This window comes from Aythya marila (genome assembly GCF_965140915.1).
Source record: "Aythya marila genome assembly, chromosome: 3".
Classification (NCBI taxonomy): Eukaryota; Metazoa; Chordata; class Aves; order Anseriformes; family Anatidae; genus Aythya; species Aythya marila.
In genome coordinates this window covers 79,306,944-79,451,122 of record NC_139044.1, presented here as the reverse complement: position 1 = coordinate 79,451,122, position 144,179 = coordinate 79,306,944, and the positions used below count along the sequence as shown (strand labels likewise).

The 144,179-nt window shown below is 42.0% G+C and overlaps 3 protein-coding genes across 18 annotated transcripts in view; 1 reads left to right on the top strand and 2 right to left on the bottom strand.

Annotated features, from left to right (window-relative positions):
• ECHDC1 (ethylmalonyl-CoA decarboxylase 1) overlaps nucleotides 1–39,964 on the top strand; it is a 41,599-nt gene extending 1,635 nt beyond the window's left edge. For 2 of the 3 annotated variants that reach the window (XM_082756826.1, XM_082756827.1), the window contains exons 2-6: nucleotides 4,427–4,648; nucleotides 10,753–10,895; nucleotides 14,466–14,518; nucleotides 16,471–16,551; nucleotides 34,854–39,964. In XM_082756826.1, the coding sequence (XP_082612952.1) occupies nucleotides 4,429–4,648; nucleotides 10,753–10,895; nucleotides 14,466–14,518; nucleotides 16,471–16,551; nucleotides 34,854–35,259 (903 nt within the window). In that variant the 5' untranslated portion in view covers nucleotides 4,427–4,428 and the 3' untranslated portion in view covers nucleotides 35,260–39,964. Of the gene's footprint in view, nucleotides 1–4,426; nucleotides 4,649–10,752; nucleotides 10,896–14,465; nucleotides 14,519–16,470; nucleotides 16,552–34,853 lie in introns of those variants that run through there. The other variant, XM_082756828.1, reaches the window with a different exon arrangement.
• Nucleotides 39,965–40,103: 139 nt separating this feature from the next.
• Nucleotides 40,104–50,237, bottom strand: RNF146 (ring finger protein 146). 12 transcript variants are annotated; one of them, XM_082756815.1, is made up of 6 exons: nucleotides 50,141–50,237; nucleotides 48,525–49,719; nucleotides 47,887–48,103; nucleotides 46,108–46,223; nucleotides 45,432–45,588; nucleotides 40,104–41,870 (listed from the first exon to the last, which is right to left on the bottom strand). In XM_082756815.1, the coding sequence occupies exon 6, from the start codon at nucleotides 41,867–41,869 to the stop codon at nucleotides 40,811–40,813; it is 1,059 nt and encodes a 352-aa protein (XP_082612941.1). In that variant the 5' UTR covers nucleotide 41,870; nucleotides 45,432–45,588; nucleotides 46,108–46,223; nucleotides 47,887–48,103; nucleotides 48,525–49,719; nucleotides 50,141–50,237; the 3' UTR covers nucleotides 40,104–40,810. The 12 variants fall into 12 exon arrangements, with proteins under 12 accessions (XP_082612941.1, XP_082612940.1, XP_082612946.1 ...); XM_082756814.1 differs by lacking the exon at nucleotides 50,141–50,237 and having other exon boundaries at nucleotides 40,104–41,644; nucleotides 41,732–41,870; nucleotides 48,525–50,114; XM_082756820.1 differs by lacking the exon at nucleotides 48,525–49,719 and having other exon boundaries at nucleotides 50,141–50,214.
• Nucleotides 50,238–75,864: 25,627 nt separating this feature from the next.
• RSPO3 (R-spondin 3) lies at nucleotides 75,865–138,070 on the bottom strand. Of its 3 annotated transcripts, none has more exons than XM_082755493.1 (5): nucleotides 137,437–138,069; nucleotides 102,813–103,004; nucleotides 100,595–100,741; nucleotides 98,058–98,255; nucleotides 75,865–76,924 (listed from the first exon to the last, which is right to left on the bottom strand). In XM_082755493.1, exons 1-5 carry the CDS (start codon nucleotides 137,531–137,533, stop codon nucleotides 76,731–76,733), a joined length of 828 nt encoding a protein of 275 aa, XP_082611619.1. In that variant the 5' UTR covers nucleotides 137,534–138,069; the 3' UTR covers nucleotides 75,865–76,730. The 3 variants fall into 3 exon arrangements, with proteins under 3 accessions (XP_082611619.1, XP_082611620.1, XP_082611621.1); XM_082755494.1 differs by lacking the exon at nucleotides 137,437–138,069 and adding an exon at nucleotides 120,505–120,558; XM_082755495.1 differs by lacking the exon at nucleotides 98,058–98,255 and having other exon boundaries at nucleotides 137,437–138,070.
• Nucleotides 138,071–144,179: the final 6,109 nt, after the last annotated feature.

The window sequence follows — 144,179 nt, the reverse complement described above, 5'->3', positions numbered from 1 at the left end:
TCGGCTGGTAGTTGTTGGAATGGGAAGAACCTGCCAGGTAAGGTGTTTAAGTTTGCCTGGCCATGCATCACTGAAGGAAACAGGACTGATGCATGAAGCAGATGAGATAGGAGATGGAGGGCTCTGTAACCTTCAGGTGAGGGGTGCTGACAAGCAGCTGGCATCAGCGGCCTGCTCAGCCAGTGCTCGGGTGATACCTCCTGCCTTCACCTTTCTTGTGTTGGAATCCAGGGTCTGGGGACTCCTCTTCACTATGAGGCCCATGCCCTTGTTTTGGTTTCTCATCCAGGCTGGCCCTCTTTGCAGTTTCTGAATTCCATCCCCACCTCCAACACCAGAATTTCTTTTTTTTCTTTTCCTCCAACACTCACCAGCCTGCTGTCCCAGGTTTCAGTCAGCTGGTGTTAACGATTATCACTCACTTTCAACCTACCTATTTTGTACAGATGGACTATTTTCATGCTTTGGTTGTGTTTCCCCTTTGCTCTGCTCTTTTGTCTGCTTTCATGCAGACATTGAGGCAGTTGTGCTGGTCCTCAGCGTTGGCTCACCACTTGCCTTCCATTTGGTAGTCAGTCACCCTCACAGAGGGAACCCAGTGCAGCACCCATCAGTCACCCTCACTGTTCCCTAGCACAGATAGATGCCTTTGACAGTGACTGGTAACACACACGCATGGTTAAGCTGTGAATCATCTCACGATCATCATCAGTATACATTTTTCTATCCCTTTCTCCACACCCTGCCTTCACACTTCTGTGCTTGTCACTGAAATTACAGCTGCTGGAGGTCAGTGTCAGGTCAAGTTCCCCAGTGTTTCTTGACCTGTCAGCTGCCTTTAACACATTTGGCAGTATCTTATATTTTTCTTTCTAATTGTTCTTTTATTATGCAATTTGAATATTTTCTTCTCCCTGATATTTTTTAAGGACTTTATAATTTGTCCTTTTTTTTTTTTTTTTTTTTTTTTTTCCTGCTGCACTTTATCTCAGGATACCTTTATCCAAAACCAGAAACTCAGCTGATGTCTCTTTGCAGGTGATGCACAGGTCTATGTCTTCACTTCACACCTGTCACTTCCTGACCCAAAAGAAAGAGCATCCTTATTTCTCTGATATATCACGGCCAGTCATTGTAAGCTGCTTGGTGATAGCATGTCCCTGCATCCTTTCTCCCCCTTTTCTTCTTCCCTGATTTGTGTCAGTAATTCAGACACTATCTTGGAGTTGGAGTTTTCCCTGCTTGCGTATTTTAACTTGTAGATTATTTCTGTGTAGCTGCTCTGTAGCGTAGCTTTTCTTGTTTGAGCATGCAGCTCAAATGTCTGCCTGAGTTCCCAGAATCCAGTTCTCTGGTTTATCTTAGTTTTGACCATCCGGGAGGTTGCTGTGTGTATCCTTTAACCATTGCTCTGGCCAGTCATCTTTATGCTCTCTGGCAATTGCAGCTGGCAATACTGACTAAGGTTGCTGTTTTATACAGTGTGTTTTAAAAGAAAAATTAGGGTTGCAATAGAACAGTGGTTTTTGGCAAGGACAGGTATGCTTGGTTGAAAGTTGGGGCGTATTGTTTTCCCAAGGAATCTGTCTACTAGAGATGGAATATCAATGCTGATATTTTCTCTATTTTATTTTATATTATTTTGAGAACAGAATTCTAACTAGGCAGTTACCAAAAGTGTTCAGAAGGCCTCTGATATATATGCATACACAGAAAATGTATAACTGTCTACATTTACATGTGTATATATGGCACCTTCACATTATGTATCATTCCTTTGATACTGAGCTGTTGACTTCCAACATGTGTCCATGTTAACCCATAATCTTCTAGCCCATGTGAAAGTGTATTAAAAAAAAATCAATTGAGTACCATATGGGATTGAAACTGTTGCTTTATATAAGAGGTACAAAACTTGGGTACTGATGTAACTAAAGATTGGATATCACGAGCTGTACATTCCACATACTATTTGCTTATCTGTTCCTTGCTACCAGCAATACATTAGCAGTTTTCAAAATTCAAAAGATGCAAATTGTCCATATTGTTCATTATTCCTATACTGTCGGAAATCTGGTCATTATAAAAGCTATGCATAAATTCTGTGCGCTACTGATGTTAATGGGTATAGCATGTCAGACTAAGATTTCATTTTAATGTATCTAAATAGACAATTATTTTATGTTAAGCTGAAAATTTTAGTACAATATCTCTTGGCTTGTCCTACAACATTGTGCTGGTTACAGCAACAGCTATCTCTTGCATTCCTTTCACTTGCAGTACAAAAACTCAGTCTCAGTCATGCTGTGGGTTGCTCCATACTTACTGAAATTTTGAGTGTTGTTTGTCAGAGATCAGCAAAAATTCCTTTAGTCTGAGAGCAGTGAAGCTTAAACCTCATGCTTTTCCTCAGTGGTTAGCTTTTTCTAACTGAGCTGTTAAAAATAATCCTGTATTTATTAAAAAAGTAGTGGGTACTGACCGGCACTGTAAGAGATGGATTTTAAAAAGTAATTCAATGATAATACCTTGCATGAGTCATTAATCATGAGTCACGATCAGCAGGCAATGATGTCCAATTTGTTTTCTAATCCAGCACTTGCTGATGCTCTTTATTGCCATAGTGATAATATTAAAGAGCTGTTAATGCATATAACCACACAGTTAAAGATGACAGACTCTTTTTTTGGTGGAATGAAATTTCCATATCTTAAAGCTGTTTTGCTCTATACATTTTTTGACAAGTAAAATCTAGGTAGTATAAAAATGATCAAACAGATATAATTTGGCAAGGGGTTAGGTTAAGAACAGACTTTTTTTTTTTTTTTTCTTTTCTATCAAGCCAATCATTGTGGTTTCCTAGAGAATTAAGTCTCATCTTTCTTCTTATGAGGATTGGAGAGGCTTTGTATTCATTAAAAATTGGAAACTAATTGCTCTGTGTTGAATCAGGCATAGTGCAAGCTGCATTTTGCAGCAAGAGCCTGCACCTATCCATGCTTTTAGCGTTCGTTCTCTCCTGGCCAAAAATTAGTAGCTGGGTGGGAGATTTTATTGCATGAATGTATGTTGGGGAATAAAGATTTAGAGCAACAGCTTGCTTTCAGTGCTTTGTGCGGATTGCCATAAGTCAAAGTTGAGTGAATTAAATAAATTTGTTACTTTATTCCCTTATGCTCTTTTATTTATTTATTTAGTGTTCTGGCACCTTGCTGTACTAGATGACATGAGAAAATGGAAGACGTTTTCTCTTCTGAGAGCCTGAATATCAGAAAAAGAATTTGGCTAAGAAATTGCCTTTGGATATATGTTTCCACTATTTAAAAAAAAATAAATTAAAAGCAATTTTAAAAGCTTTGAAGGATGATAGCTGAGATGTTGCAGATATTTGAATGTTCATAGATACAGAGCAGTAGGTTGATGTTAAATATGAGCTAATTGATTTTGTTTTCAATCAGATTTTAACTTTATTAAATTTTAATTAAAAAAGATAAATAATAATATTTTTAATGACTTCCTTGTTATGTCCTGGTGCACGTGGTTACTTTGTAGAGTGGAAATAGTGGAGGAATGAGCCGTGGGTATTCTGGTACACAGAAGTAGACTACCAATATTATGTAGCTGTGTAGAAAGCAAGGGCAATACTCCATTTATAATACTGCTCTACACTTTTCCTCCTTTGGGATACTGCATAGGTTCTGGTGCCCTGTGTCTGAGTGAGGTCAATTCCAAGAGATACTGGAATGACTGAGAAAACATACGGTGGCTTCTAGGGGCTAGGCAATCTAACCAGTTTTAAGATGGGATGTAATAAATAGGTTAATGGAATTAGATGATAGGGAATTGACCTGAAGGTGGGAAAGATCTTTGGTTCCTAATTTTTTTAGTTCTTCAGTACTTCTCCCAGGAACATATTATTGTAATAGTTGCTTACAGAAAAACAGGAAGTCCTCTTCCTGAAAGCTAGAGGTTTCAGTAGGATTTCTTCTCCAACACAGATGCGGGGTTTTTGTGCATGTTTTGTTTGTTTGTTTTGGAGGGGAAGAGGGTTGGAAGATTAGTACAGAATACGTTGGTCTAATGGAATATGCAAGTATTTTACTGCATTTCTTGAGCCTCTTCTGTGTTCTGTACCCAAATAGTTTGGGGTAATTTTTACAAGAAAAGGTTTTAAAAGATGGTAATTTCTGTCTTAACTGCTAAAATCACTGCATAAAACTCAAGCTGTTAACTTTGTGGGAGTAGTTTCGAACTAAGATTTTTGTGAATACAGTCTGTAATGAGCAAATTTTTGTAGACTTCTGTGATGCCATCCTCTTCATATTAGTTTCTGCTGTCCTGCTTCTCTTTCTTTCAGAAAGAAAACTGAGCTGGATCAGCTGGATCTCAAAGCAAAAATTTCCTTTTTTTTTTTTTTTTTTTCCAGAAATGGCAGTTTCTCTATGCAAAAAAATATTTCAGACTGCAAAGAAGAGGATAATACAGCAGAGAAGGGTATCACTGTATAATGTTGCGCATGGCTATGAGGAAGAATTGATAAAGAAGAAACTTCAGCAGTTTGCTGGTGGATCCATCAACCTTTCCAAAGAAGATAATGGCATTGGAATACTTACCGTGAACAACCCGCAGCTAATGAATGCCTTCACAGGTATTAATTAGTTAACAGAAATGAGAATCTGGTTTTTGTGTTTGTTTTTGATCCCCCCCACCCCCCTTCAGTTAGTTCTTCTATGGTTTTGCATAAACAAAGTGAAAAGCTGTGCCTTACCATTCCTTAACTAAAAGAAATATTGGATTTTTAACCAGAGGTGTGGTAAAATTCCCTCTTCTTCATGGTACTTTTGCTCTAAACATCGTAGATGCAAGAAGTTCCTAATGACATAAAGAATGTCTTGCAGAACGTACCTCTCCTCTTTTTTTTTTTTTTTTTTTTTTTTTTTTTTCTCTCCAGTGAGGACCATTCTGCTGCTGTGCTTTTTCTTATTTCTTCTTTTGTTTTGTCTCTACTGCTCTGGAACTATGTGGTATTTTTATGGGGATGGGAAAATACGATCTTTGTTTTGTAGATGGTGTAGAAAGGGCCAGTTTATTATGTTGTTCTTTACCTCAAATCTTCCCTCTAACTTAAGCTTCTGCAATTTGGTATTTTCTAGTTTCCCAGACTGACTTCCATTTCTTCTTCACTTGTCTTGTACCTTAAATACTGATGTTTGTGAAAGGCCTGATGAGTTGGGTATTCTTAGGTGTTGCAGATGAGGAATCTTCTTAAGTATTGTCCAGTGTAAAAGCGTATAGTTATCAAAACCAAGTGCTATATTTTACTAGTCTTGAACAATGAGAAGCTTTTGATCTCCAAGATATGTATATTTGCTCTCTCTCTTTAACTGTCTAGCAATATTCCAACTTATTCAATTCTTTTCAGACATAAGTGGCACACGTTCAGGGTCTACATGTGCCTGAACTTGAGCTGTTTGCAAGCCTGTAAGAATGCCTTTATCTCTTAATATTCTGAAATGGATGCATTTGTCATCTTGTTGATTTCTTTTTTGCTGTTCTCTTTTCCTGCCCAGTTCTCACTGTTCCTTTGCTGTCAGCAAATAAGTTTGCAACACACTAGCAAAGCATAGAGCTGTTTACATGGAGAATGTCCACAAATGATTGTTAGCTGAAAGGAAGAAAACCTAACAGAATAACAGAATTTGTGGTAATTCACCCAGATGTCTCTGCAGTTGCTCTTTTGTTTCTTCTTAAAAGCTCATGTGTAAAATCATTGCTTAACATGAGAAGTTTAGTTAAAAGACATTAGCATGGAGATTGTCTTTCTGAATACTTCCCTGTCAGCATACATGTTATTATACAATCATAATTACACTACTGTTTGCTCTTTTTCTACAGGTTGTTTTTTTTTTTTTTTTTTTTTTTTTTTTTTTTTTTTGACTTAAAATAGAGCTGTGCAAACTACAGTTTATGGGCTGGGTGTTCATAGCTTTTTTGTTGTTTTGTTTGGAAGAATCATGAGAAGTGAGCAATAAAAGAGGAAGGACAGATAAAGCCCAGCCTGCTATGGGGATCAGATGTAATGGAAGTCAAGTTGCTGAAACCAAACCTAGAGCAGAGCAGGCCGAGGGGAGGCCTCATGGCGCACGAGGGGAGCGGAGGGGCAGGCGCCGAGCTCTGCTCTCTGGGGACAGTGACTGGACCTGAGGGAACGGCATGGAGCTGAGACAGGGGAGGGTCAGGCTGGGGGTTAGGGATAGGTTCTGCACCCAGAGGGTGGTCAGGCACTGGGACAGGCTCCCCAGGGCAGTGGTCACGGCCTCAGGCGTGCTGGAGTTCAAGCAACGTTTGGACAATGCTTCCAGACACATGGTCTGATTTTTGGGTGGTCCTGTGTGGAGCCAGGAGTTGGACGCAGTGATCCTTGTGGGTCCCTTCCAACTCAGGATATTCTGTGATTTTATGATTCTAAACTTTGAACTTACAACCGTGTTCCATGTTTTCTGGGTGCTTGAAGGGAGGGTCTCAGAACTGATTTCCAGAAGTGCTGAGCAGTCACAACTGCTGTTTAGGCCACTGTTAGCTGTGCTTTGACTATACTGAGTGCTGTACAACGCTATTGTGCTGAAATCATATCAGACCTCTCAAATTGGACACTCAAAATTAGCAGGTATTTTCTCTCTGGCTTAGTTGGTGGTCTGTAATGTTATAAGACTGCTGTGAAAATAAATTATTAGTGAATGTGAATGACTTCAGTGTTCTAGTAGCAAACAGAAGCTACAAAAAACTAAGAGGAAATTAATAGTTGTGTCTCTGTTGCAGACCCTGATTAGCATACAGCAAATGATCCATGGGACCAGACAGTTCTGTTTTATAGGAGTGTGTAGAGCCCTCTAGAGAGCAGTACCCCATTTCGCTAGGTAATAGCCACAGAAATTTGCTCTGGAAAATCTTACAGTGGCAGTTTAGGAGATAACTGCTTTTTTTCACTGTGCACCTCTGCTACAGATTTTTTTGTTGTTGCAGCAAGGAGAGTAGAAGCAGAGTCATGTTGGCTCCTTGGCCAAAACAAGTGATGGTATGGTACGTTAATTTACAATGCTCTTCACTTCAGTTTAACATCATTGTCTGTAATCCATAGGTGCTGAGGAACTAGCAAGCACTTGATCTTTTTCCATTTGCTGTGTATTGAGTAATACCCTTCAGGGGAAGTGTGGAAAGGAATAGGATGTACAGCCCTTAAATTGCTCCAGCAAGACCTGGTTAACTTCATTTGCCAGAGCCTGTGAAATACCCTACCTCAAAGAAATTCTGTTAATGTTGTGTCTCAGAGCTTCTCAAGAGTGGCAGATATGAATTTATATGTACATATACGCTTCCTTTAGAAAGCTGCAAAACATCATTAAACTGCTCAGAGAAATTCCATTTGCCAGGCATTTACTTTGCACAGCAGCTTTTTATCTCAGAGGAATTATGTTTGTTCAAAGCTTGAGCAACTCATGGAACTGAAAGCAGAACAAAATTGTTGGCAAATTGCTAATGGGCAATGTGGAAGTTGTTATGCCTTTTTTCTCTTCTTAATTGGAATCTGATAGCCACCTGTTTGAAATGGTCTCTTTGGAAACAAATGCTAATAATGTCAGTTTAAGCCTGGTGGAACCAATTTCAGCAACCCAACCTCTTGCTGAACTAAAGCTGAACTTTATTTAAAAGAGAAGGAGGCCAGCCTGCAAGAACTAGAAGGTAATGACGATAAACTTATTTTCTAGAATTATAATATAGAATCTAGAATAATTTCTTGTTATTTCTAAATAAAAAGCTATTTATTCTTAGTTAACAATTAATATACAAACAGATGAAATATTGCAAGTACCTTCAGTGCTGTGAGGAGCATGAACTTACTGGTATCGTATGTTGAAGGACCAAGACTGGCAGAACGAGGATTTGCTTTACTGTTGTGTCCTCATCATTGTATCAGACATCCTATGATGTGTCTGTTGGTGAAATAATAATTCAGTGTTGTCAGTGTACATGGTAATGGAGGGAATCCTCTGCCAGGGAGAGGGGGCAGGTGCTCACCTCTTTCTCTTGTTCCACCCGCTGTTGCATGCGGCTGGCTCATACAGTCCCTTTTTATAAGCTCAGTTTTTTGGTTACCTAGATTTTTGGTTCATAATACTCTCTGGAAAGACTCTTCACTACCTCACTGCTTTCATTATTAAAAGCACCACAAACAGTGGTTGTGCTATGTCTTGGCTCTGGCAAAACTTTGATGCCAGTCCAAATACCTTTCATGTAAGAAACTTGAGAAATACACAAAAAGCAAAATGTGTGGTGTTGAAGCACACCTATTTAAAGAACTGTTTGCAGGAAAGACATTGAATATGCTGTCAGGCTGGGAAAGCATTTCAAGTGAAGATCCGTGGAAGCCTCTGCTAGCCTAGTTCTGCTCAGTATTTTCATTCTTATCTTGGGTGATGAATAGAAAGTGAACTGCTGAAATTATCAGATGACCCAGGATTGGAAGAACTTGCAAGAAGGTTATTTGGAGCAGGGGAGTGGAATTCAAAGTGAAGTTGCTTAAGTGCTACAAAGAGCTCAAGATCAAAAAGGTGAAATTCAGTGAAAACAGATGTAATCTGCAACACACAAATAGCCTGAGCAAATTATAAAAGCAAATGGAAAGGAACTGGTAAAAGTGCAGTTCTGGTATATAGTATGCCATTAAAAAAAATAAAAATCGTTCTGGTATATAATATTTAATGTGCACTTCTTGCTTTCCTCAGGAGCATGGTCTTAGCTATTTCAGTGGCTGAGACCAAACCAAGCTGGAGGTCCTTTATAAAGCATTTGTTCTTGGCCTGGTGCTGGGATGCATACTTCATAAGGAACTGCAAGGAAAACAAGTAGGAAGAAAAAAATCTCAGGATGTTAGGATGGCTGCTAACAGGCAGTTTTAGGCCAGGAAATGTTCACTGTACATTCAGTGAAATGTGTGTAGGGTCAAAAAAATAAGAGACTTGGAAAAAAATGAAAGATTCCTTGAGATATTAATCTAAAGGTCATTTACATCTGAAGAAGGTAGGTCTGTCCATGTACATCCTCATCTAAGGAGGGTAGAGCTTAAAGCATCATCATCCTGTAGTTATGCTGCATTTTAAAATTACTTTGTATAAATATTTTTCTCTTAAGAACATATGAGAGTCCTTCAGAGGGGAAGAGCTTTAAGTTAATGTGGGTATGCTCAGTTGGTGTGGACAAGGAGTAATGGCTTCAAACTAAAGGAGGGTGGATTTAGATGAAATTTAAGGAAGAAATTCTTCACTCAGAGGGTGGTGAGGCACTGGCATAGGTTGCCCAGAGAAGTTTCAAGAAGTGTTTTGACAAGCTCTCAGATACATGGTCTGATTTTTATACATATATATATAGATAGATATATAAATTTTTTTTTGGGTGGCCCTCTGGGGACCCAGGAGTTGGATTAGATGATCCTTGTGAGTCTCTTCCAATTTGGATATTCTATAATGTGAAGTAGATTGAAAACAGAGATCTGTAAATGGATGAGAAAATGTTTCTTGCTAAGGAGTAAATACTTTTGGATGTCAGATGTTAATTCACACCTCAGTGTTATGCAATAAAAGATGAAAAGAATCACGGGCATGGGCTGTTGCAGTAATTGTTCTAATTCCATATATAGTTGATGAAGAAAGGTAGGTGTTGTCAGAGGTCTCTGGAAGTAAAGCCTGCCAATGCGAGTTCAGGCAGTTGCTTTGGGCAGTACGTAAAACGAGTTTTCACTGAACAAACTAGATTCTACTCTCAGCAACTCATGACGAAATGTCTGAAGTGTCCAAGCCTCTCAATTCCACATTTTAAATGTGAGCTCTACATAGCTGTCTCACAGCACTGATAATTTTCTTCCCTTCATCCTTTTTTCCAGTTTCTTTAGAGCAGAAATAAAATAACCCAAAAAAGTCTGTTGTGTAACACCAGGGATTAGCACAGTTATAACCGTCTGTAGTATGAGAAAGCTCTTAAGTGAACATGTGAGAATATTTGAAGTAAAAAGACGGTACTATTTAATCCATACATTTGAAGCCTAGGACGTACTTTGTAAAGACAGCTTTTCTAGACAGTTACCAGGGAGGGAATAGAAGATGTTTCAGAGAAATTTCCTTTTTTATTGTTCTTTTAAAAAAGTTATTTTACTTCAATTTTTAAATCTATTTCTAGATTTCTAGACTAGATGTCCAGTCTAAATCTGGACGCTTCTAAATGCCATTGGCCTTCAACACTGTTTGCTCTGCAGCCTTTTCTTTTTTTTTTTTTTTTTTTTTTTAATATATTTACATTTGAATATGCAGAGTGAAATGTCAGTGACATGAAAAGATGGACATGATGGACATGACTAGATGGACTGATTTGGATAGACACAAGAAGTTAATGTGTCCTGAATTTATGCAATTATAAACAAGAATAAATCAGGTAGAATTTATGCTTATGCCACTTGAATTTTTTGTTTTGTTTTGGTGAGTGTAATGCAAGTTGCAGAATACTCATCAGAATTTCAGTAAGTACATTTTTGGATTAAAAACATGTCAGTGCTGGGCAGGGATTTAAGGTGATTCTTTCCCTTGTGTTTTTAAGCCTATCACATCTTAATGATAACTTGATTTTGGTAGTGAAGAATGTAGTGTAAAACATGCTGCTTATAGTCATTTTGTTCTAAGCGTTGCTTCTCGTTTCTCGTAACAGGCACTATGATGCTAGAGCTCCAGGAGAAGGTAGCTGAACTGGAAAACTGGAAGGATGGCAAAGGCCTTATCATCTGTGGTGCAGGAAATACTTTTTGTTCAGGATCTGATTTGAATACTGTCAAAGCAATACCCAACAGCCAGGCAAGTAGTGATACAAAGTTTTGGGAGAAAAATGAGCTTTTTGATATTCAGAGATCCCTATCAGACAGAGGTGTTTCACTGTGTTTATGCTGCAATTTTACATGCAAAGCACATGGTTTAAAAAATGCTGGCAACCACTTTAAGCCATGGCTTAAGTGTCACTGTAATTGATTCGTAACTCTGAATTCCTACATGACTTATTCTTTTTAGCCTTTTCTTTTAAAAATCTCATTTTGGTTTCTCAGAACAGTATATGGTGCATTTACACATAAAATAACCCATGCTTCAGTAGTTTGACCTTTAAAAGCAAAGACAAGTAATCACTTCTTATATATTCTCAAGTCAAAAACAAACTTAAGCAGCGTGGCTGCTATTACAAGGAGGTTTCAATTTTGTCAACACTGTGTCTGGACCTGAATAAAATGGAAGAACAAATGTAACTCTTGTCCAGTTGAGCTTTGGCAATGATCTCTTAGTCCAGTTAGAGTAGTCATCTGTAATTTGGGGGTTGAAGAGCTTTTAGTAATGACAGAAATCACTTCTATTTTATTCAACCAATTGGCTGGATGGATGTGGTATTTGTCATAATCTGCAATATGGTCTGCCTTTCCATCTGGTGCAGGAAAGGCAAAATAATGGCCAAGAACATTGAAGGATTTTTGTGCCTTTGAGTGGCTTCTCCTCTTCTTCCTCCTTCTCCTCTTCCTCTCATGTTCAGCTATTCCTAACCCTGAAACGAACCCAGATACCCTGCCTGTTCTTTGTTGGTGAGCACTAATGTTAGGATGACCAAATCACGGCAGGCAAATTAATAGTGGTATTGTTAAAGAAAAATGTTTTCTTTCTGCCCTTGTAAACCTGGTTCCCAAGAACAATATCCTCATTCTGGAGTGAAACTTGAAAAGCTGGCTATCTGAAAAGCAGAAGAGGTTCTTGAAAGAACAGCTAAGAAGAAGGAGGCATGAAGGAGGTTTTCACTTTCTTTGTTCTCTGTCTAGAAGCCTTACAACAGAGGTTCCTAACCAGTAAGCAGCAGAGGACTTCTGAGCAGATGGAAATGATTTGTGAAGATGGACTAAATCCTGGCCTGCCTCAGAAACAGTGTGACCAGCAGGGCTAGGGAAGTGGTTGTCCCCTTGGCACTGATAAGACCACACCTCAAATGCTGAGTTCAGTTTTGAGCCCCTCAGTACAGGAGGATATTGAGTTGCTTGAGTGTGCTCAGAGAAGAGCAACAAAGCTGGTGAAGGGACTAGAAAACAAGACCTGCAAGGAATGGCTGAGGGAATTGCAGTTGTTTGGTGTGGAGAAGAGAAAGCTTGAGGGAAACCTCATCTCTTTCTAGAGCTACCTGAAAGAAGGTTGCATTGAGGGTGGTGTTTGTCTCTTTTCTCAGGTGACAAGTGATAGGACAAGAGGAAAAGGTCTCAAGTTGCACCAGGGGAGGTTTAGGTTGGACATTAGGAAGAATTCCTTGATAGACAGGTTGATTAGGTGTTGGAATGGGTTGCCCAGGGGAGCGATAGAGTTCCCAGTCCCTGGAGGTATTTAAGAGACGAGTGGACATGGAACCAAGGGACATGGTTTAGTGATGGGACTCAGTAGGTCTGGGTGATGGTTGAACTTGGTGATCTTGAAGGTCTTTTCAAACCTAGATGATTCTGTGATTCTATTTTTCTATGACTGTAAGTTCTTGCAGCAAAAAGAACCAGGGGTACAGTTTCCTTTTCTACTTTATGAAAGTGACTTTCTTTTTCCTTGTATCTCCCAGCTGCACCCCAAGCTATTAATCCTTTTTTTTTTTTTTTTTGTCTTTGCATGTAGTGCATACAATATTTTACCTGCCTTTCTTCTAACTAGTTTTCTTCTGACTCTGAGGACCATATTAGAGCTGAAAATGTGATTATTCCACTAGACTCCAGTGAACATCTCTCTTATTCAGATAAAAAATACTCTGACTAGTAGCCTTATTTTTCTTATCAGGAAGACTTGAAGGGTATGTTGTCCAGGACTTAAGTAACTCCATCTCTTTTGCTTTACACCTTTTTTATAAGCTCCCTTTAAGTACTGAAAAGCTGCAATAAGGTCACACCAGAGCCTTCTCTGTATGCTGAACAGCCCCAGCTCTCTCAGCCTTTCTTCGTAGGAGAGGTGCTCCAGCACCCTGATCATCTCTGTAGCCCTCTGAACCCATTCTGACAGATCAACATCCTTCTTGTGCTGGGGGACCCAGACCTACACTCCAAGAACGGCCTCACAAGGGCAGAGCAGAGAGGGATAATTGCCTCCCTCAGCCTGCTGGCTGCTCCTCATGCTGCTGTCATGGCATCTTCTGTCTGCCAGAAATCTGTCCCTGAATACCATAATTCTGGTTGGCTATGGGCAGAGTAGGTCTTGGGAGTACATGAATAAATTAACAATAAATTGGCCGAAATTGTCCTATTCCTGTTGCAAGCCCCTATTCCAAGAGGTACTGAAGATTTACTGCGTCTTTTCTTTCCCAGAGGTATGAGTCAGAAACTTTTAATTAAGGCAGATTCTTTAACATGAAAGCCCCTGTAAAACTGTTCATTAGAAATCAGTAAACACTGATACAGATATGTTGTTGTTTCTTTTTCTTCCTGCCATTTTTTGGAAGACAAGATGGAATTGTTACCTACTTTATTATTTTCACTATACCCAAGCATTATTTTTCTTAATTTGGATTAAATGTCACATGTGCAGTTCATTTAACATACATATACAGCCATGGTCATATTGTATCATTTGGCTTAGTCATGTGTGTGTGTTCCTGGTCAACACTAGACGCCTGGAGAAGAACGTAAGAACAGGGAAGGCAGAGAGAGAATGATTTTAATTCAGTATATTTTCTTAGTCTCCAGCAATTTATGGTGTGAAGGTGTTACCTTGTACTTAGTAACCTTTTGCAGATTTTTCTGTTGTGAGATTTTGTAGTTGTTCTTGAATTCATGTAGTCCTTTAAAGGTTGCAGTAATCTGCTGCAAAGTGTTCTGTTGTGTATGTTGTAGGAAGAGATATTTGTTCTGAACCTGGCAGCAGTTGATTTTATTTAAAGCCTTTGTTCTTGTACTGGAAGAGAAGGGAACAATTATTCCCTAGTCACTACTGTTTGCAAGCTGATGTTACTTCTTTCCTCCTTTTTGTTTTACAATCTTTTTTCCTGAAATGCTTTTAATTCAAATGATTAAAATAAAAAGCTGGTAAATTTTCACTTCTGTAAAGTTGTGTGGATTTAGAACAGTATGGAGTTCGCAGCCATCCATGGTCCTATACAAATGTTTAAAGCTCATCTTTACGGGTGTTTATCTGGGAGGAATGAGAACAGGAGATTCAGAGGAAAGGATGTAAAATTTCACATCACAGCAAGTTGGTATTGAAATTATTTTTATAGTGGTTTAATTATAACTGCAATTTTAATAAATGATTGAGGGTGTTTGTTGTTTTTTTTAACTCAATCTACACTAGGTTTTCTCTTTGGGCTTAGTGGGGTTGGACTGGATTATGGACAAGATTAACCAATTAACATTTTTGAATTTTCATTCTTTATAGGATGGGATGAATATGTGCATGTTTATGCAAAACACCTTAACCAGACTTATGAGGTAATATATTTTCTTTACCTTTCTTTATGAAGTAATTATAATGATTGAAATATGTTTTGGCTAACTCTTTAATCAGATGTTTTAAATATTAAATTTTGAATCCCAGACCTTGTATTTGCATATGTTAATTATGTAAGTATTTGTGGATTTTAATTTAGGCCTTGACATTTTGCAACTATTATTAGACTTTCCAGAGATTGGAACAGAAGAATACCTATAGGTTTCTATGTGGAGAGATGAGAGATAACTATAGTTAAGGAAGCATAGGCCTTTAATGTTTCTGAAGCTGACTTCTGTAACTCAGTAGAAATTGCTTGCTCTTAACAAACAAGCAGGGCCAGCTTATGCAGCCCACACAGGTAACATTTATTTAATATATTTATTTAATCTTCCCACTTCATAAGAGGAATGTATTCAGTTCTACCATCTGGTACTCCTGATTTCTTTTTCCTTTCTTTTAGATTCAGCTTCCTTTAAGAAATCACATTTCTATTACACGCATGTATGGTAGGTTCCATTTTTTGACTGCTCAGGGCTTTGTTAAGATAAATATTTTGTGTTTTCAAATAGTATATATGATAAAATGTTATGAGCTAACAGTATTCTGCAAAACTGCCCAGGAAATTGGAGACTTATTCTTAGTAGTACTGTATTGGAAGGAATCCTCAGGATCTGAATTAGAATCCATTTGTATAATTTGGCCTTGGTATAATCAAAAGTGATGTGGCAAAACAAAGAGGAAGAAGATGTATGAAGATTAAAATCTCACCTCAGGTATCTTGACTTAAAGTATATTGCACTGTATTGCGGCTGTGGTTCAGGTGGAGCACTAAATCGCTCTTTGGCAAGATCTATCTTAGTTGGATCCATCTCCCTCAGAGGGAGCTGAGGCAAACTGTGATCATGAAGGAGGTGCCTCAAACAGATGAGATGAGTGTGGATGTAGGGTGCTCGAACCCATATATTCTGGGTTCCCACAAACCGTAGGAATAATGAGGTTACCTTTTTCCACGGGTTCCCTTGTGCAAATTATTGTGTTAAGTGTGCTGCAGCTGGCAAGTGGACTTGGGCCATAAGAAATTTTTGGCATTTCTCTTAAAGTAGAAGTAAAACCAAATACCAGATTGTGATTGGGAGGCTGACTTCTGAATGTGGTTTTAACCCTGCTTAATGAATTAAATGCCTCTTTGTAGTAAAAGATGTATCAGGTCTGGGACTGACCAGTTATCTTCCTTTCTTAGGGTACTTGTCTTATCTTAAGTCAGTCACTGTTTATTAATATTGATTTCACAATGACAGTAGGAAAAGAGTTTCTCCCCACATACTCTTCCTTCCTTCTGTCCTTTGAATTACCTTGAACGTGATTGAATACAGCACCATCATAGCTAACAGATTGTTGCTATCCTCAAAGGACAGTTTTGTCCTCCGAAAAAAAGTTTTATTGATGTTTGAGATGATAGCACTGCTGTTTGAAGAAGTTTGCTGAAGTTGTCATGCTGAATCTCATTGTTTCTCAACAACCGAGCTGTGCAGTTCTTGGGGTCCCTTGCTACTGCTCTCTGTCCTGGCTTAGTGTAGAGTCTTGTGTCACTGTCCTGTCATTCCTTCTTGCAGAAAGCCTTCTCAGGTATAATTGTAGTATGTATTTTTTAATTTTTTTTTCATAATATTGTACATGATCTGCTTTACTGTGATTCCATTAGATATTTCTGTCTTGCTGTTGCATCATGGTTCCCATATTAATTATGAAAGAATGGATTTAGTTTAAGTGGAGTTGGTATTGTGCTGCTAACCTGCAAAGATGTTATCGAAAAAATTCAATAGATTTGAATTCAAAGAACGAATGAGTTAGAGCAGAATGTTCTTCTGAGCTTTTACTGTAAAGATAGTTTGCCTTTGATTGTTTCTCAGAATAAAAGAATGAATTTTGCTTGCAAAATTCTCTTGCGTAGATTGCCATTGATCAGTGTTGCACTAATCCAAGGAAAAGCTATTGGAGGAGGAGCCGAGCTTACCACAGCATGTGATTTCAGGTAAGATTAACAATTTCAATAGCCACTGTTGCATCAGTGATTTAATGACTACGTATGAAAAGTAGGAAGCTTTAGGTACCACTTCAACTTGGAGTCCCATCACAGAATCATAGAATCATTCAGATTAGAAAAGACCTCTAATATCACGTAGTTTAACCTTAAACCAAGCACTATTAAGACCAACATTAAACGATGTCACTAAGCACTACATCTAAATGTTTTTTGAAGGCCTCCAGGGATGGTGTCTCAACTACTTCTCTGGGCAACCTCTTACCAATACTTCACAACTATTTCAGAGAGAAATTTTCCCTAATATCCAACCTAAACCTCCCCTGGTGCAACTTCAGGCCATTTCTTCTTGTCTTACCACTTGTTGCTTGGGAGAAGATACCAACACCCACCCTGCTATAGCCTCCTTTAAGGTAATTGTACAGTTTTATAAGGTTTCCCCTGAGCCTCCTTTTCTCTAGGCTAAACAACCCTAGCTCCTTCCAGCGCTCTTCATAAGACTTGTTCTTTAGACCTTTCACCAGCTTCGTTGCCTTTGGAATTGGGCCTTGGTCAGCAGACTTCTGGAAACTCCAAATTTTTTTCCTGGTATAGTACAAATGAAAGATTACTTACTGCTGAGTTACACAGTTCAAAAAACTGTGTAAAACAAGAACAGTGATGAACTTTAGCAACTGTCTGTCACAGACAAAGTGGTTCCAAGATCTTGTACCTAAGTGAGAGGCAGGAAGACTGCATAATTATATATCTCCTTATGTCTCTTTTTGTTGCAGCAGTTGTGAGTAAAAATAAATAAAACTGTCCATTTATCTTGTATTTAGTGTTGTGGATTTACTATTTGCAACATAATTGTTGTACAGTTTTTGAAACAGGTTTGAGATGCAGAGGAAAGCAAATGAGGTTCAGTTCGTGTTTTTTCCACACAGGTGCAGGCATTTGCCAGCATGAAACAACTAGCAAAAATAGAGGGCTTTAATTAAAGAGGCTGAATGCAGAACAGGAACTGGAAGAAACTAACATAATAAAATGTCACTTTATTTAAACAGTTGCTAATGTGCAGACAGACAGCCTACAGATGTAGCAGGATAAGCACTGCACACAGCCTCTCTGAAAATTAGGAACTTTCAGTGAAGTTTTTATTGAAGAGAAGGAAATGTGCTCTTTAAGAGGGCCTTAGTGCCTGAAATGACAAAGAAATTGGCCAAAACAAGCTGAAAGTACTTACATGCAAAAGTAAATTAGAATATTAAAGCTGTTCTAGGTATCAAAACCAGGCTTTGCAAAGAGGAGATGGCATCCATGTTGTTTGAGCCTCTCAGAAGCAGTGAGTGGCTTTGAAACTTTTGCTTTGAAACTACATTCACCTGGATCTTTCTTCATATCTACACAGCTTTTAGTGTAGGTACAAAGATGCATTAAGCTCTGACTATGGCCTCTGAGTAATGCTGTACTATAAATACCTGGTAAGAAGTGCCATGTTTGATAGCTGTACAGTTGACCAGACAGTTTTATCTGGGAGACCTAGTAGATCTTACTGAATCTGTGAGTCCACTGACAGAAAGTGGATCCTGTTATCCCTAAGGAGGAGTTTAAGGCATGTGAGCATAATGAGATGGAAATCTTTTGCCTTTCTAAAACATATACTTTCTACTCTTACTCCAGCTATGTTGTTTGACATACTGTATAATTATAATCATTGTCAAGTAGCTCTTATTTGCATGAAGTGAGCAGCTGCAATTCCTCTGATGTGCTGCCATAATTTTCGCAATAACTACAGCTGTTGATCCGTCTTCCACTGCTTTCTAACACACCCATCCAGTGCAACTAAATAATAGCAATTCAGAAGAAGCAAATGGGACATAATTAATAACAGAGACAAGATAGAGAAACATTCTCTGTGTTGTTGTTATTGCTCTTGAATTTGAGGCTTTTAATACTGGGCAACAAAATCGTAGTTCTCTGAGGACTGTGAGCAGATAGTTGTGGAACAGAAATATTGTCCTGAATCACTAGATACCAAAAGAAGAACCTGAGAACAGAGATCAGAGAGGTTTGTTTTCTTTCTTTATGTTGAACAAACCGCTGTTCTCTCTCTCTTTTTTTTTTTTTTTTTTTTTTTTAATGAGAGTGAGTGAGTTATAGCTGCTTTTGATTTAATTTTTCAAATCCAATTCTATTTTTCTCAGTTATCATGTTAAACTAATAAAGGTCTTGGTCCTGGCCTGAAAAACTTTCTTATTTTCATCTCTACCTTAGTACTGCATTAACTATACTGATGCTGTTGAAGTGATTCACTTGAACTAAAATGGCTTATGTACCTTCTCAGAAATGCACTCTGGCAGCATGATGCACATCTATACTGGAGTAGAGGTGTGGACAAATTCAATTTTAAAACATCTGATGTGGTTTAATATGTTACTGATATAGTACACTGTTCTTCCAGTGGCAGTTGTTGTGGTTAATTGTCTCTTACTCTGTTTTCAGCCAGCTCATGTAAAATTAGGTTAGGGAGGTCTTGCATGAGCTTTGGCACATTTATTGCTGACATAAGGGCAGTGATGAAAAGCAGAAGCATTTTAAGTCAGTCCACTTCAGTTTGGAAGAGGATGTCTTCCCAAGGCATCATCTTCAATCTTATCTTACTTTATGGACTGTTGCAGAACATCTCTCCGTAAGAAGGAAGGTCCTTATAAGATTGTAAACAAATGATTAAAAAAAATTATAATTATCCAGACAAATGCAAGGTAATTAAAATCCTTTCAGACTTTTTTCTGATATGAAAGTTGGGAAGATAAGGCTTCTGACACTGTAATTATTTATCTCAATTATATCTGTAAATCTGAGTAAAATAAAACTGTGTGTATGAAACTTGTTTTGGCAGCAAGGCTTTGTGGTAGTTTCAAGAAATCTAGACTGCTTTCAATGTGCCACTACTGTGTATTTTCTGAGTCTGCGAAGATGGCTGTGGGATTCTGCTGCCAATGTCAGTGTACGTTGCAGTCTGCATGACACTGCAGCCATTTTAGTGGAGTGCACAAATGACTGTGTATTGGGTTCATGTGTCAAGGTTTTGTTAGCGGGGGGCTGCAAGGGTGGCCTCTGTGAGAAGAATCCAGAAGCTGTCCCATGTTAGATAAGGGCTAGTTTCAGCTGGCTCCAAAGGGATCTGCTGCTGGCCAGAGCCAAGCCAGTGGCTAACATTGGTTGGACCTCTGTGAAAGCAGATTTAAGAAAGGGAAACACCTGCTGCACAACAGCAGCTGGAAGAGAGGAGTGAGAACCAGCCATGCAGACCCCAAGTTGAGTGCAGCAGGAGGGCAGGAGGTGCTCCAGCCAGGCAGCAGCAGCTCCCCTGCGGCCGGTGGAGAGGCCCCTGGTGGAGCAGGCTGTCCCCCTGCAGCCCATGGGTCCCACATGGAGCAGATCTCCACGCTGCAGCCCCCCCATGGGTGGAGGAGCCCCCAGTGGAGCAGGTGGATGTGGTCTGGAGGAGGCTGTGGCCCATGGAGAGCCCCTGCAGGAGCAGGCCCCAGGCTGGAGCTGCAGCCCGTGGAGAGGAGCCCACGCAGGAGCAGGGGTCTGGGGGGAGCTGCCACCCGTGGGGGACCCGTGCTGGAGCAGTTTGCTCCAGCAGAGAGTGACTGTGAAGGACTGGAAGAGACAAAGCATTGGGGACTGACTGCAGCCCCTACTCCCTTCTTCCCTTTTGCTGGTTGGGAAGAGGAGGTAGAAAAGGGCTGATGATTTGGGGGGGGGGGAGAGAAGGAAGGCTTTCAACTGATTCAGTGATGCAATTTTACAAAGAAGTGAAATGAAATACCCATTCTGAGTTCTCTGTGTACAGAAACCTGAAGTATATCCTGTATGCACAACACATGAATTTAAGGAGAGCTGAGTTTACAGGGTTGGCTAAGGAATTTGGACAAGAATTATAGTGGTTTGCTGGGCAATGAAGTAAAAATTAGATATGGGGCAGAAAGGGATAGATAAGGGATCTGTCTGTGCAATTAGCTGAACACAATGATCTCTGAGCACATTAGCATCAGTGGGCTACCAGCCAATAGCCGGAACAACTGGCTTTGAATTCTGAACAGGCTTGTCTTCTGTTTCACATTGATGCCTCTGAGAAATCTCACTGGGTAATCTGTAGGTCATTTAGACACTTCAACAGCTTTGAAAATCTGGCCCTATCTCACTTGATAAATTAACTTCATTGTACCTGGTGCTTTTGAAAAATATAGTCTCTTCCCCCCGCACCCCCCTTCTTATTCTCTAATGCTACTGCAGTCAAAATAGTCAATTGTGAATCCAATTTAAAAGATGGTGTCTCCAGGCAAAGGGCAAGAATACCAAGATAGAAAGCTATACACTGCTCATAATATTGACTTCAAAATGGGCTCATCAGTAGAAGCAGACGTATTATTTTATTTTTTAGAGAATAAATCAATCAACTATAATTTCTTCAGGTGGTACTGATGTTGCATAGTTAAATTACAAAGGGCCAATTTCATTACTCTTGTTGTTTGTGCCGAGTAATATCTTAACTTGTAAAAAGCACCATTGACTTAAAGAAGCATTTGCGTTCTGAGCAGTCTTCTGCTCTGTCTCGAATGGCAGAATGAAGTTTTTAACAGGGGAGGCAGCTTGTCCTAGTAGTACTGCATTGATATCAAGTTGGCCCTGCTGTATGTGAGTTGAACGTTTTCTGCATTTTTGTGAAACATGTAGGCGTGCTTCTTATTATTTTAAGGTGATGATGTGTTCCATCAAAGAGATGCTTCTGCTGTTTGTGTTTGTGATGACTTGTTTATATACTTTACAAGCACGCACTTAGTGTATTAAATGTAACTTGGACAAAATGACAGGAGCAGAAGAAAGTACAACTGCTACATAGATGTAGGCCCACTATGACTGACTTCTCGCTTGTAGACAGTCAACAGTCATCCTTTTATTAGGCTACAGTTCATTTGTTGCTCCTTTAAAAAAAAAAAGGCTTTAGAAATGTTAATATTCTACAGTAAGCTTTTCCAAGAATTGGTTTCAGAATGTCAGAGCACAACACGCTTGCTTCTTTGTAAATATTTCGCTGTATGCAAGAATTTCAGCTTTCATTTTTATCAGAAGGAGCCTTTAGGTATACAGGAGGTTGCCATTTGAAAAAAAAGAGGACCTCAGCACATAGTAGCTCTTTTCTTTGTGCAGAGCATGATATGAATGTTACCGGATGGAATTCACATATCCACGAGTTCTTGCAAAGTTCGGGCCAACAAAGCACTTTCCATCAGAAGTGACTCCGTAATGTCGCTGCACATTGTTGGGAACAGAATCGGTAGCTATGTCTAAGAATGGTTTCTGGCAACTTCAGGTGCTTGCTGTATGCCACAAATCACTCGTTTAACTCTATTAACTTCCCCTCTCATATATGAGAGGGGGACATATATGTGTGTGTATCTATGCATAAAACCTCCTTGAAATCAGTTGGTAATTTTAGAATTTCATTGCAATCATGTATCACTTCTCATTTTAGATCCCTGGGAGCTTTGTTACTACAATTTTCTGACGAATTTTCAGAGAGATGCATTATGGTTTTAAAAGTTTCACGTCGCCTGCCTCTAAGGAGGCTGTGTGACCTGGCACACTTGATGTCTGGTTAAGCAATCACAGCACTGCTAGAAATGGACTTGAGAACCTATATTTTTGGAATTATGTTTGTGGACTAGTATTGCTTTTTCTTTATTACCAGTTTTTATTGGCTTTTGAAATTCATGTGTTCACAGTCTTCCACACAAAGGGTTTTTTTTGCATACAGTCCACAGTTCAGATTTACTACTGTTTGGTATTACTGGAAATGTAAATAACAGCAACAAAACATGATTTTGAGTTGAAGTTTTTCTTTTTGAGGTTGTTTTTGTTGTTGTTATTTTAGGTAGGGATTTACTTCATCCCTTTTTTTTTTTTTCCCATTGGGAAAACAAATCATCTTATTGTGGAAGACTGAGTGTTTTGTCATCAGCATGTATCTACCTTTTTGACTACTACTACCATGCAACCTTATGTCCTTTCTGTTGAATAACCCTGTATGCAGCCGATTCTCTGCTGTGCAGTAATAATAGAGATAGCCCAGATAATGGAAAATCTAGATAAGACAGATTTTAGGGAATGCAGAGCTGGATCCGTGCTGACTCCTGCTGAGACACCAGGCTGTCGTTCCACTGTAGGGAAGCATTCGAGGTTCTCGGAGAATTAGTTTAGGAAGAGTAGGCATGCATGGAAATCAGCCGTTATGATTGCATCTGTGAAGTGACTCAGCCCCAGTTTAGATAAAGTGCCTCCAGGTATTTGGGTTTGACACTCCATTGCTGATCTTCACTACAAAATATATATATCAGATAGCTCCACAAGTTGATTAAGTCTTTCTCAGACTTTACATTAAAGTCTGCTGATTCTGAGGTGGGGTTATACTGAGCTGTGATTTCATGGGGAGGGCAAACTGGCTGAACAGCTCACCTTGATGTTGGAAGAGGATGTTGCTGCTGCCATTCCTAACTCACTACTTACTGGTTTGCAAAGCACCAGTGAAAATGCCGGTATGAGTCAATTATCAAACCTAAAAGCAACAGAAAGGCTGGACGTTTTTTGTTCCTCTAGTGAGTTAAGGTGATTTTTAGCAGGCTAGTAATGGCTAGAACCAACATATAGCAGGAATTCAGTGTCTGGGAGAGGATAACGAAGAACAGGAGGAGATGGGAATACAATCTTCTAGTAAGTAGTTAGTAAAAAAAAATGAGTTGCTACTGTTGTAACTCAGCAGTCACAGTAAAAATAAATACAATTGTAAGTTCTTACATCAAATAAATTCCTATTTTACTTAAACTGTTGTATGTTTAAGAACTTCTGGTGTATCCATGGTCTGTTACTAGGTGTTATCCCCCAGTTCTCTTTTTATATATTGATGCATTCGTAAACAAAAAGCAAATATGTGGACTGAGGGAAAAACAGTAATTTCAGTTAGTATGAATTTATCTGTGTTAGAGAGAGAGAAAAGTCAGAAATGAAAGGATACCAGGGGAAATTATACTTCTGGTGCCAAGAGAAATGGTCACACGCTTAAGCGTGTTTGTGCAGGTTTTCCAACAGCTTGCTGAAAATGTGCCTGTGCCTTGTCTGGCTAGTCTTGAACGTATCACCAGGTAGTGAGCTGAAACTGTCTGTAGTTACCCATCAATATAGATAATGAAAAATTAAAAAGGTGAAGAAACGAGTTACTGTTTGTAATGTAGAATTTTAACGTTAAATTCTCCATCTCAGTTAAGCCTTTTTTGAGATATGCCATTGTGATACCACTCCCCCACTCCAAATAAATAAATAAATAAATAAATAAATAAATAAAGAGAGAGATGAGTTCTGAAATCATATAATCATATCCGGAAAACTCGAAACAGCCACTGCGATCATTTTAAAAAGGAAAAAAAAAATGGCATGGGTTCATTAACCTGGTATCCCGCTAAAATGGCAATGTCATAATTTCACCACCAGTGATTTCAAATGATCTTTCTGCTGTAGTCAGAAATCATTGTGTAGGATGTGCAAATTCAGCATCAGTAACACTGCACACAGAGATGGTTGAGTTTCAGTGTGTGTCTTGTTACCCTAGTTCTCGCAAAGGTTTGTTAGTGTGATGCTATGATATTTTTTAAATCCTTTCATGCCGTGGGTTGCAGAAATGTGATATCTCAAACACATCATGGAGTAATAGAGCAGGTTGGATCTTGCAACTCTTAGGGTTGATGTTAAGAAATGTTGTTACTTTCCAATCAGCTGAGATCAGTGGAGCAAAGTGATCTCTGCCTATTTGACATTTCAGATACCAATCTCTGAGCCATGTTTTTGGGAAAACTCCCCCTCCCTTTTCTGTGTCAGCAGTGGAGACAAGCAAAGAATATGACTGAAATGTTCTTGCTTTAAGAGGCTCTTGAATTGGGTCCAGGAGAATTTTGCTCTGCTTTCTGTGGTCTTGATAAACATATATGACAGAAATAAAGATTCGGGAAACAGGTTATTAACACAGGTATATATGCTGCAAGAACAGAATGTTACACACGAATGGTCATTTTTCATTGAAAAATCTGGAAAATATCACCATTTCTAATGGAAATTTTTGCTCAAGTCCAAAAGGCATATGTGTTGAAAACGTTTATTTGAACGAAATCCAAATGGCACCAGTTCCTTTTTGGGAAGGGAAGACTCATGTAACATTTTAGATTTTCAGCATGAGTAATTTTTGTGTGAGCCTTATTTTGGCTTTCGCTTGCTTGTGTGTTTAGACTTCAGCGGCTTGTAAAGCGTAGCCAAAACCTGCTTCGTGGGTAAGACCAAAGTGCTCTGTCAGGCTGGAAGCTGCTCTGACAATAATTGTGTGGTAGCAGAGGTTGCGGTGTGTCTGTGATTGGGGCCACTGGCACCTGGGGAACAGAAATAAAGTCATAGCTGGGAACTGGAGGTGTTAGCGAGAAGGGCATCGGGACTTGGCAAGGAAGGAAAAATGCAGTGGGCCTCCACAGGTTCCTGCACTACAGCTGCAGGGAGGGAAGCAGACCAGGCACCATGGAGCACCAGGGCCAGTTAGGCCAAATCATTTTCCTCCCTGTCATTTTTATTTATTTATTTTTATATGAAAAAACAAACAAACAAAAAGGATCATCTTACTTCCCTTAAGAGTGCTTGTGGAGTTCTAATCAGTCTTTTTTTGGGCACCTATTTCATGCCCCATGATCTGTCATCTAATACAATTTTTCATTCTTGCTACAGAAAAAAAAAAATCTTGCTATAATTTCCAGTATTCAGCTTCATTTATCCCTTTAAGAAGAAATGTAACTTTTTATAGCACACTTTTCTCTTTCTCTTTTCTGTGACGCTGCAGGCAAGGAAGTGTCAGCCTGAAATAAAGAATTTGATTTAAAAAAACCCTAATCCAGAACTGCTGGGCCTTCATCCTTAGCTGACTTTTGGGAGATCCTGGTATAGAAAGAGATTAGAAGAGCCAGCAGTACTATGCAGCCAGTGTTATTATGAGCATCATCACCTCAGGAGGCTTTCAGGGGCCATTCCTACCTTTTCTTGGTGGAGGCTGTCCTGTACCTCTTGTGAGTTATTAGCAAAAACTTCTTTCCCCCTGTGTATTTTTTTTTCTTCTTTTTCTTTCCATAACAGGCTTTCTGGCCCTATTTTAGCAGTTCTCCTCTGATTAGGGAGATGCTTGAGAAATAAACCTTCTTTAGTGCTCTGGTCATTCATATGTTCTGGACCACTTTTAGTCTGGTTCTTGCCAGGTCACGCAGTGTGTTCTGCTGCTTAAATGCACACGTTTTTGCTGCTGATAGAGCAGTTTCATACTTTTTCTGAGTGCAGGCATTGCTACTGAGGAGATGCTGGTTTTTCAGATTTCTGTAATCTGCTTGTTAGAATTTAAATCCTGTTATCCAGTGGATCTTTTTCTAGTAACAATATTATTTTGTGCTTCTTCCCTGGAGTGGCTTCATTTGAAATTGGAAATCCTGCAGTCTCTTTGAGTTGACCCTGTGCCTTCTGGGAGCTCACCTTCCTTTAAATGCCTCAAAGTTTGGGCAGTAGAGAGACTAAATGCATGCTAAAATGGATTATCTTTGCTTCAGTGTCTCTGTATTCCATCTCTGCCTGAGTTTTTTGTTACCTCCAACTCTTCTTTCATTACTATGCTTCACCTTTCTTTGATCCACGACCCCACTTTTCAGGATTTTAGCATCTACCAAATGTTTTGTGCATTTAAATGAAAACATGACTCTGTTGTTCTTTTTTTTTTCCAGATTTTATTTGACTCTGGGTTGATGTTAGAAGGCATGATAGAGTCACGGTTATAAATGGTTATTTTAAGGTTTCCCCTCAAATGTGCATCCCATTGTTTAGGTCCATCTGCTCCCCTCTGGGAAGTAGACTTGGATTTCCCAGCCAACCCAGAACAATGTTAGCTCTTCCTCCAGAAAACGCATCTGTCATTAGGAGGCTCTTTCTCAGACCAGATTTTGACCCTAATTCTTAGGGTTCCAGATTTTCCAGGGAAATCTGACTGGGGGGCAGCAACAAAAGGTAAAGGCAATAGATGCTGGGGAGAAGTGAGATATTTTCTCCTAGGCTACTTTAAGTAAACCCTGGGGGAGGGGGTGGTGGTGTAATGAATGCACTGAGAGTGTTACAAAATAATTCGGTAACTATAAATAAAATCCCATATAATCTGCAACGCGGTTTGAAGAGAGCTGAGAAAAGTGAGCTCTTGTGTTGGTGAGATTTCATAAGCTGGCATTGAGCCTACTCCTTTGACACTGAGTTTTAGGAGGTGCCTGGAACACTCTGTACTTGGGAGGCTAGGTGGGAACTTTTAAATTTTGGTTCTTGGATATCATTTTAATTTATTTAAATCTCAAGTAGAGAGGGTAAGTCGGTTGTGTTTTGTTTGATTTTTTTTTAAATCACTGAAAGGATTCGATGGGTTCACTTTCTAAAGGGCTTATTAAAATAGTGGCTGGACCTACTTCTTTCCATTGAAATCTTGTAATAAAGAGTACAGATTAAAGCTGATAAATAGGAGAGAGGATTAATGTGCACAGTCTTCTCTTACCCTAGTAAAATTTGGGATTGCAGAGCAGCTTTGTGCAATTGTATCTAAGCTATGTACAAGGGGCATAGTTTCGCCAAACTCTCTTAAACCATTTTCTCTTTATTTTTATGTTCTGTAGTGGTTACTGTTTAGGTATCTGTCAAGTGGATATTCATGACTGAAGGATTTTCAGAAAGAGTGAAGATTTGTCAGTTTGTTTTTATGATGTCAATCTGCATGGACTATCATGGACAATTCCTTCGTTTTGTTGGTTTTATAGTATTTTCACTTTGGGAGTCTCACTTCACGTTGCCACAGCTCTGAAGCAGCAATTGCTGTTATGCCTCATTGCCTTAATCTTCCTCTGTGCTGGTCAGAAACACGACGCTCCTCTCCATGACAGAAAGTGTGGGAGAGGAGCAGAGGAAATTATAACTAACTCAGGATGAACCCACTTGTTAGTATTTTCATAGAATTATGGTGGTTTTTTTTTGTTTTGTTTTGTTTTTTTTTTTTGTTTTTTTTTTTGTTTTTTTTTTTTTTTGTGATAGAAGATGTAGTAAAATAGCTGAATTTCAGAAAAATCTTCAGCTGATCTATCTAGATAATCACTTTACAGAGTGCCTGGGTAGTTATTTGATGGTATAGTGATAAAAGAGACACTGCATAGGCAGAGATGGATTAATTAGTCCCAGCTCGCTTTTTGGAGTAGACTGTCCTATTCTTGAGGGTCTAATTCTAACAGCATCTGTCACAAAAACTGAAGTAAGGACAAGAATCCGCTCATCAGCGGCTTTGCTGACTACCTAAATTATTTTAGTGTAGTACTGCATATTTCTTCCACAGAATGTTCTCCATGCAGTACCTTGCTGCTTCAAAATGCCTTTTTGATTGAAAAAATGACTGGTTAATTCATTTGTTGTCTTAAGGTGACTTTCTGCAATAACCATGGAAGAGGCTAAAACTATAAATATATATGTATATATACACACACATATATATATTTTTATTATTATTAAAAATAAAACGCCATACACTCTGCAGTTAAATACTGATGAAAATATCCCTAGCCTTTCTGATGAGACTTACAACCCTAAGAATATTTTGAGAGCCTAAATATTTATACAAGACAAGTTGTCACTTACAGAGCACACTGTTGTAATACAATTAAGTGTCAATATTTAGGTTTCCAGGTTAGGTCTCCATTGGTGTGATCCAGTTAAATTTAGACAGTGCTCTCATTTCAGGCTTTCCATGGCTTTGTGAAGATGTCAAGGCAGTGGTTCACATTCAGGGCTTGTTTTCAGGGCTATGTTCAGCAATTGCTTTTGCTGTTACAAGATGCTGGAGAAGCTACAGATGAGTTTTACGGCAAATGACCACAGAGCACATAAAAGTCCTCGAGAATTTGAACTATTTTAGCACTAAGAAAGCCGTGCAGTTTCTTACATGCATAGACACCTGTATGTGCGTGGTGGGGAGGGCAGGGTTCAGATGCATCAAATGGGAAGGCACATGGTATCCAGTGCATCTTCATGACTTTAAGATTTGCAATGCAGATGTTGGAGGAGGACTGAGTGCTCGATATATGTTAAGACTTGCAGGGCTGTCTCCCATGCCAAAGAAGAAGGGGAGAATGCATTACAGGAGCAACTCAGGGTAGGGTACAGTGACGGCAGTGCTTGGTGCACTGGGACTTGGTTTTTGGGGCAGGGCAGGTGTTCCCAGTGTGTGCTGCAAGCACTGATCATAGATTTGTGTGCTCCTTTTGTAGCCATGGGAAGAGCTTCATCCTGCTGTTGGCTGAAGGCCCTTTTACACACTTGCAGCTCCTCAGGCACAGATCAACCTCGGTTTTCATGTGCCATTACGGATGGCATGGAAGATCCCAGCTGCTCGGGTCCTATAGCTTGTCCTTAGCTCTAGAGACCTATGGCAGTGCTTCTGCCTCCCATGAAAGACACGTGGTGGCTTCTTTCTTTCTTTTAAGGAAATGCTCTTGCATCCTGCCGCCCACTTTCACCTCATCTGAACAGTTAATGTTCTTCATTTGTTCACTTTAAAGCTATTTTCTTTGCAAAGCCAGAGATGTAGTATGCTGCCTAGAAGATATTATTTTATTTATGTGGTGTGCTGGACCGAGCTGAAATAAAGGGCTTCTGTTCACAAATCAGGGCTTTTGTTGTGCAGATAAAGGAACTGGTAGTTTATTTCTTACTCTGATGCTATAAATTCAACAGACACAAATCTCTTTTGCTTTGTTTTCGCTTATGGTTACGAATAACACCTTAGCTGAGTAAAACCACCCTGTCTATTGCTTGTGTTCAGCAGCACTTTGAGTAGCACTCTTTTTTAATTAATTAATTTTTTTTTTTTTTTGTGGTGGGTTTTGCATGCATCAGCAAGTGGAGAGGGAAAGTTGGATTATGGATATTACTTGTGTAACTCTGCCTGTTGCCTGAGTCACCAGTCACTTGCTGCAAGGACCCACCACCAGTATGGGGATCTCCTGTGCCACTTGAGGTGACGAAGAAGCATTAGGAAGGTAGAGTGAGAGGATGGGTGCAACGTGCAGATGAAGCGGTGGGGCAGGGATTGTATTTTGAGTGTTGAGAAGCTGCAGTAGGACAGGGAAGAAGTAGACAATAGACACGGGATTTCTTAATGTGGATTTGAGACCTGCTGCAATTGCTGGTTGTCCTGGTAGTTTCCAAGCACAGTTGGAAAATCCTAAACTAGTTACATGCGACCTTTTGTCACTTGCAAGCAAGGTCATCAAAGTTTCATGCCCACCTGGCAAAATGACTTCCATTTGCGTGATTAACACCAGCCACAGGTAATGTAAGGTATGACCTCTAACAAAGTCTGTAACTTCCACTCTCCAGCAGTGCTTATTTTAAAAAGCTGTTTTAGCCACCTGTCAGCATGGCACGGCTGTTGCTTAATTTAACAAGAGTTAATTAAGCTGATGGCATATTGATGAGTATATTAGGAAAATGTAGACATTGGAAAAGTTTGTGACTGAATTGTACATCAACTTGGTTCTTCTGTTGTTTGCTGGTTAAAAGAAATGTGTGGCCCTTGATTACCTTCTTTCTGTTACCATTTTCTTGGTAATTTTATTCTTTCTTTAATATCTCTCTTTTGCTATGCTAAAAGTACATGCGTGTGTGGTTTGGATGGTTGGTTGAAAGCCTTAGATATCAATATTATATTCTGCTGGTCTCACTGAGTGATTGACAGTCAGCCAAAATACATGTGTGGCTGTCCATGACTGCTGCTTTTTGTGTGTCTGGGTGTCTAGCATCTACCTTTTGCAAAAATGTCCAATTGTATTTGAATGCCTAATTCTATTATATGCTGTTATATTGTATATTTCTCTTTCTGTACAGTGTGCTAAATGTATGGATGCCTTTTAATTGCATCCTAAGGACTTTGACGCTGCTTTTTTTGTGTGTGTGTTGGTTATAGATTTACCAAATTTTATAGAGTTACTACATAAAGTTGCCAAAATGTATAGAGGAAGGTGGTAGATTTAATTAAAGAACTTACATGACCCAAAGGCATATGCTTTGCCCATTGCTTGTGTTGGCTGTTGGTTCGAGAGCAAGCAGTGGGAGGCTGCAGGAGGCCAACGTATCTGTGAGAGAGATGAAAGTCATCTCCTGCAGCTCTGGCTGCCTGCTCCAGAATAACCATAGCTGAGAACCAGGTGCTGCAGCACTATGTGATACTGGCTGCATCCCTCTGTGATGTGTCCGTGTCATGCCAGATCACAGAAGAAGACTGGAGGTAAGGAGCTGTGTCCTTACGTGACTCTGGGAGCCAAACAGGGATGGGAATGAAATCCAGGTTGTTGACAACACATCTAATATTGTAGGCATCCTTCTTTGCATCGTGGCTTTTAGAAGCATAGTGGTAAGAGCTTTTAAAAGGCATAAAATAGAAGATGGCATTTGTCATTAGTGCCCTTGCCTTGTCAGAATTTAATTCAGACCCAAGAAGTCTAGGAAACGAGGAAGCAAGGGCCAGCACAGACCTTAATATCATCTTTGTTCTGCCCAAGGGACTGATTATACCTGTTGGAACAGGTCAGTAACACGAGCGCTATAAAAAGCAGATTCAAAAAACTGAGAAAGTACACTTTCGTTTGCATTATCTTTTCAGCCTTCATTGTGTGTGCCCTGGCTTCAAGTAGCTGGAAGGTACTTTAGCACAGGAAAGCACTGCCACTTGCTCACAAGGAGTGCTGCCTTTGAGGGAGCTGGCAGGCCCCTTTAAATATGGGGTTTGTTAGGTTGTGCTGTTAATGGCAAGCGAGGTGTTTTTTCAGATGCATTGTCAGGGAGGTGATGTGACAGTCAGCAGTTCGTGGGCGCAAGGAAATGTCAGAGCGAAGGAATCCTCCATCAAAGGTGAAGGGTTTGTAACATTTACTGAATCTGAGAACATTTTAAAATATACAGCAGGAACATTTGCTGTAGTTCTTGTTTGCTTCAGATGACTAACCCAAAATTGGATGCTTCCCATGGTAGCTGTGCTTTCTTCCTAGGGGTGCTGCAGTGTTTGTAACATGGAATTATAACGTTCTCGCAGAAGGCTTCTGCTGCACTTCGGTGCTTATGTTACCTTAAGCTTTCTTCTCCATTTTAAGACGTGAGGATTTCACTGCCCTTCACATTTCTGAAGGCTGTTTCTCTGCTTGTAAGGTCTTCAGTTACACTGTGTGTGAATTAGGTTTGATAAACATTTCTTTCAGCAGTGTCATGCAACAGATTTTTGTGTTTTGTTTTTTTTTCTTAGTCCAGGGAGGGCGTGTGTCCAGGAGCCCTGTGATACGACCTTCCCCCGGGTTATAGGAGACCCAGATTTTAATTCTCTTGACCTGGAAGACAAGTACAGGCACACTGCGTCAAATCAGAGCCTCGTTTTGTATTCATCTACTCTCCTGTCTCAGACAAGGCCAGTACTAGATGAATAACCTACGAGCAGCTCGAGAATAGAATGGTGCTTCTGTCTTTTCAGCTTTATAATTTCTACATCTCTGTACTTAGCAGTGTTTGATGTACTTTTCTTACATAAATTTATCTAATAGTAGATCAGATTCATCATGTCTCAGAAGATAGACTCAGCCCCTTTCACAGAATAAAAAAGGGGAAATATTTATGCAGGGCTGCAGCTGGTGATGTCCTGAGGCTGGTCCCAGGCGAGCTGAGCAGCAGCATTTAAGGCCTCCTGGAATGAGCTCAAGTCTCCTTTGCTTCCCTGGGCATAGGGACTGCAAGGGGGCCACGTAACTGATGGAGAGCGTGATGGGTGGTTTCTGTAGGGAGTGGAATAACTAAGGAGAGGATTTGTAGCTGAAAAGCCAGAAAAAAACACAGATATATTTCTGGAGTTTGAAGACAGCCAGGGACTACCTTAGCATCTTCTACTGACCGCCACTTATTCTCTGAGGAGCTTGTTGAAAGGTGCATTTTAGGGAGAGGGGAATTCCCATGAGATCCTGGAAGCTGCAGCCTGACAAGGCTCTCTGTGGATTTCGCTGTCAACCATTTGTTTTCCTTTCTGCATCTTTGGTTCCATTTTCGCTGAAGTGATGCCTGAGCAGGGTCACATATCATTTTCTATACAGAAAATTATTTTAGCCTTTTTCTTGTTGGTACTGAGGGATTGGTTGTTTTTGTAATGTAAAATTTGACTTCACATGTGCACTTCCAACTACGTTGAGAGAGCTTCCCAGATGAATCCATGCATTTTCCACTGAAAAGGTTGTCTGTAAGGCCCGAACACAAGTGCCTGGGACAATCTGGGAAATCAATTTGTTGTATTCAACAAATACAACACTGTCTTACTGATCTATTGCGGCTGTGTTACGAGACTGCCTACAGATTGTCTAGCATCACGTGACTAGATGCATATGACCACTCTTTTTTTAATGCTTTAAGTTGCTCAGCACAGCTAGAATTAAATCCTAAATAATATTTTCATTCCTGTTTTCCCAGTGGGACATTGGGTGTCAGCAAAAGTAAGCTGAGCCCATAAAGGAATTTTGGAATACTTGCCAAACCTTCCTTTTGAAGAGAAGGGACCTGAACTCCCTGGCATTTGCTGCATTTGGGAAGCACTTGGCTCATGTTAGCTAAAAACCTTTCCTCCCCTGCAATGCTCTGTTCTCTTCCTTTTGTCACATTACCTTCCTCCGCTATCTCTACAAAATGGCTTTCATGCAATCTGGCGTGTCAGCTGTTGCCTTTGTGCATTGTGTTGGGACTGGGATAAAGTGTAAGCTCTTCAGCCCTGGCGCTTTATATTACATCATGAATGCTGATAATGCTCTGGTTAAGAAAAAAAAAAAAACACCTTACAATTAACAATAACTGAGCAGATTGGGGAACTGTGAGCTCCCGGTAGTAGTTGCATTTTTAAAGGTTTTCTTTTTCTTCCCTTTTTAAAGCTGCTCACCTTGGTATTTTTATTACGGAAAACTGTGTTGTTAGGAAACAGACTTGAGTGTGTATCTCAGTATTACACGATCTATCTTCAGAAAGCCAATTAGTGCTTGGGTGGAAGCTAATCTACTTCACAAGTGTAATTTCCATCCCTTGTCTTGGAGGCGGCAGCGGCTAACCACGCCACGGAACATCTTGAGAAAGAGCAAGTACTGGTCTGCTTCTATGCATCTGCTCTGTGTGTTTCTATTTTGAGAGGCTTTTTCCACTAACCTAATGTGCCAGTGTGAACACTGAGGAGAGAGTACAGCCCGCTGCAGCAGAGCAGAGCTCCTCCAGGGAGACAGCTTAATCAACCCTAAGGTGAGGTCTTCAACAGGGGAGGTGACAGACTGCAGAAATGAAGCAAAGATGTGAAATCTTTGAAAACAGGAAAGCGGCTGTCTTCTGGAGAGGAGCAATTGTGTTACACAGTGTAAGGCATAGATAGAAAGCAATTCTGTTACATGCTGGGAGCCATAAATAGAAGATCCATCCTGACATCCCATACTGTAGTGAGTAGTTAGAAAATCAAGCTCAGGCAGACCCTCTACAATAGAGCAACAGCAACAACAAAACTATAATCAAACACAACAGTGCTGACAGAACTCCCCTAGTGCATATCAGTACTAAGATGAGCATGATGCATCCCCTCAAGAAATGAGCTTTGTGCTCAGAGTTTAGCCAAAACTGTTGCTTTAGGCATGAATTAGAGGGACTGTGCTAGTACTGTAAGTGTAATGCACTCTCTCATCTCTGCAATTCTGCTTTCAAACACTTTTTCGAACAGACTACGGGGATTGGTGTGGGCACTAAGCACCTTTACTTGTGGCAGTCTACAGGTCTCATTTTGAGAAGGGCCAAGAGCTGCAGCTGAAGTCACTGGGTGATATAAAAATTAAGGTATTACAGCTCTGGCTCTAATTATCATGCTGCCAGGTTGCATTTAAAGGTTGGACGTGGCACTTAGGGGCATGGTTCAGTGGGTGATGGTGGTGGTAGGGGGATGGTTGGACCAGATGATCTTGGAGGTCTTTTCCAACCCTAATGATTCTGTGATTATCCTTTGGAAGCAGCGGGGAGGAGGAAATGGAGAAGTGAACGCCGGAGAGCTGAAAGCTAAAGTCAGTGCAGAGACTGACCTCTGAATGTGTTTGTTTTTCCATTGACAGGTTGATGACGCCTGGCAGCGAAATTCGATTCGTCCATAAGCACATGGGGCTGGTTCCTGGCTGGGGAGGAGGCGCCAGGCTGGTGCGCATCGTCGGCAGCGGGGCTGCCCTCCGGCTGCTGAGCGGGGCCCTCAAGGTGGACCCCGAAAGAGCGCTGCACCTTGGGCTTTCGGAGGAGACCTTGCTGTCCCCGGAGGAAAGCGGATCCCTAGAAGAAGCTCGAGCCTGGCTGAGTCAGTACACGGAGGGTCCAGCTAGTGTGATTCGGGCTGCGAAACAGGTGGTCACAGCAGGAAGAGAGCTACCTCTGGAAGATGCCTTAAGGACAGAGAAGGACATTTTTGGAACTGTCTGGGGTGGGCCTGCCAATTTGCAGGCGCTGGTTAGAAGGCCAAAACACAAATGATGGGCAATGCGCAAGGAATGTTCTTGATATTTTGCAAAGCTTTCACTGAAACTGGTGTTAAAACTGAATCATTTAATGCCAGTTTAAATGAACAAGTTCTTAACATTCCTGTCATTTGTGTCTGGCAGACATATTTGGTGTGCAACCGCAGAGGAATTGCCAGAAAATTTACTGTTCTAATCACCCACTGAATGGAGATTAGTGAAATTAGTATGTAAAGGTAAATACCGTGCTGAGAGTAGAACTATAATTCTTTTGGAATGAGGTTGAAGATTATTTTCTTTGGAGTTACTTTTGTTTTTCTAACTGGTATGGAAATGAGAGATGAGAGTTTTATTTATTTACAGAGCAGGTGCACCTAAAGCTGGAAAACCTGAGTGCCCCAACATGTTGCCAGTGTCTTAAAGCAACTTTGAAGGGATGGTAACTACTGAGATGATATTTTTTTCTTTTTTCATCTTCAGTCAGTTCTGGGTATAATTGCTAAGAAAGTGATATGTCTTTTTTAATGGCAATTGTTTTATAGAAGCAGCTCTAGTTCATTGAAGAGCTTGTAGCCCTTGTTCACTGACATGGATCCAAATCTTTAAGTGCATTTAGGTGTCTACTGACTGCTTTGGGAACAGCGATCTTACATACGCATCTGCACATTCCCACAGCCTGGATCTGATACGGAGCACGTGCAAAGCTGCTGACCTGATTATTCACTTAAAATCTAGTTGAAATCTTAGAAAGCCATGATGCGTAATGCTCCCAGATGGTATTTTGTTGACTGGATGGTCTCAGTACTTCAGTGTTCTGGAAGGATTTTTCTTCCGTTTAAAGTACTTTTACTCACAGGGCATATTTGGGCTGTGAAAGACCAGACAACTTGGAACTCAATATCCATGCCAGTGACTGTGTGAATAACCAGATAACTCAGTGGGGAGAGTTTTTGCTTTAGAAATTAGAAACTGAGACTGAGTCCCTGCTTTGGGAGATGATTCTTGGTTTAAAATTAAATATCTTTGGTAGCAAAAATGTACAGACATATACATGACTGAGAGTTTCCTGTATTGTTGATTAGAAGGAACTTGTCTCTAAGTTAAGCAGGGTCGATACCTGAACCTGGGACCCATGTCCCCCCCGCAAGGGAGCATGTTAAGGAGGAAACTCTGGGATGTTTTGCATTGATGTGCATTCTTGCTGTGACCAGGCATAACTAACAGGTATGTGGTACAAGCTCCCTTAGGAAAATGAGGTGATTCCTTGCAGGGAAATCCATGTTACGGTATCTACAGTGTGGCAGAATTACTGAGTTTGAGACAGTGAGGATCTTGGGGCAGATTAATGATGGGAATTAGGTTTGGATTGCCTGCTAAGATTCTAAAGCTTTTGAGCATATGCTATGCTCCGCTGGGTATTTTACTATATGGCTTTAGCAGTGGGGAGCATGTATAGCCTGAAGCAATGCTGAAGGAAGGGATGTGTTCTGAGCTGGCTCCTCAAAAAAGATAAGCAACTTATCCTGTCCTGTTGATCCTTCCTTTCTGCCATTGCACCTGAAACTGTTGAAAGATTTCAAACCTTTCTTCCCCAACGATAACATTCAATGTTTACTTCCAAGTTAGATAGGAATGGGAACAGGGGAGAGGGTAGTGGTCTGTTTCGTGCTCCACCCTTCTTTTTTATCTAACAGCTCACTGTTAGTCCAGTGCTGCTGGATTCTCTCCTGGATTTCAAACCCATGACTTAGGAGGTAAGGTTGTTTTAATATAGTAAGGCAAAACTTAACTATTTAGTAATGAAGCTGATGTGCTTTTCATGAAGCTCATCAGGATTCCTGAGGGATTCCAGACTGCCAACATCACTGAACTTTCAGAGCGTGTTTTACTCCATGCTCACCCAATTCCTGTTCAACTTTTTGAAGCAATAGCACATCATTTTGTTATTAGTCAAAAAAAAAAAAAAGTACTTTCAATGGCAGATAGATAGTTAGGTCTTTAATAGCAACAAGAATAAATTTGCCATTACTAACATTGTGATTGTTTTTTAAAATGGTGTGAATATTACTTAGAACCTGAACAAGACCCTTGAATATTTTTATTTTTTGGGTGTCAGGCTATAAGGTCCAATAGCATATTCTGTGAACTGCGTGATATAAATTTGAAAGGGAGGAAACTGTAGCAGAAAAGCAGCCTGTTTTACTTGCGCATTTTGAACTAGACATATGCTGACAGTAAGCGTAACTTAGTATGTGTATCTACTGGGGACCTTTTTCCAGTTCAATCTGTAGGCAATGAGTTTACTTCTCATTTCAGCAAGTGCATTTCTCCAGCTATCCTCTCTGATTTGTATCAAAGCCAGTGTTTGCTTTTAATAACAGCACAAATAATTAACTGGTGCTAGAAATGGCTAAGACGCTTTCAGAAAAGGTTACAGAAACTCATTTTGTCCTCTGATCTGTTGGAATCACAAACATACCAAATGCTGCTATAGGAGATTCTCAAGGTAATTATAGGTGTTTGTTTTGATCAAGGATTTTTGTGCTCAGCCTAATACTGTATTCTATTATTATTTTTTTTCTGTCTTAAAAGCAAGTGTAGCCCTTGTTATGAAAACCAGTCTAACTAAATTACCATGAGTGGTATTACAAGGGCTCCAGAGATAAAATGGAGTCCCATTTTAGCAATTGCAAACCTAACTGCCCAGTTTCATACATCACTGTATTATCATCTTACAGTGACAAATACCTGTAACCAGTGGCTAATAGGCATTTAGGCATTTATTTTATATATATATACACATATATATATTACAATTTATTAAATACTACAAGCTTCACTCTTTTGTTCCCCTTAAGAAATGACCTAAAACCAAACAAGCGCTAAATGCACAGAATGAATTAGAAATCCATGTTCAAAATTGATCCTCCCAGCCTCCTAATTAAATGGAGCGCTAGCTTTTCTATTTCCTAGGGGCTAGTTTGCCAGCTCCCTCCTCAGCAAACGAGGTTTCACATTACGTTGTGAAACGCCTGTCTTGTTCCTTGCCTCTGTGTATTGGGACACCCCGAGTACTTAATGGGGGTGTGGATTGTGAGCTAAGCGTTCAATCGCATGATACGGTCACGCTGGGGATCACTTTTAGCAATACTGATACTTTCCTGTATTTTTGCCGCAGGAATATACTTACCAAATGGGCAACCGAGGTGTTCTTCCTGAATGCGTGGTTTGCTGGGTGTTTTTTACTGTGCTGGAGGAGTTCTGTATCTGTAGCTATCTGTTCTGGAACTGAAGAGATGCAGTACAGATTTTATAGTATTTTAATATCCTCTTTCCTCTCCACTCTGCGTTTCTATAGTTATTTTCTACAAGTTGAAAGATTGTGTAATGCATAGAGTTACAGAAAAAGGTATAATGCAGTGTGGCTGTAGCTTGGCTAAAATAGAGAACAAATATCCTACTGATGGTAATGATTTAAATGTGAGACGGGAATTACTGGTTACTGTGTCTTCCTAGCTTGATCTGGGGTGTGTATTTGCCACTCTGATGATTAGCTGTTAAGCACTTACCAGCCTTACTTTAACTAATTTCAGTAATTCACAGCTGCGGTCAGCCAGCAGGAGCCAAAGGCAGCATCATGGGTGTTCAGAGGTTTGCCTCTACTTTGGTCAAGAACCCCCATGGATAACCACTAATAAAATTCACTGTATGTTATTTGTGCTGGAAGTCCTCAAATTGAGCATATATAGCAAGTCTTGTATTTTGCATCTTGCTGTAACAGTGCATAACCTCGTGTTAAGTGAAATGCACGCGGTTATCAGAAGCATTCTTACTCTGTGTTTTTACAGCACAGTTAGATTTTGATTAGAGCCATTGCATGCTAACTAGAAAGAAAAAAGGCAGGTGACAACTAACAAATGGAAGAAAAGACAATCTAAGTTCTTTCCTTCCAATCACAGTACTGGCTCATTTCCTTTTGGAACTATTAAGTGGTAAGAAAGTAATGCTCCTTATTCCATCTAAGCCTCCTGTGTCAATTCCTTTGTTCCCTGGACTCACTGTCTCACCTTGCGGGCAAAAATAAACCCCAGAAACTGGAAGACTTGCACAGCTTTATCCATGAATACACATTTATTTCAGTCATTGTTATAGTAAGGAAAACATCTTAGAAGCTTAAGACTACCATTTTTAGCACCTTTTCTATCACAATTTGAAATAATTACATTTCAGCTATTGGCCCTTTCTATTCTGGGATATATGCACTAAGAATTGGAGTTTAATTACCTTTGTTTTAAAGATTAAGCCAAATCAACAGATGACTGACCACCATTTTTCAGAATGAGAAATAACTGCCATAGGAAAAAAAAAAGACATTGTACTCTTGACGTTTGTAGAAACTGGGAGATGCAGTATCCAGGATATGTATTTCTAATACAAGCCCACAATTATCTTTTCTGTGCTGCTAGTTTTGCTATGGAGAAAAGATGAATAGCAATGTATTCCTTAACATGTGTTCTTTACCTTGAAGTCGGGTTTGATTATTCATGCTCTTTTATTTCAATGTTTCTGCTGTTAATAAATAAGACTGTGATAGTTTTGTCTACCATAACAGTGAAGTGAGTTGATCAGCTCTTCAGCTGAGGAGCGTTAAGCCTGTGTAAACATTAAGTCTGTAACTCAGGATTTTCCTTTAGAAAGGCACACTCCTACAGTGTTGTTTGAGATACAGTCAGTCAGGGATGTTAAGAACTTAGATACCACTCAAAACCAATCCTCCCGTTCAGCAAACACAGGAAGCTGTTTCATGATGGTTTTCTTTAAAGTTCCTCCAGTGAAGTTCAATTAAACTGGAGACATATCTAAGATTGTTACTGGTAAAATGTAGTTTTATTAAATTATAAATTCCGTAACAAAAACGAGACAGATCAAGAAAGACCTCAAAAACAGAACTACAAGGACTAGATGGCAAAGCCCATGAAAATGCCATGAAGTGTATAGGTAAGAATTTGCAACGAAAGTTAACAGCATTTTTACATTTCCATTGAAGGAAGGTAAGTGATTGCTCTTTGTCTAGTAAAAACACATTTTAACTCCAAACTCACATCTATTTTTTCTCACATTAAATTAAGCATCCTGCTCACACCCAACATCTTGCCTGCTCCCACATTGCTTTAGTGTTCTTTTCATACATCAATCCATGCAGAAAGTAGTAAGACACTTAATGCAACAGTCAGATAATGAAAACAATTCAAGTTGTACAGTAGATATACATTGGCCAAAAAGGGACCGAGTATCTCCAAGGGGAAGATGCTACAAAATAAACACAAGACATTTTCAAGAAAACTGGGTATTGCTAAGCAGCTTTCAAACCATTAATAGGATGACCCAGTTTCTTACACTTAGTCTTCCAGCTGAGACACGTTAAAGAGACTTAAGTTAGGCCAGATCTGGTTCTCCCCTTCACCCCACCCTCCCACCAAACACACTGCTAGGTTTGAGTGCAATGCCAATGTGGACAGAAAATTTACAGATACGGGACTGAGTTTTTCAATCGCATGGCTCCAGATTTAAACTTCAGTGACTGTGCACTGTCCATCCGGCCTTCTAGACCTTACGCTTGCGTTTACCACCCCTCCCCCTGCCACTGGTCTATCCGCTCCTGACTGGTTTGCGTTGGCATTCAAGTGTCTCTGCTGGGCAGAGGATGGCTGTTGCTGGAGGTGGGTAGACACATCCTCGCTATCGCTGCTAGCATCCGATTCGGTCTCCTCCACGGAGGCGTCAGGGGCCGGCACCCTACCAGATGATGACGATTCATGGTCTTCCTCCCCCTCTCCCCTATGGCTCCTTTCGGCCATACTGTCTCCATTTATTTGCAACTGGGCAAAAGAGTTTTCTAGAGAAGCGCTTGCATCAGGCGATGGTGTTGAAGGACTCATCAGCTGACCATCGAGTGACGGCAGGGGCCTAGCAGGAACAGCTACCAGGGGCTGTACGGCTGCAGCCCCCGGGGTCGCTGTGCTGTCTGCACCATCAGCGGAGCTCTCTCTTGCCAGGTTGACAGTGTTAGCGTCACAGTCCAACCTAAGCCCAGCCACTCCCTTCTTTGGAATATCTATAATGTCCCGTTTTATTTTCCTGCGGCGTCCATGCTCGTTTCTCCTATACTGAACCATATTTTCAAGATCTGCTACGTATAAAAACCCAGCGATCAGCATTTCAGTGCTCTTTTTACCTTTGGAAAAGGCATCTTCCAGCTCTCTGCTGGTACGTTCATCATACTGCCACCAACCATTTCTACCTTCATAGTACCAAGCATATTCTCCGTTGCCTCTGCTTGCTGCTTTGAGTTCTTCCGGTGATAATAAGGTTGGCTTGTCGAGAAAATCCTCTGGAATCTCCTGCCGGCAGAGTGCACATCGTTTCCCAAGCCAAGAAGCTCCCTTCACACACAGATAGCAGAAGACATGTTTACAAGGCAGACTTACTGGATGGACACACGTTTGCAGACAGATAGCACATTCAGGGACTGTCAGGGGAGGTGCTGCATTAGCACATGACTCATTTGTCTTCCTATTTGTGGGAAGCATGTTGATCGAATGATCTATTTCACCACAGCCAGCCATCCTGCAGAAGATCAAAGAGATGTAAATCAGTTTACTGTGTCAACCTAAACTGGCACCTTACCTCACCATCCACAGAATGAGACACTTGCCTTGCGTTAAGATGAGGTATCATTTATGAAGCTCAACTTCTAAAGTAAGGGATAGGTTAACACTCTGTTTTCTGAGTCAACAAACTAAGCTGAATTTTGGTAGATTTCTTTTTTTCCCCCCAATCGCTGATCTTGAATCTTTTGTTTCATTTTTAACACAGTACCATGCCAAACTTTGGCATTTCCTGTCCTTTTTCTGAAGCAGTGCTCATCAGCTAGCTTTATGCAGCCTAAAGGTACTACGAAGTGTCCAGCCAGCCTGTTATTTTGGAAACTCCTCAGAAAATCTGAAGAGGCTATGATTCTTTTCTCAAGAGGTGACCTACCCACAAAACAATCCATCTGTACAGTACTGGTGATCATCAGTTTGACTAGGGGATTACCAGAACAGTACTTCAGGCTAGGTTTCCATAGTACAAAATATGCCCAGCAGCAGAACCAGGCTGGAGTATTCCCACTTGCTGTTTCTTAAGTCACCACAGCGTACCAGCCCTCAGACAGGGCTCGTAACAACCACAGGGCTACAGGAGGAAATGGATTTGAAGACAGGTGGCTTTTTCAAAAGCTATCCTGGATTTCTCTTTCCTAAAAAACAGGTGAACTTGCTGATCTAGCTGAGGGTACCTCAAAAGGAATTGTTCCAGCCAAGCAGAAGGGGCAGTGTATCTATCACAGGAGATGAAATATGCAGCCATGATCGTTTGTGAAGTCACTGCCTGTGCCTTTTCTGGCCATGTATTATCTCTGTTATTAAACAGAAATTTTGTAAGCAACTACAGTGTTACTCTGGCATTTTATAGGATTTCAATAGGCAAAATATTCTAGCCTAGACAATAAAAACGCCTGCTAGACTACATTCTACCTATGGCAATCTTTCACAGTCTTTTTCATGGTTATTTTCCTTTTATGTTCTCTTTTATTCTCATCAAAACAAACCAATAGATACCAAATGAGGGAGAAGAGCGGGCTTTGGGGGAATGGGGCCTAAAAATGTGCCTTTTTCATTTTAAATCTCCAAGGAATTTGGCAGCATGGTGCTGACACTCAGCAAAATAGCCTTTCAATATAACTAGTCCTCTTTGCACAAACAGCAGAGATTAGTTCATCCAAAGGCATCACAGAAGGGTGGGCCAGAAGGGACCATTAGAGGTCACAGGAGCCCAGATTCCAGCTCCACACGGCACTACCACCAGTATCAGATCTGATCAGTCATGGCTTTGTCTAGCTGACTTTTGTGAAACCTGCAAGGATGGTGGTATCACAACCTCCCTGGACAGCCTGTTCCAGTATTAGACATATTTCTAGTAAAACACGTTACCTCAAGAGAAAATCCCTCGTGTTACAGTAAAAGCCTCCACTGCTTTATACATCTTATGAACGCATGCTGGGATTAGAAAAAAAAAAAAAAGATTTATGCTTCTGTGTCTATATTTATCTTTACAATAATGTATCTCTATATGCTACCCATTCCCTTGTTACTGTAATTTCCCCTCGAAAGAGGAATGCCTTTCTTTAATCAAGTCGTTTTTTTTAAGCTCTACTGTTCATATATTTTTTTCTGAAGTGGCATATAATTGTGTCCACCTTTGTATCTGAATTTCCTTCTCTGAGATTAAGAACAAATATGCATACTAGCTCTTCAGTCAGCATGCAGATACAGACAGCATTACCACCTGGTAATTGTCTTTATTGTGCACATCTACATGTGAGACACATTCTAAAAGTGTTGTGAACTAGTTGCTCCCTGGCAACTTCACACTTTCCAGGTTATATTTGGAAGCAGAACTTTACACCAAAACTAGGTTTTTATGACGAGAAACTTATCAGAAAAAGGAGAGAAGAAAAGCTATTCAGATTTCAGAATACCCACGAACACAAGTCAAACGCTATCTCACAACAGAAGAGCTGAAAGAGAAATCCATGTATTGATTAATTTGTGCCAACCATGGCTGAGGAAAAAAGATCTGAATTTTCAAGTGTTCCCATAATGACATACTACTGTGCAGAAAGGCACAGCAGCTGAGATTTTTATTTCCATGCTACAGTTTTACAAAAGGCTTCTTTTCCCTAAATATGTTTTATAAGGTTATCCTCTTCAAAGAAAATATAAAAACAACATGAAGATAAGTAACTTCTATATAATTTGTGTATAATAATTAAGAATTTGGAGACTGCTGGGATTAAAATGAAACCCATTTTGACAAATCAAATTCTGGTATTGTTACTATTATGAGTAAATGTATTACGCTGTATCATGAGTAAACAAAAAGCAGTGTGAGATTTCTCATTAATATTTGAGCTGTGCTAAATACGTCACCTTTTAATTTGAAGGTTCTTTGATTCCTTACTAGATCAAGCTAATAATGCAGCATATGAACGGAAAGGAGGAATAAATGCCTTATTTTGAAAGTCTTAACTGATTTTTAATGAATTAGAGGAAGACAGTATTTGTAAAATTAATACAGCTAGAGGAATACCCTTATCTCTAACCAAGCACTACCCGCAACATAAAACTTTTAATAAAAGACAAGCACAACTGCAGTTGCATGTGCTCAGAATGCAGGACAATTATCCATTTAAAGATTTAGATCAACTGAACTGAGGCTCTCACTTTTTGTTTCTAAAAGAACATACTAATTAATCCTTTATTGTTTATCTTTTTAAGTATCAGATCTAGTTCATAGAGTTTGTCTATAAATTAGTACTAGGGCATATATACGTAGATTTTTATCGAACAGGTAAGCCCTTTGGAAAAGAGGAAAAACATCTAGAGCTGCTATTCTGCTAAGTTATGGTTGTGGGAGCACATTCATTCCAGCTTCATGGCATTAATAACTAAACAAATCTGAGCGCAGAGTATTTTCCCTGAAATTAACAGTAATATTTTATAACAAGATTTAATCAAAAAAGGATTCATATTTAAATGGTTTTCAAATACTAACCTCTGTTTTTTGGAGAGATGGGTTACTTTATTAATTTTGGCTAACAGGGAAAATTACATTATCGAATAAATTAAAATCAGTGACAGGTTCTAAAAATAAAATTATTTGAAGTATTTGGATCATCAGTTCAGATATAAAAAAGGGAACAACAAGCATCTGAATGCTACATTTTAACATAAATACAGCCTAAAGCCAACTGTGAAGGAGCTGGTCTACAATCTTGGCAGATCTCACTTCTATTATCTCTCTCTTTTTTTTAATTAATATTAAAACCTACATTTCATTTGGTAAGCTTAGGACGCATAGCCTAGAGTGCCTTCATCAACACACAAAGTATGGAATAGGTAATGTATAAAAATTATACTAAAATTCCCCAGGCCTTCTGGAACTCTGTCCAAAGAGCAAGTAAATTCCCATAACGCTACCCCAAAAAGTAATTTTTCAGACTCCAGATCAAATTCCAGCTACAACTAAGCAGTTTGTCAATGAGCTGACACATGCAAGACCATTAACAAAACAACAGCAGCTTACTTTCTCAGAGTAATTTCTACTGACGCATGCCACGAGACTAAGATGTCCTCTCTTCAGATGGCTCCAACTAGGATGGCAGGTCCTCTTTCCCAAGGCTGGCTCATTCCTTGTCTGTCCTGCCCAATGGTACACTGCAGTGTTTCAGCTTCTCTGCACACTAATGGAAAGCAAACAGTATCACCATTACAACAGCACTGTACGCAGGTATGAGTGAACAAAACCCAATGCCATGGTCCTGTTACAGAAAAGAAATAACTATCCTTTAATTTACTTGATGCAGACACCATCAGACATTGTTGCGTTTTTTGCAATTGCCAATTTTGCCCTACAGTTTGATGTCTATTATTCTGATGTCTAACTTATGCAAATTATCTTTTTCTAAAGTATTATAAAAGGCAATTATCTTATTACATCTGAAGTTAATGCCTCATTTCCATAAAGTAACCATGTAGACAAAATGAGAAACGAGACTAAAGTTAGGAGTATGTTACGTTTGTGCATATTTAATCTCTAGTAAATGACTTCCTGTTTTCAGAGAGTTTAACAAGTAACAACAGCATCCTAAACCTGTATCTAAAAAGAGCCATATCATATTATTCCAAAGGCCTATCCAGCTTTGTATCTTGTCTGTAAACAAGGGCTGTTTTGGGATGTTTGAGGAGAAAACAATGCATACAAACAGGTGATTTCCCTAGGTCCTGTCCACATTTCAAGCAGTCTGCAGCTTACGGCCCTCTTTATGAAGTGCCAAGTGCTTCTGAGGTTCAATCCTGAAACAAATACGTGTGATCTCTGAAAAAGAGGACAAGGGTGTAGTTCAGGCTCCGCAACTCTGAGGTAACATGCCCCTCTTCAGGCTACCAGTTAATGTCAGCCAAAATACATTTTGCAGTATGTCACCAGCCAGAATTTGAACCAATTCATTTCACAAATACAGAACAGTCACTAGAAACCAGTGTCTTAACAATTACCTAAATAACTCTACAGTAGGCAGGTAGGAATCTGCAAACTGGGCAAGAGCAGGGAGACCACCAAGATTTCACTGTCCTGTTCTCAAGCTCTAAACAGGAAGGTCTCGACCTGAAAGAGCCACCCTTAGTTACAGAAAGTATTTTGGGAATCGTATGTAGGAAGACTGGTGAGCCATACAGCTGTATCTTCCTCTCTTCTGGGCTGTCGCTTTCAAGATGTTTCTCAGGCATTTTGAATTACAATTTTCAGTTGCTGCAAAATCTTACACTTACGAATGCTTTGAAGCAGACCCAAGAACGTCACGTATTTGATTTCAATTTGCTCAAGGAAAGAATCGTTTTGGTGTAAACGTGGTGCAGATCAGATTTATGCACAGACTAGAGCAAAGTCAAGGAGTGGTAAGTCTCAGAAAGAACATGGAGCATTTAGTATTACGGTGTTCTGTGCTATGGTCCATCAAATGACTGAACATTTATCACGAATAATGTCAGATTGAAATGTTCAGATGACTCCAGTGTAAGATAAATTACTCAAACGTGTTTTTTTCCTTATAGCTGAGCTCCACGCAGCATTCAGTCCAGCTATTTTTAGCAAACGTTCAAAAGGAAAAATGCAAAAATGAACATGCCTATCTACTTGTCCTAGCACCCCTTCAAAAGGGAGATGGCTCTCCCCTCATCAATCCAGCAACTTCCCCTTTCTTCATACATTAATCTGAAATGGAGAGCTGCAATCACACTGAAATTTTGGCTCTACTAATCCACTCAGACCAAATACCGTGTTTGCTACGATCAAAGAGATGGTTGCAACAAGCTTGATGCTGTGGGTGTGGTGCCCAGCCCTTCAGCTCAGACCCTGGCTTTCTATTCCTTCTGCAGGTTTTATCTGCTACCTCCTCTAATCCACTGTCAGAGGTGGAGCATTCTAACATCAAATGTTACGTGGGCATGGGAGAAGGACGCTGGGTCAGCTCTGACAGATTTCCTACTAAAAAAAATGCACGCACATATACGATGCATGTAATTATACTGGGAAGAATCCAATTAGGGCATAATTATGGGATTATGGTAAGGCAACTTTCTAAATGCTGCACAGCTCTTAAAAAGAACTAGTTCACAAACTGACTTCAGGTAACCTCTACTCTTCATTACGTTGTTATTTATGTAATAAGCCAGCCATGAAAACTTTACAAAACGGGATAAAAGACGCTGGTGGTTACACACACCCTTTCCCGGACTCTGCTCCTTTGAAGTTAAGTGGCTAAGAGCCGTGTTCTCTACGTAGCAATTAACTGCCTACGTTAGACGAGCACCTCGTACGGGGAGTTACGCTAACTGTGGCAACCTGCAAGAGTCCCTTCCCCTTGCGCACTGACTAAACCCACACGTCCCATCACACGTGGATTTGGAAACGTGCATTCAACACGCAACGGATGCAGGACAATCCCACCACCCAGGAGCAAGGGCTTCGACCTGGCACCGACCTGGCATCAGCAGCTGGCCAGCAGCTCCTCCCACGCTGAGGCTCAGGCGGTGTCTGACTGCTCTTTGTTCCCTTGGAAGTCTCCAGGGACGCTTGCTGGGAGAAGTTGTGCCAGCCTCTTCCATGCAGCTTTATGACTCCAAAGTGGCTGACCTCCTACCTGAGCTACCATCCAACAGTGACCCCAGGTCTTCTTTGAGAAAAACGTCGAGCTCTTACTAAACCAAGATGGAACAAAACCTTTCTTGTCAGTTAACTGCTACCCATCAGGTTCCCAGTAACCTATCAGAGCCCAAACTACTTTTTTTTTCCCCCATTTTTCTTTTGCTTTGGAGACCAGAGCGAAAAGAAAAACAGCAATAATAATTAAAAAAAAAAAAAAGTATCCCAGAAATGCACATATTTAAGAAACCAGCTCCTGAATGTAAATGTGGTGTTACCTACAGCCTTATTTAAATCCTGCCTCAAATGATAAATTCTACAGCACTCTGCAGATTACTTAGAATAGTTACCACAAGCTAATCCTTTGTGTCCCCATATGCTGAAAAATCAATGGGTGCAGCACTACAAAATAAAAACGGTAAATGCTTTTATGTAGTTTAGTACTTGACTGTTTCCATCAAGCTCCCTATCTCATACCTCGATTCCTGGGGGTGGCGGGGTGGAAGGAGGTGGAAGCAGGGGATAGAACTCTGTCCTTCCCTACCAGCCACCATCAGCCAAACACTGGGGAAAGAAAGAAGGGAAGATTTTTGCCTTTTTTTTTTTTTTTTTTTTTTTAATAAGGTGAGGGAAAAAAACTCATTCTCCCAGCTGAAGGCCTGTTATTGTCAACGCAGTGTCAGCTAAAGGTACTGAGCCTTTCAGATATTTTTCAAACCATCACCAGGCAATGCACAGCAGATAAATAACCTGTCTCCTGTCCACGGTGACTTCTCTGTACCTCTTTCTTAAAGTTAGAGTATCTTTGGGAAATTAGAGATGTCATGAGGGCTCAACTTCCCTGTCATTCCTTATGCAGTGCCATTACACATTAATTAAAACAAAACAAAACAAAAGACACCTTGTATAGATTTAGAACTAAACCACAGAAAAATAGTCAAGTGCAGAACAGTCAACCATTTTGCTATTGAACTGCTGCATATTTATTCAAAGTGAGCTTCTTGTCCTATGCTACAATTGGAGCACTGAATTTGAAGTAAATATTTCATTTTATTTAAGAGAGCAAAATATTAGCTTCTTTCTCAAACAAAACTGATAGTGTCAAAGCTGCCGTAGGGAAACAAAGCAAGAATGGGTTCATCTGAAGTTATCAATGCTTTGGAAACACAAAGTAAGCACAGGAACATCTTTAAACAGAGAGAGATTAACATGCACAGAAAAAGGAGGGGGGGAAAATCAATTCCAATAAAGGTTTTTACTTCCACCATTTCCAAGGGCCCACCATGCAAACTGCCTTGAAATCCTGCAGCTCCATCCCTCTCGGCAAATGACAACGGCGTGACCGACACCCCAACTGCTGCAGCGGGTTTGGGAGGAAACAAAAAGAACTTTTTTCTTTTCTCCCCGCACAGATTCCGCACTGTAGCGATTTAAACAATCGGCACTTTGATTCCCTCGGACAGCAACCACAGCATCAGCCACAGGGCGCTGCCAAGCGGGCTCTGGCCAGCACAGGGGATTTAAGATTAACTCAAAGCGGCCAAATCGATCCCGGGGCTTCGTAGCGGGCGCTGGGCGCTGTCACGGCAGGTCGCTTTCGGCGACGCGTTTTGGGAGGCACTTCCAGGCCTGTTTTCAGCAATCCCCTGCGGTAGGGGAGGCTGCGCTTCTCCTGCCACAGACCCGACAAAGGCTCAACTTTTCGCAGCGCCCTCCCCTTGCGATCACCGGGGGCACGGTTCACGGCACGGGACCGGGGGCTGGGCTCACAGCGAAGCGACACCGGCACGGACACCAACACCGCAGCGCGACGGGCCGCGCAGGGCCCGCACCGGCACCGGCACCGCCGCCCCCCCGGGCCCCACCGCCGGCCGCCGCCTCCCTCCCCACGGCGCTGCCGGGCCCGGGGGGAGCCCCGCCGGCACCCCGGGGCCTGCCCTTTTGTTCCGGGCCTCGCACAGCCCGGCCCCGCCGCGGGGAGGAGGGTGGGAACGGGGGGGGGGGGGGGAGCGCGGCCGTTGGCGACCGTTGGTGACCGTTGGTGACCGTTGGAGCCCCCCCGTCCCCCCGGGGTGCCGCCGCCGGGGACTCACCCGCACGGCCGGGTCGGGTCGGGTCGGGCCGGGCCCGGCGCGCGCCGCTCCGCCACCTGCCGCCGCCGCGGGACGCGCCGACGTCACGGGCGGGGAGGGGAGGGAGGGGGGGGGCTGCCGCGCCACCGTGACGCCACCGGGAGGGAGGGGCCGTAAGGGGAGGGGAGGGGAGGGGAGGGGAGGGGCGCGCGCGCCGGTGGCGTCACGGGGCGGGGGGTGGCACGGCCACGCCCCCCGCCTCCCAGCCCGAGGAGGTGTCATGGCGGCGGGGCCGTGTTCTGCTTGTGGGCAGCCACACAGGCGTTAGGGCTGGGAAAGACCCCCGAGAGCATCTGGTCCGACTCCACCACCACCGGTGTCACTCACAAACCCACGTCCCTAAGCACCGTGTCCCTAAGCACCACGTCCCTAAGCACCCCGTCCAGCCTTCCCCCAAGTCGCAGCCCCAGCTCTGCCCCGAGGAGGGCTGGATGCTCCTCTGGCCTACTGCCTTTGGGACAGGACCCGGGTGTAGCTGGGGGCTGGGCTGACCCAAAACTGGGGCTGCTGCGTTGGAGGCAGCGTACGGGAAGGAGAGGCGTGTTTTCTGCAGGTACACCGTAAATAAACCATGGTGTGAAACAATAATCGATGTATCACTTCAGATGGAACCACAGAAACATTAAGGCTAGAAAAGACCTTCGAGATCGTCTGGTCCAACCATCACCCTACTACCAATGTCACCCACAATCATGTCCCTATGCACCAGGCCCAATCTTCCTGTGGCTACAAAGATGATGAAGGGCCTATAGGGGCCTGAAGACGTATGAGAAGAGGCTGAGATCACTTGGCCTGTTCAGCCTGGAGAAGAGGAGGCTGAGGGGAGATACAGCTTCCTCACGAGGGGTAGTGGAGGGGCAGGCACTGACCTATTCTGTTTACTGACCAGCAATAGGACCCGAGGGAATGGTGTCAAACTGCGACAGGGGAGGTTCAGGCTGGATATCAGGAAGAGGTTCTTCACCAAGAGAGTTGTTGCACGCTGGAACAGGCTCCCCAGGGCTGTAGTCACAGCACCAAGCCCCAGAGTTTAAGGAGCATTTGGACTGTGCACTTAGTCATATGGTCTGAACTTGTGGGTAGAGCTGTGTGGTGCCAGGAGTTGGACTCAATGGTCCTTGTGGGTCCCTTCCAGCTCGGGATGTTCTACGATTCTATGATTTCCTTCAACACCCCCAGGGACGGTGACTTGACCGCTTCCCTGGGCAACCCGTTCCAATGCCTGACCACCCTTTCCAAGAAGAAATGTCTCCTAGTTGTTTTAACTGTTGAAGAGTAGTGCTCATTGTTCAATTCTTTGTTTTAATTGTTGAAGAGTAGGGGAATGACATTTTCCTTTTTCCACTCACCAGGGACATCGCCCAACTGCCAGTGCATTTCAACTATTATGGAGAGAGGCATGGCAGCTACATCATCCAGTTCCCTCAGGACTCTGGGATTCATGTCATCAGGTCCCGTAGACTTGTACCTGTTCAAATTCATCAGGTGGTCTTGAACCTGCTCTTCACTTACAGTGGGTGGGACTTTGATCCCCCAACCTCCATCTATGGGTTCAGGGAAATTAAAGACTTGGGAAGTCCGTCTACCAGTGCAGACAGAGGCAAAGAAATTGTTGAGTACCTCAGCCTTCTCCATGTCTGTCGTTGTCAATTACTCAGGTATAGAAACTCACTCCTAATATAAGAAATTAGCCACCTATAATTGCTTACACACTACTATTTTTACCCCTCAGTCTATTTTCACAAATGTTAAAGGAGCATGGTGGCCCTCAGGGACTCCTCCTGTCACCCCAGCACAGCAGCCCAAAAGAAGCTGGCTCCTCTCTCATGCTCTTCCTCAAGGCTCTGTGCAGAAGGGATGCCACCTCTTGCACAAGGGCTGGGGGATGGGAAAGAAGCACTCACACAACCCCTGAGAATTGGCAACAGAGTTCTTAATTGCTGGGACATCTTGCAGGTAAGCCTGCAGGATGTCTGTGGTGTTTGGCAGGTCCAAGCTAATGCTTGGGATGGAGCCTGCGTGACGAGTAGGGAGCTCTCCAGGCAGTGCTGCGACGCTGTTGGTGGGCTCGGATGACAGAGAGTGAAGACATGCTGGGGTAGCCGCAGGTCTGATCTGGCCAAGGTGGATCCACTTCCATCGGTTCCTCCACATCTGCTGGTGGATTCACCTGCATGGGCCCCACGGTGTTTGGCAGAAGGATAAGCCACTCCTTGCCTGGGACTGCCCAAACGGGATGCCTTCCATCCAGAATGTTTTCGGGCCAGGGTGCCGAACCAGGGGGTCACCCAGTTCCACCCCTAGGTCCCATGCCACTGTCTGGCTGATTTCCATCTGTGGGTTTCATGCTGCTGTGTGCTTTACAGCCACAGTTGGGTCCCACACTGTGTTCTGGACTATGGGCAGGCCTCTGCTCCCTGTGGATGTCTGCCTGACACTTCTGCCTTCGCCCCACGCTGCCATTGTGCCACTGGGAAGGCCCAGGCCCCCTGTCACTGTGTGGCTGACACAGTGGGCGGCCTGTTCCCTGCATCATTGCAGTGCCAGTGGTACCGCTTGTAAATGTCTATGGGCTGTGTGCCAGAGGTACCTCGGGCACTGGTGTCAGTTGTGCCACAGGCACTGCCCCTCTGCCCATGACACTTCTCGTTAGGTGCCTTCATTCTCGGTGCTTCCTTGGACTGCATTGCTGTCCTCTCACACCGAGGAGGCCTGCCTCTCGCCTTACTGCTTCTGGACTTCTTCCTGCCACACAAGCTGGCTGTCAGAGTGCCTAGAAGCTCAGCGAGTGGTGGGCCAGCTGCAGGGGTCCTGGTTTATAGGACCTGGATCAGGGGCGGGGCAGTGGTGGCCACTGTGACCTCAGCAAGCCTCTGTAATGGAGTGGCCCACACATGGCCAAAGGCAGCTGTGTTGGGAGCGGCCTGGAAGATGCCCTCACATGGACAAGGAGGAGGGTTGTGGGGGCTGAGGGCCCCTTTTCTGAGGCTGGCTCCCCCGGGCCATTTGGCTTGCCAGAGAGAAAGGCTGCCCCTCGCCCACAGGGACTGCCCTCCACCTCCCATCCTGTGCCCTGAGTTTATTTTTAACATTTTTTTAGATAATTTAATTCTATTCTTTACAGAAAAGAACAAAAGTGAGGTGCAGCAATAGGACCCGAGGGAATGGTGTCAAGCTGCGACAAGGGAGGTTTAGGCTGGACATCAGGAAGAGGTTCTTCACTGAGAGGTGTGCTATCGCGCACTGGAACAGACTCCCCAGCTATGTAGTCACGGCACCAAGCCTGTCAGAATTCAAGAAGTGTTTGGACTGTGCACTTAGTCATATGGTCTGAATTTTTGGGTAGACCTATGTGGAGCCAGGAGTTGGAGTTGATGATACTAGGAAGAGAGGCCAAATACATCAGAGTACTCATTCCACATAAATACAAAACTAAATCTTTCAACATAACTAAATGAGCAAATTGTCTCATCAAATGCTTGCTAGGCCTAGAAGTGTTGTCAGCTGCACTTTTTCATGTTTTAACACACAGAAATCACAGGTATCAGAGAACACAGGATATCACAGATCTAATGCTGAATTCTAAATTTAATCAGTAATTATAAAATAAAAACATTTGGTTAAGCTGCTGAGTTATTTATAAAAGCCTAGAATGGCCTGGCTGTAATTCATACTGTTTTTAGGAAATGTGACATGATTGTATCTAAGGACAAACATCCGTGTGGCAACCTGGCATTTGTGTCCTGGTAGCAGGGAATGCTGAGAAGGTGGAGATAGTGAATGCCTTCTTTGCTTCAGTCTTTGCTTCAAAGACTCCCCCTTGGGACTCCTGGACTCCTGTGACTAGCGGTGTTCCCCAGAGGTTGGTGCTGGGTCTGGTCTTGTTCAACATCTTCATCGCCGACCTTGATGAGGGAATAGTGTCCACCCTCAGCAAGTATGCTGATGACACAAAGCTGGGAGGAGTGACCAACACACCAGAAGGCTGTGCTGCCATTCAGCGAGACGTGGACAGGCTGGAGAGATTGGCAGGAAGAAACCAAATGAGGTTTAACAAGAGCAAGTGTAGAGTCCTGCACCTGTGAAGGAACAGCCACATGTATCAGTACAGGCTGGGGGATGAGCTGCTGGAGAGGAGCTCTGAAGAGAAGGACCTGGGGGTCCTGGTGGACGACAGGTTGGCCATGAGCCAGCACTGTGCCCTTGTGGCCAAGAAGGCCAATGGGATCCTGGCATGCATTAAAAGGAGCGTGGCCAGCAGGTCAAGGGAGGTGATCCTCCCCCTCTACTCTGCCCTGGTCAGGCCTCACCTGGAGTATTGTGTCCAGTTCTGGGCTCCCTGGTACAAGAAAGACAGGGATCTCCTGGAAAGAGGCCAGCAGAGGGCCACAAATATTATATGGGGCCTAGAGAATCTTCCCTGTGAGGAAAGGTTGAGAGACCTGGGTCTGTTCAGCCTTGAGAAAAGAAGATTGAGAGGGGATCTTGCCAATGTGTATAAACACCTGAAGTGTGGGAGACAGAGGGATTTGGCCAACCTCTTTTCAGTGGTCTGTGGCGACAAGACAAGGGGCAATGGCCACAAGATGGAGCACAGGAAGTTCCGCACCAATATGCGAAAGAACTTCTTTATGATGAGGGTGATGGAGCACTGGAACAGGCTGCCCACGGAGGTTGTGGAGTCTCCCCTGGACATATTCAAGGCCCGTTTGGATGCCTACCTGGGCAACCTGCTCTAGGGAACTTGGTTTGGCAGGGAGGTTGGACATGATGCTCTCTTGAGATCCCTTCCAACCCCTACAATTCTGTGATTCTGTGATTCCGTAACCTATCCTGCTATTTAGAAAGGTCTTTTTGGTGCTGGGCCAAAGAATAGAGATTATAAAGAAGGAAAAGTCCTTTACTGGCAGTGAGTTTGTTCACCAGCAGTAGGCTTAATCCTGTACCAAACCAGACCTTGATCCTGTGGAAGTTATTGAGGCCAAATTCATGTTGGTTTCAGTTGAAATCTGACCTGAATAAGGAGAGCAAGTCAGGGTTCTCGGGGGATATAGGAACTTAAAGCACAGCTACTGTCATCGCATACAGCTTCATAAGAGAAGCAGCACCTTGGAAAACTATATTTAGGGGGGGAAGAAAGTCCCTGCCTGTGTTCAGGAGGTTTGTGACAGTTTACTGCAGATCGACTGAGAAAATGTACTAGTGAATGCACAATTTTATTTTCCACTCCATGAATGGCAGTTAAAGGCAATAGCAGATTGTGCCAAAGCTGGTAACCAAAGACTTTTAAATGTGTTACACCTCACTGGACTAAAGGAATAAGGAACACAAAAGTATCTAGTTGAAGAGTTTGGAATAAAGGGATAAGAAATGATCTGCTTAAGATCTAGTAAGATTATACCTTCTAAAATGTTACCTACACTATAAACAGTCCTTATTACCAGCTTTTATGTCAGTCAGAGTGCAGATGGTATCTTTTTCTGTGCTAGTGCCTTTTGCACGGACACATCCCATCTACTCCAGTGATGGTTTCCTTAATGCATATTAGTTCATACCTGTTTGTTATAACACATGAAAACACCTCAGTTCTGCCTTTCTACATCTTCTTCCTTCACAGTTCTGTTCTCCCGTATGTGTCTCTTTGTTGTTACCATTGTCTACGGTGTCATCAATCTGGAATTGATGTCTGATGCTCACCACTAAATTATTAATGAATACAGTGGCTTGAAAAGTAGATTCACCAGATTAGTCATTAAAAGACACTGCTTCCTCTGGTAAGTGTCTACACGCCATTAATATTTGCTGCTGCTTTGACAATGGAGAACTATTAATCCATATTTCAGTGATTCTTTTTATAAAAATTTGCTTCTGGTTCTTCAAATGTACTTGATACTATATAAACCTTTGCAGATATACCAATGTCTCATATTTACCAAGAGCTTGACCCTTGCTGCACTTGGCACAGTTAGAGACAGATGGGAGAAAGCATTTTCCTCCTGCTGTGGTTTTGAGTCAGTTTATATCAAAGCAGATTTGGGAACCTCAGAGTAGCTGTAAGTTATTCTAGCACTAAAGGAGTGGATGATGTATGGTATCATGTCCCCCTGTCCACACCCCTGCACCTTCAGCAAACCCTCTGTACAGAACAGAAGCTGTGAAGACTCCACTGTGCCGCTCAAGTGACAGTGAACCCTGGGCTCTTTCCTAGCGGCCAGAGGATGGGCTGAGGGTTGAATTCCAAAACACAACTATATTAAAAACAAATGCTGATTGCATTTTGAGAACAATTCTGTTCTATGAAGCCCTGTTGCTTATCACTCACTGCACTCCTTTCCTCTAAACTCTTGCAGAGCGTGGGATCATATTGCTGCGCAATATGGAAATCCAACTACTTTACCTTGTGCATTTTTTGTGTTTTGCTTACATAATGTAGAAATGTAGCAATGCCTGGCAAATACACTGCTATTTCATACGTTTGGAAGGATTGCGTTGTTTAGTCATGGGAGCATTCCCATTTTGCTTCAAAAAAAAGAATGTTGCATGATGCTGAGGAGCAGAAATGGGAGAAGCTGAGGGTGAGTTTCATTTCTCAGTTCTCCTGACTTGTGACTCTCAGTGGATCTGTACCCGTTCTGTCTGCAGACTCCCAGGGAGAGATCCGGATTGTTTTGCTTTCATTTAATAGCAATAAAAAAAAATCTACACAGCATACAAAAATTTATTTTATTGTCCCATTTGGCAGGCAAGGTAAAATTTTCTTCCACCAAGTAAACGTTGACTTTTTCCATTACCCCATCTGTCAGAATCCGATCACAGTATATGTTGCTGTTGAATTGAAATCGTCCGTATGGTGATGCAGACAAGCAGAAAAAACAAATAAACAAACAATAATGACAACAAAACAGCCACTGCCCTATAATTCAGTGTATTTAAATCCTTTAGTTTTCCATGCAGAGAGTTTCCAGGATTAAAGCCTGCTTTTCCCAGTAGTGAATCTTGTATCCTAGTCTCAAGACCACTAAGAACTCTTTCTCTTTGACTTCCTTCCCATCAACAGAGAATATTAATCTAGTATTTTAAAAAAATGATCTTCAAAATAACAAAGTTTAAAAAAAAATAACAAAATTAGACTTTGAGTTTCTTTTAAATTTGGCCCCTGAGTTTTACACCTTTTTAAAATGTATTTCTGTAGTTATAAAAATGACTGTTTTTACTTTAGTTGAAGCTGAGATTCTCATATAGTCAGACATCTTCAGAAGTTACATCTTGAAAACTAGCTGGCGTCACAAGATTTTTGATAGAAAATCTATTAGAGATAGCACTATCGTGACTACATTTTATTTTAATGGAAGGAAAGCAAAATATCTAAAATATGTTGTTGTCATCTTTCGTTCAAAGAATAATGAATTAGAAATTGCAGTTTCCTTTTGTATCACTAGATGGTATATGGTAACTGTAGGGAAGCTGAGCTCTTCAAAACAATGTTGATTAAATATAGGTACTGCTGCTTTCTCTCCGGATCCAGCTAATGCATTGAGCAGACTCCTGGCTTGCAGAGAAAGCACGTGCAAAAGCATTCCTGACAATGCAAACTAGTAGTTACACCAAAACCCTGGTCCTAGTGCAGTCAGTGGCAAAAACTGTCTGAATGGTTCTGTGCAGATGTTTTCTGGGAAAGTACATGCTACATAGATCTTTATTGTAGGGTTATATTTGGAAAGAGGAACTCTCTATTGAAATGCTTGAAAACATCCATGCTTCCTTGGAAAGTTAGCAAAGTCTTTGAACTGCGTGTATCGACCCCTCTGAACTACCTGCTGGTGAGCTCTCAATAGCTGTTAAAGTCCTTAAAAAGACAGAATAAATGGAAATATAGGCTTGTGATTTTATTTATACCTCTATGGCTTATCGTATAATTGCTATGCAAGCAGCTAGTTTCACACTAAAGGATACATTATTCTTTTTACAGGCAATATTTTTGAATGCTACAATAACACAATCAAAACAGCATCTCCTATAAAAATATAAAAGAAAAAAAATGGATAGAATGTGAACATAGATGAAGCAAGAAAATAATAGAACAAACAAGCAAAGAACAGCCAAAGCAAACTCCATAATTACTTTTTTTTTTTTTTTTTTTTTTTTTTCTCGAAATTGTAAGAGGTTGAATGTGAATTTTAGCATCTTGAGAAAAACTCAGCTTCTGAACCCTTTAAAAGGCTGACATGATTCAAGAAAGCTTCCTTGCCTGAGCTCATGTTAGGAGCTGATAACAGTGCAACCTTAGGACATAAAAGTGCTCCAGCAAATAAGATGGCAGCTAACAAACACCCCAGCATTTTGATTTATAAGTGAAGTAGTTTTCCTACTATTTTATAAAAGAACCAAGAGCATTTTATGCTGTTCTGTTCAGTTCAAGAACAGTTCATTAGCTTAAATGGAACCATTTCCAATTACAATAATGATATTTCAGCCTGAAATTTTTTGATTAAAAATTAAAATGTCTCTGGATGAATCTGTCCTCTGGGCTTTACATGTGTGAAAAGGGCCCCATGGGCAAGATCTATGGACACTATTCTGCAGTTAAATCTTGCTTCTCTTGTTCCACATAGGAGTCAACATTTTCTTAGTGCTTTTTAGGAAAAAAAAAAAAAAATAGAAAAGCCTAGTTTTCAGAGGCTACGTTGTGAGGTCATTTTTTCTTTTGTTTTGCTTAGGCTCTGTGACTTATTGCGTGAGACCCTTTCATTATGACGGGCAGTATCATCTGAACCTCTCATGTCAGTTTCTCACAATGTCACCAGTTTCCACAGCAGCATTAAGCATTCTGGGGAAGGACTCGCTGTGCTGAGGCTAGAAACACTCAGCTGTGGGGGGAAAGAGAGGCAGGAACCAGGTCTCAGGAGAGAAGGGAGTGCAGAGTGGGGCCATGCTGTGTTGTGGTTGATCCCCCAGCACTATACCAAGAAGGTGAAAAAAGAAAGTCCCTGGACAGTCAGTGTCATCTTCCGTTACAAACTCTGCAGTGGAACAGGAGTCCCCTAAAAGCAGGTTTCAGTTTCCAGCCTCAGGGAACAGACCAATTTTTAACTTAAAACCAGCAACAAAATACGTGTTCTGAAGACACACATAGAGCTGCGGTACTGAAAAGTGAGAGAAAGTAGTTATGGCTACAACAGCTAGCTATGTAGAGTGACAGCATCTCTTTGTTTCTTGAGGAAAGAATGACGATACAGTGCAAAGAATATAACTGGGGTAAATATTCTTCTTTGAAGTCCACTCTCTCTTTGTACACTCAGATCTTGCAGCGAGATGCATATGATGGCTGACATTACAGAAAATGCAGGATTAGTTCAGACTTGTAATGCATTTCTCAGATAGGCAATTGATAGAGTTCTGCTATGCAGAAATACTTCGTAATGCCATTTGAATCTTTAAATGTCAATAATGTTAACTAAATCAATGTCTGTAAGAAGGAGTTTCTTTTTATGTGGCTTCACCAGTCTTTTCTCCATAAAGAAGGGAAAGAAGACAGAGTTGTTATGACAAAATCTGAGTAGGAAATGAATCTCAATTAGTACTTAAAATAATCCCACCACTTTAGATGTTATAATTGCAATTTTAGTGACTACCACCTCTGTGAGCTGCACAAGGTGGAACTGTTAACACAAGGATGGTGTTGAAGACAGAAGCTATGCAGTATCACCTGCTTTCACATTTATTTTATAAAGCATTCTCAGAAAGTAGGATAGCAAAGAAAAGAACATTTCTTGGTGGCATGAACTCTGAACTGACAGGGTTTCACAGAGGACTTGAGACATGAATTGATCAGCAGTGATGCATTGCCTGTTATAATTTAGTATTTAATTAACAAATCAGTGAAGGGAAACAGCATCCATAAGCACTGATAATGGGATGTTCAGCATAGCTTGCAAAGTAACCATTTGAATATTAAGAAAGAATAAAGTTAAAGGCTCATCACACAGCTCCAGCCCAGTACTTCCACGCAACCTTATATTTATGTTTGCAAATAGTCTCATTACATCCATCAGGATAGACTGCCCAAGTGAATAGCCACGTGTTTTGCTGCCTGCTGCCTTGCAGTCTCCTTACACTGTTCCAAGCCACATACGAAGGTTTTGTGCCTTCCCCTTCCTATAGGAGGGAACAAGAAAGGGTTTGGAAACAAGAGAGTGCTTTAAACCCTGTGTAGATCTTCCCTAGGGGGAGGAGAAGGACAAGTCGACATCCTGGCTGAATTCTCCAACAAACTGGTTTTAACACAGCATGAGCAGGCTCCCCTGCTAGCACTGTTCACCAGGAAGGGGTACTCCAGTAGAAGATAAATGACTTGCAATCTCAAGTGAAGGGAGGCATTTTCTGCAGCCCAGAGTGCAACACTCTTTCATGCTTTATGCTCAGTGCCTTAAAGTCAGCCACTTCCTGCTCATCACGATAGCTCTTGTAGTGCTAAATGTTCTGCTGGAGTGAGTCAGCTCTGTGGATTTCATAGGGTGACAAAAATCAGCCGTAGCATCACTGTGTTCCCTCGCTGAACCCAAAGGAGGAGGGTAGAAAGAATAAAGTACAATGCAGGGAAGAAAAGTTCTCAGAAGTATCACAGTGCCTTTGGGACTACAGCTTTCCGATATCTGCTCTGGCATCAGCTTTACCAAATCAGTAGCCAATTTAGCTTTCTGTGAGGCGGCTTAAAATACTTACCTGTCTCACTGGGGCCTTGTGAAGGTTCATTACTTAAAAACCTTTGCAGATGGAAATGCAAAATGGGCGCATTCTGCTGATGCCATAATCCTCTCCAGGCTTCAAAGCATCGTCAGGAGACCTTCTGAGGAAAGCAGTTGTTTCTCAGCTATGGATACTTGCCATGTATATTTCACTATGTTTGCTTGAGTTTGTAACTGCTTGGATTTTGTTTGCTGCATATTTCTGTTCAGTTTGTTTGCTAGAATCTCAGGATGAAATACATTTGTTCAGTTTGTGGTGATGCTCCTCTGGGGATTGCTACACCTGAGACAGCCTTTGTGCACATCAGTTCATAATTATTGGTCTCATGAGAAGTAAAGTGAGATAAACTGTTCTGTGGCAGGACTTCTTGAATTAGATCTCGTGGTGCATCTGGAATATTAGCTTGGAAATTGCTTGTGGTTTTAGGTCCGTTTTAATAACTCTGAAAAGCTTCTGATGTATTAATGCATCATTGATATGCAACAATGCATGTTCTTTCCGATGGCTCAGGTAAACAGATTAGGCATTTTGTTATTACATTCAAAGTTCTCACATGAGCTGCATGTCAAAAAGCTCTAATTACATGGAATATTGAAAGCTGGGGGGAAGAGCAATGACATAAGGGGTTCCTGTATCTTGATTTACAGAAGTGCTGCGAGGGGATCGTGTCACAAACAGATGAGGAGCCTCGGTTCCTCCTCCTGGCTTTGAATAGGATGTTACTCTGGGCTCAGTTCTGGCCCTTGTTCTTCTGCATAACACTTTCCCCCAGAATTAGTTTCACCGATTTCAGCTAACTCCTTCAGATGTGGGATAATCACTTCTGCCACTGCTGTCATCCCTCTCCAAGGAAGTTGTGATATAGTCCTTCATATTCGGGTGCAGGCTTCAGATTTTCCATTATCTTTGAAACAAGCTCTGAAAAATCTCATTCTGCGTGTCTCGGTTTTGTGTCACCATTTGGCACTGCTGACTTAGCTGTGTATTGGATAATGCCACAGGGACACGTTCATGGCTAGCATAGCTGAGTGCAATTCTGGAGAGTTTAGCAGACTTTCAGCTGCTTACATCAGCCATGAATAATGTGTAGCCTTTAAACCAGAGAGCACGTGAACAGCAAGACAACTCGGTTGCATCCATTCCCAGTATGAATTCCTAGATTTATACCAGGGCTAAATTTACGATATCCATTTACCTGAGCGCTCAAAGCTGTCCTCATAATTCATGTTGAGCAGTGTGCTGCAACTATGTTGTTCCTCTGAGCGTGAATTAGATTCATTGCTGTTATAAGAACACATAACTCCCTGAGCTCCAGTGAAGCGACATTGGGTTACACAAACTGAGTCCTATGACTTCATCCAAGGCTCAGTTAGAGGTAAAACAATTGGGTAGTGAAACAAAGTCGAATACATCTGTAATGTCACAAAGAGTGAGCAGTAAGGCTAGAAGAGGTGATTGGATATGGTTGAGTGAGTTAATTTACTTCTGATTTATAGTACAGACTCTGAAAGTTTAGAGATTTCAAAGATTAAGTAGTACATATTTAAGGAGGCATAGTGCTTTTGTTTGATAAAATATGATTTGCACTTTTACATGTGTTTCTATAGCATGAAAACTATCTGTATGTGTTTAAGGAATGTATGCAGTTGTACACATCCTCATGTATAGAGCTGTGGATGCTTCGAGGTCTGTGATCTGCAGAAAAATTTCTGAGATGCTCTGGCCCAGGAAAGGAGGCAGTCTGTGAAGGTTCAGATAAATTAGCACTGGTGGGTTTGGTTCAGCTAGATTTGATGTTGAGTAATTGCATTGACAGGGCAATTCTTTGCATTGTCAAGCTTATTATCGCTCATTACTCCCATATCAGTTGCTAGTTTGCTGCAAAATGACAGCAGGAGATATAAATTGCAAAGCTCTGCAGAGGAATGCTTTGGACACAGGGTATCTGTACAGATGTGGTGGATGGGTTGGGATTACTGAGTGAGCATGGAAGCTGGATATTTCTGCTGAAAAGTTTGGCAGAGGTTTGGTTACGTATTTTATAGTTTTACCTGATATCATCAGGCTTCATCCTTCAGCACAGTGTGAAAGGTCTTCAGGGCAGCTGTGAGCAAAGGAGAGGCTGTTGCTACCAGGACTGGTAGCTGCCGTGCTGTTCAGAGCTGCAAAGGTGTTTTTGCCTTGATGGCAGATGCTGAAGATCGTCACAGGAGATTACCCTTGTGATCTCTTTCATGTGTAATGAGATGCACACACAAATTCCCACAGTGTGATGGCAGCAGGGGGCTGTACAACATACACAAGGAGCACCAAAGTTGTCATCTTTCCACTGTCCGTCTGTGGGTAGAGCGGTGGAATAACACCATAATAGGATAATTACCATAATATTATTTGACACTGTCAGTCTTGCTGATAATTGAATGTGTTTAAATTAGGAAATGCCATTTCTTGAGATGCAATGAAAGACAGCATTGTTAACCACCAGTAGCCATAGCTTAACAGGTAATTGCAGCTATGTATGAGCCGTGCTTGTTTGATTAAATTGGTTTACCCAATAATTGAAGGCTTATTGTGATATAATTGTAATTGTAACATAGTGTGTTATTTCTGAACAATAGAAGAATAAAGGCTAAAGGGTATCCAGTGGAACAAACTATCTCCTGCATGCAAATAAATTATCCTGTCACTGCTATAAACAAGAAGCATTGTGTTCTGCCAGACTCGCAACAAAGAAATCATTATCTGTCTGGCTTTTGCATTGAAGAGCAATAATCTGTATTTCCAAAATTAAAACCATAATTAAGCTATTATTATGAGTCCACAAAACAAGAATGAGGAAAATGATAGAGTTAGTCCCCTCTGAGTCTCACATCCCCAATTAGCAACCCCTGAATCTGTGGTTCACATTTTTCCCACATAAAGATAGCTTTGCCTGGCTCTCTGTTGGTTATGGAGGCATCACCCCGTGGGGCAGCCAAATCACGGCAGCACTTCTCTCATTACTCACCTGCCAATGAGACAAGGGACTCACTGGGATGTCCTTCAGATACTTTGGGATGGACATAGTCCCTGTTTGGTGCTGGAACCCAGAAAACTGCACAGCAGCTGTCTGACTGACAACTGGTCACAGATATTTTTGAGCCAGTGGAAATAGGTTGAAATCATTCCTAATGCCCTTCTTCAGGGTTGCTTTGACTCTCCTTTGTGTGTGGATGGAAGTCATGGTCTTAGTCAATGGGTCTATACAGAATCATGGCAAATAAGAGTGAAAAAAGACAAAGATGATCTTTCAAAGCTTTTACCACAAAGCAAGGCCTCTGAATTACAATTGAGAATACATACCTGTGTAAGTATGTTTGCCCATATTATTATTATTGTCAGAACAGGCCAAGATCTTCACAGGTGTTATATTTCATATACTATTAATTTAGAAAGAAGAAATCATTCAGCTCATCTGGACACGGTGACAAATATAAAAGTTGGGAAGAAGTCCCCCAGTCAGTCTTTGGTATCTCCTAAGCTTCCGCAGAAAATGAGCAAGTTACAACGCTGTAGCTAAGGAATTTGCTACATTACCTAAGATGGCTGACGGTGCAGAAAGAACTTCAGATTTGGAAACTCGAGTCTGCAGTGAGTCAGAAAATATAGAGAACAGTCTTCATTTAACGTGACTCACTCACATCCTGTCTCCAGATTTAAGGCTGAAACTGACTGAGCAAAGAGTGCGGAATACAGTGGAAGGCTAAGGTCAAGACAAAAAGCAAGAAGTCTTTTTTTTTTTTTCCTTCCTGTAATAGAAACTTTCATGGAAAAACATGATCCAGAGCAAGTAGTAATGAAGTTGCAGGTAAACTGTGTTTTTTAGGGTCTGTTTTTGCCTCCTGTACCTGCCCGCTGACTTTCTCAGCACTGCTACCTTACTTGTGCCTGGCTGTCAGCAGCTCTGCAGCCCCGTCAGCTCCTGCCCTGCACCCCCGTGTTTTGCTGCTGAGCACACACAGCACTGCTCAAGCAATGAGGCCACCTGCGTGTCCAAGGGCTCTCGAAATAGATCTTTCTAAAGCAGATCTTCCTTTGCTTCCTGGCCATGTGATGCTAAGTGCTTCAGTGTGCGTGGTCTAAACGGGGACAGCTGCAGGTCAGGAGCACCGCTATGCTCACATCTCAGTTCTGAACTGGGCCACTGGGCTGTGACCCCAGCTGGCCTGCTAGCCCAGCGAAATGTCACCTGCCAGGGTTGTTCTGCTTGTAGTAGAGGCCTCTCCCCGTCCCTTGGCATGCGTCTTTAACCTCCCAGTCACAACACGTGCATGAAATGACACCTGCTGGGGTGGACGTAGGCATTGTTGCACCCTGCTAGGCATTTAGTCGCAGGTTTTGCTTTTTAATTCTGATGGCATTAGGCAGTTCTTTGCTCTGCTTTCTGAGGATTCCTGTAGGGACCAGGAGATGCTGTGGGGGAGCTTGTCTCAGTATTGACAAGTGCCATTTTTGACAGGGGAGAAAGGGGTTGGGTTTACAATCTAACCCTAAGGCTTCTGAGAAATCCAAGGCAGTCATTCATTTTTATTATTTTTGGGTATTATGTATATGTATACCATAAGATGTCAGAATCATTAAAATGATTCATTAAAATTTCATCTCACTACCCAGAAGGGGACTGTTGGGGTTGCTCTGCATTGCCATACCCCATACGTCCCTCTCCTGAGCGATACCAAAGGGCTGGACCCAGGAGTGGGTTTCCACAGGAGTCAGTGGGATGGGGAGAGATGTGTGCGTGCTCCCTCTGCTGTCTCTTCGTGCTTGTTGGAGCAAGCTGCAGCGCTCATCCTCCTCTGTAGAAGTCTGCACTGGAAAAGCTTTGCCTGAGCTGGACAGGGCTGCAGTGTGTGCATGGCACGAGCTGGGTACAGTTCAGCTGATGTGGTCATTAAAAAGGTCCTACAAAGCCTGCGGTCCTGTCTCTGGCTGTGGGGTGGGCATCTAGGTAATGTTAGAGAAGGCTCTGCTCCTCCAGGCAGTGTCTGTCAAAGTGCAACGTAAAGCAGCACTCCTGGCTGCTAACAGGTATCACTGGTCCTGTAGAATTTATTTTTATTTTTATTTTTATTTTTATTTTTATTTTTACTTTTATTTTTATTTTTACTTTTATTTTTATTTTTATTTTTATTTTTATTTTTATTTTTATTTTTATTTTTATTGTGTGTGTGTTAAAATAGTACTATCCTACTGAGGATTTAAGAAATTGCAATTTGGTTGTCTGCACCCTTCCTCTTCTCCTCCAAAATCGTGAAGACAAATTACAATTTTTAAGTTCAGAAAGTAAAACAAGTCACTGCATGAGCAACCAAAATAAGGAAGCCAATATTCCTTTGAATTCTTGTCTTCTGACCGCAGCCCTTCCCTTCCTGTCTTCTTCCCTTTTTCCCCGGTAGCCCTACTTTAACCGCTGCTCAAGAGCTCTGTTTGTGCTGACTGGCAGGCCAGGATATGTCTGTCAAATGCATACCTTGTACAAAACATATATATATATATTTTTTTTTAATTTTTTTATTTTTTCATTTTTTGTCAGATCAGGATGAAACTGTCCAGCAAGCTGATAAGTTGCTGGGACCCGCAGCTGACAGATGCCTAGCATGACAGCATAGGTTTTGTTCCTGTAAGAAAGGGGATTATAGAGTTGATGTTTTGTATTTTTCTTCTGAACTTGGAGGCTTCAGTGTTCATTTGAGTCACTGAGAAAAGGGGAAAGTAAATTTAGTTTGGAAAGCAATAGGAAAAGCTGTGTGGTTTTATTTTCCTCAGTGTATGAATGTGGAAGCTAGGAGCACAGAGAAAAGGTAAAATTATAAACTGGCTGCAGATGGGATGGAAGCAGTATTTTAGTTTTACCTAACTAGGTTTCTTAGAGTGTTTGGCATGTGTTGCATTTTCCTTTGCTCCCTGCCCTCAGTGGGTGTTATTGTTTATTATATCCAGAAAAGAGAGAAATGAGGTTTAGACTTTTAAGGAACCCCTTTAGTTCAGTTTCCTGCAGCTGTCCGCTGAATGATTCCCGTTTGCGGCCATACCCATCTCATCTTTGGCAGTGTTGCTATAAACATGTTATCTGCTTTATAGATAGTTAGATGTGAGAGAATCATAACAAAAGATGGCAAAAGGAAACATTAAGAGATAATATAGTCCATCCCTCGGTTCTAATGCATCACCACCATACACCTTTGTTGTTTAATAGCTATTTTTCTAACTTGTGCTTGCTGAGGTTTATTGACAGAGGCTCCACAGTTTCCTTATAGCATTATTTCGACTGGCTCATCCCTTTTGCCATTCAGTACTGTTTTTTAATGCCTCATCCTGATATCCCTTTCTGTAGCTCAAAACCATAACATCTCTTTAGCTTGTGTGTGCTGAATGACCAATGGTACATACCTGAAGTATGTCCATGTGCCCCCTCCATCTTCTCTTCTCTTGCCTAGCAGTCCAGACCCCCGAGTCTCTCTCCTCACGGAACGTTTTGCTGGAGCTCTGACCATACTCAGTGCTCTTACCTGAACTATTTCCAGTTACACCATCTCTTTCTTGAACTGTGATGCCTTAAGAGGACAGTGTATTTCAGCTGAGATGTTTAGCAGTACTGAGAACAGAAGAATTGCTTTGTTTGTATGTTACAGGCTACATCTTTGCTTGTGTGTGCCAGCATGATGTTGCTTGCTTTCTGACACTTGCTGACAGCTGTTACCACTGCTGCCTAAACGGCCTGTTCTCATTCCTCTGTGCATTTGTATATTCCTGCCTATGTGTGGTGCTCTGCATTTTTCTTCTTGAATTTCATCCTGCTGCTTCACAAGTACCCATGGGTACGTTCAGCTGTTGGCTGAGGACTTCTCAGAGACTTGTTCTTGTGCTTAACTGAGCAGAGACACTGCGCATGTTTCAGACCAGCCAGACACCAAGGAAGTGGTAAAGCAGCCCAGGCACTTATTATAGCCTGGCAGCAGAGCTCATGCAAGGCTGACAGCTTTATTTGGAGTTGTGCTGATGGCTTTTTATGGGATTATTAGTCATTGTTATTGCTTACATAAAAGTGGCATGCAAAGAAACCTTAACTTCAGATCTGTGTCACTATATTAAAAAAAAAAAAAAAAGTCAAGGAAAAGGCTGTTTGAGAAAGTATGCAGTGTTATCAACGTATCCTCTAAATAAGCCTCTATCTAGGTGCTTTGTGTTGCTCGTTGCCTTATAGCTCGCAAAGAACATCCACTTTTCAAACTGATATTGAAATTCCTCATGGTACTATCAGCCATTTTTCAAGCCATGGCAGTTATTGCTTTCCTGCAAGGGGAGATAGCTGAGGGATGATGAGGATGCTGCTGCAGCTCTAACTCTTAGTAATAAATAATACAGTGCTATTAGTGCTATTAGTGTGATTTTCATGAAGTAACGTTTCCGTAAAAGCTGGTTACAATACACACTAAGTAGGATTTATAGGCCTGAAATTATAACTATCCAGCATTCCTGACCAATGACTTATTTATTCTTGTAGTCGGAAGACAAAGCTTTCTATATTGAAAAATAGTTGATACCTCTTTAATTCCAGCTTAGGTACAATGTGGACATTGTGCTTTTTAACCACCCGCTGACAGTAACTAAAGTGCAGTGGACCTGCGTTTTGTGATGTATGAAATTGCTCCTAGGATTCTGCAGGACCCATGAGAAAATTGCAAGGAATTCTTACTTATCCCTGGGCTGAATAAAACAGAAGTCTTTCTAAGAGCTTCATTCTTAAGACCTTATATTAAGGTGGCCCCCTAATGGTGTACCAGAATCTCAGTTTAAGGTGCCCAGCTGACTTTCAAATACTTACTTTTAATTACCGTCTTTTCTTTCCCCAGGGATTATTTTTGAAAATGTAGGTCTCAGGGTGCATGTGCTTAAGAAATTATCTCATGTTGACATTTCTCCCTTGTACAACAAAGCAAAATGAACCAAAACAAGAAAATGATCTGTCAGGCAAAATTTCCACTAACTTGAGAAGTCTTGCTTCTCTTTTCTCCTTCCCTTGTGCAACGAGCACAATATGTCTAGACTTCACTAATGCATTAGGCACAGAGAATGCAAAGTTGTAGGAAATAGGATGTGAAAAGAAACCACAGATCAGAGATGCTTATTACAACATTTGATGCACTACTGGAGCTTAGATAATGCCAATTAATAAAAGAACTCTTGTAGGGTAAGATGTGTGCTTGTTCTTATCATCTGGAGAGCTATCAGCAAAAGATGCTCCTGTAAGATTTGTCCAGATAGAGAATAACAGACAATAATGCAGACCACTTCATTAACATGTAAATGCTCCCTTTCAGGATTTCAAGGTGTTTAAAACTGGTGGCTCATGTAATGGTAATAGTGGCTCATGTAATGTGTTTCCTTTTTTAGATAAGTGTGATCCGAAACCCAGTCTTTGCCCAGTCCTTCCACCCCTGACCCCATTGCACAACACACGCACATGGGGCTTCCAAGTCATGCTGTCAGCAGAGTGGAGTTAGCGATCCTGCATATGACCCATCTGCTGAACAGAAGGTGTCTGAGGCAGGGGTTGGTGAGTAGGAATGGATTTTAGGGAAACATAACTTGAATCTGGAAAAACTAGGTGCTCATCACACTCCAGGAAAGTCAAAGTCGCTCTTCAATGGAAGGGAGAGATGGGAAGAGCAGTAATATCTCAGGTACAGCATAGCAGCAAGACATACACATCTGACAGAGGCATCATCACCAAAATTGGCAGAACTGTGCCCTTATGCCAGTCTACGAGAGATCTCCTGGTTTAGTAACAGTGAGTGACAGCTCCTTCCCAGCTAGTGAGTCTCTTGTTTGCAAGAGCAAATACTACTCTCCTATTAGCTAGCAGACAATTAACAGTGGGGAGAAAAAGGGCTGAAAGGGTGAGCTTTGTTTTATTTAATATTTTGGGCATTTCTTTTCCAATAACTAACAGTGGTACACTGACATTTGACAGTGTTACGTAGAGGCAAACTACCCATTTTTAGTTCCTTCCCACTGTGTGAGACTATCAGTCTTGTTTCAAAGAGCAGAATTATTAGAGTAGCTCTATGACAGATTTGCTGTCATTTACTCACTGGAGGTTTCTTTTATGAGCAAAGTGTCACAGTGGAGGAAAAAAAAAAAAGACTATCATTTTTAATTTTATTTTTTGCTGTAAGGTGTTTTTCAAAGTTTGTTCCTTTGACAGCAGAATAAGACAACATGCCAGTTCTGATAAGAAAAGAACATACCCTTGCACTGGTTGTGTTGACTTGCCTATGAAATTTTATCCATCTTTTCCTTATTCATAGAAGCCTATTTTAAGGACTGAGATATACAGAGCATTAATAACACAGTAAGGATCAAACCATCAGCATGGTTTTTGTGATATTTTGTGCTCTAGCATAAGGTAGAAAGAGGAGCTACCTTCCTGTTTTTCAGTCATACATGCACACAAACAAACACAAAAAGGCAGTTCCTTCATTTCTTTCTCTGTGAGAAAACCTGTTTCACACGTTGGTTGCTCTACTGGTTCCCCCTGGGCAATGACTGTACAAATGTCGCTAGAACTTCATTAACCTGCTCGGCCCTGGGTATGCTGGAGTAGGCTATGAATCAGTAGAGATTCTTTCATGCACAGATTAAATAATCATGAGAGTGTGTTTTACAGTCTCTTCCCTTAGCCAGTCATCCCTCTGTTCCTGTATCTGCCTTAATTTGCTTTTTTTTCCATTTTTCTTCTATAGGCACATCAAGAATAAAATAGAAACCTGTTGGTTCCATTTGGGGATCATTTATCTTTGTTCCTTATTCCCGTTATACAAGAAAAAAAAAAAAAAAGGTTGCTGTTGCTAGTTTAATTTTATTCACATCATCCTTTTAAAGGTGCCAGACCAGCTCACAGCTCTTCACCCTCTTGTTCCTGTTATATTGCAACCTAATTTTTGTGCCTGCATTTTCTTCTGCCTCCACAGTATCTATTACTGAAAAAGTTGTGTGTAAATTTCATCCAAGAGAGCTTCTTTCCCTAGGATGAGACTCCTTGATTACAAGGAAGCCTTGTGTTGGAACAGTTTGGTTTTGCTTTACTTCCTAGCCTTCATAAGATGAAACAACTGAAGTAAGATAAGCATGAGAAAAGTGCAAAGAGAAGGAAAAAGAAATAGGAGCCTCAGCAGTCAAATGCAAGGAGAGGTTTGTCATTCAGGTAGCAGATTTGTCTGTCAGGATACCCAAGGAAGAAGATGGATTAGAAGAAGGAGAGGATCAGTGTTAGTGCAAAAGAAAGGGAATAAGAAAAGGACACTTAGGATTGAAATGGAGGGGACAGAAGGAAGAAACAAGAACAGAGGAGAATGTGAGACCAATCTGTGTGACCGCAATGACCAGAGCTCCAAAAATTTCAGACAGGCAGGGAATCCAGAAAGTATGTGTATGCAGCTGAATAAATGCCAATCAGAAAGGAAAATGGTTAAAGACCCACAAACGAATCCACTCACAAGAGTGGCTGTGAGCTAAGAATAATGTAGATGCACACACAGAGTAACTGCAGGCTTGTGTGTGTATCTAGAAAGCAAGTTGGAAATATCCTACCTTCTATTGTGTCCCATGAATGGCCCCGATTGGATAAGGTAAGGATGAGATGGAAACGGAGCCACAAGGCACTGGTGTACATTTCAGATGACTGCTAGGAAATACTTAGTACATTCTAAAGAGGAGAACCAGATGGACAATTTCAAAGTTCCTTAAAGGTCTGTTTTCTTGCTGACATGTGTATGATCATTCTCAGACAGCTTTATATCTAAAAAGATGGTTAACAAATGTTACCCAGGCAAGATGATCTTCCAGCCAGCCTTCTGCACGAGTGCAGAGAGTTTATTTTTAAGAAATTGAATGACTGTCTTTGAGTGTGAGGGATTCATGTGGACATTATTAGTATATTGAAATACTTTAGAGAATATTATCAACAAAAGTTTCATCCAACCATGAAAAAAGATAAATTTCTGTGCCAAACAAATCAATGCATGCACTAGTTTCTCAAAGGCAGATACAATTAGCATTCTGGAGCTGAAAGAGCAGACCTAAATCCACTAGGAATATCACAGCTAAGTTAGTAGAGAAAGATGTAAGAGACAGATGGGCTATCGTAATAGTGAGCAAACACGCTGACTTAACATCTGTGCAAATGATAGCAGTTTATCACAGAATGCTAGGAAAGGGCTGATCCCCCTTTATCAAGAGGCCGTATAGGAGAATTATTTGAGAGTGTATACCTGCAGAGTATTCTTGCTGCCTAAGAATGCAAGATCCTTAGTGTTCAAACTTTGTTCTAAATAATGGCAGTGAGGTAGCAGATGTGAGCCTGGAAATGTGACAGTATCACCCAAGCCCTCCCTGTTGGATTTAAGCTACCCTGAAACTGCAGCTCTAACTGCTGCTTGCAGAACGTCACTGCAAGTAAGGAGTGACTCCCATAATCATCTCTTATGTCATGCTATGCAGATTTATTGTTTAAATTATTGTAACTTCATGTGAACCATACCGATGAAACCCAGTGCTGTCTCTGAAAATAACAATGCATAGCAATTAAGTACAAGACTCATTGTACATTCATGCTGCGTCACAAAGTCAAGCCTTCAATAAGCTGCAGAGCCTAAAACCACAGAAACAAAAAAGAGATGACAGTGACTCATGGGGCTATAGAGGAATACTTCTGAATTAATAACAATATTCATGTGCTGCTTTCCCATCAGCATAACAACCACAAATATCCAAAGGCAGTTGGTAGAGAGCATGACACAAGACCTTCATTGTGAGGGCTGGCTGGTGATGGTCCCACTCTGCTGGTGGGTCCTGCTGCTGCCGCTGCTACCGCACGCAGCTAAGCCCAGCTGAGCGGAGAGTCATTTATTCAGTGCTTTAATCAGCCCAGCAATTCTCCTGTGGTGGTGGCTGAGAGTAAAGCTGCTGGCACAGTTTCAATGAAGGGTTCAACAGGTCACAGCTTTAACTGTTCATGACGCCTTACCACTGGATTCCCATATTCAGGTCTTCACTAACATGGAGCCAGGTGAGGGAACCAGGTACAGCTTGGTTAGACAGGTCTGAAACCTGGGACATAACTGTGGCTTTTTGGAAATATTATCCCTTTTTGCTAATTATAATTCCCTAAATGGTTTTACTGTCAGAAACAGCACATCATTTGTGTTGTCCTACTGTTCATAACAGATACTTAATATTTTATTCCAGAACTATTCTTTAATAATTAGCATACCGTGAATTTGGCCAACAATTAACACCTATTCAATTAGTCCCCATTTTGAGAAAATCAATCATAATCCTACTGTGTTCATAATGCGACTCTGGGAATTACTTAAAATTGACTATTAAGGTTTTGAGGTATTTTGTAACAATCGTCAGGAAAGAAATTTCCCACAAATTTAGTCACAGTTACGTGCAGCACTTAATTAGCATTTCTGCAGTAAGGTCATGAGACTCCCCATTAGCTCTTAATGAGTTTGCATGTAAGATCTTCAGCCCCCAATTTCACATAGTTATTGCTTGGTGGGCTGTGAGTGCCATTGCAATATATCTGACCTACAAAGACCCGTATTCTTCAGCTTCTTGGTAGTCCCAATGGAGCAGTTCACCTGCAGTCAGTGTAGTTTCCATTCAGTGCCAGGGCTGGAGAAACTCGTAGTTGCCCAGATGAGTTGGATGTACTTTTTAGTGCTTCACCATGGCTACAAGAAATATTATCAAACACTACTTCTTGTGGGAGTGAACAACATGACGGCAGCTTCCTCGATCATTTCCAGGAAAAGTTGTATCATGGTTTTTCAGGTACTCTTCCTATAAATTATTACTGCCACAAGCCAGATTCCTTTTACATTTGTATGCCTTGATGAAATGTTGCAGTATTCCAAGTCTTGCTCTTGGTAAGACAAGCCGTCTCTCTTGTCACTGCCACTTGCGTAAGAAGGGAGAGGCACTCTGGATTTTCAAATAAAGGTTTATATGGCAGTGTACAACAAAGCTCACATTTGTATCCTAACTTCTCTTCCTTTGGCCCTCTTTTTTCCTTCAACCTGTTGCTCCTGATACTGCTTTTCCAGTCTTCTGTCTGTCTTTGCTAGATACATAGCACTCCTTTGTTTCCTCCAAATGAAGTAGCAAAAAACAACTGAGATCAGGGACATTCTTAGTTTGGCTCCCTTATTTTGCTTTTTCCTCTTTTTAATTCCCCTCTGAACACTCTTGTTTGTTTTTATAGGTTTTGTTCATAATTCTATCAAGAGACATTCTTCCGTTTGAAAGCCCCTTGCCATTTAACTCCTATGTTAATTAAGGCAGGGAGAAGCCACCATCCTAGTGGTCCTTTTTAAGGGCCGCAGACAAAGCGCTCTTGGGTTCAGTTATTCATGTGGTCAAATTGGTGGTCTAGCTTGAAGTATCCGTAGGGATGGCTCATTTGGCTATCAGCCTGTCCCTGGAGGAAGTAAATTGAGCAGTATATTTCTCCTGAGCAGCTGAATATCCCTGTCTGCCCACCAGCACCCCAGATAGATGGGTTGCTACAGCTTGAAGCACTGAATGCTGCTTTCTGTTGCGATGCCAGTCCCTCTCCGCACAGAACTGCAGCTGGCACCTCATCTTTTGGTGGCAACATCTGAGCCTGGCAGCAGCAGGAATTCCCCTTCCCTCTCTCTGCCTCCCCACAGCATCACCTGGAGCCTCATTGCAGAGCACAGGTCCTGCACCTTCCAATTCTCTGACACCAGCTTCTCCTGGGCTGGTGCTGCCAAGACTGGGAGAAGATGCTGGTGGAGGAAAATATCTGCTGCTGCCAAGGTCAGTGGTGGGAGGTAGATGCCAGTGCACTGTGAAGGAGGGTGTAGATAAGTTACTTGGCGGAGGCACCTCCTTTCAAGTTTCCCACCACTGGGTACCTCGCACAGGCATTCAGCACACCCCACTTTTCCCTCATCTGTTCAGACATTGTTGTACACGAGGAGTGTTACACACGTATGACACTCATCTCTGCAAAACTCAGCCTTTAGTGTTTAGTTCTTCTCACCAGCAAAAATATGACATATGCACACAATCTGGGACCAGTTACACAAAGTTTTGACTAGTTCTCATGAAAGATGAAGCCAAGCTGTGGGAGCCTTAAACACCCGTGTTATTAGAGTACTACATCTATACACATATCATTAAGAGACAAAGTTCTTACAAAGCAAAATGTAGGAAACTATCCTGCATCGCTGGTTGGATGATTAGTATCTTCCTCCAGAAGTCACTGAAAAGTCAGTGTTGGGTAGGGTCGTTTTCAATGTCCAAGACAGACTGTCTAGGCAAAATCGTTGTGAGAAAGAGCTAATGAGTAGGGACAGGAACTGGCGAGGAAGGCTTGCCTGCCGCGTTTTCTAGACCACACACCACACTAAGCAGCCTGCTACCCTTATGGAATCTACCCTTGGGAGGAGTGTGGCAACAAAGCAAATGTGATGAGTTGGCTCCTCAGTGTTTTTCTGCAAAAATAAACCCATTTCTGAGCAGAGAGGCAGCATATAGTATAGCCTGTGCTTCTCTTGAGGGTCACTCTAGCCACTGAAATAACTAGAATGATATTCAGAGGTTTTGCTTGTTCCCTGAGCAATGGAAATTTTCACCTCTACTTTGTGAGAGAGAAGAACTAGGACAAGAATTTAAGTAAAATTGGACAAAAGTTTACAAATTCTTTTTATCAGTAGAGTTATGATTGTGGGTACCCTTTCACTAGATGCACATCGTGGCTGAAGTTGTGTCCTTTTCTCCCTGTGAAGCTACTAAATTCTTCCCCCCACTCCCTCCAGCAGAAAAGGAGACAGCATCACTGTGAAAAACAAAGAGGGTTACGTGGTCTATTTCTCTGTTTTTTTATTAACTCAACATTGTCTCCTACAAATACGATTTGTCATTCACCAGAAGATTTGAAATGTAGACTTAAGTTACACATAGGTATAAAAAGCATAAAACAGCACACACGGTACCACTGTTTAGACCAGAAAACATTGTGTTGTCCCATAGATAAGAGCTCAAGCTCAATATTCAAGCTCAGCACCGTCACTTTCTACCTCAGGGATTCAGTCTTCAAAGCTGCAGATGTTTCTGCTTCTTTTCCCTCAGTTTTTGAAGCCCTGCAGGCTTTCCCCTGGTGTTTCTCACCCACATCTGGAGCGCGGACCAGGGAACCACAGGCAAACCCACTCTGCTCCACCAGAGGTTATAAAACCTTGGGTTCCTACTGGCTCTTCAGAAATGTTTTCCTCCTTCTCATAATATTTATGTACAATATATGAAGGGATACGATTTGCATCTTTGACTTAGACATATCTTTTGCCTCATACTTAAACAATAACTTGAAAAATATTTTACAAAGAAAAAGAACATTGTTCATCTGAATGTCATTCATTATTATATTGCTATATTTTATACCCTATTATTAATATATACAAAAATTCTTATTTGCCTTTTACAGATGCATGGAAGCATATAATATAACAGTTTTAAAGTATCCCATTTTTAGATTTTATTTCTTGGCTCATCTCAATCTCTTTAATAAACTATGGTTGCTTGGAGAATATAGGAAGTATTTGGAATGTTGTTTAGAGTTTAATAATAACTGGTAGCATTGTCCATTTGCGGCCTGAATGGTTGGAGCACCTGTCAGGGCGGTCTGGTAGAGATAGCAGCATCATAAGACTTAAACAATCATGGAAGGCTGTTAATGTGCAGTGTCGACGGGTGCCAGGGTCTCTTCTTTATTGGGGGCTTTTCGTTTCTTCGGCTGCGTTTTGTTGTTGTTTTCCCTCTGTTCTCGGTTCTGTCTTCGGGCTACTCGCCCTTTGCTTTCCTGTCTTGTCTCTTTACTTTCGTCTTTGTTGGACTTTTTTCTTTTCTCCTCCCTATTTTTTTTCCCTGAAATAAAAATTATGACACGTTAGAAGATTTGCTCAGGCTGCTGCAATTTCTGACTCCCTTGCCTGTAAAACCTGGGATTAGCACCTCCCGTTGGAAGCTGGACACCAGTACTAGTGCCTGCAAGTGTCCAACGCTTCATCAAACCACTAAATTCAGCAGCTGGCCTCACACCTCCCATCTGACTCTAAGCAAAGAGGTGGAAGTTCCCTGGAGAGTCTCAGTGTTTTAGAGCTGGTATAAATATATTCCTGTCTCTCACAGCCAAGGGCACAGCTCCAGGTACTCCACCAAAACACAGCAGGTTTGAGGACTTCTATGGCCTAAGCCAGGTTGTGCTAACTATTGACTGGTCTAACTTTATAAACAGCATAAATTTCAATAATACTGTAAATAATCTATCCCACTTAATTGCAGCACAAATACTTTTTGCTTTGAAATATCAGCAGAGATAACTCAGGCTTTCCTACACCAATGCTAGGAGAGTTAAACAAATTTGACAGTAGCTCTTGTGGTTGAGGATGCTGAATACTCACACTATGCCCCTTCCAAAACCAGAGCTGGGATTTTTTGACAGCTCAATGAGCTCTGCAGGAGTAGGCTGTAGTAGGGGAGTAGGCTCAGGGCAGTGGCTTGCTCTTAGAACAGATGACCATCCAAGGTCAGACAGAGTAGAGGTACTCTACCATCCAAGGTCGTGTACGTCAGATAAAGGGAGAGAGGTTCAAAGGAGGGGAGGAAAAAGCAAACAGCAAGAAGTAAGACTGAGATGTGAGGATACACTGTACCCTCTTCTTATCGTGTAGCATAGAATGGGATATTTTACAGGTTCTTCATTCCTGACCAACTCTGAGATCGGAGACCAAGGGAAAGTTTAGATGCAGCTGTTGAGTCAAGCAGGGACAAACATCTGATTTTTTCATCTGTTGCTGTTGAAACACACAGTAAAGCTTTAAATGTAAAATGGCTCCTCAACCTTTCAGTAACTAGTCAGATATGACCCCAATACACACACACATACACCTGCATAATCCCTCTCTGGATTTGGCAGTGCCACCTATGATACCCAGGGGTGAGCAGGGCAGACCTGCAGGATGGGCATGCGAGGCTCGGTGTGAGCTAGCCACCCCTGGGAGAGCTCCATGCGGCAGTGAGCACACGTCTTACTCCGCCATAACGCTGTCTCTGACTAATGGATAAATGACAGTATGGAATTTCATTCCAGTGGTTTGTAAATACAGTTGGCCCAAGATGAAATGTTACTTGAATGGAAACTGTCCAGGCATTCAGTGTTTGACATTGTTCACTTGGTGATTGGCCAAAATCCTTCAGCTGTGACGTCCTAGCCACAATTCCTTAAGCACGTTGGAAAAATACTTAATGGTTTCCCTTTTTGTCAAGGATCAAGATGTATTTTATTATTTTTTTAAATCTGTGTGTGAATTTATAAAGAATGCACACGACTGTACGTCTGAAAGTTTTGAGGGAGACCTGACATCTAGCTAGACCCACCTAGGCATGCTTTTTTCTGTTGCTCAGCCTACATAGGATGAGCAAAACTGATTTCTGGTAAGTACTAAGAACTCAGTCTACTTTTCCTCTGCTCTGAGGATGACTAATGTGAAGTCCTCTGTGTGGTTTTATGTGTGGGTTAATGCCAATATGTCCATATTGATGAAGTTTGTGAAGGGTCTGCCTTCTACTCCTGTGCTGTTCGGGTAATGTGGTAGAACACTGAAGGGTCATCTTTGTCCAGGCTGGTTGTTCACCTCCTTTCACCACTGTCTCAAAAAGTGGGAGGTGTTATGTTGGAGTGATGCTACTCTGTTTTATCCCACCCAACCCTTGGTTCAGCATGCACCCGAGGGAAAAGTCTCCCAGCAATGACATCTTGCCATGATATCTGCTGGCATCATGACACAGCCAGAGGGAAATCCCTGCATTTATCCCCCTCCCTGCTCTCCTCCGAGAGCATACCTATATCCTCTTCCCTGAGATTTGTTCCCGAATATTTTTTTTTTCTACGGCAGAGAAGCAGTGAAAACTCTTCCTAAAAGCGGGCGCTGGGCCGGGTGAGAAGCACAGGAACAGCACGGGCCGCTCCAGCCGCACGTCTGCCCCCGAGCTCCTCTACACGGAGGACGACAAGGCGAGGAGGGCAGGGGCCGGGCCGGAGCCCCCGGTCCCTGGAAGGGGCGGTCGGGGGGCGCGGGGACACCGCGCTGCGGCCGCGCGGGGGCGCCCCGGTGCCGCGCCGCGATCGCTCCCGCTTGGTGCGGGGACATCGCCGCGTCCCGGGGGCTGCGGGGACCCGGGGAGAGGTGAGCTGCCCCTCCTGGCGGGTCAGCGAGCCCTTCTGAAACAGAAAAATGAAAAAAAAAAAAGAAAAAAAAATAAAGGAAAAAATAGGGGGATAAATCTTTTTCAATAAGAGATCACCAGATGTTTCCGAGTGAGTCTTTTCCTCGTGGGTTCGTGTTGTGTGAAGCAGTTAATTCGTCATTAAAACAGCTTTTATTCCAAAACCGAAACTTTGTATGGCCATCTGTGCTGGAGGAATTAGTCTACAGGCACGGTGCAGTCTTTCCTTGTAGATTGGAGATGCTTTGCTGCTTCTAATGCTACAGCTTTGCATATTGAAGTAAATCTACAGACATGCCGTAATGTTGAGAAGTGCAGTAGTTCAAATTGAATGCAGATGGTGAAATTAATTCAGAGAACAATATAATTACATGTCAAAGCAGCTTAAAGGTGCTGAGTTCTTGTTAACCTAATTTATAGCCCACGGTCTCAGAAATCCCCACATCTGCATTTATGTAATCTGTGCTGGAATACATCTTTAAATATGCAAACCAGACCATTTCAGTGACATCTTTGCATTACTTCATCAGATGTGGGGTTTCCACTAAATCTATAAGCACATCTTGTCGACTAAAAGGAGCAAAGGTTGGTCACAGTTTGGGAGAACTTGGGACTTCAGTACATCCTAGAAAAAATCATAGCTGAAGTGGAATAACCACTACAGGTTCCAGATTTTGTCATCTTTAGGCATTGTCCCTTAGTCTCACCCTGTTACATTGGGCTACAGTTAAGACATATATTTGTTCATATCACAGAATCACAGAATTTCTAGGTTGGAAGAGACCTCAAGATCATCGAGTCCAACCTCTGACCTAACACTAATAGTCCCCACTAAACCATATCCCTAAGCTCTACATCTAAACGTCTTTTGAAGACTTCCAGGGATGGTGACTCCACCACTTCCCTGGGCAGCCTGTTCCAATGTCTAACAACCCTTTCGGTAAAGAAGTTCTTCCTAAAATCCAACCTAAAACTCCCCTAGTGCAACTTTAGCCCATTCCCCCTCGTCCTGTCACCAGGCACGTGGGAGAACAGGCCAACCCCCACCTCGCTACAGCCTCCCTTGAGGTACCCATAGAGAGCGATAAGGTCGCCCCTGAGCCTCCTTTTCTCCAGGCTGAACAAGCCCAGCTCCCTCAGCCGCTCCTCGTAGGACTTGTTCTCCAGGCCCCTCACCAGCTTCGTCGCCCTTCTCTGGACCCACTCAAGCACCTCGATGTCCTTCTTGTAGCGAGGGGCCCAAAACTGAACACAGTACTCGAGGTGCGGCCTCACCAGAGATGAGTACAGGGAGAATATATATTATATACATATAATATACAGGGGGAATATATATTATATTTATATCGTATATATCATATTTGTTCACTTCTCCCTTCTGTGGGCACTGAAATCCAAAACCACCGTAAGAAGGCATTAGATCTGATGGTGCAAGAAGGCTTTGCTTTGGTGGGGGCTTGTCACAGGGTAGGTCCTATGGGGTGAGAGAGGGGTGAGAGTCTGGCGTCAGGCACTGGGGATAATTGTATTTCTTTTAGAGAGATTGCTTCTGTGAATAAATTTACCCTGGGAGAGAAGAAGGGACAAGAGGAGTCCCAGAGCTGCATCTGGAGGGATTGCAGGCACCTACGTAATAGGCCCCTATCAGGAAGGGTCCTGGCACTTCGACTGTGCATGTCACCACGGACCACAAAATCCTCCCCACTACACTGCTTTCAGCTGAAGGGCTATAATAAGAGACCACAAGCCACAGCTGTAACGTGCCACAGTGTTCTTTCACACTCCTCACAGCCTCAGCTGACCCCTCAGCGCTTTCCCTGCTGCTGGAGCACGGTCAGCACCCGCGCTGCAGCCCCTCACGACCCCACAGGGCAAGGGTACACACTCTGGGGGCCAATTGCTACTACTCCATGTCCCTGCTCCTTCCCACCTATCTGCATCTTTTTCAGAGACATTTTCAGTCTAGTTAGGGATGTCACCCCTTCCTCACCGCACTGCATGGACAACAGCATGATAACCTGGAAGAAGCTGTGCAAAGTGAGGATACCAGTAAGAGGAGCATGCCCCAGGCTTTAAAATCACTTACTACAGCTCTGTCCGTAATCCAGTCATGTTGTGTTATGCAAATGGACAGCTCACTCTCATTTCCATGAAAAGTGACACTTTTTTTTTCTGGAACACGAGCTGTAGCATGTACTCATACTACTTGCCAAGATAACAAGCCTCCAAAGCTGCAACTGCCCAGTGATGCAGAGGACATTGTCCTTTCATTCACAAGCCATTAGTGGCTGATTCATCTGGTAAAGCTTCTGAAGTTTAAACAGCATAGCTTTCTTATCAGCGATCATTTCTTTCCTAGTATGGTGGCCCTATTTCATAATCACCACGTCTGCAGGTGACCAAAATGGCAAGGGTTACCAGTTTCAGAATCACCTAGGTGCTACATGGCTCAGTGCATTTCCTCTCCTTGCTTTTATTCCTCTTGAAGATGAACCAACTGCTGAAGCAAGTGATAAAAAATTTAAAGGAGCTACGGTCCAAAGGCATTTAAGGAGCAATTACTTAACTCAGGCATAGGTTCTCCTGATGTTAGGATGCATGAGGACAGCTGACCTGGCCTCCATGTACCAGTCCAGATGGGTACAGATCTTAAAGTACCTGTATGTTTATATCCACTGTACTTGGATACCTCAAGGTACCTCAAATGATGCAGACATACGGTTGAGCAGCTGCATTAGGGGACTTGGTGACTAATGTACTTGCCTGTCTCCTCTAGAAAATGGAAATAATTTTCTAGATGCAGACTGGAGGGGATGTTGGAGCCTGAGACCCACAGTAGTGTTTCCATGAGGTTTAGGGTCCTTGAACTACATTTGCCTCTGAAAATTTAATTTGCCTCTGGACTACTAAATTGCATTCACTTGAAAAATATACTTGCTAATGTTATGTGCGCTAACCTGTCCTTGCAAGGAAAGGACAATGCTGAGGCAGGCACATGATGGGGAATGAGAACACTGTGTCTAAATACAGGAATAGATCAGGCCTGCACAGAATCCATTTGCATAAAGCAGGCAGAGGGGAAAGGAAGGAGGCCGAGCAGATTAACGATGCTGAGGCAGGAGATGTCAGAAGTTGCTGCTGTAACAGATAAAGAGCAAGAGCAAGCTGCATCCCATTTAGGCATATAGGAAGTAAGAAGGGATCATTTCTTCCATGGCCTGCTTGAGAAATGGCACTGCTACACTCATGAGGTCATAAGCAATGCTTATGGAAAGTCCCTGGTCTGAACTGAACTTTGCAGTAGGAATGGGCTGGAGCTCTCTTTCTTGTGCCATAGAAAAGACGTTGCCAGCGCCTGAAAATACAAGAATATCCTCCAGTCAAAGAGAGACAGAGGAGGAGGATTTCTCTGATGAGTTCTGTTTGCTGTTTGTGGAGGCATTTATTGCTGTCTGTTCAGAACAGAGCCTGTAGGCATCCATTTCCTTTGCACTTGCCTGTTGGGACTGAGGAAGTTTCTTAGCAGCCTTGTTTTAATCAGCACTAATGTGCTAACAACAGCAATTTTATAATTACATAACAGTTTGCATCTTATAAGATCCCACAGCTTATAAAATCTCAACAGTGCTTCCAAAGACAGGAAACTCATGGCTATTTAGCAGAGCAGAAAACCGCTCCACATTGTTTAAGATGGGAAGTGACATACAACATGCTGGTATTTAGGAAAGTGGTGTTCTCCCTCTGACCTTTATGCTGAGCTTGCACTGAGATTTTTAACAGTGATTTCCGGATGGGATTTGATTTTTACAGCTTTCCTAAAACCTGTAAAAAGGTAGATGACCGTCCAAAACCACCATATCATTCTCGTTTAAGACTAATGCAATCGGATGACAACAGAAATATTGGAAATAGTAGTGATTGGTACCAAAAAACCTTACCCTGTTAAAGTTTCAGGATATTGGCAGAAATCTATAATAGTTGATTTTCCTTTTAGGCACCAGTAATCCAAGTCCTCCCACTAGCCCAGATTGAGGTGATAAATATAGTCCTTTTTAGAGACTTAGTTCAGATGGTGCAGGCTTTTGGGCAAACCAGAAATAAAAATGTGATGCTGCATTATGTCAGAGACTCATGTTTAGTCTGCCTCTCTAGAAATAATCAAGAAAAGTTATACATGATAAGAGACAGATGCTTGTGCCTCAGCAGACATTTGAACTCTTTCTAGTACAATAGTAAAAAGGAGAGAGAAAACACCCGAAGAAACTTGTTTCTTTAGTACTCAGATTTCTACTCAGAGTTTTTAGAAGAGAGGGATAAACAAGAGAAGCCTTTTTCCTTGGCTTTACTTATGATGATATTGCATTGATGTAACCTGACAATTCGTAAGATATTCATACAATTCAAATGTTTGGATGCATCCCTGCACAGCCAATGCAGAATGCCTTTTTCCCTAAATGAACATGACTTTGTACTGGGCTACATTGATGATCGATCCTAAAGTGGATTTGCTGATGCTGACTATAACACTTGGACCAGGTCATCAGTTCCAGCCACATAATGCGACCTTCATTTGTGGCTAGCACTGTGCGTGTGCATGCGAACAGAAAAGTGTGCGTGCAATACATATTTGTATAGATATAACCCTGCTGCTCTGAAGCTCATGTAAAGCACAAGAGTGCAAGGTGAGAAGCCCCAAAGAAGGGAGGTGGTTCAGAAGACCTCCAGAGGTCCTGTCCAGTCTTGAACACTCTGTAATTCTGTGGCTCTGCTCCCAGTGGGGAGGGCCAGGGCTGGCCAGGCTGGTGCTCATTGCCTGGAGCACTGCTGAGCTGTCAGAGGGGAAGCCAAGGAGGGGAAAATCCCACCTTGATACATCACTGGGAGCTCAGAAGTATTTCTAGCCTAGCTGTACTCCTAGCCATGTCTACTAGTGCTTAAACACAGCCATCAGGAGGACTGCTTCTGCCACCTGTACTGTTGAGTGGTTGAAGAGGTCCCTGGCATGGGTCAGTCTCCAACATTTCCCTGGCGTGCCTGAGAGACAGCCCAGGCTAGGGATAGTTCCCATGTGGCCCTCTGAACCAGGCCACTCAGTTCTGGAAGCAGAGAAAAAGCTGTCTTTGGCATGCCAAATGGCTCTGAGTGCTGAGTGGCCCACAGCATGGATGTGGCCTGGCCATGCCATCCAGCACCAGTGCCAGGGAACCTGGGGATCTGGCACTGTTTCCTTTGCCAGGATAGGCACAGCCATGCGTTCCACCTGGAGCCCTTTCCTTACATCTCTTTAAGTTTCCCGATACCCCAGGAAGATGAAGGAAGATGGGGAGTCAACAGGATGCCACGCTGGCCTTGCTCTGCACGGTTCACTTGTCCCGTCTCCTCTGAGCTCCGTTTATTTGCTTTCCCACCTGTGGTGATGCCTTGTGCTGACAGGTGGATGGGCGCCCCCGCACATTTTGCAGATAATCCTGGCCAGCCTGGCTGATTGATCAGCCAGTCCACAGAGGCTGATATAGGTGCAGGAGGCAGCCTCTGATGGATCCACTCAGCAAAATCATCAGCCCAGAGCCAGGGTGTTATTACTTCAATTTGCCAGAGGCCCGATTCTGCCCTCTGTTCTACCTGCTCAAACACGCCAAGGTCACCAAGGTTGTTTTCTGGTGTAAGTGAAGGGAGAATTTGCTTTCAAGGAGATTTTTCAAGGAGAGAAGCAAGGTGTTGAAAAATGACTGTTTCTTTCTGTTAAGTGCCTCCAATATCTGTGTACTATTTCAGTTGGCTGAAGCACCGATCTTCCCCTCTCAAGCAAGTGCCAATATTTCCAAATACATTTTCATCCTTAAAATGACAGGTCAGGTTTCTAAATTTCACACAGATCAGTGACAGCAAAGGTCCCCTTTCAACAATAGTCATGAAACATTTAACTTTGGCCACTCTACATTTTCTCACCTACCCAGAAGATACCTGGCAGCTCAGCAGGCAGAGAGCAGCTTGGGGAGAAGGGGATTGGGAACACCAAGAGTCCTGGGCTGCCTCTGAAAAAGGCTCAGGAATTTTTTTGTGCCAAAGGGATTCGGAGTTTAGCCCTATGAAGCTCAAGGAGCTCAGGTGACCAAGATGTTCTCAAAGGGATCTCAGGTTTTCAGGCTCTTGAGTCCTTGTCAGCCTGCCAGGTCGGCTGCCAAGGGCCCTCCCAACAGACAAACTGGCAGAACGCTAGACAGAAACCTAACACAAAGGCAAAGCTGTTTCAAAACCTGCCTGCTTTCCACTGGGACTTCCTTGAAATCAGCATATTTCTGGGAAATGTGATGACTTTGACAATTTGGTATTTTCCATTCCTTTGGAAAATTCAAACCTATAAAATACTAAAAACAAAGATTTCTAAGAAGGGGTCATGGAGGACATGCATAAAAAAATGAATGCAAATATTTTAACGTTGCCCATAAGTCTTCAATTTGAAATGAATCACAGATAGAAATTGTCCATGTAAATTTTATACAGGCCTTTTTTTTTTTTTTTTTTTTTTTTTTCCCAAGAATGTGATAAGTTTATTCATTTTTAATCCCTCTGGGAATGAACTGTGAGTCTAGAGCTGTTTGTAGTAACACAGGCTTTGCACACTGAAGTTAGCAGCTGGCTTTATGAGTAGCTTGAAGTGGAATGTGAAGAATGAGTATTGCATGTGGTGATGCATCACTGGAGTCCACTTTATTTGGTGTACTTTATAAACTGACCACCACGCCATTTAGATCCGGTATGAATGAGGTTAGATGGCCCACAGGCTAGATGAGATGCAGCTCCCACTGAGATGAGAAAGCAGCCTTTCATGACATGGGGCACCAGGCAGCACTAAACAAAGCCTGTAGCCCCCTAGCCACCCCACCAGGAGATCTGTGCTGTCCCCTCTGACACCGTTCCTACCAGCAGTCTATAACGGCAGCCCAGCAGAACTTGCTGCAGGCATGTGTTTTTCTGCTTGGTGCTCGGGGGGTGCCTGAAGAGAGCTACAGCAGTGCTGGTAAAATGGTAATAAGCCTGGGCCTTACACTTCTAAGCATGCCTGTGGGATGTGCGCTGCCTGTACTATAGGGCCAGTTACAGGCGCCAAACTGTAGGGCTGCTGAAAGGTTCTAGGGAACCAGATGTAAAAACAGAGTGAGTGATATTTTCTCTAGTAGGACACATGGCAAGAAGTCAGGACCTTTTCTAGACCCTGAAAACTGGGACTGTGGGGACCAGCATTCTCTTTCCAGCCACCTCCTTCCTCCATCTGAACTAGAACCTGTACACCAATCAACTATACTGAAGAAAATCTCATGCCTCTCTTTAAAACCAACTAACTAATCACTTTCCCACCTGCTCCAAGAATATTTAAATTAGTCACAAACAAAACTACCCACTGTTTCTACAAACCTGACTGCTGCCAGTCTTTGATAGGAACTCCTTAAGCACTTCTATAACACCTGAGACCAACCCCATAGCCACTAAAACCAATAATATTTTTCAAGGTTCTGCTATGACATAGTCTGAAACACTTCAGAGACTGTCATACAGAAGTGTAGAAATCTCAGGGACAAAAAACAACAAAAAACAAAACCAAAAACCAAAACAAACAAACAAAAAACTAACAGTAAATACTTGGAGCGTACATACACAGTCAGATGTATCCCTGTAAGATATCCGTATAAAGATACATTACAGCATCCATGTAACACCAACAAACTCCAACACCTTAAAGTAGACTGTGGATGGAAATGTGATCCTTCATCTTGGTGATAGACTCTTTTTTCTTTATAGTACAGTCTTTATATGATTCTCTCATGTTCCACAACTGTAAAATGCAGATAACTCTTCCTTAATTTTAGTTAGTGTTTTTGGAGCTACAGATGAAAACCACTACTGGTATAAATCAAAGCCATTGAAATGGATGGAAAGGCTCCTCCTTACTTCAGTTAATGTTTTAAAGGACTGAACATCATGCTTCAATCACACAGAGAGCTCAGGAGCCTCCTTTAGAGTATCGTTTTCTTGCTTGTGCTTAAAGGTAGCAAGGGCTAGATCTCCTACTGGCATTCTCTCCCACCACCCACATCTGTACAAGAAATAAAGTCAGTTCCTCTGGATTTAAACTGAATCCTTCTGGTTTAGCAATGCACATTTCTACTTAAGCAATAAACATCTGTCGTCTGCCATTCATTAATATTAATTATAAATGGTGACTAGCTCATGAGATCCAAGTCCACCAGCTGAGATTTTTCCAACTGTGACCTTGTTAGGGTTTGTATAAAAAGTGTTCAGAAGGGTCCTTCCAAGCCTGAAGCCAACAATAAGTGCAATTTGCAGAGTACATACAGCGTTTAGATTATGCACTTAGAACAAGGGAAGTTGGAAAGGGTGATGGGGAGTGGGGGAGGGAGGGAAGGAGAGAGTACAGGGTCTGAAACAGGGCTTCTTTAAATGCTTAAGTGTTTTAAACCTTTCTGTAGGCTAATGACAGGGAGAGGCATTGTCCATAACTAGACTGGGCCATCCATTAAACATTACTGTAAATGAAAGGTTGCGTGAATTAAAGGTTGTTCATCTCATGTTTCAGGAATGTAGCTGTGTTTCATGTCTGAAGCCTGTTTTCCTTTTAAACGGAGTTCTTCAGATGACAAATGAGAGAGAGAATTTCAGAAAGCAAATGGGCAGAAGTAAATACATGCTTAAGAACAAAGCAGAGACATAACCATAGCTGTAAATCTTTATGCTGGGGCTACTGTTTGCCATAGATATTGGGGAGGATTAGGTTAAAATCAATAAATTTCATTACTAGGTCATTTTGCTTATAAGCCAAAAAACAGTAGAAAAATCCCCCCAGTTAATCATTAAATTCTTGCCTGTTTATGATTCACTTGTGGACCACTGGTCAATTCTTTTACTATCATTTTTTGTTTCAAGGAACTAAAAATAGAAAATTTTGGAAATGCTTTTTCTGAATTTTGCATTAAAGACATGGCCACAGAACTGTTATGACAAATGATCTTCTTTCTTCTCTTTATTTTCTTGCCACTGCAAAATTACTTCAACAGAAATTAGTGAAAAATATTGTTTGCATCAGTTCTTAACATTACCTCGTCCCTTTCTTTTTCTTTCTTCCTTTCTTCCTTCCTTTCTTTCTTTTTTCTTTCTTTCTTTCTTTCTTTCTTTCTTTCTTTCTTTCTTTCTTTCTTTCTTTCTTTCTTTCTTTCTTTCTTTCTTTCTTTCTTTCTTTCTTTCTCTTTCTTTCTTTCTTTCTTTCTTTCTTTCTTTCTTTCTTTCTTTCTTTCTTTCTTTCTTTCTCTCTCTCTCTCTCTGCTTTCTCACTTTCTCTCTCTCTTTCTCTCTTTCTCTCTCTCCTTCTCTCTTTCTTCTCTTTTTCTCTTTTTCTCAAGCCTAAACGTGCAACAATATTCTTCTCATGGGCCATACCCTCACTTGCTTTTAAAATATACATAGCTTCATTGACAAAGTGGGGCTAGCTTCCATCTCTGGTGAATTAATGTGATATGCCAACTGAAGTTTTCTCTTTCTATCATAATGATTCAAAGCAGGTAAATGCAAAGGGGAACATGGCAGATATACTAGCAATGCAGGATGCATACACCAAACAAAATGGAAGGAAAGTTGGTTTCAGTTCCCTGTTTCAGACCCAAAAGAAAATCTGAACTTGGTAGAGGCAGCAGGAGGCTTTATTTTGATGTCAATGAACAGAGACACTTGAACTTTTGCTCTGTAAATGTACAATGTGCTGTCTCTCTGTGGAAGCCTTACAGAAGGCAATAGGCGTGAAGAAATTTCATGGACAATTTGTGGTAATTTCAGAAATGTAGAGAAGCCTGTCAAAGCATTATCTAGTCCCTTACTGGACTCTGTGGCTGGACTACTATACTCAGACTGTCTCTGATGGATGTTTGTCTAACCTCCTTAAAAATCTTCCATGGTGGAGATTCCCACAACCTCTTGCCTGATCTTTATGGTCTCTGATAATAACGCTGGATATTATCTCATTGGGAATAACCTGAAGCTCCTTTGGAACTTTATAATTTAAAATTATGGCAGTGAGTGTTTTCTTTTTCAGAGCTATGAGGCTGGAAGAGAGCTGGGAGGTGGCAGCTTAAGCAGACCAAAGGCTACAACAGGTGTCAGAGCTGGCAGGGAAAGTGTGTTGAGAGAGACAAGGAGACTGGAGATGCAGAGACCTGGCTGGGGAAAAGCAAACAGAGCTGCCTGGGTGGGGAAGAACAGACAAATATCTAGAAAGATGAGGAGAAACTGCAGCCAAAAAGTACTTGTTTTCACTTTGTTACAAAGGAATGTTGAAAATCTCTTCTTTACAGCTAGGTCCAAAGTATTCTGAAGTCAATGGGATTTCAGTGGGCCTTGGATCAGGCCCTTTAAAAGAATTAGGCAGCTAATACAATACTGAATGAGTGCCATTGCTTTCCACAATTTGCAATGTTATAACAGCATTGCTATACATGGAAGTGTTCCACAGCCCAGGATTTAGCTGATTAAACAGTGCTGTGAGTGTCACCATCAGGCTTGAAACACCCACTGCCTGATTTACTCTGTAGCTTGCATATCCCAAATGTTTTGCATTCTCGGACTAAATTCGATAGATGTACCAGCAAACTTCTTTCTTGCATATGTTCTTCTTTCCAGGTCATACAAGCCAAAATGGTGAGGGGTTTAGATCTCCAGATGACAAGGGCTGGGTGAGACTTGCTGTCAGTAGCCGCTTTCCTACATCTTTATTTTGTGGTAATATTGCCCTAAGACAAGTAAAAAGATTGCTGTGGTCTTCTGCAGAGTCAAGAGAAAGAAGTTGTCAAGGTATTTTGCCATGGCACGCAGCCTTGAAGAGGACGATTTCAGCTGTGATAAAAAAACATCCCTCAGGAAGAGCTCCTTGAATTGCTAGAAGTTAGGGTGAGGACTTTGGATGTATCAGCCTTGAGAAGTGAAGGGAAAGATGGATAAAGGAGGATATGCAGGCAGACCAAGGAAGTGATGTAGGGAAAGAGAGAATGGTATTCTGCTCTTTCACAAGAGATTTCCCCCCTGCACCTTCGCACCCACAGTAGCCAAAGTTTCCTATTTTCACCTCCCTGAAGCACAGTGATATGATGCTACCAAAGGTGAAGGTGCCATGGATTAGTAAAGTATGATGAGCAAAGGAAGAAGGGCAAAGAGCAGGCAGGCCTCTTTGCGTCTGCACTGGTGTGGGACTCTGGTCTGCAGCAGCTCTCTCTCTTTTGTCTCTCTTTCCCCAGACAAATCTGCAGAATAGCCCCAACTAGTCTGGATGCAGATCAAAAGATGCTCCTTGACCTTGTGGTCAGGGAATACACCTTTGCCTGCTTTTCTTTGGCAGCGTAGACATAGCTGCAGATTTCACCTTCTAAAACTGTAGCTACTCCTCTTGATCTCAAACATTTCTATTCAGGACAGAAAGGTGGGGGAAGTTTGGTGCTGAATGGGATACCTGATGGGCACTTTGGAAGGGTGGAGGGAGAGGACTTGGTGACCTCCTGTTTTTTCTACAGAGCTCAGACATCTAAAAGATAGCCTGCCAGCCACTTCTGGAGCACAAAGAGTCTCCAGAAGGGAAGATCAGAAAGAGACAAAGAGCTGACTTCTATCCCTTATTTGGTTTGGTGATCTGAGGAGAGAAGACCTCGTGTCATCCACACTTTAATAGAAGAATGCAGTCAGATTTTTTTTTTTATTTTTTTTTTTCTGATTCACTTTCCTTACAGGAACAGTTGACCACCCACTCCTTTCTCAGATTTGACAGGACTGCCACAGTGCATAGTAATGTATGTGCAGAGGCACACAGCATGTTTGTATTACCTGCTTGCACAGTGTATATGTGTCTGTCAGAACTGGGAGGTACGATGAGAATTTAATGTTCACACTAGCACAAAGTAAACGTACCTGAAGCAAAATGCAGTATTTCTATTAATTAGCTCAGATTTTAAGGTCCCAGTTTGCAGCTAGTTACCTAACATGACTTTCAGAAGTGCTTAACCATGATTAAATTTGGAAAGTGCTGTGATTAAAGTTTAGAAATAGCTTTTTCCTATCTTTTCAGCCCTTGAATTCTAGTGCCAGTACATCCTTGGATATAAGCTATTTTGGATTCACAAATCTCTCTGACTCATACCGATCCTCTTTTTCCCTTCTTAACCCTTCTCACCCTGGTCTCTTTTCTAGATGGCACCTATTTGTGCTGGCCAGTGGTGGTGGGCAGCCTTATGCTGTCCACATCCTGCCTTGCTCAAAGTATTTCCAGAAAGTCATTTCCCTTGATGCTGGAGGTAATGGATTCCCAGTCTCAACAGCCCTACTCTTGGAGGCTGGAAATGTGTTAAAGTTAAAGAGTCAAAACCCCTACGAGGAAAGGAAATGAGAGGTCCTCTTGGCAGGAATAAACAGAAAATAAACAACCAAACTCTTTGCAAGACAGATTCCTCAATTATAGTAACTCAGGCTTGCAAAGGCCAGAGTTATGACCCATTGGCGTATGCAGAATGTAAACACGGGGATGCAGTAATTAGCTTTGTGTTCATCTTGAAACTTCAGAAGTCCTGTGACCCGCCATGGAGTAAGGTCATTAACCATAACCACACGAGTGACCTTCACACAGGACACCCCATCTCTCACAGTTAGACTAGAGAACTGTGCACTGCGTTGTCTCTGTGGCTCACATGCTCCAGTCCTTCTGCTTCAAATGTCACTGAGCTCTACGTAAGGGAGTGGATTTGACTTTCAGGATGAGCTGTGATCAGAATATCTTACTTTCCCCGTGTAGCTATGCTTATCACAGAATCACAGAAGGGTGATTGGAAGGGACCTCGAAAGATCATCAGGTCCAACCCCCCTGCCAAAGCAGGTTCCTCAGAGCAGGCTGCCCAGGTAGGCGTCCAGACAGGCCTTGAATATCTCCAGAGAAGGAGACTCCACAACCTCCCTAGGCAGTCTGTCCCAATGCTCAATACTTATGACTTAAATATGGTTAGATAAAAATTTGAAGTATCAAAAATGTCTAGAATTGCCTTTTTTAATTATTATTATTTTAATGAGAAAAAAAAAAAAAAAAAAAAAAAAAGATTAAAAATAGTACACTAGGGAACTGTTAGCCTGCCTTGGGCTTCCCTTGCCCTGGGAACAGACTTTTCTCTTTAGTGTGTGGAATGGATAAGACCAGACTACTTATAGCTTGCTCTGTAAACAAGAATTCACCTTTGAATAAGCAGGTGTCCAGCCATTAATAGATGTTTATCAACAAACACAACAAAACACTGCCTAACCCTGATTTTGCCAGCACTTAATGAAATGACTATTGCAAACAAGTATTTTTCAGTTCTACTTTTTGTTTTACTTTGACTGACCCATGGATCCCCTGACACACACTTGCCTTGCTTACTGAGTCAGCCTGGGTGAACCCTGGGTTAGATTTTGCAGTGTTACAAAGTCATTACACTGCAAATGGGGAAAATGTGTCATTTAATTAAAAATATGTAGAAGTTAGCAGGTAAAAGGCCACATCACTCACCCTAGACTGTACTTAGCTGAGGGGAAAAAAGGGCACCTTCAGGGGGCAAATCATTTTGCCCTTCTCCGAATGCATCTAATGGGGCCATGAATCCTCCTCCCTGGGTGCAGTATCACACATTTAACATGACCCATCTATAACTTGCTTAGACATAAACATCTGATTATTAGCATTTTTTTTTTTCCTTTTTCCTTTTTCCTTGTTCCTTTTTCCTCTTTTTCCTTTCCTTCCCATACTAAAGGGCCTTCAGTGATTCATTTTTACCTGGATCCATATGGCATCAGAGTGTATACATTAGGGTGGGTAACTCAAGGAGTTTAAGTTAAGTGAATGTAATTAGTTTATGGCCTAATATTTTAGGCTTGTTAGTATTAAGTTACACTGTTTTCAACTAAAGTAAAATCTTGATAAATGGCTTGGAATTTTTAGCTGAGTGGTGGTTTTGGAAGTCTAATGGGTGCCTGATAGGACTCCTTCCTCACACCATAGACAACTGAAGACATTTTCAGACATAATCTGATTAATATGTTTGAAGCATTATGTGGACACATACCAACAAAGGGTAGAGGAGTTACTTCACAGAAACAACAGAGATGACCTGAGTATCAGCCTTCTTAGCTATTAAAATCAAAACTGCATTTTTATATTCACATTTACACAATAGAGTATAGAAACATTTTTTACACATAACTTTAATAGTTCTCCCAAACACATATGCTTCCTTCAATAAAACTGCTCAACACAAAATCCTGTTCCCTTAGTTCCCTTATTTCTGGCAGTGTGCATCTAGAAATCAGCTCCTCATCTCAAAGGCTCTGCTTTCTGTCTTATTCTTGCTGCACACCAAAAAAGAAACCACACTGTAACAATTATATTCTCCTTAGAGCACAAAGCACTTATTTTTATAACAGCATCCTGCTTTCAGACCGTGTGGGGTGACAATTACTACACTCTACAGTGAAAAAGAAATGTATCATTCCACATTCATCTCAGCATTTTTTTTAATTTTATTTATTTATTATTATTTTTTCCACATCTAATGCTTAAGTTTTTGCCATTTAGGAAGAGAACCTTCCATTGGTTTGTCTTTGCACAGAATGGACACAGTTAGCATTCATTCTCTCCTTTGAACATACGAATGCCACCAACATACAAATGAGTGAATATATGAGCAGAAAACAACTGAAATATGTTATTTATTTTTTATAACAATACAATTGTGTAACCAGTGTAGCCTATTAGCCTGAATAATACCCAGCTTTCTAAGATATTCTCCCTTTTTCCCCCTTTTTTCCCTGTTTTTCCCACTTAGTCTTTTGGTGAGTGTTTTCAGTCTCTTCCAACTGATCAGAAAATGTTATCTGAAAGCATGTAAAGGTGACTACTCTGTAGGGGGGTTAGCTGAATATTCTCTTCCATTTGGATGTGGGGTCTTGGTAGAGTTACTTGTGCATGAAAACATGCAATTCCTTCCCCACGTACTTCTGAATGCAGTTCTGGCATTTGTCTTTTGACCAGTAAAAGTTAATCTCATCCCCATTTGCAGACCAAAAGGGCTGCAAATTGTTTGTGTTTGGCCAAGCACAAGTAATTCAACCAAGACCCCACATCCAAATGGAAGAGAACATTCTCCACATAACTTTCTGTTCAGTCCCAGCTAACCTCCCATTTTTACCTGACATTTATTAAAGCAAACTAATAATATAGATGGATAATTTGCAACATTTCTCCTGCTCTGAAAACTATGCTTTTCTAATGTATCTGAAAATACATTTGCCATTTATGGACATGGATACAAGAAAGAGTTGACTATCTATGTATGCCTTCTGCCAGTGCAGAAGGAGATGTTAAGTGTAGAAAGGTAAAAGCAGCAGTGCATTGTGCTGAGGGCACTGAATTATGGAAATATGCTGGAGAGAAAGGAATAAAAAACTGGAAATTGAAATCATAATCTTGTGGACTAAAAAGAACTGTACATTGTGAGTTTTAAAAAGGACAATTATGAAATAAGTTGCAGTGAGGTTTCAATTGGACTGAATTATAAAAGGAGCCTATATGGGAAACACATGCAAAGTACCATGTCAAAACACATTAGAATCAACTAATGTAGTGCTAAAATGAATAAGAAGAACCTTTTAGTCTAGTAAGGCTATTGGTAATCTAATTATTCCCATTTGTTTGCATTCATTCTGGAAAAAAAAACTAGCATCTTCTCCCAGTAAAACTTAATTTAATAGCCAGTGAGGGGAAAAAACGAGTTGTAGCAGATTGCACCAGCTTTAAGGACACACCAGCAGATGGAAAAAAAAAAAGAAAAAAGAAAAAAAAAAAAAAGCTGTATTCATTTGTTTTATCTTGCTTTGCATAGCTGTTCCAGAAACATGTTCTTTCTTCTGTGAGATAGCAGCAATTGAACTGACTAACATCCTGTCTCTGGTCTCAACTTCTTGAGCAAAGTCATTGAGGCATCTCTGACGGACATACCCCATCATCATGTGGTCTTTGCCCTTACTCCCTCGGCCACAGACATGTATTCAACATGGAAACGGCAGAGGCTGACCAAGCTAACTGTCTTTGCTGCCATGGAGGGAAGATCATTAGTAGTGCTGTCAGTAATGGCCAGCTCTGCTGCCAGACTTCAAGCCAGAGCTGTGGAAGCTGGGCTCCAAACCAACTCCCAAGTGGCAATGTGGAGTTATACAAGGCAAAACAGTATTTTCAAAATTAATTAACAGTAAGTATTTACTTTCCCTTCTCTGTCCAAAAGAGTTTTTGTTGTTAACTTGCCTTTCCTTCATTGACTGGACCAGCTAGCCATAAGAACAGAGCCTGGCTTGGCTTCTTGTGCCAGCGCTCTCGTGTTCAAAGGGGAACAGAAGTTTCTCTTGGAGTAATATGGGACAGTGGCAGTAAGCAAGATAAGTTGCCTGGAGATTTAAGTTGGAAAGCTTCATTTCCCTGCTTCAGTAGGAACATAAGGAAAACCTTTAGCTTAATTCTCAGTTTCCTGGCTTGTGTCACCATAATCTATCTCTTCAAGCTATTTTAACCTAATGTTTTATATGTGAATTTCCTTGGTTTTATTAATTTTTTATTATTATTTTTTTAAATAATAAATTCATCTCCCTCTGAAGGTGTGCAAAAGTAAGACATTTGTGGTTAATGTTACAAAGGATTGTACAATGGTGGATTTCAGAGCTCTAAAAAAAAAAAAAAAATACTTCTAGCCATAGACATGCAAATCCTAAGGGTACAGGTAGTGTTGGAATATATGTTACATCTGGCTGCATTTGTTTCATAGGAATTGTCTACCAAGAGTAGAACAGGCTAGGATGTAGTCTGTGACTTGCTCAAGAGGAAGAAAAACAAAAGAGTTTTATGCATATTGCAGGAAAAAAGAAGATTCACAATTTTAAAGGAATTCTTGTGGTATGCAGCATTTTTCAAATATGGCTTGGCTCAGGTCCCGTAAAACAAGAATTGACAGTAAAATACATGGGGAGTTTCTTTTAAAGTACTTACTACACAAGAACAGCAAATGAAGAGCAAATATTTCTCAAAAAGAAATCTTTTGTCCAGTCTGAAGATGTTTCCATATTGCCATAACAAATACAAAACAACATTATCACCTCAAGGAAAAACAACAGTTTTCAGTTTCAAAATTAAAGTAAGTTCAGAATTATGTTTTCAGTTCTAGCAAAAGTAACTGGTAGGAAAAAAAAAATACACTTTTTGGCCAGTTACAGTGGGCTAACAGGGCCGTGTTTTTCAAGCTGTGCTGCTGTACATGAGCAAAAGTGATAATCTTCATGGACATTTTGAAGATAGAGTCTTAAGCATGAGGGAATCTGTAAATAGTTTGCCTTGGCTGCTCCCTTGAGGCAGCCACACTGCTCTACCTCTCCAAGGCACTGCTGGACACAGGGAGGCTGAACCAACCTCAGGAAGGTGAAATCTGCCCCGTAGGTTCCCATAAATCAGTAGATCGAGCCAGTTCTTCAGTGAGGGAGAGGCACCTGAAGCTTCTGCTTCATAACATCTTCCTTCTAACATTTATTTCCTCATGAGGTATATTCTGAGGGAACAAGCCATCCTTCAAAAGGATTACGAGCTCCAAAACCTTTTCACATTTCTATCAGTAATCTGCAGCAATTCTAGTGATAATTTAACAATAGACACTGAGTTACTTCTTGCTGGCTCACACACATTCAGCTGCTGCACCCCTTCCACTCATCCTCAGAATAAAGCCTGCTTTTGAGTTTGAAAGGTTTAGGGGAAATAGAAGGGATGGAGAAACAGGAAGGGTGGGGAAAATGGGAGAGACAGTGAAAAGGAAATGTTCCCGTGGCACTCCTGTGTCAACCACAGTAACTGCACTGGAGACAGAGCAAGTAACTTCCCTGTACATTAAGGGGAGAATATCGAATAACAATCTCTATTGGGTAGAATTTGTATAAATTATTGTTTCATACACTTCTGAACCATCTCCCATTCTTAACATGTTGGATGGCATCCACAAGGTCCTGTGATGGGAAGTAAGCCCGACACGCTGGCTCATGTGGAGGGACAGTTCTGCTGGCATTCCTGATAACTGGGCAAAACCAGGTGGAGTGTCCCTTGGCTGCCAAGCAATGCTGTGGTCTTTCTCCCATGCTGGAACTCTGCAAGCCACATGTAGATGGCAGGATCAGGCCACATTGTTCAGCCAAAGCTATTATAAAGAGGTCAGGGTGGGAGAGAGGCCACAGCACTGTAACTACAAGAATTATGGGCATACCTGTAGGGGAGCATGAAATAGGAACCAGTTTGGAGGAATCCTGTGGTTGAAGCATAAAATTTGACTGCCTGATACCCAACAAGCAACTCCCACCATGACATGTTTTATGACAGACCTTTTTGCTCTGAGCTCCACATGCAACCCCTCATCTTGGCAGTTCTTTCAGCAGAACTTAGAGAGAATGTGCCTTCCCATCCAGCCCACCCTGTCCTCTCTAGATCACACAAAGCACATTTTTTCAGCAGCATTAGGACTTTATTTACTCCAGGCAAGGGCACGGTTCTCTCCAGCCCAAAGAACACCACATCAATGGGAACTTTGGTGAAACCAGCAGTCAAGGCCTGGGAATTCAGATGTGAATTATTAAACAAGCACAATACCAGTCACAAATTATGATGATGATAATGTGGTACCTTTTCCTTCCTTCTGACATCTCTTTCTTTGTACAACACATTTTCTGCTCTCGCTTGTAGCTGGGCAAGGATTGCCCCTTGCTGACGGATGTTGTACGATCTCTCTGACCCTTATTTCATTTCCTCTTTTGAAACCACATGTTTTTCCTTTCTTTGTGCAAGGGCTCCATGGACTCCACTCACTAGCTTCACAGTGCACTGCAACAAACATAGGACAAGCTGAGCCTGGCCAATACCTTTTAGTATACATAATGCATATGGTACATTCATTTTATTCTGCATCAGCCAAAAGGCAGCAAAAAATAATGGAATTAATCAGGATTTACAGCAGTGAATTGAGTGAATTTGGACTGCTGAAGGTATATTACATAAAATAATGTCCAACAATCATGTCAGACACTCTTTTGTACCCACTGTTTTGTAATTCTGTTCCTGAAACAGGGCAACACAACAATTGCTTTCAGTGAAATCAGTTACTAGGTTGCTTTGGTTCTGTGGAGATATAGATCCTTATAACCTCAGCAGAATTAAACTTTGGTGTGACAGGAGATTGAAATCATTGTGTCAAGCTGCTGCAGTTGGTCTTAGAGGTACTGAATTTGGAAATAAATAGAGTTATAGTGAAACAACTAATATCAAAAGGTATTACATTAAGAGTCAAGCATCTTTGGTTATCTCTTGCTTGGTATTCAACTTAAATAATGAAAGAGCCAACATCTGTAATGCATATAATATTTAAGTAGGCAAAGCAGAGGGATGTAATCTTTTAAGAAAAGTACAGGTTGCCATTTCCAAACTACAGTGACCTGAACGTACATCCTGTACTATTGGGAACTCAAAGGTGTGCATATGAACACTTGTCCTAAAAATATAGACAAAAAGGGGAGCAACCCTTGGAGCTTCAAAACATGCTCTTAATAGCTATGCTACTCTTGTGCCATCTCCTCAGTATCCTTCTCTTAACAAAAAGCAGTAAACACTTACAGTTGCTTTATATTCCCATGTGTGCTTAAGACTATAAACCTCCTCTAAAGAAGGAAAGGATTCTTGCTCCTCTATCAGGAGGATTTTGTAAGTCAACATTTTTCCAGCTCCAGAATTTACTTTCAAATTTTTCAAAACCTAAAACTATAACTGACCTCAGGCAATCTCTGAGCCCTCCTCCAGTGAATCGTCATGTGGCTCATTTTGTTTTTAATATTACACTGGAGCTCTCCTGTTAAAATAATTGGCCTTCACGTGCACAAAAAGGTTCTGTTTTTCCTCCGTAGCTTTAAATGGCTTTTCCGAGTTGAGACTGAGTCATTGTTAAAGCAGCTAAGTCTACGGCACTTGGAAAAAGCCACCAAGAAACAAAAATGATTTCTTGAATTGCTTTCAAAGATGAAAGTCTTTGCTAGAAAATAAAACCATAAAAACCATCACTGCCACCTGAACTAATAAGCGACAAACTACTTCACATTACTTTTACTCCTGCATTGCTTGCCCTGCAAAACAGGCCATGCCAGGGTGAGTTATGTGCACGACGCCGTGGGAGAGATTTCCATCGTGGCCAGGCTGCGCCTAAGTGCTCCCTGGTTGCTGGTGGCTGAAGAGGTTACCGCTCCCACCGCAGCTCCCAGCCCGCAGCCACCACAATTCACAGCCCATGCACTAAAATAAGCTGAGCCCTGACGCAGCCTCAGCATGCCCGTGGCAGCGGATGTGAACTGCAGCAGCCCACAGGCAAACACATAACTCTTTCTGCTCTCTCTCAGCTGCAGGGGTGGTGGAGGGATGGAGCAGACAGCTAGGTGTGGTGACCTCCAAAATCACCCTGGCCGTGAATAATCGGAGCTTGTGAGTCAGAGGCTGAAGAGATACAAAAGCAGTTCTAGTCTCTGCAGCCGTGAGTCACTGCAGCAGTGCTGCCAGTCTCATTCCTTCGCTGACAGCGCTGTGCTATTCGGCATTTTGTTTTAATCCTCGCTGTCTGCAGTCAGGTGATTATACAAAAATATCATTTGGAATTTCATCTTTATCTTATTTTTTTAGCTTCTAGCCTTTGCTTCTGGGAAGGTAAGCTTCAAAATGCTCTAGCACACATGCTTGGAAGAGTCAGGTAGCCTAAGGGACTGAGAGCAAAGTAGTTAAGTATTTTAGTCTTTAAACTAGGTGCAGGGCCTGGCTCAGGATTTTTGAGCCTTTGATGTTAGCGATGCTGCATAACGCTGTAACAGATCATGCTTGGGATGGATGTCCTTCTACCTCAGGGTAGGCCAAACAGGTGTGATGACATGGGCCATAAGTCCTGAGGCAGAACTGCTCTTAGCTTCGGGGCTGTGTTTTGGGGCACAGCCAAGATTGGCTTTTGTGAAATGTCATGAGTTTGCTGTGCTGAGGAATACACCTTGTGATGTAGAACTTGTCCAGGGCAGATTTAAGTTGCCCTTCCCTGGTGCCGTGACTGATCTAGCAGTTCGTGGCCTCCACTGACCCCCCACCCCCCTGAGGAAACCGGAGAGGATCAAGCCGTTATGTGACGGGGCCGGACTTACCGATACTGGTGCACTCCATCGTGTGGTTGTTGGCTTCCAGCCCATCAGGGCACTTTTCAAGGCACTTTCCACTGTACAAGTAAAACCCACTTTTACACTTTGTGCAGAAGTTTCTGGTGAAGCAGGTTTCACAGTCAGCTTTACATTCTGAAATGCAAACAGACAATAACATTGATGCTCTTTGCCATGAAAAACCACAGGCTCTCTCACACACACTAGAATTCAAGGCAAAATCACTTCATATGAATCACACACAGAATCACAGAATCACAGAATTTTCTAGGTTGGAAGAGACCTCAAGGTCATCAAGTCCAACCTCTGACCTAACGCTTACAGTCCCCACTAAACCATTTCCCTAAGCTCTACATCTAAACGTCTTTTGAAGACTTCCAGGGATGGTGACTCCACCACTTCCCTGGGCAGCCTGTTCCAGTGCCTCACAACCCTTTCAGTGAAGAAGTTCTTCCTAACATCTAACCTAAAACTCCCCTGGCTCAACTTAAGCCCATTCCCCCTCATCCTGTCACCAGGCACGTGGGAGAACAGGCCAACCCCCACCTCGCTACAGCCTCCCTTGAGGTACCCATAGAGAGTGATAAGGTCGCCCCTGAGCCTCCTCTTCTCCAGGCTGAACAAGCCCAGCTCCCTCAGCCGCTCCTCGTAGGACTTGTTCTCCAGGCCCCTCACCAGCTTCGTTGCCCTTCTCTGCACCCGCTCAAGCACCTCCATGTCCTTCTTGTAGCGAGGGGCCCAAAACTGGACACAGTACTCGAGGTGCGGCCTCACCAGAGCCGAGTACAGGGGGACGATCACCTCCCTATCCCTGCTGGTCACACTGTTATGACTCTAGCATTGCAAAACAATCTTCAAAGGTAGCAAATTATTTTTAGATCTTCCCTATGCCCTGTACACGCACTGTGGGAAGCAACAAGTGGTCTTAGTATGAGTCGGATTTTAATAAGGATGGCCTGATGCTGAGTGGTCACACACTTCTTGTATTCTTGCAGACCTGTTCAAACTGAAAACAGAGCACAGCTCATCAGAATAACAATATAGTACTTATGATCTACCTTGACATAGCACAGGTAGTAACTAACTCCACCAGCTACATGTACTGGACCCAGTTCCACGCTATTTATCTCCATCCATCCAGAAGAAATAAAACATGTTTTATGTCAATGTAATTTTCATATTTTAAGTGACTTTCTCATGTTTGACCAACAATCCTGTAGTATTTCACACATCCTCTATATGATTACCCAGAATGGCATTAACAATATATTTTCCAGTTCTCAAGTATTTTTAAAAGACATAAGCAAAAACTGGTGCATGACATAGCTCGTGTCTTATATTTAAGGCCACACACTGCTAAAAAGTGAGCAAGTACTTACAGTGTCAAGTTACTCTGTAAGATTTTACTCTGGGGTCTGTTCATTAAATAACTTTTATTACCAGGTAAAATCTGGGAGAGTGGCTTGGCTGTCGCATGTATGTTTTTATATTACCTGTGGGGTTAAAAACTGAACTCAACAACAAAAATCCCAGGAGGGAGGGCAAGGAGGGGAATGAGAATGCTATTACAATCTTTTCCAGTTCATTTATGGTTCAAAATACACAGTAGGGTCAAAATGTTGCCCAAATGGTAAAGAATAGAATTGAGTTCTCTGTCTCCCAGCCCAGAGGCAACATGGATTGTTAACCTCCCCCAGATCAGGCTGAGACCTTGCCAGCTGGTACAGACATTTACACTGCTTGTGAGGCAAGCTATAAAGAGACCAGGGCAAAGCGCATCTCCACAGAGTGCCACCTTGTCTTCACATCTCGGGGGAAAGGCCAGGAACTGCCCCAGTCCCTGAGGCTCAGTGGCCTTTAGCCTCTGCTTTACAGAGCTGCAGCTGCTCAGCCTTGCTGCCCCAGCCTTTGGAGGGCAGTGCCTGTCCCTGCTGCTGCCCTACTTCTGCATCAGGGTGTAGAGACAGAGGCCACCTCCCAGCTCCTAGGCAAGTCACTCAAGCAGAGCTGGGACCCTTGAGCATTAGGCACTTTTCTAATTTTTCAACTTAACTCCTTGTTCAGGTTAATATTTATTGCACTACTATAACAGAACTGAAAAAATAAAACTCGGCCTGTCCTCCTGCTTCTCTGTTGACTCGACTCCTAAGGAGCATTCAAAAGAGGACAAACAAATCAATGTTCTTCCCCTTTCCCCAGCACTTACTTGCACACTTATTAATATCAGGATACCGTGTCCCATAGTATCCGCTTGGACACGAGGAAAGACATACTCCAATCTGTTTCATGCCAATCCTCTCCAGAACAAAGAAGAGTCTGGGCTTACATGACAGGCATCCGTTGTAGTCCGAACACGTAGCACACCCTCCTTGGCAACCCTGGCTCACGTTAGGATGCACTGCAAAGAGAAGTATTAAAAAACAAGGTGGAGAAGGAAGAGAATAAGAAATTAGAAAATTTCTTTCCAAAGAACAAGAGCATAATGGTTCCTCTGTACTTGGAAGGGTGGACCACCCTCCTCCCCTCTGACAGCTCTTTAAAGATTGTTTTTTTTTTTTTTTTTTTTTTTTTTTTCCTTGCATCTTTTATTATGACCCAACATTTCATTTCGGTGATTACTTCACCTGCATAAAAATGAGAAGCTTAACTGACATGCTCACATCTTGCAGAAATAACAAAGTGCAAATTAAATTTAAAATAGATTTTGTAGAACAGCAGCATCCTAGAGAAAAATTATTTTTCTTCTAGTTATTTCCAGTGTTTTTCCTGCTGCTTCTTCAGTTAACCTTGTATGCACTTGACTCAGCAGATAAATACACATTCATATATATTTGCTTTTCAAATCTGGATGATTAAAAAACAACCCAGTATATCATTTCCTTCATTGACTAAATGTATTTTGATTGAGTTCTGCTGTGCAGAATATGCCCCTGTTAGATCTAATGCTAATTTGCTCTAATAAAAAGACACAGGAGAGCCATCCTTCTCACCCTCCTTCTTCCTCTGGAATGTTCTCTCTGGCATGTTTTTAATCTCTAACAATTACAACCTGATGTTCAGACTTAACTGTGGCATTTACCCTGCTCCAATCCCAGCATGGAGCATAGGTAGGATTATATTTTCTTTTCAATTGGATTGTTATAATTCTTCAGACAACGAAAGGAAACCTTAGTACACTGACTGCTTAAGACTATCCAGTTTTTATTTGGAAGTAGCAGAAAAACGGGAGATATTGCAGGCTGTATTTTCAGCAGCAGATATTAATCAGTGAATTACTTCTCAGTGGTACAGAGTAATGTTTTGTATCTCTCAGTATTTCAGAAGTTCTTACCTCCTTCTAATTCCTTCTTGGCTGCATTCTTAAATAGGAGTTTGATAATTAAGCATCAAGTAGCTCTAGGCCTGTGTCACTGTTTTTTTGGCCTCTTCTTGTATGACAAACCCAGACGTTTTTCTAACTGTAAACTTTAATTAAGACATCTGATTCTATTTTATATGTAAGATAAATCCAGTCCTCATTTATATTTGTAAATCCAATTTGTAAATACTGTCATCTTCCTGTTCTGCTTTGTCCTCAGGCTTGTGATATTATTATAAATATGCATGTTCCATACTTTTATCACCTATTTTAGTGTTCTGAACTTATTTTTATCTGCAGACGCTGATAAATAGTTCCCATACACAATGAACTTGCTTTTGTCATCTCCCTTCTGTGGATCCCTTGGAAGTGGACCAGAAGCCCATATGAATCCATGGCTTACAGGTTGAAAAGCACCACTCTTGCTGCTAGCCTGGGGGAGTTTGCCTGGTGGCAGGGAAGTTTGGTAAAAATACATAGCCCAGAAATGAGAAAGGTACTCCTTTATACTCTGAGATTTCAATGGCCAGTATCACAATCTGAGAAATCTCAAAAGGAGTTCAAATTCACTTTTCCTCTTCAATTAACAGAATACAGAATGAAGGTTATTTCTCTCAGTAGGGCTGAACAGGTAGGAAAAAAGAAATCCTTGGCCCTGCTTAGGACAAACAATTTCAATGAGAACATAAGAGCCTAATTCTCTGTGCCCCTAAGGCACTCTGTGGAACAACCACGAGGGAAGTGTATTTACCACCAAGACACACCACTACCATAAGAATAAACAGCATTCTGCATAGTGAGAAGCTGCAAGCACAAACCATTTATCAGATATGTTTTCACCAAAGTAGTGAACTCAAAGTACCAAAAGTAGTTTGTCACTTCAAAGTAGTGAATGCTCTCTAAATACAGGACAATGTTTTGCTGAGAAGATTCCAAAGGTACAGAGTGTATTGATTCTGAAATTAAGAGCCAGAAAAAATTGCTTTTAAGAGTTTACCATGTGAAAATGTCCTTGTCTCTCTCAACCCTGTGTTTTGGTTCTTGCACGAGGCTACTTTCAAAGGCAGACATCGTAATGTGATCTAAGAAGCTGACATTATTTAAAAACTATCCATGACTTTCCTTCATTAAGTCTGACAGAGGGAAGAAAAAGCAGCTGAAGTACAAAATATTTGTCATCAAAGCTGCTATATAAAATATGGATGATCACTTTTGACAGGAAACATATTACGTGTGAGCACCTGTGACAGATCATTATGAATACATTCACTTGACAGAGAAAACATTACGTGCAACTGCTCAGAGGTCAAGCTTTGTGTGTGAGCCCTTAAGACAGGCAGTGCTTTATTGCCAAGAGAAGATAATTCTCTACAGCTAAAATCCATCACATGGCCAATTTCCATCTCCACTAACTTCAGCAATATTAAATATAAAATAACATGTTTGCATAGCCATTTTCACACTTTCTCCTCTTTTATTCGTCTCAGATATATCTAAAAAAAAAAAAAAAAAAAAAAAAAAAAGCACATAGTTTCAAATGGAGAATCATGTTGTTAGTGTTATGGAGGAAGGAACAAGTTAACATATGTAAGTCAAGCTCCATTTAAAGGTTGATTTCATGCCATGTTATAACACAACGTGTGAAACAAAACAAGCTTCTGGTCTTAGAAATGCAGAGCAAACGTCTCATTGAAAAGTTAGAATTGATATTTTAAATTAGGAGGAGTATTTTTTTTTTCTTTTTATTTATTTTTTTAATCTTAAAAGCTATTAAAGGGATTTTTTTTTCTGATTGTCTGTTGTGCTGGACATTTCTTTGAGCCTGATAATCTGTGTAATGAAACTGTGTCTCATTAAGCTTGCTTCGAATGCAAGGTAGGCCCCTATGCTGGCTCAGGCAAGGAGAAAATCAGGAACAGACAAGTGCTCCAGAAATTGGTACTGTCTGAAAGCCCAGCACTGTGCTTTGTTAATGAATCTGGAAAAAAAAAAATTATGGGTGGAGGGAAAATATTTGTGTCTAGAAAATGAGGGAGCATGCTGGAAAAGGGTCATCTCCAAGATCTATCTGACAACCTTGCCCTCCATAACTCTCAGCCTCCACCCTCTCCAGTTTAGGGCTAGGCACTTGCCCGAGGCCTGCAACACAGTGAGCAGTGGCTGCTAGGGCTGGTCCCTCCCGTTCCTAAGGAGGCCAAAATGAAATAGGACAAACTCATGCTTCTGACCACCTTTGTGCCTGGGGAGGGACCTTACTGCTGCAGGGCAGAGAGCTGGCCTTTACTACTTCTCTCTTGGTGCATCAAGCTGCTGAAGCCTGGAAATCTCAAGCATTTCAGCAGTTGCACACTGTAACCATGAGGAAGCAACCAGAAGTGGTGAAATCTGGCCAGTGGTGAAATCAGGCAATGCCTGGCACAGGCATTGCTTCAAATTTCTATACTTACTATACAGTAAGTAAATACTATACGGTATTACTATACAGTAGCAACAAATAAGTAATGTAAAGAAGTGCTTTGAGGTCTACAGGTGAAAAATTACTAGGAGAGCAGCAACTGCTCCTGTTAGCCACAAGTTTTAGATGTGGTAGCCAGGCAGAGAGAGGGACGGTGCCTTGGCAGGGGGTCAGGCACTGTGTCCGCACAGATTAGGCCCTGGCTGTACAGCCAAGTGGTCAGGGTTTTAGCATTCCCCAGAATGCTCTCACTTGTAACCATGTGGCCTTTGGTGCAACCTACTTCATTACAAAGACACGATAAAATAAAATGTGTTATAAAAATTCCTCCATAACCCTCAGAACAGGTTTTTTTTTTTTTTTTTTTTTTTTTTTTTTTTTTTTTTTTGTGACTTAAAATGGAGGTATGCTGTGAGCAGCCTGCTAGGAGCAGTGCCGGCAGTCAGAGGTGGCCCAGCAGCAATTGAGCAAGCCATCCTCTTGTTTTCCAGAGCTCTTTGAACACAGTGAAATCCTACACTCTCAGGGATGGAAAACACAGCACAACAATGGGCAAAGCAAATGGTGGAAGCACAGAGACCCACAGAGATATCCTTACCCACCTCTTACACAAGGATCAACCAGGACTGCTTACTTGCATCAGATCCAAAAGTATGTGTGTGCAGGCTCATGACTGGTTTTAGGTCCAGAATCCATCCATTATGTTTTTCTCTTTAGAAAGCCTAACTACTAGAGATCAGAGAAGACACTAAGCTAATCTTGAACTATTCCCAGCCCCTGTCTGTCTTTAAGCTCTTTTTGGCTTGAATGCTGTTTTCTGTTTTTGTTTTTGTTGTTGTTGTCATTGTTGTTGGTTGGTTGATTGATTGATTGATTGATTTATTTGTGTGTGTACACTGTTTGTCCAAATATTAGTTTTCAGCCTCATTAGTGAATGAAATCACTGGGGATTTTCCTTTCTCAGAATATTTTCCAAAGTACTTCTCTGAAAACAATGAGTTGTGATCTCCCTATTAAAAATAGAAAGTTAGGGACAAGGAGCTGAATTTGAGTCTGAACTTTAAATCCTGGGATGATAGGTGATTTTGATGGCACGCAGCAAACAAATTCTAACACCTTTGGCGATGAAATTTTGCGCTTAGTTTTACTTCGTATACATATTGAAAGTGATGGTATTAAAAAAAAAAAAAAAAAAAAAGAGTATACATGAGAAATCCAGGAATCCAGGCAGGAGTATATTTTCACAGCCAGGGGAAAAGCTTGGGGTAAAAGAATATTCTTTTCCCATTTGCTGCAGCTGAGGTGCACTGTCTTACCATCAATCTTCAACTACAAGAAGTCCATTTAGAGGGTCATTCTTGAAATGGATGTGCTAGACAAATGAAATCCATCCGTGCTAGGAAGCTGTTGTTACTTCTGGTTTCTCAGGCCTGTGAGTGCTCACAGGAAATATTTTCACAGCAGAGTTACTCTGGAATTCAGCCTCTCCTGGGTGGACCTCGCTGCAAGACCTGAGCCCTGCTTCAGCTTCACCTACCAAATCACACCCCATGGGTACCAGCCCTGGTGATGGGAGATTTGTGACAAGATATCCCTTGAGTTCTTGTAACACTTATCACTCTGCAAGTTCTTTGGCGTCTGTTTTTCTCTCTCTTGCTTAGTGTGAAGCAGCTGTCTGTGGCAGTGGCCTGAAAACAATACTTCGTGTGAAGCACAGTTACTCTTAATCATGCGGACTGTCCTTTAGGCAAAAGCAAATAGCATTTGGCAGTGAGCTCTTCTAATGAGAAAGTCATTAAGGAATTCAGTTTGCAAACCACAGCATATTTCCTCATACTCTTTCTTGGACAGCATTTCTCTGTGTGCAAAATACATTAGAAATGGAACAGACAGTTGTGGGGCAAAACCACTGAACCAATGTGTAGGTAACATACAGTGCAGAGCATGGGAAAAGCCCAGGGGTGGTGGAACAGCACTGGGAGAATAAGTACACATGGGTTTGATTAGCTTGTATTATCACTGCTAAAGAGATTGCCAGCCTGGGCTGAAATGAAACCTGAGCTCAATCTTACAGGCTAAGCTCTGCTTGATAGCTTGGCCTTAAATCACCCACACGGAGGCCAGGGACTTGATGTGTTGTGATGGGGCAGCAGCTGGGCTCTGTAGGGGAGGTAGACCCATTGCACAGTAATTGCTACGTTTGATTGGCCATAAGTTTTCTGGGATGCAACGGAACCAGTGGTGATGCCTGAGGAATGTGAGCTCTCCATCCAACCTCCCCTGGATTTAGAGTAGTCTGAGGAAACCTTGAAAGGAGAGACAGCCACAAAAAGAGCAAACAGGAAAACCAGTCTCAAAGTCAAGTGTTAAACTCTTAACATCTTCTCTTCCTCTTTGTGATTTGTGCTTCACAAACACTTTTAAGATTTCTTTCTAAGAGGATGGCATCTCTTCCAGATATTTGTCCTCTTCCAGATATTTGTCTGACTTCAATTTTGCTTCAGAGTATTGCTACCTTCTGTAGTACACAACATATAAAAAAGATGATCGTCAAGTGTTTTGAAATAAAAAGATCCCATAAGGACTGAAACATCTGCCTGGCCTGACAGAACATTTTCCTCCTCCCTCAGTTACATCTGAGGATAAAGAAACCAACCTTTTTTGTTCACCAAGTGTCAACAGTTCTAAAGAGGAACAGAAAGATGAGTATGGGACTGTCCCACAGTCTGAGGGAGTATCCGTGACCATTTTGTAGTGGTGTCTACCAGCAAGGAGGCCCTCATCACAAACAGCCAAGATCTCACTGGGGGATGCCTCATCTTTATTAAATACATGTCTGGCAAAGTGATCCTGAAAATTAAGTACACTGGCTGCCAGAACACATTTCCCCGGAATTTAGTTAGAAAGAGCATCAACAGACTGAAAAATCTCACCAGGGGTACAGAGTTTTGTGCAGTCTCCTAGCATCTTCAGTGCAACAGAAATGAGCCACAGCAACCACAGATGGCTCCTTCTCATTCCAGAGAGTTTTGTAAATAAACTGAAAAATTCTTTTCATGGAGAAAGAAGGGAAATTGACTTTTTTTTTTTTTTTCTTTTTTTTTTCCCCCACGTACTATGGAGCACCACTACAATTCAGGGATACAGGAAGATTAACCACTATAGGGAGCAAAGAGGATTCCAAAGGCAAGTTGCCTTAAGCACCCTTGTGATGATGGAAATGGTAGGATCAGGTCATGCAATATCTGTTTACATCAAGTTCTAAATCCTATAAGCAACTACAGATTTTACAGGTAGAGCCAGCTATAGTTATTTCCAATAGCCAACCTTCAAGACTACATTATGAGTCTTCTATAAGGGTAAGAAACTGAATGACATTAGCACATCCTTACTGTCTAGATAAGATTACATGTTACAGAAGGAAATGTATAGGATCTATAAAGAGTAGCAGTAAGAAACACCTAGTAGCTCTTTAACCAGTGTGTCATGACATATGCTAGACTCGGCTATATGCAAAGCAAGCATCTGTGCTGAGGAGAAAGAATGAGACATGAGTTTTGGGAAGAGATTATACTTTCTGTATGTATATTTGGACAGTATTTTAACAGTCTAAACCTGCAAGATGACGTCATGAAGCTCTCCAGTTGATTCTGCACTGTTTTTATGGGCACAGAACTCCAAAACCAGCGGTTTAAAAATTGTCAAATGCCACCGTGACCCCCATGACTCCCAGATCTCTTCATTACAAGAGGTGCAGACTTTATTCAGGTAAGAAAAACATACCCTTATATTGTACATGCTCATTCTCTCAAATATGCAGGCACATTTTCTGCCTCATGCTAGCCTTCCATTTATTATTCATATGTTTCTAACAAAGCTCATTGGTGATAAGGTTGTCGTGCTGGCAGCAGAGCCTGTCCCCCCAGTTTACCTCTCTTTTTTTTTGCTGCTCCAGCATACTGGAGACTTTTATTGTTGCGTATTACACAGATGCTCGTGCACTTCCAAGCTGTATAAGGATCACTCAGCTCATACTGTCAACATTACACAACTACAGTAGCATTTGCAAGTTTCCCATTTCCCACAGGGTCTTTGGAGACCAGAGTTTTTCTCTCAAAGTTTTGTTTCAGAAACCACAGAAAGAACAGCAGGATGTAACAGATTTTACTTTCCGTGCTGGGGACTAGGGAGAAGGGTTTAGACAGCAAATGCCTGTAATCCCATGTCAAAGTTATGATTTTTCTACTACTATGTTTACAGCGTTAAAAAATTAATAAGCTAGACAGCAAGCCAGCCCACTGCCTTGGCGTTGCTCAGATGTGCCTTTGGTCAATTACTTAATATCCTCTCAATTTTGTATATTTTCATAAGTGGCATTGATCAGAAGTTTGTACTGAATGAACTAATTTTTTTCTGTGTGATGATTAAATTCATACCACGCTGAAACTAACTGGAAGCCCCAAATTATGTTGTTTGCAGTGGAACTATTCTGGATCGATGCCTGCAACCATTGAATCAGAACCTGTCTCTTTAAATTCAAGTCTCACATCAAGATTTGGACCCAGAGTATAGATACTAAGAAATATTGCAGTGCTGGAAGGTCTCTAAAAATTGGGTTCTACAATTTGTAACAGTGATAATGATCTCAAATTTTCCTAGAGGAAAAAGGGTAAATTCTTCAGGCTGACTGGCCTATCAGTGACACAAGATACCGTCCAAAATTCAAGTTTAAGTTAATGGCAAAAATACTAGAAGCAGTCTAGTGACTGCTTCTCTGCTGCAGCATTGGGTAGTGATGCATACGCTATCAACACCTAGCAAATGAAGACACAACTATTTTCATCTCTCTCATGCCACTGGGACCTGTGCCAGTTAAAAAAAAAAAAAAATACCAAAGGTTTCTGAATGCAAAATGTGAACAGTAATGATATGAAATCAAATTCAGCTCTGGTAGAAAACAGACAAGAGACTTCACCACCAGCTGGCTCAGACTCTTGGGCTGCCATCCTGGCCCACCAAAGTCAACAGCACAGATCCTCTTAAGAAAGGGGGACGAGGATCTCACTCATTTGTTAATCAACAGCTTTTGGGTAGCCCATGATTTGGAGCGCCCTTATCTGATTTATAAAGGTCAGTGTGATTAGATGGCCTGTTTTGAGTGGGATTAAGCTTTAGGTTGGGTGAGATTTAAGTAAGTGTCTGATTCCTGACAAACTGACTCAGTTCAACAGCTCTGCAAGTCTGGCCCTCCTTGTGAAGTAAATATGAATGGCACGTAGTTAGGGCTTGTTTCATCACCCTTTGTGCCTTCTGCCCTCCCTTTGAAGTCCGAGCCTCCCCCTCCCAACCTTCTTTGCTGCCTCACACACTGGCCCACATGAAAGACATTTCGCACTCACACCAAGCATCCTTCTCTTCCCTAAGACCATAATAGATCCAGCGTCACTGCCCTGATACGCAGCAGGCAGCTTACAGCCAACCCAGAGCCATGCTGGGCAGTATTTGAGCTGAATTATTGGGGCACGGGTGATGAAATCAAGGCTAATATCCACTCTGGGCATGAGCAGGGACACAACTCATTTGTCACACGGTGGTGGTGCACCACCACTGCCTGAGGATTTGCACACCCATCTCCTCCGCTGAGTGCAAGAGAAAACAAAGCATCTTTTTCATTATTGTTACTTAAATGTGGCCTCTGTAAACATACGTCCTTCATCCCAAAACTAATTAATGGCATAATGCTCACACACCAAGCTCCACAGACAGTTAAATCAATCAAAAGCATGCAGCAATCCCATTGGGTGCTGTGGTGGCAGGAAGAGGCCCAGGCAGAGGCCAAGGTACCTGGAGGCCAAGGCGCCTGGGGGGAGGCCAAAGTGCCCAGCTGCCTCCTTGCTGGCAGGGTGGAGGAGCCACAAGCTGCCCAGGGTGGGGGTGGCCTGGAGAGGAGGCCAAGCACTGGGAGTTCGGTTCTGGTGGCTGAAGGGCACCCCTCATTTGCTCTGATGCTTGTCCCTATGGATCAGCTGTGGAGCAGAGGATGGGAAGGCTGTTTCACAAGGTTTTTTAAATGTGGGATTCATGGGAAATTGTCATAAGAACCAAAAAAATACAAAATATTCCATTTAAAAAAGATCTATTTCACTTTGTTGGAGATATTTGGCTTCAGTTTAACTTTTTCAAAATTCATATTACATATAATAAATCCAAACGAAGCATTTGATATGAAAAAACAGTTCAGAATATCTCAAAAAATCAGTTCCAGAAGATGTTACAGGTGTTTTTTTGTTTTTGTTTTTTTTTTTTTTTTTTTTTTGTTTTTTTTTTGTTTTATGGTACAAAATGCTTCTTATTCATTCTCAGACAGAATTCTGTCAAAGTTGTTTTATGAAATATTTCAATTTTTAGAGAGTGGCATGTTCAGTTGGAATGTTTTTCTGTAAGTGATTCTCCAAGTGGCTTTAATTTGTAATAACTAAAATGGTATGGAATGGTAAGATATAACATTTTAATTTGCAAGAAAAAGGAAATTCTAAAGAAAAAAAAATAAAAATGAGACCACCTATTGACAAGACTAGGTAAAGAAAAAATAACCAGAAAGGCATACAATTGTATATGAAACTGGTAATTAAATATCTAGAAAAATTTGGGTTAGCATTATAAGTCTGATTAAATATTTTCAAGTAAGAGTTATAAAATCAAAGTTTTTTAAACTGCTTTAATGTTCTTTCTTCAATTGGGACAAATTACCCCAAAACCAACAAAAAACAAACAACAACAAAGAAAAAAGAAAAACACAAAAAACTTGTGTCTTTAAAATCAATTTAACCTAAAGTAGAAATTAAAAGAAATAAATTTAAAAAAAAAAAAAAGAAAAGAAAAGATTATGAATTGTAGCTTCTAAAGGTGGCTCATTTTTTATTTGTCAGATATATTATTTAACATTGTTGTTGAACAGCAAATGTGACGTCCAACACTTCTAATTGCACAAATTGTCTTAAAAATATACTTTTGCTAGTCTTTCGCCTACAGCAGTAGTATGTGTCACATAATTTAGACTGAATCACAGCAGCATCCTGAGGGCATGTCACCCTACACTGCACAAGTACAATTTGTGAAACACCTCTTCCTACCCAACTTGCTTCACAATGAAGTGACCCATTTGCTGAGATGGCTGCTTTTTCAGGTGTCAGATGCCTTAGCCAGCTTGAAAAATATTCTTGGCACTTTGCAACAGTGCTCTGTTGAAGAACATTTTTCTAATAACTATAGCAATGAGGAAGAGAGGACTGTTCTGTTCTGTTTTGTTATTCTGTAAAATAATTAACAGGATGCAGAATAAATTATAGAAATAGAAACCATTGCTGCAAACAGAACTGTCTAATATAAGCTATACCAACAATTAGTCAGGCTTCAGTGAAAACCAAACATCCCCCAGATATTAGAAAAACATGAAATCACAGCAGTTATTTTTAAAGCATCCAATACGATGAATATTTGGCAGCTCAACTGGTGGCTAGTGGCTTGCGGCACCACGTTAGGCTGCCATGAGCCAGGCGTCAGATATGAAATGACCACAACAACACCACTCCAAATGCTGGGCTGCTGCAGCAAAATTGTGATAAAAAATGACACATGTGGATGCCAAAAAGGACAAAGTGAAAGGAAAGGTTGAACTGTGCCCTAGTATGAAAACATCCGCTTTAACTGACTCCTTGGGTTTGTGGAGTTGCATGAAGCAAGTCAAGTGACTTGCTGTTACAAAGAGGTATCAGCTCCTCACCAGTACAGTATCTGGAGACAAAAATTCACAACAAGCCAAGCTGCAGGTTTAGGGGATGCTGTTCTGATGCAGAGTGATGGACCAAGTCATCAACCTGTAATCTGTAGAGCACTAGAGGTCTGCATCGTTTTACGTATTGAAAAAAATGATTGAGATGGTTTTGGTTCCCAATGCCAAAACAAGTTTCCATACACTTCAGTACAGAAAAAAAATGAAACAAATATTGTGGAAGAAAACAAAAGGAATAGGTAAACTTTCAACATCTAGCCTACTATTTCCATATATCTGAAGACCCTCTAGCAGCACCACAGATTTTTGTACTTTTTGGAGAAAGCTAGGAATTCTTGTATTTGAAGGTTGATGAAATTACCTCCATATTGTCTGTTTCAGAAATATTTTCTGTTTTCTGTCATTGGAAAGCTGAAACTATTAGCATCAACATTTTCAAATCCAGGGCCTTCAGTGAGACAACTAATGCCCCCACTTCATTCCTGAACACATAACCTGATTTTCGACATGCCTGTGGAAGATGCAAATGGTCAGCAGTCTGAAAATGCAGCTATTTATTTAGGATGTTAATCAAAGGGTTGTTGCTTCACTTGTAGAGCCAAACTTAAAAGTTTTGGCCTTGTCATATTTGGGCTTCAATTTCTTCAGCTGCAAAGAAGAAATGATACCTATCTCTTAGGAGTGTCGAGGTGTTTAATTCATAGATGTTTACGATATGTTCTCAGCTTTGGCTGAAATTTCTGGCTTCTTACTTTGCCTTTATATGTAACTCTGTGCTTGGCACTACATTCTGCTTTGCTTTATATGGGATTCTCTTATATACATCAGATTGTTACGAAAACATCTACTGAGTCATGGGTGCAAGTGTGGTAACAATTTATTCTAGTTACTTGTATGACGTTTCCAAGCACAGATTTCAGAGGCAGATTGAGACAAGTTGGGAAGTCATTTCTTTTAACTTTCTGATTTCTGCTCTTTGACTGAGGAGATTAGATTATTGGAAAACACGCTATTAGCACTGGCTTGTAACCAAAGGATCTGCTTTGCATTCTGCAAGGGGTGCTGTACTTGCTGTAAATGAAGGAAAAGAGCTGGTTAAGTTACTCCAGCAAGGAATGTTCCCTTTGGGAATTGTCCACAGAAAACTAGAACTGTGGTTGGTGAGCAAAGAGCAACAAGGAGAAGAAAAATAACAAAAAAGGTCAGAAATTTCAGGGAAATAAAAGGCCCTTTTTCTTCTCTATACCGAGCACCAAGTTAACAAGATTTAATGTTTGTTGATCTGTTTTATGCTGCTTTCTGCGTACCCAGACCCAACAGAATAAAAACCTAAACGATTACCATGTCAGCCCATGCTTAAATTCCTCCCCATTCAAAAACTCACATCAGCATATGGTTACCTTCACACATGTGTTACAGACCCCTTGACTTCAATTAGACCTAAATACCTGATTAAAATTAAGGACACATTCTTGAATAGAGGCTCTTGTGCTTGGAGCAGACACATATCTTCCTGAAGTAGGCAAAAGCCTGACTGTTAACCTGAACTTTGAAAAGAATGCATAGCACTTCTTATCCTTTAATTAATTCAAAGATTCAACTTTTTTTTTTTTTTTAACTTTTCAATATTTTAGATAATTTCATAGTAAAGAACAAAAAGCTTCAAATATTTGCAACATGACTGTGTTTTCATTTTTCTTCAGAGGAGCAAGAATATTATTCTTCTTTCTTTAACAGACAAAAAATAAAAATAAAAATAAAAATATATTTTTTTCCTTATTCTACAGAGAAAAGCATGGCTATGGGAATACAAAATTTCTTATTAAGAAAAGGGTTTGGTACTATTTTAATTTATTGGCTCTTTAAAATTAATGTTCATGCTTTTAAAATCACTTTCATAATATCTGGGAGTAAGATTCCCCTGGTGCTTACAGTAAGTAAGCAGCCCTGTTTCTTTGTGACTGCAGGAGACAAAGCACATATGATAGTTTTGGTGCTTTTCAACATAAAGGTTTTCAACTTTGAGATTATCAATTAATTTTATCAAGTAACTCCTGAACTGTATTCTGGTAGGAAGGAAATCAGATTGCTTTGATTTCAGTAAGAATCAATCTGGTGTCCTAGAGAGTCTCTCTTTGTTAATCTTTAAAGTATCTTTTTCAGCTTGAATCTGCTGTTTACTGTGTAATACTTTCCATACCAACATCATATGTAACACTTCACATGGAAAAAAGCCAGTACAACAAAGGTGTTCTCACAGAAAATTAGAAAGAGGTGTTCAAAGGGAAACCAAGTGAAAAGGAGGTCAAATGATTGGCGAAACTGATTACAATGTTTTCCACTGATGTGAAAATGAGAAAAAGTATAATTATCACAAATCATATTGTGATTTCAGCCATCCTTAAAAAACCCTGAGAACACGATATGATCAAATCACAGCAGCAGCAGTAACAATAACATTCCAGATATATGTGCAATTCTATAGGACCTGTTATCCTGAGGTCCTTAAGGCAATCAAGTAAGATCCAGTTCTGTGATGTAAGAGCTTTTACACTTTATTCTTTTAAGGGGTCATATTACTTTTTAGGTCACTGAAGCAGCTCTTTAGTAGCACATGGTTGGAAAAGAAAGAGAATGCATTGCCTGTCTGATAACCACCATAACCAGTCTGAACTGATTAATTTTGGGACACTCTAGAGCTGTTGGGCTCTTACCAGAAAACGCAACAAGGTTGCTATATTGGCCTCATTATGCTTTATATTACAGTGAAGAGATGTGGCTGTCCCAATGCCCATGATGAAGCAATAGTCCAGTACTAGGAATTCAAAAGGGCCAGTGAATCACCCTGCTGCTGTTTTCTTCCTCTGAAGAACTTTAAGCTTTGAAGTATCTTGATGGCACATAATTCCTGAGAGCTGCTGAGGCAGGGCACAGCATTAGGCAAGCTGCACAGGGACACCTGCTTTCAGGCTACATCTTCATGGCATTCACTTAGATCAGGAATACAATTGCTTGGTCATGACGCAGGAAAAATTCTGTGCTAGACCTGATTCTTTCTTCTGTTATGACATTTTAAGCAAGGAACAACTCTATGAAAGTTTAACATCAAAAAAGCTATACTGGCACAAAACAGGTGTGAGAACAGATACATTAATGCCTCAGTCATGCTTGCTTTAGAGATAAAAACACAGTAAAGTCTGTATCTAGGTCAGAGTGTTTTCTTTAAAACCAGCCTCACCTGAGACTCCGGAACAGCACCTCTTTCTCTAGGTGGAAAAAACAATTAGTGTGTAATTAGGAGTTCCCCCTAAAAATATCTGATGTTATAAAGCTACTTGTTATTGTTAGTAAGATACAGCAGATCAGTGGTTGGAAATGGGAATCAGTGAGTCTCAACCACATTATCCAAAGCCAATTCAGAAAACCTTGCAAGTTAATCATTGCAGTGGTCTCAGGGGAGGCAGTATAATCTCATTCATATGTGTGCTTCAAATAAGAGGTCAGACATCTTTGTAAAAGTATGCTGTACCTCAACCATAAATTATTATGCCTGAGAAAGGAACCATTGAGTGGATCCTAGATTTTTGCTAAGCAGGTGGTCATGTTACCCTCTCCCAGCAGGCCCTCTGGCCTTAAAACCCACAAGATCTCTCAGGTAACACAGTCCACAATGCACTGCAGATGTTGCAAGTGCCAGAATTGCTTCTGTGCTCTCAAGTGTGCAGTTGTGTCTGCCTGAGGAGCACCTTCAGGCATCCATCCCTGGTTGCATCCTCTGACAACTCAGCAGTGTGTTAACATTTTATCTTTAGATAGCATCAGCAATATCATCATTTTCTTACTCACAGTGAGTTGTGTTATGCTCATCAATCTGATTTTGATGACATAGAAAAAGAGAATGAAATAATTGTGGATAAAAGCAAATAAAAATGCCATATTTTTAATATGGGGTGATGATCCAATATTTTCTTTGTGATTTGAGAACTACTTGCTTCACGGGAGTTTTCAGAAATAAAATAAACTTCAGTTTCCTTAAAACAAACTCCACATTGTTGCCTTATGAACAAAATTGGATTTTTATGTCTCATAAGGTTTCAATGTAGCATATCTGCTGGATGAGGCATCAGTGTAAGCAAACAGATGGTAGAAGACTTGTTGATTTTACCACAATATATTTGTGCAGGATAGAGAAGCAGAGAACCTCAAGAAAGTATCCTTTTGATTTCAATTAATTTTCTCTTATTGTGTTGTAGCCACTTATCTAATGCAGTTTAACATTCATATGAAATTACTGACAAAACAAAAGAAAACAGACAGTACCTTTTCATTTTTTAAAACCTAAACATTTATCTAAAATTCTTCAACAGTATGGTCTCTTCCTCAGTTTGTTTATTCTTTATATCTGAGAAATTTAAGAAAGCACTGATAAATTAGTATTCTAAAGAGAATGTGAAAATGGAATGTTGTTTCATGTGTAAATGGAATGAAATGATGAAATACTCCCCCTCTTTCAAAAAGCAGAAGGGATAACAAGTCAAGTTATTCACTGCTCCTGTCTTGTCTGAACTATGCCATGCATTCCACTTGGTTTCTTCAAACCAGCATCTCTGAGGCATGTTTAAGGTGCTGTCTTATATAGAACTTGTAGACACTGTTACCTTAAACAGTATAGCTCCTCATCCAGCATGGCTATGAGCAAAAGAAAAATTAACTACTTTATTATAATCTCTCTTTTTACACTTTTATTTCTTCCCCAGCAAGCTGGGGCTCCTGCTCTGGAAGTGTAAGGCTGGACCTCTTGCTGATCCTGGAGTAGTCATTCACATCTGGGCTAAGTGTCTGTAAAGTGCTTCTATTCTCAGTCACTGGTGTCACACTGAAATTGTGCATGCTTATGCTGTGACCAACTGTATTGTAACAGAATAGCAAATTTTGAGAAATTGCTTTCATTGTGATCACAACATCGAAAGATAAGCGAGAATGGCTCACAGCATCACAAACTAAAAGGAGACGATATCCCAAGAATTCTGCTGAAATGATGTATAATTAAAAAGTCTGCTGCCCTTGAACATTCAAGCATGACTCTAAAGTAGAAATTAGGATTTCTGGAGGTTCATTTCCCTGTCAACTACATTGTAGTACCTCTGCAAGATTTTGTCCAATTTTAAAAATCAAAGTGCCTGCACTTATGGACCCATGCTGGGTATCACTTTCCCTTTTTGTAGGCCGTGAAGATTCAGATATCCATGACTAATCCAGCAGTCCAGTCTCCTCAAATGAGTCTTGATGGGTTTAACTCTTCTATGGATGGAGAGAGGAGATCCTCTGGGCTTGGGGACAGAAGGCTTTGTAGTCACTGAAGGCAATAGACATTTCTAGAGCTCAGTATATCTGAACTACCTTAAACCTCTAGCTAGAGATGAGATTGTCCAGTAACTTCCATTTTATGTCCAATGCCTAGCTTCTTATTGGTGTTTATGCTTTCAGTTCCTGCAGTCAAGGAAGATGATCAAATTAGTTAATTATTTGGGTCAAATTTTCACAGTCTTATCAACATCGACAAAGCCCTACCAAATTATCCAGTGGAAGTTTTGTTCCTTGTTTACTGAAGAGGTATGACCACCTGGGCTTCAGCAAGATTTGTCAGTAATCTGTGTCTTTAAATGCGATCACTACTGTTGACTGGTCTTAGAAAATAACTTCTCTACCTCCTTTTTGCTTTACATATAATCATTACAATGGCTTATTGAAAAGTTGTCAAGAGGATAAATAAGAAAAATGAACTGATATTTGTACATTTGTATTTGGTTTTGAACAGTGCATTCTTACTGCTGCTTCTTATTGATATTATAAGGAGAATGTTTACAGAACTGCTGATGCAAGTGGAGATATGTGTGAAACTAAGCTCAACACCTAAATTAAATTGACTATGCTATTAAAAATTTTGCTGTCTGTAATTCTAAGAAAGATTCTGGATCATCTTGATCCAACAATATCAACATGTATCAGAAAAGAAGCTATTTCTCCAGACAGAAAATCAAAAATTGCCCTCAATTTCAGATCAACAGTTCCTTAGAGGAATTTTCTGCAGAGCAACTCCATTTGCTTTCAGCTATCCAAGCCCACTAGCTTAGAAACATTCCTTACTAATGTTCCTCTTCCTTGAAGAGACTGTCTAGTCTGCCCTTCTGTAGCTTTTCCAGGGCATGAGCATTGATTCTGTCTGACTTCCCAAAGCTCCCACATATGCACACATGGAGGTACAGAAGAAGATAATTCCCCTTATCTCCTACCTGGCATTCATCATCCTTGCCACTGTCAAAAAACAACACAGCACCCTTGCTCTCTCCTCCTGCTTCCTGCTGGTTCTTGAGGTGGAAGAGTCTTGGCATCTGGAAGCCTATGAACAATTTCAGAAAGACCACAGCCCAAACAAGACTTCACGACTTCCTGTTTCCTGCTTTTGGATGTGAATGATGGCCAATGATAGTGAAAAGCCAGAGCTCCCACCAAGACCCAGTCTGCAGCAGTCATTCTCTGACAGATGGCTACCGACTTCAACCAAAAGTCAGAGAGGGCCCCGCCTCAGCAGCACCTTGAAAAATGCACTGCACCCACTGAGTCAGGCACATCACCACCTATGCTTCGAGTCCACCTCATGCTTGGGAACCAGTAATAACAACATGTTGCTTTTTTTGTGCTGGGTACTAGTTGACTACACAAGGAGGAAGCTGGAGCAGACATCACCCTCCTCCTGAGTCTAGACAGCAGCCCAGCATCTGAACTGGTGAGGAGGGTGTTAATTACTTCTTTTACTATCTCTCTTTCTGTTTAACTTGCTGAGGCTTGCTTCAGGTCATCAAAAGCATTGTTTCTTCTCCTATCTTTTCTCTGGGCAATGTGCACCATTAGTCTTTACCTTAACAAGTTTCATACTTCTTCCCTGCTGTGACACAGAAGCCTGTGGCTCTGTAAGCCACAGCAAGAAGTGATGAGAGAATCCAATGAACCAGCATGTTTCTGCTCAGCAGCTCTCACCCAGCTCTATATATGATGAATATTTGGCAGCTCAACTGGTGGCTAGTGGCTTGCGGCACCACGTTGGGCTGCCAGAGACAGGCATCAGATATGAAATGACCACAACAACACCACTCCAAATGCTGGGCTGCTGCAGCAAAATTGTGATACAAAATGACACATGCGGATGCCAAAAAAGACAAAGTGAAAGGAAAGGTTGAACTGTGCCTTGGAATGAAAACATCTGCCTTAACTGACTCCTTGGGTTTGTGGAGTTGCATGAAGCAAGTCAAGTGATTTGTTGTTACAAAGAGGCATCAGCTCCCCACCGGTACACTCCCCTGGAGACAGAATTCATGACAAACCAAACTGTGTGTTTAGGGGATGCTGTCCTGATGCAGAGTGATGGACCAAGTCATCAACCTGTAATCTGTAGAGCACCAGAGGTCTGCATCATTTTAGGTACTGGAATATATATATACCTAATATTCACCTAGTCCACTGGAAAGTAATTTCTGTCAGCGTTACTTAAGTATCTTACTGTCAGGCCAGGAACACCATTGGTGTTCATTCTTTCTCTGCTATCAGTATCACTCTGCACAGTGAATGCTTCAGATACCGTACAGTCAGGAGAATTTTGCAATATGAAAAAAGTTAAAAACTCCACCAAAGTGGTGCTTGTTTTTTCCCCTTTAACATATGACAATACTACAAAGCCTTTTCTTGATGCACTAGACTTGGGGGAGGGCTTGGAGTTGCGCTTTTTCATTGGCAATGGTGGTTTGTTTTGTTTTGTTTTGAGTCTATTTTTCAGGGGCAGGCCACAGAAAGACAAAAGAGTCCCAACTAGGGCTTTGAGTACTTTTGCAGCCTGATACAGATCAGTTAAAATACATCACTTAGGATACTTTCTTAGCATACTCTACCCGTTGCTGTCTAGAAGATTTGCAAGCATAGTGCACACATTAGAGAATGCTGTCTCTGCACTGATTATTTATAATGATAACACACTGACTCTCAAATTACACTGCGTTCTGCCTGCTGCCTTCTATCTTGTCATTCCCTACAAGCAGCCCAGAGGTAGGTTCATATGTGCTTGTAAAGTGCCTATTGCTGCAAACATTAATAAGAGCTATCACTTAGGAGCAGTTACTTACACTTTGTTTAATCTCTAATGGATTCTTCTAAATATTTACAGTAGAACAGTTGTCAGACCAAATGCTGGAAATCACTGGCATCTTCCCAGAAGCCAAAAGGAAGGAGAAAAGAAAAGAAACCCACTCGTTGCATTCTTCTGTGGGGTTTTAGCAAGTCAGGGTTTGCATTCTGTAATGTGGTGGTGCTGAGCACAGGTACCTCTGGACAGTTGTATACACACCAGCCTCGAGCACTACAGCTGTGCTTCAGCCACATAAATTTGCCTTTACTCTTTCTAATTCTGAGGGAAGTGGCTGTTTGTTTTGCAGACCCTGAAGTAAATAAACTGTCTGAAAGGACAGTGTCTGCTACAAGAGATGGAGGATCTCCAAGCTGTTTGGGGTGTTGAGATAGGGCAAGATACTGTTTGTTCTTGGTTGTGCTGCACACCACACGTGGGGAGTATCTTGGCTGTTAGATTTGGAGCCTGCATCGCTGTGAGGGAGGTGTGCAGGAGGGACACAGGACGGGGCAGCAGTGAGAGTGTGTGGCTCCTGGGAGGGACATCTGTGCCAGGCAAGTGACCGGCACGTGGGGCCCTGGGCAGGCAGTGAGGAAGTGAGGCAGGGGCAGAAGAAGGATGGCAGTTGCACCACTGCCATAAAGATTGCAGAAGTGCCAGCACGTTGGAGGGAGACCTGAGACAGAAGGTATTTGTGCAGCTCTTCAGCTCCCACTGTGACACAGCAGGTCATAAAAAGGCTCCAATGGTTGTTGTCTTGCTTTGGAAAAAAATTCAGTGATTTTAAAATGAGAGCTTTGCCTGAGTAAAACTCAGTATCTGTGATACTTGCCCAGTTATAGAAGTTTTCTGTAGTATTTGCTATTGTAAGGGCCTGCTCTCATTTTGAGATGTGTATGTGTGTGTGAATGTGTGTGTGTGAACGCATGTGCGAAAGAGAGAGAAATCTCACTGCCTAAAACGGTTCTGCCAAGATAAACTTTGGAGCATTTTATAAATTAACTCTGCTCTATGTGTTTATTTTTCTTCTGGAGATTCTAAAAGGAGACTGTTCAACTCATCTTATTAGGGGCAGCATACTTTTTTAAAGAGAAAAATAAGTTCCTGCTCTGCACTGGAAAGTATTTGCTATTTTCAGCTAAAAGTATTCTTTCCTTCTGACCTGGCATATTAGATAAGATTTATATTTCTGACCTGACATTAGGTAGTTAAGATTTATTCTTTTATATTAACTTTACTGAGCTTGCAAGCTATTCATTTACAGCACAGGGAATGTATTTATGGCAGAAGCAAAGAAAGTTCACTACAAAGTAGTAAAATATGTTATTAGGAGTGTCCCGTAGACTGATGAAAATTGTGAGTACCCTTGCAGCTGGCTCCCTTCTGGCTCTTTTCTCCTTCTTTGTTATTTCAACTTTAAAATTTGAATTTGAAGTCAGTTTCAACGGTGAATAACTTAAAAGAGTCCAGATGATTCTAATATATCCACATATATATATGTGTGTGTGTGTGTATGTTGTGATTGAGAGGTGCAGGGAAGGGGATAACAAGTGACTTGAATTCTCTCCGTGTTCTGCTGGCAATGACCCAGGCATAAGTAACACTGGACCTCGCTCTCCTGCCAGTATAAATCAGGAGTAACTCCACTGAGGTATGAAGCTGGTGTGTGAGTGAGAGCTGAATCAGATCTATAGCTCTCCTATGTCCAAAGGTGTGGGTCCAGGCAATCTGTTAATGTCCAATTTACTTAAAGAGGAGAACCGCAGACTATGATGGAAACCTGGAAGCACTTCAAGCCTCTATAGACAGAGGCCTCCTATTGAAATCAGTGACAAAACCTCCCATTAACTTCAATACGATCAGAATTAGGCCCTAAAAAAGGCTGGAAGCCAAAGGACTGGATGGCTCATGAAATAGGTAATAAGAGCTGATGACTCTCACCGATAAATCACCAATGCAAACCTGGCTGTGCTTGGTTTAGACTCAAAATTGCTTTCATCTGATGTTTGTTTGAAACTGTCCACATTGTAAAACCTTCAGGAAGAGCTGGCAGTCGTGATAGCTGTCTCAGCAAGAGGCTGGCGGCTGGACGGGGTGTGGTATCTCTTCCATCCCCACGTCATCAGAGGGAGTCCATCTTACAGAGAAGCGAGACGCACTGGCCCGCCCATAGAAAAAGCAGTGCTTGGGTTCTGTCATTAACCAGAGGTTTTCGATTTCAGAAACTGTCAGGCTAGCTCTGTAAATCCACTTAGGCTGAAAATATTGGGGGAGGGGGTTACTGTAGCAAGCCAAGGGGAGGAGGAGATATTTCCATTTGTAGACATTATTCAACTGCTGTCACAAGAGAGAAAGAATAGAGATGTGCAGAGCTTTGAGAAATTCAATGTGTTGAAGAAAGGGCTTGGCATACTGAAAGCTGGGATGATCAGGCATTACGAAAGCTAGGAATAGCTTATAGAGTACAATGCGTTGCAGTTCAGCTGAAGAACTGCACTGCTGACCCCTTCCGTGACACCACACTACTCTGCAGCTGAGGAGAGTTAGTAGGGCTTTTAGTAAGAGCCCTACTAAACTGAGACCCGTTGTTCTGCTATCTGGGCATCTAGCAGCACTCCCTGACAAAGTTTTGGGGAAATGCAAAACATTATGGGAAGACTTTCAACTTTACTCCCCCTTTCCCCCAAATATTTTTGCAATCAGTAAACTTTTTCTGTTGGTCCCTGAAGGGTCCTGCCCTACTTCTTGAAGAGCAGTAGACAAACTGGGTGAATATTTTGGTACCTGTGCTTGGCCAAACAGCCCTAGAAGTATTTGATGACAACTGGCACATTCATAATGGTTCACCACTTTCCAAACAGCATCCTTCATGATCTTGTATTTGATAGCCCTCAGGGCTATGTACTTTATTAGAGAGCATGCAAGTTTTTCCATCTCCCTCCTGACTTCTACCAGGCCATGTCAGACAACTGCTCCAAGGATTCGTATGTTCTTTCTGTATACGCAAAGATTCATGGATTATTTTTACAATGCGGCTTTGTAAATCAAAGAAGCCATTCACTGCTTATTTTTTCTCACCCAGAAACCCACTGCTATCATCAAGTCATCACACCATGGCTCAAGGGCATCTGCTCTCTTTCCACCACTTCTCCTCAAAACGCTGAGCTCAGAACCACGAGTTGCAATAACTTGTGGCTTGGCATCAAAAGGAAAAAGTATGCCAGGGGGCAATCTGCTTATAGGTGCTAAGTGGGAATAAGGGTAAGGGAATAGTAAGGGAGAATTCCTTTTGGGTGACACTAAGGAAGAAAAGGAATCGATAGTGATGGGAATATTTCAGGGAGTTGTTTTAAAAAATCATATGAGACACAATATGAGGCACAATATTTATATCCCGCATAACTTTGTTACATGTTAATTCTGTTTGGTGTGTCTACTCTGGTTCACTGCATTCACCTGCTAGTTCTTATTTCCAGTAAGCTTGAGTTGGATACAGGCATACTATGGATAATGCGGAGGACATGGAGCGTGTCTGTATTATATCAGGCAGGATAACGGAGCTGATCTACAATTCCTCTATCCCTTACCACTTCTGAAAATGCAGCACTTTGGGTCTATCCCTGTGCTTACTCTTTTTAGCTGGCCACTATTCATGCTAGTACGGCTTGGTGTATGTTCTCATTCTCTGAATCTCTCCAGTCACTACATTGAAAAGTAGTGCCAAAGTTCATAGATATAGAAAAACAGGGAAAGAGAAGCTTGATAACTGTAACTGAGGGGATAATACAATAGGAGAAAGCTCATGAGATCTGGATGGGGTGAAAAAACATGGGGAACACAGTGAAAGTATTCCTCCCACACTTTTAAATGGCAAATTACATCTGTTCTTTGACAAAAAAGGGTGAAATATCCTCACTACCCTTACCAGCACCTCATGAAGAGAAGTGGAGACCTCATGGCTCTCTTTTGCTTGGTGAGTGAGAACAAAAATCCCCCACCAACTATCATGGTCTTTTTTAATAGCCTATATAGACATTTAGGCTGTATTCTGAGAATATGCAAATTTCATGTTGGCAGAGCTCTGCGAGTTATTTGCTTCCTGACACAAGCTTTAACTAGAAGCAGAATCAATCCGTTAATTTTTGGGAGATGCTTATTCTGCCTAAACCAATTCCCAATAAAAGCAATGCCAAGACTCTAATTGAAAACCTTGTGCTAATCTGGCATGTGTCTTATCATAGAATCACAGAATTGAAGGGGTTGGAATGGACCTCAAAAGATCATCGGGTCCAACCCCCCTGCCTAAGCAGGTTCCTTAGAGCAGGCTGCCCAGGTAGGCGTCCAGACAGGCCTTGAATATCTCCAGAGAATGATCATGGTATTTTTGTCATCTAATAAATGATATGAAAATCAATATTCCCTGATGTTTCCTCACCACGTACAGATACAGATACACATGGACACATGAACATACCCCCTGATAACGTTACCAGCAGTGATGCTGAGTTATCACAGGGGAACATGAAGATCCTTCTCCACCACCACTGATTTCCCCTGCCCAGAGTCCATCCAAACAATTGTTTTCTTTCTCCTCATTGACTCAGGTGTCCAACCTGGTGATACATGCCTCATGAAAAGCTTTGCCTCAGAAAGTTTTACCTGTCCACAACCAAAAAAAGAAGGATACATTTAACTTTCTGGTGTAGTTTTAAACATACCAGGCTAAACAGAAACAGAAGGGGATCCCCTACCAAGCTTCTCATTTATTTTTTGTTTTAATTTAGTGTTTGATTTAAACTGTGCAGCTAAATAACAGACCACAAAAACAGTGGGAGAAAAGGTGGAGTTTTCAGATAGACCAGAGTTTTGAAACAAAATTTATTGTATCTAGGGTTATCTGTCCTTTATGTCTTAAGATGATTTCAAGTGAGAACACTTAAAGAACCTGTCAAAACCTTTAATTCTTGCTTGAGTCTATGTGAATTTGTATGCATATATATTATGTAAACTGTATATAGATATGAAGGGCAGGGAGAAAGGGAGAAAGACACAGTTGACTAAATATATGGACATGCATAAACATATTTTCAAACAAAATTGTGTATTTGGGTAATATTTTGTGAATGGCTTTAAACACTATCCTGCATTTTTGGTAGGTGTGTGATTTTCTGACACTTTCATCAAGTGTTATAAATGATGGACAAAAAGATCTTTTTAGGAGATCATAGGCAAATGCTGCATAAAGGGTATTTTTTCCATCTTGAGGATGACAGCTCTAGGCTTGTGCCTTGTGTGATTCTAGGGGACAAAATAGGTAAAAGAGAGGTGGGAGACAGTGGGCATGAGATGGAAGACTCTTCTGAACAAGCTGTCTTATATGCAATACTGCAATTTCTGTGGCTGATCTATATCTTTTGGACAAGATGTACCCAAGGTCTCTGCATATCCCAGATGAAAAACACAGGCCCTTTTTGGTGCCCACAACAGTAACCACAGACAGTCAGGAAACCAGGATGGAAGACTCAAACAAGAAATTCCATAAATAAATAAGTTATTCTTCAAGAAAATAAATTATACAGGGCTTCAGAAAGGATCATGGCCTTACTTTTGTACTGTTCAGTGGTCTTTTAGTGGTAACTGTATTTGAAATCCTTTTTTACTTAATTGGTAAATCTGGGAAATGCAAGAGAAGACAACTCTTTTGATTAATCTATTTTATCTGGACTCAGCTGTGATTTACACAGAGGAAAAAATGAGCTTCTCCTAGCACTGGTTAGGTGGGAAATTATATGATTTCAGGAAGAGGTGAATGGCGGCTTGTTTTCATCTTGGAAGTGTACAGTCTACAGTTTCCTTTGTGGCAAGTCAGATCTCAGCAAACAGGACTCAGACCCCCCATTCACATTGCTCCATGCCTCCATAAAGTTGGGGAAGACTTGCATTCATCAGAGCATCCAGCCACAGCACACAAATAAATTGCAAAAGAAAGCTTATGTGAAATCTCCTCCATAATTTTCTTGTTGATGGAGCCCACTTTGGCCCTTAAGAGATCACATAATCATAAAACATGTCACCATTTGTTACATTATTTCCTTAAATATACTTAACTCAGAGTTAGTAATGTAACAGCTTCTTCTTTCTGAGAATTACTCAGATGAAAGGACATGGTGCCCATTTATGGAAGAGAAAAAGCATTCTCAAATCACATAAATTCTGTAGGTTGTTACCAGAAATAGATGATACCAACAGAGAAAGGAAATTATTTTTGTCCACAATATATACAGGGGAATTTGTTTTTACATTTACCTCTTACTTAAAATAACTTTAGTCTTGGAATTAATACATGACCTAAGCAGCCATACAGATGTCCTCTTGCTGATATTCACTCATACCTAAATCCTACCAACAACTTCTTACATGACTGAAGATTCTCCTCAATAGATAATTTAAACAGCACATTTAAAATATTATATCTGTAAAACCGGTATCTTGGGCTTAAAAATACTTATCCAGGATGTAGCACCAGTTATATACTCTATGCTCTCATACAGAATTGCATGTTCAGTTTTAATACATCCTCAACTCTGAAACTCATTAAGTGCTCAACTCTTCATAAAACAGAAACCTAAAAGACAAATGTGTGACTTCACTTTGGACTGCAAAATATAACCTATTTCTTTGCAAAATAAAAAACTGTGTAATTTATTTACCTTTCCTGACAGTAAGATCTTGTCTATTAGATTTTATGACATCTGTGGACACTATGCCCAGTGCCTCATCTTAGCCGATTATTTTCAATGCTGTGTTATACTAAAACATTCTGGAATCTTCATCCATCTCCATGTGTTTGCTAAATTCATGCACTTAACATCTTCTGACTCTGACTTCATGTTAAATAAATATTGTTTGGTCCCCCTTGGTTCTATTTTGCAGAGGTAATTCTTCATTCAGCAGTGTAGCATAAACTAAAATAAAACCAGCAACCCCTTTTTTCAGTGGCATAGAAAAAGCATAGTGAAATTAATTATGAACATTCTAGGAAAAGGAAACAAGGTTATGAAACACTTGCCGACACTGGTATTTGTAATCTTCATGAATAAGCAATCCAATAATGCAGGGCAAGTGTGTGTGGGAGGCATGCTCTGAAGAAACTGGCTGTTTTCCTCTCTCTGACCAGTGGAGCTGTTATGAATAAAAAATGTTGTTGCTAAAGGAACCTGTAATAAATCCTGTTGGGAGTATTACATGTGCTGATAACACATATAAACTTTGTAAACATATTAAAGTGTCAGGTTTTAGTAGCTCTGGTTCATGTGGATGTTTGTAAATGTTAGTCAAGAAATGCAATGGAAACCTTGTTGCACCAGCTGTTTGCTCCTATGTTTCTGGCTCACATGAGAGCTTTCTCCTTTTCCCTCCTCCAAGGAATGCTTTTCCTCACTTCATAGGGGAGATGAGGAAAAAATGCTCAAATCGTACATCTGCTGTAGCTTCCCACTAGAATGCTATCACCAGAAAAGCTGCTCCCTGGTGAGTTATTTGGAGAGAAGTGGGGTGGATGAGCTAGTGACTGATGAAGGATTAATGCTATTCTGAACATTGCTGCTTTGTGCACACTGATGCCCTCAGTCGATGCTTTGGTGAAAGTACTGTTAGCAGCCCTGAGAGCAGCATCCAAGTTGCCTTTTAATACGTGGAAAGCATTGGGCACCTCCAAAATGGACTGACAAAAAAAAAAAAAAAAAAAAAAAAAGAGCACACTGAGCAAGGAATTTTCAGCTCGGGTCAGAAACTGATTCAGATCCTGGCTATCCATGGGGTTTGGTGCCCTAGCAAAAGTGCACAGCCCTGCAAGCTACTGTGTTCTTTAGCAAAGCAAAGGAGGCCTCAGTCTTGTCTTGTGAAACACACCATGAAGGAGCAGCAGCCTTGCTACCCTTAATGTATCCAAAAGCTTAGCAGCAAAAATATTCAGCTAGAAGTTGGAAAACTAGAGTAAAGTAACTCTTCTGTCTCACCTGACTCTAGCCCATGTCATCTGAGGTGCTTTGCTTGCACCTATTAGCACAGGAGAGGAGCTGGCTGGTGAGCCCACTGTCAACAAGCAATTGCCTGCAGTGTGTGGAGACCTGTGCTACCTTTGGAAGAAGTGTAGTTTGTTATTTTTTTTAATCGTTATTCTCTGTTTGCTGCCTTTTTACCCAGGGTTTCTGTAAGAGAAAATGTTGAACTTTGCAGAAGAGACCTGAGCTCAGAAGTCTCCTGTGCCGGGTGAACGCTCAGTTGGCAAGCTGACATCTCATGGCAGAAACAAGAAAATGCCTGAGAAATGCCCATGCTTCAGGAGTGAGCTGTCAGTTAAGCAGGGCTTTGAAAGTAAGGGACTCAGGTGTTTAAATCCTGCCCCAGACACACCTTAGGCACCTAAGTCCTGTTCTTGGATCTGAGCCTTGCTGTTTCTCCCCTAGCACTTTACAGGAAGCCACAGAAATCACACATCATTGCTATTCCAACACCCATCAATGAGCTCCTGTTTTATTTTACAGTGCCCCAAAATCTGCTTTACCCTGCAGGAAACATCAAACATCTGAAATCCCATCTCGAACCTTTTAAGTTTAAACATGAAACATGTCAGGACGTAAAGCTGACACTCTATAAGGAGCTTGAAAGGATAATGTTTATAGCAGCACGCTACCATAGCTCTGTATAGACCTGTGGTTCAAGGTTTTGCTTTCATTTAAAAGTATCACTATAAGCATCCCTTTATGTTCTTCCCGAAATTACTCTGCTGTGTGGAGCAGAAGCATCGGCGCAGTGCAGGGACCTCGGTGCCATCCCAGTGACAGGCGAGATTCCCCTTCCCGTCTCTCGCCATTCAGGTCCGATCCCCAGAGAAGTAGCGCTGGAGCCGTGTAAGTTTTGTGGCTCTTTTTCTTGAGCAAGTGCTATTTTTAATCACACAAGTAAATAATAACATTTAAGAATGTGTGATCTGTAGCTTACAAGCTAGAAATCGAAACACAGACGTTTGTTAGTCAGCTATCCTATAAGTAGCATTGCTCATTGCACTGTTCATGACTAGCAACAAAAATATAAACCGTTAATAAATCCTGTTGGATTTTATTATGACAAAGTGTCCAATAAGTAATTATTATGTCACTGCCAGTAATTCAATTATTTATGAAAATGTTGTAGATCTTTTTTATTATTTTTTATTTATTTATTTAAATTTTTTTGAGAGACAGAATGTGTTTTGCATGAACAAATGCTCTCTGAATATTTTTATCTGTGGCATTGTTTGTGGTAATAGCAGACAGACAGACTTTTATATAAAAAAGTATATGGTTTCAGCTGCCTTTTGTCATCTGATAAGATTGCTTTGTTATGAATTATTTTGGTGAAAAATTGGCAAAGTGATTTTGAGTTGTTCAGAGTCCAAAATTAGAAATTAGACAAAAATATTATTTTTTTTTTTTATTAGCCTTTATATATCTTTCACCAGGCTTTTGAAACTTTTAAATTTATTTCAAGAGCAAAAGGGGCAACTTTATTGTAGGGGGGAGAAGTTCTTAAGAACTCCTACGGTTTTACTGGATGAGTTTTCTGAGTAGTCACTGTCTATAAATGACTGAATATGAAATGATAGACAGCTTATCAACGTTAGTGGATAACAGCAAGAGTTAAGTCAATGGTTGCTTTACTAACCAGAAGGGAAAGTGATCAGGATAAACAACAGATATTGAGTACATCTGATTTTTAAGTTTTCACTCAATTTTTGTTAATTAGATGTTAGAACTTACATTATCTTCAGGAAAAACAAAAACAAAATTTTTACATCAAGAAGGAACAGACCAGGGATTTGCAAAGGCTTGGTACACTAATTACAAGCTTAAAAGAAAATAATCTCAGTGTTAACTTCATTGACTTCAGTCGGGTCAGTAGGTGAAAATAGTAAAATAGCTGTTCTTTTCGTATGCTTAAGAAGGAGATTGCCTCCCAAGCAGATGACATATCAGAGTTTTGAAAGGTACGGGGCATTGTTTTTTCTTACATAGGTATCATACATAATTGGATTGTAAAATTTTGCAAGTACTCTAGCACAAGACTTCTATAATCAAAATCTTCCCTGAGAAATCTTCCCTGCAGAAAAAGAACCCTCTCCAGTTCCAGGAAACTCCATAGGACATTCTCCACTGAAAACTATGGAGGCAGGTTCAAGCTCTAAAATCACCACATTAATACAATTTTGTTCTTTCTGCAAAGAAATATAGGGCTTTTTATATATCTGCTGATATGCATCCTATATCAATGGTTTTGAGAAGTGGTGGTTATATATCCATTTACAGTTTAACAGAAATTTTAAATAGTTTAAGAAATGCCTTCAGCAGCTGAAAGAAAAAAAAAATCACCATTTCAGATATGAAATGGTTTGAACTGGACTCTATTGTTCTTTAGTCTTGCATGCTAAGGCTCTTGGGATAATAATACACATTGTTCCACAAGCAGATGGTATACTTCAAGCACGGGTCTACATGCACATATAGTTTAAAAACAAAATGAGATAAAACAAAAATTAAGCTAACTACTTTGTAATTCTTCTAAGCAATGGGTGGTGTTTTTCTGATATTTAATTATTTAAGATACCACTACTATGAAATATGTTCACAGTTTATGAAAATACAATGAAACAGTCCTACGGCTGCTTTTGTTTCTAATGACTGTAATAGGAAATTTACAGTCTATTTCGAAACAAACAGGATCTCATCCAAAAATGAGAAATACAATTTCATTGCAAAAAAAAAGATGCACTTGTCACCAGCAAAGCGTTTACTCTGACAATAAAAATATGCAATCATCACAGAAAAAGAAATGTATCATACAAATACTTTGAAAGAGAACTAACAGTGAAAATAATTTAATCTTGCCCAAGGACAGAATCAGCTTACTTGATGGCTGCTTGCTTGGTTAACTCCTGCCCTAAATTATTACTAAAGTATTTCCTTTTTAAAAAAAAAAATAATAATGTAATGAACACCTATTTTATGTTTAGAATACATTGTATTACTGTCCGTGCTATGCCAACCCTATATACATATAGGTACTAGAAATATGTATTGATGGTGAACTATTAATAATTAAAACAAACAAAAAAAAGTTTCCAAAATGTAACATTATTTTAATTAATAATGTAATTCCTCTTTTCCTGTTGCAAAAGAAGTAAATTTTAACTCCATGTAGATGACACCCTTCTTGAGTGTGTAAAAAAAATGAAGGCGTAATTTTGCCAGTTTGCATTCTGTCATTTCTCTTCTGTTTTATTTCATACAGCCGTCTTTTCGGTTGCACAGCCATACACTAACTTAATTGTGGACTCGTACGCGTCTGTGCGTGAGGTGAGACAGTGAGGCAGAGAGGTGGCCGGGTGGATCTCTCCACTCGTGACCATGACCAGGAGTGGATGCTGTAAGACCCACTGTCCTGTAGCGGTGGAGGAGCCCATGCAGGGGCAGCCGAAGGAGCAAACGCCTTTACGGTGACGGTGCAGCTCTTTGGGAGCCCCGGGACAAAGGGACAAAAGCAGGATGCAATTGCCAGCATCAGGCCCCAATGGGCTACCAGTATCAGGCATCATGGCACATTGCAGCTCCACTACATCGTGCTGACAGTTTTACACCCTGGTGTAGGAGCCGCGATACAAACACAGAACTTTCTATCTATTTTCTGTCACTGTGTTTATTCTGGTGATTCCCAAATTTAGCCCCCGGCTCACTCACAGCCCACGGGGTCACAGCAAATGCTCTGGAGGTCATTCACAGAGCCGTATCAAATAATGCTTCATTTCCAGCAGTTAAAAGGTCAATGAGAAAGGTGTACAACTGTCGGTAGTGAGTTTTGAGGGTTGCTGGTGATCTGCAGAGCCAAAATATTTTGGAGCTATTGACTTAATCCTACATCTTTTCTAAGAAAACTGCACTCACTGGCAGGTATGTAGAATTTCTCAATTATTGGTATGCTACTCTATACTTGCTGCATATTAATCTCTCTTGTAGGACCCAAATGAGTCATTCAATTTGTTAATCTTAAGTGCTCTTATCAGAATAAAAACACAAATCTCTTTGCTAATGGCATGTTTGCTTTTGAACTTTTATTGATCATGTCTGCTGTGCCTAATTATGGACACAATCCCCTGTCTGCACTCTGCTGTTGACTTCGGACAAGTTTCACCTCTCTACAGCCAACTATGTGTTTACCATATGAGACAGAAATTTAGGATGCTCAAGCTGGTAAATACAGTAGGGATTTGGGGAATGAAAGATCAGACTTTGCTCCTAGTAAAGATTACTTTGACAGTAGGTACAAAATAAGTAATACTTCAGGTCCAGGTCCTTCCACTGGGGTAAATTAAGAAAGAAAATGGCATTTATATGAGTTGAGAGTTTGGCCCAGCATATTCTGAATTAGTCAGTTCAGGCTTTGTTATTCTTTTCTCCTAAAATACGGCAGCATGCAACATGATAGATTCTATACAACATAGAATAGGCCCTCGGATATTTAACAAAATGAAATAACATGAGCTCACTGATTCACTGCTTGACAGCAAGTAGTTTGGGCTGCATTTAAAAATGCACAGGTAGAATGAAATTTTGAAAGCACTTCTCAGCAATGGGACTAGGACGTATGCTTAAAGGAAGCTGATGAGGAAAAAAGAAATGGAAATCCAGAGAGAGCCTTCCATGTAGCAGACAGAGGGCTCTGACAGGTGTCTTCTTTATCTGCATCCTACCATTTTTTCAAGTTGCAGTCTTCACGAATAACTATTTATAGATTTTAAAAGCCAACACTCAACACCCAGTGGTTACACCAGAGCATCTCTTACAGCCAGCCTGATCTGAAGACCTCAACCAGCGGATAAGGTGCACCATGCCTAGGTGAGATGTTCTGGTGGTTATTTACCTTCCCTTACAAAACAAGGAGCCAGCTTGCCATCCCGACTATTTCTATCTGAGATTTTTTTTTTTTTTTCCGCCACTTATTCCACTGTGGATTTAGCTCAACTTCCATCTTTTAAGCAGAAAACTGTGAGCAGCTTCTTGGTACCTTCCCTATGCACCAAACCAGCATTATTATTATTATTATTATTATTTTTTTTTTTTTTTTTTTTTTCAGCCAGCAATTCCAGCTGTCATTCCCGAAAGTTACGCAGCTACAGAAGGGGAGCTAAGAAAGACCCGGGCCGGAGCAGGCGAGGAGCACACGCATGCACAAGCGTTCACACACACGCACACTCACACCCGGCAGCCCCGATGCTAGCAAATAGCGGCTGCTCTGCGCCCAGCAGCCCGGGGCAGCACGGCGGCTGCCTGGTCCCCCATAGGAGTGGCCTGGCGACCTCCGCGGGGCAGCGGCCGGGCCAAGCCGAGCCAGGCCAAGCCGGGCCGAGCCGAGCCGAGCCGCTTCGCACCTGCCGCCGGCTGCCCGCCGCGGCACAGGACAGCAGAGGTCGCCGCTGGCCCGGCTCTGGGCACGGCGCGCACAAGGTGCTCCGGGGCTGCCCCCGCTGCGAGTCCCCGCCGCCGGAACTCCGCGGTGCCCCCTTTTGCCCCCCAGGGGGGTCCCGTCCCTCCTCTCCCCCCCGGCCGAAGCCCTGCACGGCGCCCGTCGGGGGCCGTCGGGGGCCCCCCGCGCGTTGTGGGGCGCGGGGCAGCCGCAGCTTGCGGGACGGCGGCTGCCAGGGTTAAAGGAGAGGGTGGGAAGGGATGGAGGCTGCGGGGCGCTCCCTTGCCAAGGACAATAAATCGGCCAACCCTGACGTGTTTTGCTTAGCCCCGGGTGCTCCCTCCGCCGTGGGGAGCGCAGGATCGTGCTGCGCCGCGCTGCAGGGGCTCCGTGGGTGAATCGGAGCTTGTGCGGGGAGGCGAAGCGCACAAAGGAGCTTTTCAGGAGCTGGCAGCGGCGCTCGGGGGAAGGGAGCGAAGGCAGAGCGAAAAAAAATAATAATACTAACAGCACCCCCCGCCCCCTCCCCGAGGAGGTAACTCGGCGTACCCCTCGCTGATTAAATGCAGGCTGCCGTGTTTTCTGATACTGCCCCGGCATCTGCCGCCGGCAGGCGCAAGCAAAGCGGTCCCGCCGCCGTCGGTGCGCGAAAAGTGTCTGCCCCGAGCTGCCGGGGGTGGCCGGGCCCGGGGCACGTCCCCACAGCGGAGCCCCCCCGGTGCCCCAGGAGGGACCAGCGCCGTCCTGCAGGCGCCTTTCCCAGGGACCCTCCTCATCTCGGGCCGGAGCAGCGTCCCAGCCCGGCAGCCCCGGGTACTGCCCCGGGACCCCCTGGTACTGCCCCGGGACTCCCGGTACCCTCCCGCTGCCAGCCCGGCCCCGGGCGGCTGCCTGCTGCAGCGGGCATCGGGGCCGGCTGGGTCAGACGGTCAGACTGCCTCCGTCCCAGAGGCACTAAAAACTGTCCGAAATCTGGGGTCGCAGTCCCCGGGCAGAGCCGGCGAGCCGGGACGGTGCCACCGCGGTGAGTGGAGGCTGGAGGATCCCCTAGCCCCCCCTCACCCCGTCGGTGGGCTTGCTCTGCAGTGTTGGTCCGTCCCGGGGGTTCTTGTGGAGAGGGCTGCCCTCTCCGTCCTGCCCCGGATCGCTAAGCGGTGTCCGAGGGTGGAGAAAGGCGCTCGGGGCATCGCGGCCAAAACCAAAGTTACCTGTCGCGTCATCCTGCTTTCCCTTTGGGAAGTGCTAAGAAAGGCAGAGCTCCCCTTTACCGCACATCATTAAAATTAGAAGGAGCACACGCAGGTCTTCCCGGAGCCGGCGCTGCTCATCCCGGCGAGGTGAGAGAGCAAAGCAGAAGGGGCTGGGAGCTCGCCTCCATCACCCCTCCAACTCAACCAAACTCCCGTAGCAAATCTGTTCGGGCGCGCCGCGGGCGCGGGACTCGCTTCCTATCGCTAGCAAAGGCGCCGGGGGCACACGGAGCTCCCGAGCAGGTGAACGGCACAACGAGAGGAAGCAGAAGTTATCAAAGTATAAATCTCTTCGCACTTACTTCTTCCCTGTCGCCGTACCCTGGAGGCGTGCTGGCTGCCAATGTATTCCATAAAGTTCAAAGTGATAAAAAACCAAGAAAGCAGTCGCAATTGCATAGTAACCCTTTGAGAGTTCGACTTCTCCTTTTCGTTGGTTTTGTTTTTTCCTTTTCTTAAAAAAAAATAATAATAATAAAAAAAATCGGGGTGCTAGGCGGCAAGGGATGAACACAGCAGCAGAAATACCTGCACTGAGATCCAAAGCTTGGCTTGGCTGGGCTGGTGGCCTTTGCCTTTTTTTTTTTTTTTTCTTTTTTTCCTTTTTTTTTTTTTTTTTTTTTTTTAATCCTTTTCCTCGCCCCTCCGCTTTTCCCTATTGCACTTGGAAACCGTCCGGCCCGCTACCTGCCGCAAACCTCAGGGGGGTCTCAGCAGCGGAGAGGAGCCGTGCAGCCGCCGCCGGGGTCCATGCCGTGCCGGCGGCCGGCAGCATGATGTGGGGGCGCCGGGGGGTTGCGTGCGTGCGCCGGGCGGGCGAGGTGCCGACAGGACGGACGGACAGACGGACGGCCGTGCGAGAGAGAGGAGTGTGCGAGGGCGGGAGCGCCGGGGGGGGGGCAGGAGGAGGACCCAGCCCCGCCGCCGCCGCCGCCGCCGCTCCGGAGCAGCCTCGCTCTGCGCTGCGGGCACCGCCAGCCGCCGGGCGGGCGCAGGTGGGCCCGGCCCCCCCCCCGGCGCTCCCGCCCGCCGCCGAGCAGCCCCCGGGCCGCCCGCGGGAGCCGCTCCGCTGCGGGGCCCCGGGGGAGCGGCCCCGGGGCGGGGCGGGGCGGGAGGAGGCGAGCCCGAGGCGCCCCGCACGGCGGGGGGAGGCTCCCCGAGCCCGGCCGGGCCCCCGCAGGGCGGCTGCGCCCGAGCATCCTCCGGCGGCGGGGGCGGGCGGGGGGCGGCACTTTGCCGGGGGGGAACCCGCACCGTGCGGCGCCCCGACGCCCCCACGGATCGAAATGGGGATGGGGAGGAGGGTGGGGGTCTCCCGTCCCATCCCGTCCCGTCCCGAGCCGTGCCGACCCGAGCCGTGCCCCGGGGGTGCCCTCCCCGCCGCCGCCGGGACCCCCAGCGCAGCCCCGGCAGCAGGGGCACGGCTCAGCCGCACCTAGGCGAGGCACGGCCGGCTGTCTGACAGAAGGGTATCGCGTTTCCTTTCTGCGGCAAGGGTTTCTTTTTTGGGGGGAGGGGGGACTTAGAGAAGGGGGAAACTGGCTGCTTGGCCGGACCCAAGCTCGACTTGCCGCTTATCTCAGCGGCTATCGCTGGAAAAGAGGGGGGAAAGCCGAGTAAGACGGCGCTGATGGCATCAGGAGCCTGGGCGGTGTGAGGAGCAGCCGCTCGATTTGTAACTGTTTTCCTCGGCCTCTCCCCCCGTGCCCCTCTCAGAGCTGTTAAATATCTGCACCATAAAATGTGGGGGATTTAAAGGTCTGTGGGAGGCTCCCTTTGAAAAGGACTCTGGGGAAAGTCTTTCTAATCCAGGATACTTGAGCCGGATGGGGTGGGATTGCCAGAGAGGCATAAAATAAAAGTAATTCGGCAGACAAGCTGAGGGGCTATGCTGACACGAAGAAAGCCCGTTCGCCTCGCTGTCGGGTTTTGTTTTGCTGGAGACTGAGACTTCTTGTGTGCTGGTGCGTGTGTGGAAACGTCGGAGCGAGCCAGGCGAGTGGCATAAATAAACAGGGCTGCGGGGAAAGGACGGGACACGCGTGTGAGCCAACCTGCAGCCAGCCAGACGGCTCGCTCGAGCAGCATTAGCACCAGCGGGCAGAGAAAGCATGTCAAAAAATAAACGCTCGGCGAGAAACATAAGGAAAACATTAAACAAGCGGGGAGTGCACTCCCTCCCCTCGCCCTGACAAAGCGCGGCTGAGAAACTCCGCTTGCTGCGCCCCCGGCCCTGCCTGCCCGTGTGTCCCCACCACGCGTGGGGTGCAGAAAGGGAAGAGGGCACGGGGGACAAAAATCCCTGCCTTGACCCGAGCTGGGCTCTGCTACAAGGCAGAGCGAGAGGATGCCGGAGGGCTGGGCTGCCTCCTGCAAAGCGCTCCATTAGGGGAAGGAAAGCAGAAAGCAAAAATAAAAAAAGCCAGCGGCAATAACAAACCAAACCCATAAACAGTTACTGCAGCCCTGCAATAAAAAGCGAAGATTTATATCGCTGAAATGTGTGGAAGAAGCTCGTTCCAGAGCGGAGCTGTGCCTTGGTGCTGTGCTGCCCATGCTGGTGATGAGCGATGGTGGCCAAGTCAAGGCTGCCAGCAGCCCAGCCCACAGAGGCCTTGAGGGTCCTGGGGTCAGAGCTGACTAATGGGGTGTTTCCGTAACTATCTTGGGGCTTTGGGCTGGATGGCAGAGGTGGGGAGCTGGGGGATCAGCTGGTGGCCCAGGGCGGCTCCAGGAAGCCAAGGGGTTTGGAGCCCTCTGTTTTAATGAACTGCGTGCAGCCAGAGACCCTAACATCAGCTAGGAGAAGTTTTTGAAATACTTTTTTAAAAATAACTGTCTGTTAATCAAAGTGCATGGTTCTTTCACTATTGCAATAACTGCCCAGTGGTTTCCCTGTCCAACTCTCCGTAGCTGGAAAATAGTATATTTAATTTTCAGAATAGCTAATAACTTGGTGGAAAAAAGAGGTGAGCTCACGTTGCTTGATTATGTCCCAGAAAAGACTTTAAGATAATAATATTCAATTAATAGCTGTTATTGTGCTTGCTTAAAATGGCACTCTGGTCATAAAATCTAGCCATGTGAACAGGACAGCTGAATACTAACCCTTTGTCATTCTTCTCCAGACTGGAAATAGTTTGTGTAAGTGAACAAAAGGGTTGTTAATTTGCCTTTTCAACTTGGGAAGCATGGTAAAGAAATAAAGGTGTTGGATTAGTTCTGATACATAATTTGGAAATGGAACAGTGTCAAACATGAGATCCTTATTTTTCAGGTGCTGCTCCTGGTGCAGATTACACAGATAAGACTCCCAGCACTGAGCATCCCAGTAGATGCGGGTCAGTAATGTCTGCTCAAGTGAGAAGGGCTGGAGGACTGGAGCCCTCATCCTGCGTGAAGGTTGCACAATCCAACGCCTTCACTGTTTGTTAATCACTAACAATATTCTTGGCACTACCCAGGACCCCAAAACATTACAGCCTTTGCCCCAGACTTTATTTTTATTTTTTTTCCCATACAAACTAAGAGGCAGGCATGGAGTGGGGAAGACATGCAGGGAGGCACATATACAGAAGAAATAACCCAAATCACATATACACGTATGTGTATGTGTATGTGTGTGCGTGTGTGTTTGTATTACTACTCTTTTCCACATTTCCAGATCTGACAGTTGTTGCATTTCTCTGTTATGTTTCCTAACATAACCCATTTGTTCTTTAGTCAAATTCAATTTAGGAGGTTAATCTTCTGCAACATCATGAGTGTTCTCAAAAGCTGTTAATATCACAAACAGAGGATTATAATTGTGTAGTCTAAATAAACCAAAAGAAAGGAACGATGTGAAATTACTCACAGTAGGTTAAAGCTATGAGAATGTGTTGGGGTTTTTGTTTTATTGTTTTGTGTTTGTTTTCCAAATAAAGTTGTTCCTAAGGGTCCAGTCCCAATATTTTTAATAACACCTTTATGCTTTAAATATTCAAAAGACATAATGGCAGAAAGTTAATAAAATGTGCAATAGGGAACAATCCTACATTGGCAAAGAATAGACCAGATGACCTAATTGATTTTTCCCATCTCCGACTTGTGCAATTCTGTAATTGTAATGAAATCTCAGCGTAATCAAAGCCTGCAGGATTGGGCCCTAAATTAGCATGTCAGTCTGGGCCAAGTCCAAAGCTTGTTGCTGTCAGCTTGACCCTTCATCAGTCCAAGAGAGGTTTGGATCTGGTCCTCTGGATGACACTGAAAGGGAGCTGAAATGTCGTTTTATTGTACAAAAGGGAAAAAAAATAAATAAATAAAAGGAGAATTGTTGGGAAAAACACATGGGTAAATTCTTCAATACAAATCTTCCAGATGCAATTCAGTTAGGAAAGTCCAACAGGAAGGCCTCAAAATGAAACTGAGAACTTTTTTTTTTTTTTTTGGCATAGAGAAAGCTTTAGCAGTTAACATGAGGATGATCAAAACCATGCTAAGTCATTGTTTCCCTCTACTCATCTATCAGTTTGTCATCTCTTGGTCTTGCAATCAGATTGTAAAGCCTTTGGGATGGAGACCAACCTCTTGTTCTGTCTTTGCAGAAGCTATGCCTACAGCAGCTTTGATCTTCCAGTAAAAATTTCAGCATTGCCATGGGATTCTTCATGTAGTTTAGGTGTAAATACTCAGCCTAGAACAGAGGTGATTAACAAAAACACTTTCATGATATATGATACATTTAAAAAAAATGCTTTTGGTCTAGAATAACTAACCACTCGGAAGGCAACACCAGAATAACAGCACAGGTCTAAATTCATGCACCAGTTTACACAAGTGTACTTTTCCTGTGGTGACGGCCCATGAGGTAAAATAAAGCTGTGACTGGGTAAAACTGCAGGATATGAGTAACGAACAACAAAGGTTTCACAGGACTCTGACACATTCTTTTGTTCAGGCATTGGCTTCTCTGTGATTCCAGTAGTTGGGAGGACGACTCATGGCACCTAAGTTAGAAGCCTAATTGCTTTCTCACTTTGGCTGTGGTTCCAGTGAGATTCTTTAGCAGGAATGTCCCCCTAGGTAGATCCCACACTTGCCCAAGTGACTCGCTTGTTCCCACTTCCTGGGCTGTGCTGGCCCAAGCGTTAGCAGTAGCACACTGGATTAGGGAAATATCTGGCTGGAAAAAAAAAGTGGAATCCCACAAAAATAAATAAATAAATAAAAATAGAAATGGTTTTGTTCCAGCACATTTGGTTCCCTGATCTAGTTTAGCATGACAAGCCAGGAATAAAAAGCCTGATGTGTAAAACAGACAGTAAGGGCAGCAAGTGTCTCAAAGGGGTCTATGAAGCAATCACACTACTGAATTCACAGATGTAGTGTCCTTCAGAAAGGCAGAGAGTAGAAAAGAACCCTATCTTATCACAGAATTTCTAGGTTGGAAGAGACCTCAAGGTCATCGAGTCCAACCTCCAACCTAACGCTAACAGCCCTCCACTATCTTCTCACGTGTGTGCTCATCCCCTAGCAGGCATGATATGCATATAGTCCTGTGTGCACGCAGACGAACAGACAGGCCTGAAGAAAGATGATGGTGCATGGTGCGGAGCTCCTGTGTCCTCAGCCACCACATCCACTTGCCAGGAAGTCCTGAGGCAGTTCAGCTCAAGCTGATCTGAAGGCTCCTCTTCTGAGCTTCTGAGGTTGTTCTTGCCCAGGCCCAGCACTTTTCCACCTCCCTAGGTCCCAGGCATGGACAATTCCTCTGCCAAGTTCCCTCACAAGGAACAAGCTTAGAAACACAGCAATGAAATTACTCTGCCTACAAAACACCATCTCATTTTCTTTTAAAACACATAGTATTCACCTGGGAGGAAGGGCATCAAGGGCACTGAAGTACAAGGACAACCCTTGTACTTCAAACAGGATGAGCAGATCCCAAACTCTTTTCATTACCTGCTGTCATGTTATTGACAGCTCCTGACTCGTTATCCTGGGCTGTCCTGTATATAAGTAATGGTACATATGACCTGGAATCAATTGCATTAGACAGGAAGGTGGGACTATTTTCATTTCAGACTATATTTTACAATATGGTGCCACTGCATCACACACAGTCAGGTACTGCATCTACAAGATGTCTGTATGGAAAGGCAGCAGTGATACAATCCTTGCCCTCAGTGGGCAGCCACTGTCATGACATGAGGCATGGAGTGTGCAAATATGGGGTGCCCTGCCCTGGGGTAGCTCATCTGTATGGTACCAGGAGGGGCAGCAGGTCTGCCTGGGGTACTGGGTCTCTTGTTAATAAATATAGGGAAACAGCAGCAGAGTCCCTCTTAAACAAGCATGTCAGGGTTGGCAGGACTGACAGCTCTCATCACAGCTTCCCTACACCCTCTACCTCTTCAGCAGCACCACCACCCAAGCCTACCTCTGGCTTCTTTCCTCAGTCACAGAGACAACACTCTCAAATGTAGTGCATGAAACATGACCTTGATGTACCTGATGCTTCCTCGGTTTCCTCGTCGTACTTTACAGGGAGCTCTTTACCTCACTTACTGACTTAATATGCCAGGCACCACTGGTGGATGTGCTGCCTGCTGTGTTGCAGAGCACTGCGCTGCAGTCAGGTAGTCCTTCACTAAACGTTGGTAAACATGTCACTGATAATTATTGTGTGATATTTCAGTAACATATGACTGTATTAGGGAGATAATGCTAAGCAATCAAGAAACATTTCTGTACTTAAATGCTCTTGATTCATATTTCAAGGCGTAATCTGAAGGTCCAGAAAGACTGCAGAATAGTAGTCTTGAAGAAGGATGTTCTCTGCTAACCCCTGATGCACCGGAGACATGGTCCTCTGTTGAGAAAAACTTATCAGCGTGAGCTGATGTCTGTGCCTGTGCCTGAAGAGCAAGAAGCAGATACTTATATTGCAGTGGCATCATCTGAACTGAAATAAGCCCTTGTACCTGTCATGAAGAGACCTGCTTTCCTCAGTCAGAGCATCACCACTTTGTGTACCTTCAAGCATATTTTTGACTGCTGT

Coding starts and splice junctions, on each gene's coding strand:
- RSPO3 (XM_082755493.1), bottom strand. CDS start 137,533: ATGCAATTGCGACTGCTTTCTTGGTTTTTTATCACTTTGAACTTTATG. Junction 98,256..100,594: donor GATGGAGTGCACCAGTATCG/GTAAGTCCGGCC, acceptor TGTTTGTTGCAG/TGCACTGTGAAGCTAGTGAG. Junction 76,925..98,057: donor ATGTCAGAAGGAAGGAAAAG/GTACCACATTAT, acceptor TTTTTATTTCAG/GGAAAAAAAATAGGGAGGAG.
- RNF146 (XM_082756815.1), bottom strand. CDS start 41,869: ATGGCTGGCTGTGGTGAAATAGATCATTCGATCAACATGCTTCCCACA.